The sequence below is a fragment of the Opisthocomus hoazin genome, chromosome 12 (assembly GCF_030867145.1).
Source record: "Opisthocomus hoazin isolate bOpiHoa1 chromosome 12, bOpiHoa1.hap1, whole genome shotgun sequence".
Classification (NCBI taxonomy): domain Eukaryota; kingdom Metazoa; phylum Chordata; class Aves; order Opisthocomiformes; family Opisthocomidae; genus Opisthocomus; species Opisthocomus hoazin.
This window is the reverse complement of record NC_134425.1, coordinates 20,763,652-20,906,954: the sequence shown is the minus strand read 5'-3', so window position 1 is coordinate 20,906,954 and position 143,303 is coordinate 20,763,652. Positions and strand designations below refer to the sequence as shown.

Below are 143,303 nucleotides of genomic sequence, written 5' to 3'. Positions count from 1 at the left end.
GCATTATAGAAAACCGATGGCTTGGCCTTACTACGGGAAATGCAGGCAGGACTATCAGCCTCTCTATAACATATAGATTTACTGGTATTCAATACTGAAAGCAAAACCCTACATATTTCTATATATAGACGTGATTATTTTGAAAGTGTTTCAGAATGAGTTTGAAATTGCAAGTTACATAAAAATAGCACAGTTGTGTAAAAGCAAAAATAAATCTTCATGACAGCTGGGATGTTCAACGAGGACCAAGAGAGTTAGGCACCCAATGGGCCAAACCTGCTTTGAGAAATCCAGCCTCAGTAAGGATTTAAACTTTCTAAAGTCAAAAAGAAGAATATTTCGACACATAAAGGGACTGATCTGGCAGACACCAAATGACCAGGCAGCACAGGGAAGATCACCTTAATTGTGGAGCAGCCAGTAACAGAATCAACCTTAAATTACAGAGTATACCATATGCACAGACCTAATTAAGAGATGCCGCATAATATCTAAGAGAAATGTGGCAAACTGCTAACGCCCCAGGAAAAGCCTTACAGCATGTTCAATCAGAGGGTTTTTGTGCAGCTAAAAAGACCACACAAATCGGGAATCAACCCATGCCGAGAGCTGGTGCCCACAGCACCGCCATCTTTGCCAGCCCTTGGCACGGCAGGAGCTGGTCTGGCTGAGGTTTGACAGAGGTGGGCGAACACCTGAGCTCTCTGGATTTGCAAAGGAATACAGGCACATACCAGAAAATATTAAAGGACTGGATTATTTCTTAAAAAGAGAGTGTTTCCAAAGCACCCGGCACAATGCACTCATTCAGCAGAGAGTCAAATGTCACAGTGGATACAGCTGCAAGACAGTGTTTTTCTTTATTTACGGTAAAATATGTCAAATAGGGAACACAAAGGCATCGTTGGGATAAACATGGGACTGGAGCACACAAAGGCAGGCGGCATCCACAGCGCGTCAGACAACCTGAATAAAAGCCTCAACTACAATACCAGCCCAGTTTCTATGGTGTTCTTCAGTTAATGCCTCCGAACACTTTACATAAATAAATAACTGGCATCCCACATTTCAGTCATAAGAGAGGACTGACACAGCCTGAAACTCGGGCTACAGAGCAGCAGAAACCAGAGGTGCTCTGGAGGGAGGATGTGCACAGAAAGGAAAGGCTTCACGTGAAGAGCCGTTGGTGTGTCTGCAGGCAAGATCCAGTCAGAGAGCCTGAGTTTACGCTTTGGGAAGTTTCAGTGAAAAGGGATTGAGATGTTATCCAAGAGCACTGAAAAACAAAGGGAGTTTCACTGCAAAACACGTTTTACCATGTACAGGATCACAAGCTCATTCCAACGGCATGGCATGCATGCCATGTGCACCAGCATTAGCATTCATACATCTCTAATAAACATGGTGATTTTAAATTCCTTTTCACTTGTGTATGGCACTTACTTCTATCAATCATTTTCCTTGTGTTAAAGACGACATACAATAGTCTGAAATCAAGGCAGGCAAAGTGGTGCAGCTAGTGACACTTTTTGAAAAATACTATCATACACTGGAGGTGAATTTAGCTCAAATATCACAAAATATCCATCTGTAGAGGAATCGCACACACACACCCCTGCACAGTTACAGGAAAACAATCATTACCGATAACAGTGCTAAAGATACAGGCCATGCAATACCCCACAAACACAAGCAGGTATTTTTCCCTTTCCGTAGTTCACCAAGCAAAGTATTCATTTTGGCCTCTGTTCCAATTAGATGCCGCAGGAAACGGTGTGGGAGTCAGGCAGAGGATCTGCACTTCATGACAAAACTGCCTTTATCACGAGGAATTGTCCAGGCTCTGCAGCTGCCCTTTGAATAGTCCCGTAAAGATAATTTATAGCATTATAATGTTATTTAATAACTTAGAATGTTTAGTATAAGAAGGTATCGTGTTTCCATACTTTTAACACAGCTCAGAGGAAGTATCTCTCTGTGATCCTGGGTTATTCTGTGATATTCTGGGTTCATTTTGTCCCTGATGGACATGGGTCTGTACTGCTTCTCAAAGGATATAAGGAATAAAAAATACATTCTCAATTTGGATTAGTCAGAAGAGGGTGAAGCCCTGGTGTGCGCAAGGTGCTCGATGGCTCAGGTGTCTCTCCAGCAGCTGGCTCCAGCACAAGCCCCCGGCCCTCACCTGCTCCTCAACGTCAGCTCAGCCGCGCTAAGCTCCAGCACGGCATTTCTGCAATGAGGATGGGTCACTGCACCTCTTTCGCCGTGAGAGCGCTTCACCGTGCCCGCTGAGACCCCTTCTTACCAGGGTTGCGATCAAAGAGCTCATTCACTTTCTGCGGCTTTGTTACTTCGGTGGAAGCTCCCCTTGCACTCAACAGGCATCTTCGCTGCTGTCTGACCAGCAGCTGAGGCAAAAAAAATCACGATATAGGATTTATAATTCTATTTACATCTCTGCCAGCGTTGCTGACTAGGATAATGTTGAGATACAGAGGCAGAAAGTCAGCTGAAATGGCAAGGGCAGTGGGCGAAGCGTGGAGAGACCGGAGCAGAGGCACAGGGGCGAGGGCAGCTCCAGGAGCTCAGCAAGGGTTCCAGGGCGAACCATGGCAGCAGCCTTCAGGGCTGTTCATTCTCCACCAGTACAAAGCCGTTTAAGCGCACTCTTTAAACTGAATGCTGGGTACTTTTACATAACTGAAGGAGAACAAATACCCCATTAGCAGATAATTAGCACTTGGACTCAGAGTACTTATTTAAGGTATTATGGATCGACCTCCAGCATTCGGAGTGATTCATGAACCCCATATATTCAGGCATCCTTGTTTCTTTTTATGATTATACGGATCTGTGCCACATATCTGTGTGATGTTTACGAGATGTTCAGAATTACACTCCGGAGACAGAATATTTCTCTTTATCCAGAGAAAAGGTCTAGCAATGTTAATAGCAGTGGGCCCATCTCCTTTCCTTACACCTTGCAGTCAAGAAGTCCCATTCATGCTAGACCGGGGGCATCTCTAGAAGTGTAAGGTGGATTTCCAAAGCTGTTAAACCTGGTCCCAGCAGGGTGTTTGGAAGTGCTGGAAGGCCTCGGGGCAAACTCACCCCAGGAACTGGAGCTGGCAGCACCCACACCATGGAAACTGTCTCAAAACACCGTATCAAAGACCGTCCACCACGAACCGGGCATCAGCCATCTGGACCCATCTCCTAAGAGCAGCCAAAGAGCAATCTGTCACCAGGGTCTAGGCTCTTACAAGCATTTTACATGCGGAAGCACACGTTGCCTAAAAAATCGTGTATCTCTGAAGGCTTCCACTCCAGTTAAATTCCCAGTAAAATAACAGGGAGAAGCGATAGGAATGAGAGGACCTGTGGTGCATTCCTGCTCTTGCCGTGTGTAAGAAGCAGTCTTGGGCAATCCACATATCCCCACCTCTATTTCCATATAAACCAAACAAAAATAGTAATCCTTGACCATATTTCTACTCCTGCCAGCATTAGCCTGCCATCTACTACTACTGCTGCTTCTTGAGAAAGTGCGACCAAATAGAGGTGCTTATCCTTTGCACCAAAACCTCCTCACCCTTGAGATCATCTCTGCCATGAAAACCACCACCATCAGCTTTTGGAGGCCTCATATGTTCAACCCCAGTGGTATGGGGTCAGTGCTTACAACTAATTTGTAATGTGTCCCAGCTCAGTCCCATCCCCATTGTCCCCGTCCCAGGGGAGCAGCAGCATCTCCTCTGCTTCTGCACTCCCAGACCCGTTCATAGGTCCAGGAAAGCAAAGTCCAAGCGGCAGCTTCATGTTAAACCAAGTGCCTTGAGGACCGGCAGCCAAATTGCTGCTGTCACCTCCTCTTCTAGCTCCTTCCCACAGCACCGAAGAAAACTGAAACACAAATCAAGCCCTATTCTAAAAAATTAATAGTTTCCACTTGCTTCTTTTCTGTGTCTGCTTTCACTCTGTAATTACGCAAAAAGACACCACGTACTGCGTGGTGCTATTGATTAACAAACCGCACAGCTGCACAGGCAGACCCCCAGGCAGTTTTGAAAGTGGCTTTTTAAAGAAAGTTTGTTCTTTAATATTGAGATATTTATGGTTATGGTCCTCCCTCTGAATCGGTGTGATAACATGAATGAGCTTGTGGTGAGGAGCAGGTGGCAGTGGGAGAACACGCAGTTTTTGTTCCTGTGAAAAACTTCTGTAGAAATTAATAGAAAATTATCTCTTCGCTATTGAATAATGTGGGATGATGCCAAAAACCCAGGGAAAAGATCTCATTCTCTATTAAATTCGGTAAGATTTGTCAAGTAGTTTCTATATAATCTGCCCGGGTTTTTTTACAGACTTCTCTCGGTTTCATCCATCCACAGGGCTTCGGAAGGGTCAGAGAATATTCCCCTACTATCAGCCCCACTGATAGCCTGTTTTAAATCCTAATGATTGGCAGTGTTATCCTTCTCTTATTAGGACTCCTTTCTTAGATAGAAAGGAGCCTTATGAGTGATAAGGCTTACAGTCAACTGAGCAAAATAAGAAAGGCCAGAGGATATTAAGAGAGCTGGATTTGCTTACATTAATTTTTAGGTGCTGGGTTTTTTTTTTTTTTACATCCTAAAGCACATTTTTAAATGCCGCGGTACAAATTCTCAAAATATGGGTAACAATGCCACTTAAAAAATTGCCCTGCCGCTTCTTTATTTTATTTCGTTATCTCGCTGTGCTGCCCAATATTATTGTCGCATCCTCCAACCAGGCACCGAACGCCCAGGGCCCGGGCGCACGGCGTTTCCCAGAGGCAGGCACAAACATCCAACACAGCTACAAAAAACTCCGCCACCTGAAGCCTGCACGCTTCTCCGGGCAACCGCCGCTGCTGCCCCGGGGTGAGCCCGTGCCTGGGGAGCAGCCTCCCCGGCACTGCGGGGTGGCCCTGGCCTCTCTGGGGTCAGCACTGCCACCGGGTCCTGGCCGTGCGGCGGCGTGGCGTGGCACGGCACGGCGTGGGCGCAGCGGGGCACGCCCTGCCCGGCGGCAGCGGTGGGCTGCGGCGCTGAGCCTCCGCGCCTGCGGCTCCCGGGGGAAAACCGGGCCCGAGGCGGCCGCCGGCTGGGGAGCCACCTCCCCCGGGACCGGCGGGGCGGCACGTGCTCCCGAGAGGGGAAAAGCCGCGTCCCCGCGCAGACCTGCCGTGGGAAAGGAGCCCGGGGTGTTGCTGAGGCCGCAGCTCCGGTGTCGTGCCCAGCCCCGGGGCGCGGGGCCCACAGATTCCAGCCGGCGGCCGGCCCGGCGGGGCATGGCAACGGGGGCCGGGGGAGGAACGAGAAGCAGCGGGAGCTGTGAGAAAGCGAGCGGCGGCGCGGGACGGGCGGGGGCCGGGGGCGAGCGGCGCGGGCCGGGGCGGCGAGGCCGGGGGTTGCGCGGCGCCGGCGGCAGCGCGGGCTCTCCCGCCGTCAGCCGGGAGCGGGCGGCCGCTCCGGCAGCGGTTCCGCGCCGTCCCGGCCCGCCGCTCTGCGTCCCGCTTTGACTTCGGCCGGCCCGCAACGGGGCTCGGTGCCCTCGGAGCCGCCCGCAGCCCTTCCGAGCGCGGGAGGGGTCCGGCCTCGAGCGGCGCCCGCTGCAGTTCGGAAGCCCGGACACCACCGACGCGTTCCCGGGACGGCGGCCGGGGCCGAGACCCCGTCGCGGTGCGGGCGGCCCCGAGCCCTGGCCGCCCCGGGGAGCCCGCGTCGGGCACGCGCTCGCCTCCGCCATCCCCGCGGCGGGAGCGGGGCCGCCGGGTGCCCTCCCTCCGGGCCCCGCCGCTGCGGCCCGAAGCGCGGGGAGCTCCCCGCACCACCACTGTGGGGCCGCCGCTCCCTCGAAGCTCCGCGGCCGGGCGGTTGCAGCGGCTCCGCTGCCCGGGCGGCCCCTGGAGCCGCGGCACCGGCGAGCTGCTGGGCTGGGCGCAGCCATGGCTGCGGTGCACCGGCTCCAGCGCCCGGCGCCGGCCCTGGCTGGGGACAGTCACTGCCCTGCCGCCGGGCTGCGCGTCAGCAAAGAGCATTTACTGCACGCCAGCGTTGCTCCTCTGCGTGAAGAAAATGTTAATCAAACTGCAGAGGAGACACAATAGCTGCACAGAGACATTAAATATCTAGTTACTATGCGATAAATAATTAATAGAGTTAATCTATTTGACCATACTCTGCTCAAGTCATACCCTTACAGCCAATCAATAGCAATAAGACATAACATTTGTATGAGGCTTCGCTTTCTCCAAGTGCTGTGTGATCACTCATCACAGACGGCTGAGTACTCCCGATACCGCACAGGCCAGCGAAAACGTCGGGAAGTTTTGATTACATCGGCGATTCTGACTTTAGTTTGTGAAATGCTAGTGAAGCGCCCTGGCACAGCTAGCAGATGCATAGGCTGGGGTTTCTGATGAAGTTCGGGAAGCTAATGGCCCAGCTTCTGTTGACTTCCAGTGGAAATGCAAATTCAGGCCTTTCCAAAACCTCAGCCTTCATATTTTGAAAGCTACACGTACATAGTGCCAGCTTTCTATCACTTTCCTAATTTTAGCCTATCTAAGAAAGGAAAGAGATGAAAGAACCTGGTTTAGGAACTACAGAAGATTCCTTAATTGTATAAAGTTTACAAAGCTTGTATAAAGTTTACAAAACCATCACTACTATTTCTGTTTCAGCATTAGCAGACATCTGCACCTGAAAGAGCTCTCGGCTGGACACTGCCGCAGGGCTGTGAGCCATTTCAGACGGCAGCAACAACCGTCCTGCTTCCCTCTGGAGTTAAATTAAAATAGTTCCCGCACGCAGCAGTTTTTCTCTTCTCCAGCGATTTGGAGAGGGAGATTCACCCCCCCGCAGCGTGAGACCTGGTGTGTGGGGCCGGCACTCCTCCCAGGCCGCCTGCCTCGCTTCCCTGGGTGGGCAGGCACACGGGGCAGGAGCACCGGCCCCTCGGAGGCAGTGCCCACCCGCAGCCCAGACGCGGAGCTCTCCTGCAGACCACCCGCTCCCACCTGGTCCAGGCTGTCCCCGGACTTCCCGTGGGGTCAGCCGTGCCTGCCGGCTGCTGCCTCAGGCACAGCTGCCGCAGGGGAAAAGAGGTGGATTGTCCCTCCGAGGGTCCCTGGCACTAGCCCTGGGGCAGCCGCGGAGGTCTGCCTGCGGGTTTCATCCCCCTGCTCTCTGTTTCGGGGAGCCACGCACTCCATCCAGCACCACCGCCCTGCCACGGTCAGGGTGGCATCAGGGCAGGGGAGCTTGCCTTTTTGGGGCGTTTTTAGCAGTTCCCTGCCCAGTGACCGCAGAATAAAGGCAGCCTGGCTGAATGGGAACAGGTCGACTGCTCCCAAACCCCTGGCCATTGCCCTGCTGCAGGCCCACCCTTCCCCTCTGCCGTTAGCTCTGACAGTGCATGTGAGCAGGCCGCAGCGCAGCCGCCCTCGCAGGCGGGTGCAGCCCCGCTGCAGCCCATTGCGGCTGCGGCTCTGTGCTCGCATGGCGCAGATGGCCATCCCCAGCGCCGGGGCCACACTGGGGCAGCTAAACTAAAGAGTCCCAGGAGGAAGAACACAGGAGCTTTGTAGAAATATGTATTTTTACATCAGAGTTCTTAGTATATATAAAAAATCCCACCCTGCTGTGCTAGGAGAAAAAAATCCTGTGGGCATTTCAGACCAACCTATTTTATTAATGCAAACTGTCAGATTCAACATACGAGCCAGCCGGAAGAACAGGAGGCTGGGAAGGAGGAACGTATCCACGGTGAGCCCTCAGCAGGCCCGTGCGTCTCATCGCCCCTAGTTGGGGATCAGAAACAGAGGTGGGCGAGTGACAGTGATGCAAAATAAAGGTGTCTGTAATTTGGAGTGGGTTTTGCCAGCTCTGCCCGGGGCTGTGCTGTACCTGCCTTCTGCTTACTGGTCAAATGACCTGAGCCTTCCTGGGCAAAACAGTAACGACAAGCATGTTTGTCATGGAAAATGGTCATGGCAAGTGCTGCCTACATTTGCACACCTGAGCATGTACACTCGAAACACAGCTGTACGTGCCCCATCCAGACCTGGCTGCGATGCTACGGGCTTTACACAGCCAGTTACTAACTGGCCGTTACAGTGTCGGTGTGAAATACTCAACAGTCCAGTGTACAATTTCAGGAGATTTCAAATGATTTCACATTTCAGAAAATATCTGTAAACTGAACTCTCAAGAAAAGACACGTGAAAACTTTAAACCCCAACTCATTAAATATTCACGGTGATGTATTTGCTCAGCTCTAATCAGCGTCCAAAGAGGACTGATAAACGCTGCTTACAAGCAGTTCAAACAGCAGGATGGGTCAAAGTAAAACAGAAAGTAAAATCCCACGGTATCAGCAGTCAGTGCAGGGAATTAGTTGTCCAACAACACGAAAAATAAAGGTTGGGATAAAAGGCTTTCCCAGATAAATACAACCGGCTCATTCTGACTTCTCACTCTGGAGGCGCAGACACCGATGCTCTCCCAGAAGAGCCAGACCTCTGGGTGCTCTCCCTAGGGACACGAAGCAAGGAGGCACCCACCTGCCCTCACAGGGTGCTCTCATCCACCCCCCATCTGAAGAAACTGGGTGCCTTTGAGGTCTCTGCCTCTCCAGCATTGTCAGAAGTTCGTACAGATGTGCATGCATGGAAGAAGGCTGCGGACTCCTGTTTCCCTACAAAACCACGCTGCAAAATCCTCTCACTATTCTTAGTTCGTAGAAAATACCCATGCAGGCAGGGCACAGAGGACCAGAGCAATACCAGCACAGACGGGAGTGGGAGCAGAGACAGAAGTTAGGCTCTGGAGTCGACAGAAGCGTGACTGCACTTCCAGTGAATACTGTACGGCCTCGGGGCAGTGCCGTGGGACTCAGGCTCCATGTCCACGTGAAGTGCAGTTACCTCTAAAAACTGCGCATTTGAGCATATGCCGTGAGGAAAACAAGGCTATCAAATCACTCTGACTCAGTTTCACCACTGAGCAAACAGAGCTGATAACTGCTGCGTCTCTCGGGAATGCTCCACGACTCAGGCTGTATTTGGGTCGTAAGAGACTTCAAAGGTCCTTTGCACTGAAGTGCTGCAAAATACAGCAGGCACTGGTAGACAGTGACCTGGCAGTAAGGCATGTCAGAACTACAGAATTCTTCTAATCTTTCCTCCCCAGCCGATTCTGTCAGCCCTGCAATCACTTCTGCAGTTCTTCCTTGAACTCGTCTCCACTCCCAGTATTTTTTTTTGTACATGATAGGATGCCCAGACACATCATGCTGTGACCCTGATGAGATCCTGACACACCCAGGTGGTCTCAGAGGGGTGCGAGCACTGCCCCCACTGGCAGCTCCTGCTGCTAGCACCTGCGGGTTGTGACGATGAGCCATGTGTCCCTCAGGAGCCCAAGACCTCACACCAGGAAGAAAACAACTCTGAAAATAATGGAAGAGGCTTGGACACCATCAGAAACCAAGCCATGGAAAGAGCTGGCAAGGAGTAAGTTACTAAATATTTTAAGACCAAATAAACCTGACGTTTTAGAGGGCTCTGGTCCATTATTTTTGTTCAAATTACATGTGCATCCTCTGATATATACCTCCGCAGTCGTAGACACAAAACATAAGAGGGACAGAGAAAGAAAAATGTTGCTGAACAAGGGAGCTACATACTGTAGGAATGCAGGAGCCTGTGATCTGCGTTATTTCTTTGCTTAAGGCCACCTAGCAACAGCGCATAGGTTAATCCTCCACAGACTGAACAGACAGCATCAGCCAACAGGAAAACAAAGCATCCCTGCTAGAAAAAAATCAGAACAAGAATTACCCATTTGCAAGAGGGTTGTAGGAACAGGCAGCAACAAATAAGAAAGAGATACTCCTGCAAAAGGAAGATTTCCCTGTAAATGGAGTTATTGTCCATCTCGTTACTAAAAATACAAAAAGAGGTTTACGACATTTACAGAAAACCTCTGCAGGAGCTGCAGGAGCCCTGCTCCACAGGGAGCTGGGGGGAAGAGCTGGACCATGGTCAAGGCTGGTTGCCTTCTTAGAGAGCGCCTTTAAATGATGACTAGAGCATCCTCTAAAATGCTAAATAAACCTCTGGAGCTGTAACCCTTCTGCTAGGGGTTAGCAGCACCTGCAAGGGCAGGTTCAGATCTCTAGGAGCATCTCTTGGAGGTTAAGACACATCATCACCTTCTTAAAGCCATTGTTCACAGCAGCTCAGCCCCTCCCTTTGCAGCTCTGCCAGGCTTCCCCTAACCAGGACGTTCTGCTAAAGGGGCCTGGAAAACGTGGTGGGAGGCCACTGTTCCTCTCCAGCCTGCTGCAGTGCGCCACCTGCCTTCCCCATCACCCCAAGCTGAGTGTCACCCACTGCTCACCAGTGCCAGCACAGCCAGCATTGCCCCCAGCAAAGCTTCTGACCCAGCTTTTCCAAAGAGTCTTTGTGGCACGGCACACCTTCCTGTGCTCGCTGAGGGATGGCGGCCAACCTGGTGCCGTGCATACCTGCACGTCTGGGATGTGATTTGTTAAGGGGTTTATTGTTGCTCCTTTTCTGCTGCTCACCAACAGATGGTAGCAGCACTGATGCTGTCACGCCGGGCCAGGAGCTGCTCGCAGGAGACCACTTCTGCTCTGAAAGTTTTCCTACCTGATGAAAAGTCATGCTTGCTATTCACCTTGCACCTCACTAGCTGCACTTCCAGAGTTAGCTCAGAGAGCAAAACAAGGATCTCCTAGTAAAGCATATTCTTAATTCAAGGCTCTAGGGAGGGACACGGGCAGGTGACAAGGCTGTGGCTTGTTCACTAAGGCTGGTAAATCAAAACGTGTTCAAGTACACCTGTGAGACCTGGGCTGGATGCCCCACATGGTGACTCCAGGGCTGTGTGGGGCTACAGCAGGGCACCCTGCCTGGCTCTGCCCACAACGAGCCATTCCCCAACAGTGAGCAACACTCAGCTTGAAGACAGGCACCAGCAAGGCACAAATTAATTACGCCATTTATTATTTACAAATTTAATTATTGGGCAAAATCTTAGCATTTCGTGCCACTGGCTGCACTGGCCATTCGCACCGAATGGGGCCCCGGGCCGCTCCCTGCCTTTGCTGGTGAGCACCGAAGCCAGCTGGAGCTTTGCCTAAGCGAGGTCTGGCTAAGACGGAGCTAAGTACGGATCTCAGGATTTGGTCTACAGTGAAGTCGCTCTGCAGAGGAAAAACAAACAAACAGCAGCTCTGCTCTGGAGGCTTCCCCTAATTCTGTAAAGTGCTTTGAGCCTTGCGAGTGGCTCTGTATAATCAATAACACCATTAACAAAAAGGTGGCCGAATGGCAGTTACCTCTGATTAAAACAGAGCCCTTGGTGTATTGCAGCAAACAGCCATGTAGCCGTTTCTCTGATCAGAAGCAGGTCTTTCCTAGTGTCATATAATTCATGTTAAAATCACAGCAATAAGGCAGACTTCCTTGCAGCTGTTCAGAAGTCTTTGGAGGCTGCCATTATACTTCACCTTTTTAATGCTTTATGTATTACAGCTTTACTTTCACCTAAGGCTGTGATCCTAAGCTTCCTCATAGCCTTATCTACAACTCACATTTCAAAGCCTAATTTTCCTGCCCTCAAACGTAGAATAAAATAGCTTGCAAAAAGGGCTGCAAGGAAGCTGCAAGTTTCGTGGTTTTACAGCCCTTCTCCATTGGATCTGGATAGGTACTATTCCTCATGGAGCCAAAAACCTCCTGGAGAAGTACTGTAGCTAGAAGATATTTCTTGACCTGGCGTAACACTCTGTCCACCCCGACTGGTGGAGAGATTATGAAATTTTAATTGGACTGAGAGCAAGATATCACTCTAATTGGAGCCCAAGTGTCTGCACGAGCCCAGGAGCTAGGGCTTGCTGGAAATCCTCGACAGCCGCCAGCGGCCCCAGTGCCCGAACATGCCTGTGCCCCTGCACGGAGGTGATATGCATCCTTCTCTCTGCTTGTGCTGCAGCCACTGGCTCCCTTCCCGAAATAAAAGGTTTTGCAAAAGAAGGATGCTCAGGCCCATCCAGGTTTCCACCTCCCCTATGCTGCCATGAGCAGCAGCATGAAGCACAAGAAGAATATCCCATGAGCTGGTGTCTGCCTTTGGGAATACGCACTCCTTGTCACAAAATGACTCTCTGCTACAGCACTGGCAGCAGTCTCTCGCTCCACAGAGCTGCAGTCCCCTTCTCCAGCGCCTGGCCAGCCAGATGAGCCTGCTGCGGCTGTGTGTGCACGGCAGCCCTGCGGTGGGCACAGCTCGCCCCACAGTGTGGCATTTTGGGTCTATGCACTGGCTGGCTTTGTACCACCGTCTGGTAGCACATAAACCAAGCCCTGACTTCCACCACCTCTGAAAGGTAGGCAGGAGCTGTCGGTTGGAAAAGATGGGCGTGCTGGACGAATGCAAATGATGGGATTATTTATTATTCACATAGATGCTCAGCCCATAGCATGTTGCCTGGCTCCATGTAATCGTGCAAATCACTCAGCTGAGTCAGTGATCTAACTGTAGAGCCCACAGCTCAGGGACTCAAACGATCCCAGAAGGACTCTGTTCAAACATTCATGCCCAGATGATGCTTGCTCCCATGCATACTTTTTAAATCTTTGCCAGACACAATGAGAGATCATTCTGCATATGTCACATATAAAATAAGATCTTGGTTTTACCAGGAAGCCCACATTGAAGAATCTTCAGGAAAACAAGGCGTCACTACTAAATAACAGCCTGAACGCTTAGCAAAGATTGTCTTCAACTAAAGGTCAAAGCAAACCTCCCTTGCGTAACACGCGTTTCTCCTAGGTAAGTACAAATCCAAGCTCTGAGGTAGCCAAGTGCTCCCCCTTCCTAACAGCCATCTGCTAACAGAGCAACACGCAGCTCTCCGTGCTCTGGCCATCCCTGCTGCGAAGGGCTTATCGCATTACTGCTACTCTGGGAAATCTTGACTCCTGACATCGGCACTGTGAAGGTGTCTGTTGATGAAGCACTGTCACTTTACAGTGCAGCTTAGCAAAAGCTTTGGCTTCATTTCTACCTGTAATGCCATAAAACCTCGATGGGCGAATGGCCTCACGTCAGGGCAAGGAACTGGCTTTGCCAAGTGTTTTGTTGGCAATGGTCTTCCGTGTGAGGGACAGGAGACCAGCACCTCCCTGGCCCTCTGTGGTTGCTGTAGCCCTCTGCACTGCTCTCTGGTCTGTGCTATTCATGGGGCAGGCACTACCACGGGAAGGCTCTGACATTACTGAGGGGCTGTGCAGGTCATTCATGGTCCTAAGAAAAGGAGTATTTTTGAAAATACAACAATGAAGCAAGGAAGCAGAAGGACAATTTAAAGCGGCTGCGCTGGGCAGAGGTGTCCTACGGGACACCTGAACATGCTTTCTGCTGCAAGCTGCTGTTTCAAAACCACTGGGCAAGTTCCTAGCCCCGACTAAAGGCAATGGCACAACTGGGATTTGCTTCTGTTAGGTCTCGAGCACCAGTGCCAGAGCATGCTTGGGGACTAAGGATGAAATTTAATTTGGCTCATGGGTCTGATCTCCGTCAGCATCAGGATTGCTGAACAGAAAAAATAATTTTAAAAAATAGGCGCTTGAAGGATGGACTGTTTGAGATACAGCATTTGTTGAGGCAGAGCTGGGAACAGTGCGTGTGACCCCAAGGGACATCCTGCCCCATTTAGTGTTGGCCTCCTCCCCATACTCTCTCACCTCCCCCTGGTCCACATCTCCTGTCAAATCCCAGCAGAGCTGCAAACCTGCACCCCCGCAGTGGGCACAGCCAGGCCATGCTCTGCTCGATGCCCCCAGCAAATCTCCAGCCCATCTGTGAGGGAACCACAAAGGGAAAGCAAATAAAATAACCAGTAGGAAAACGCTTCACATTTTTGTTCCAGTTTTAATCTGAACAAAGCATTTTGCAAGCCATGCTAAATTCAATTAATGAAAGCTTCACTTATTAATTCCTTAAGAAACGGAGTCTGCTTTATGATCTCACAATTGAAATGAAGTTGTAAGATACTGACTACATTCACTTATTTCTCTTTTTGTGAGAAAATTAATAAAAAGGAATATTAAAAACTTCAATCTGTATTGAGTGGGAAGGGAAGGAAAGCCACTGTTTTATTACAATAAGCTACCTATATTTCTGCTTAAACATTTTCCAGCCGTGCCATCCAGCAGGTGCACTCCGTGAATCTGAAGCCAGGATGGGGTCCCTGCCCCAGAAGCACAGTGTCATTTTGGGAAGAAAGCGGCCTGGAAGCTCTGATCTGCAGCCAGCACTCATCCCGCAGTGGTAAGGTGGCCCAAGAATGGACCTGCCCAAGCAACTGGGGACTGAAGGCAAACAGTACCAACACCCCAGTTAGCATAAATAATTGGTTTTCCAACACAAAGGCCCTCACAGTGACCTTGCCATTGAGGAACCATGTGCTACTAAGGAAATTAAAGGTTGAAGGTTCATTACTGGGACATGTAGAGTACGAACTTTTGCAAAATGCCTCATTGATTAGCATCATCTCTTGACCTAAAAGAGAAACTCTAAGGAGAGCTGATAGGAAGTTGATTCCTGCTGGGGTTTATTGCCATTAAGTAGTATTATTATTGATTTTGGCTCATTATTTTCCTTTATTAAAAAAAAAAAAAGAGGAGGAAAGAAAGAGAAGTTCAATGGACTTTCCATCAGCCTGGCTCCAGGTTAAGGCTATTCACATTGCAAGGCAAAATAGAGTTGCACATACAGATGCTATTAATACTTCCTTTCTAATTAAATTCCACAAGAAATTGTGCAGGATATTTCTGTCCCCATACTCATTCTAGTCCCATCATCTTTTGATTAACTATCCTCATGCACTAGGAATTAAGGTGTGACCTCTAACTTTTTTTGAGAGATGTGCTGTTTTTAATATTAACAGCTCCATCTTTTCATTGTTCCTTGAGCAGGGTTGGGAGGAGAAATATAATTACACACAATGGGGGTATAATTCATACATTAAAAGTGACATTAAAATGATAGGTGGCAAAATATAACAATATAACAGCTTGTCTGTCACTTTTTTATGGATTGCTGGCACCCTCCAACCCCATTACAAACACATCCCCAGAGGGAGCGCAGCAGGAAGACATGAGTGAGACTAACGCCAGCAGAGGCTTCATGGCGCTCGGTGCCGCAGGGCTCCCTCGGCAGGGATATCCGATTTAAACTCCTGGCGGGTCTCTGCTTCCTGCGGGCACCCCATCCTCAAGCTGGCTGCTGCAGCCCACGCCACTGGCACCCGAGGGTCCCACTCACTCGCCTGGCGAGGAACCGCCCCGACATCACAGAATCCTGAAGCAGAGTCCCAGCGCTCCCATTAGGAGATAACGTTATGCGGTTTGATGTATCTGGGGCATGGGAGGCCCTCCTACGTAGCACACAGGAGAGCAGCTCTGCCGCCCGCGACATCGCTTCCTTCCCAGAAAAATGAGCTGGCCCAGGCAGCGAGGAAGCCAAGCACCCATCGGCGGGGAGGCACATTGGAAGGGCTGTCTGCGTGGAGCCAGGCTGTGGGTACCAGCCGCCCATGGGGCAGGGGATGCCCAGGCCCAGCTACAGCTCTGCCGCTGGTGACACGCCTGGCCTCGCAAGTCGTTTGGGCTTTGCCTGCCTGCAGAAGCTGCTTGTAAGTGGCTGCAGAGAAACTGGTGCAAACCCCCGTACATGCAAGTTTGGGGATTTTTTCTGTTCACCTGCAGGGTGCTCCCTATCAGCATAACCTAAATGTAAAATTCTGTTTGGAAACTGAATTAGGGCATCAATCTGCTGAATGCACAAACGTCCGGCATCCTTCCCCTCCGCGTGGCTGCCGGGCACCCCCCTAGGGCTCCCACACTAGCTCACGAGCAGATGGGTTTGTGCGTGGACCCAGCCAGCCACCGTTGATCTGCCCTAACATGACCCATTTGGGCTGAAGTGAATTAGAAAACATTCACGCTGGTGGGAGCCGGCCTCCGCCGGCAGGGAGGTGCAGCCTCCCCACAAGCCCAGCTAGCTCGGGAGGAGGATGCTGCCCATCGGCGGGCAAACTCCAGCTCAAACAGTTTCAGTGCACAGCTGCCTCAGACTGCAGCAAGGTTTCATCTGAGCACAAGCGCTTTGGTCAATGATCACCACGCTTTATCTAGTATGAAAATCAAATTAATTTAAGCATATGCTTGTAGGTAAGCGTAACTGACTCTTTGGTTAATCCACACAAAGAGAAATCTGTGATCACTCCTCTCTCGATAACCTTCTCGTGACATCAGGGCCACGCTGCACCACCTGTTTGACCTTGGCAAAATCCCGGTCTTCGCATTCCTCGAACACAAACAGTAAATATTGCTTCTGACAGCAATTAGCTAAACAATTAAAACTTTTGTCAGGTACAGTTTTGAGACCTGAAGATCCTGACGGATTAAATACAAGTGTCAAAACATCAGTGGAAAATGCACCTAGGGCTGTTACTGGGGGAGTCTGAAAAGATGCAGCTCCACGTGGGAAGGAAGGTGAAAATCCAGAAAGATCTAGCCTGAAACCTTAACACAGCATCCAGCAAAAGTCCAGCAGCAGGAGCTTCACTGGACTCGCAATATTCTAGTTAGAATATGCAAATCACTCATTTTTGTCTGGATAGTGAAATTTGTATTTTAAGATAGGCCTGTTTTGGAGACCACTAGCCCTTCCCACTCCCTGCTGCTTACCCCCGCAAGTCTTGTTTGGACACCAGTTAGTGGCGAGGGAGGTGAGACTGCCGGGGGTCCCGCTGCAGGGAGCAGAGTTTCCCTGCCCTGAGTCACCCTGTAGATTTTACTGCAGGATTTTCACCTTCGTTGTTTTTGCTTTCAGGATAATGGACGATGGGAGGCCTCCATGCCCGGGTGTGCACCTTGCTCTCTCCAAGCGCTTCCCAGCCACTGCCCCACACCTTGGGCCTGCCGATACAGCCTATTTCTCAGTGCACAGGAGCTGGTGGGTTTTTTTTTTATTCTCCTTTTTTTTTTTAATTTTTCCCTTTTTTCATTTTCTTTCTTTTTCTTTTTTTTTCTTTTTTTCTTTTTCAGACATTGAATATTTTAGTCCTTTTAGCACTCCTCACCGTATAAACGTAAGGAATTAACTGACACCAGAAGCAAGGTTTTGCTACGTTAATTACAGCAGGCCCAGTTCTTTTGGAGCTGTGTGGAGCAGTGCGCATCACAGCAGCCCCTGTGGAAAACAGATCACCGACACCGTGCTGCGCTTTCTCAGGCTGCGGCACCGAAAGCAACCCAAAGGAATTAGGTTTTCTTGATGTCTAAAAGTAACTGGAAAAAAATGGTATTTGCCATGGTGGCTGAGCCAAGTAAAATCATCGGATGCTTTTTGTGGCAGAAATTTAAGCCGGTTTGATCTGTAATATCCACACCAAGGAAACGCGCTGCTGGTGCAGCGCAACAGCCTGCCCAAACAGCAGGACAAGGGTGACTGCCTCAGTACCTGTCCCTCTCCCAGGACCCCCATCCTACGCGAGGTCCTGCTTTTACTCTTGGCTCGTCCTGCAGGCCAGGGCCAAACACTCGCCCCAAAATGGGGAACGAATCTCAGCCCTCAAGTACACTCAGCATTACATAAAATCGCTTTTGATGTCACCATAGCTTTCAAGTCAGCTGGCAAATTGTAGTTACACAGGTTAGAGCAGTCACAGAAGTGCCATTTCAGGCAGCACAAACACCAAAACTAAAAGAATTTTTACCACACCACACTGTGATAAACGGATGTCATGTTATTTTCTGGAAACCTTCAGAATGGTAAATGTAAGTCTGAAAAATAATGCACTCCTGGAAAAAGTAGAACAGTTGGGATGTGTGGTTAAATTTTGTGATTTATAACCAGCAATAGTTTGATGCAGTCTTTGAGTCACATTTTATTTTCCTTGGGCTGCTGGTTACTGATGCCTGCTTCCTTTGTGGCCAAAAAGGTAAAAGGTCTCTTGTCTTGAAACTTTCTGGGAATAACCTGGTTTTTAAACAACAAAAAATTAAAATATTGGAGTATGCATTTATCTCAAAGCATTTATTCTTCTTTTTCCCCACGCAGTTATGCCCACAACTACCATTTCACACTCCTGAATCCTGCACAGCCTGAAGACAGATTATTTAATGGTACCCACACTATGGATAGACCTTCGAAGTGCTCTATCACCATCCAGTGCTGGTGCCCCAGGAAGCCCTGTGCGATGGGCAGCCCAGTATGATTGCACAGCATGGAGAGTAACAAACTAGAAAATCACTCCAACACCTCAGCTTTCAGAAGCTCTTTTACATTAAAGGCTAAATCTGTCCGTCTGTCTACCTAGTAACTATGCCAAGATTATCACGATGGCACTCAGGGAAACAGGCAGCTAGGAAGCCCTTGGTAAATTTTATATATATATAACTATGCTTTTATTAAACAATATATTTATATAGTTGAGATATTTTTGAGCCTCATGCTTCCATTCTCCATGAGCCTCTACCTGGATAGGCACATTTTCATGTTTTATTGTTAACATAAGTTTTAAGGGCATATCTAAGGGTTTAGGCAGTGGAACTGGAAAGCTCTCCATGGACTGTGAGTCGTTAGCTGCCACTTACAGCAGCCAAGCACTGAGCCTTTGGAATAAAAAAAAGAGGGGACTGGGTTTATTTGGGGTGGCCCACAATCGCTGGAGGGGAGCAGTGCCGTGGGGCATGGGTCTGGCCCAGCTGCATCAGCCCCAAGGGGTCTGTGGTTATGTGGTGTCCTGGGCACCTAGAGCTGCTGTGTCTTCACCATGCTGGCATGTCACCCCGTAGCTTTATTTATTAAATAGCATCTTTGCATTTGTTCTTGTTGCACATCCCAACATCCTCAAATGACTTGAGAGGGCCATTCAATATATGTGGCTTGGTAGAAAATAAAAGCTAGAAAAGAAGATACAAAGCTCTCTTTTTCCAAGACAGCCCTGGGTCAACCTCTACACTTCCTCATTCGGGTTTTTTTCTACATACTTTCGACTTGCAATCACCAGCCAGCACTCCGGCACTGCTGTTCATCCATGCACTTGTGAGAGCAATTTCAGTGCACAGATTTAAAGGCTGCTTTTGAAAACAGGTCTAGCAAGACTGACATGCAATCTCCTCAGTAGGGCCAAAGCTCTTGCAAGCTACTGACAAGCACAAGCATTAGGCTAAATATCTTACAAACCTAATTTAAATACACTAGGGTTTCTGTGCAAGAAAACAGCACTGGAGCACAAAGAGCATGAGAGCCCAAGGTGGCTGCAGCCTGAGGGCTTTGTACCTACACAATGCCCCACTCCCTGCGCAGGGGACGCCATTCGTTTCACCTCTGAGAAGCTGGCTCCAAATGCATTAACGCCAGCTGCAGACAAGCCTGGGTCCCCTCACTCCGCACCGCCAGCATGTGCCCAGGAAGCGGGAGGGTGGGGTCCAGCCCCAGCCACGCTCTCGGTTCAACCGCTGGCGTTTCCTTCAGCGGGAATGAGGCGAGACCTTCGGAAAGGAGCTTGAAGGAGGTGAGAGGAGCCGCAGACACATCCCCCATCCCTGCTGAGCAATGCAAGTGGAGAAGTCAGTAGCGGGGTACAGCCACCAGCAGCAGCAACGCCAGGCACCAGCACAACCGCCCACCCACTGTGAGCTGCAGAAAGTCCAGAGGAGAACAGCAAAAACCCTAAGCAGCTTAAAAACATGACCTAGGAGGACACGTTTATAAGGCATGACTGTATGTGGTCTACAGAAGCAGAGGCTCGGGGAGGACACACTGCTCCAGGTCCAGGTCAAGGATGATGCACTCTAATGGCAGCAAGGGAGACTCAAACCGGGTGCTGAGGAAGGACTTTTTCGTTAGCAGTGCAGGAACAAGCCATCTCCAGAGACACTCCAGCCCTTTTCTCTTTGTTTGTTTTTCCCTACCAGGTGAGGCAAGAAGGTAGCGATAGTCTAGATATGCCTGGTCCTGTTCACAGTAGGGAGACAGACTGAGCTGTTCCCACAACCCCTCCAAAGCTGCACTCCTATGGTTATCTGTTCCTAAAGCTTCCCAAATCCTTTCATGTCAAAGTTCATCAACACAACTGCTGGAGTTTTAAGTGGATAATCCACTCAGCTCTGCCAAGCCAAGCAGCACATTTCAGAGAGTTACAGGCTCCTCGTTCAGAAGTTTTTAAGACTGGCAGATTTTCATGTGCTTTCTGGATAAGCGGGGTGGCAGGGACTGACAGCCCTGTGACGTGAGGGCATCGCTTGCAACGAGCTCCAAAGTCCACCTCACACAATTTACATTTCCCTTCAAAATTCAGGTGCACCCCCAGGGAGCCAGAGTACCCCGCTCCCACCACCTGCCAGGAGTCAAGGCTTGGTGAGGGGAAAGGAGCCCGAGGTGGCTGAGAGGTCACATGTGCTCACAGGTGACAGGCAAACATGACAAATTTGGAAAACAGCTGATAAATCCTCTGTGTAGACAGCATGGTTTTCCATTTTACCTTTTGCAAGCTCCAGCAGACCGCCTCTCACATACAGTATAAATGGGTCTGCATTTTGGGGAGGATCACTGCAAATGAGCTGAACATCTGGATCTCCCATGAGAGTCAATGGCAATCACGTGCACTTGGCTCCTCTGGAAACAGACGGCATTTTACCTTTCCTCTCATAAGGGCAAGAAGGTAACAGGGAAATCAAGAGGATAGTCCTTACACGCTCCGAAGTGCGTTTACAACCTGATGGACAGCGAATGGACACAGAGGACTCCCAGGTCGCAGGTGCCTCCAGCCCCCGGGTGCTGGCAGAGGAGGAGCTGCAGCAGGCACCGCCGGTGGTCCTGCTGCAGGAGGGGAGCGCACGATACCCAGCCACCTCAGCATTTCTCACGGTACGTTGCTGCAGTTGCAAACCAGCCCCTGGGCCAGCACGGCCATAGACCTATTGGGCATATCCTGCAGCTTCTTCTAGCCGTGATAGATCTGTTCTAAAAACACATTTCCTCTTTACAGAACTGTTTAGTGGTTCTGAGTAATTATTCCCTGTGATATTATTTTCCATAGTTTTAAGAGCCAGTGGTTTATTTTACTGCTGTCCATATATTAGAGGAACACAAGCGCTGAGAAAGGAGATGGTGTAGACTCGCTGTGATTGTACACAAAGCATCAGCAGTAAAAACTTGCTGCAAGTTTTCATTTTCTGCTTTCTTGAACTAATTTTCTGGAGAACTGACATCCATTTGTCAAAAGGCATTATTATGAAGCGATACCTATGAGCACCGATATTGACTTACTGTCTCTGTGAAATTTCTTCTCATCTCTTTCCAACAGAGCTGAACACAAAGATGGCACCATCTCCAGGGAGCAATTCAAATAAACTTCTAAGCTAGTACCAATGCCCAGTGCACCTCCTTCCAGGACTAGCAAGACTTCAAGAAACTTGCTAAGAAGAGCTGTGAAAGTGCTGCTGCGGAGAGCTGCGAGACGTGCTCCTCTCCAGTCCAGAGGGGACATTGCTCCGGTGGCCATCGTATGACATCTGGGCAGTGGTCACCCAGGGGATAAGCTATCACTTTCACCCACATGCAGATCTCCCAGGAAACAGCAAAACACCCTCTGTAGCACAAAAGCACCCTCTAAATTAAGAAATTGAGCTGAAAAGGGACATAACATTTCCAGGACCTGCAGCCAAAGAAGACAACCACGCAGCAGAGGGCTGGGCTGGCTGCCGGCACAAAGATGTGTATTTTTCCCCCTTTTTCTACTCAACGGAGCAACTGAAAGCCACAAGTGTGGCAAACCTAAGCTTGCCACCTGCTCCAGGCAGGCTGGGCTACTTCAGGTGTGTAAGGCCCTGTGCCTTCTTCCATGTCCTTTGCACAGGCAGTGTGGGCAGGCTGCCGTCCCCAGCAAGCAGCAGTGAGGAGCAAGTGAGGAGAGCACATACTATGGAAACAGCAGTCTGTGATCATAGGCAGTTTACTGCCACAGGGCAGGAAAAGTTTTGGCCATCTTTTTCGCTTGTCATCTCTGCCTGCCATTATCCCTCCTTGCGCTGGAATAAGGAGGTCAGACAGACCCACACAATTAGAGGAAATTGTATAAGGTTGACCTCGTACCCTGCCAGGTCCTTTCAAGCGTGGGCAGTCTTTATCAGTAGCAGCATAGAAAACACAGAAGAAATGTGCTTATAGGTGGCAGAATAAGATTGTTAAGACATTTTTTCCCTCACTCTCCACAAACTAAGATAGTACCTCTGCCACTTGGGTGAACTTAGGTTATTCCCAGTCATATCTGGCAGCCCGTGGTTTCTTCCTTCATCTTGACTTCTGCTATTTTCATTCTGTGATGTCTGTACTTTTGCACTATTGGGAGTGGATTGTGTGTGGATCACTAACTTTTGGACAGGTCAGCTATCTTAGCCTGAGCACCACTAGATGGATACTAATAAGAGGAAACGAATACATCAAAGAAAATTCTCTCTTTTTCTCCTCATATCCCTCTCCCAGGCACGCTGCTTTCTTCTGCTCTTGTTGTTGCTGCCCTTTCTCGCTCTGCGTTTATGCTCTGATTTCTGCAGATGGTGCTGTACCAAGGCAAGGTGAAGACTGGCTTTTTACGTCTGCTGGAACTACCGAATGAGCCCGCGTGGAGCCTCCCCTTCAAAAGAGACAATGTAAAAGAGATAACGGATGCTACAAACCGCGCACAAAATTTAACAAAACAATTAGAGCTGTGGCTGTTATGAGATGAGTGACGGTGCTATGGGGAGCCGTCCATCGGTGTCCACATCGATGGAGTGTGGAAGCAGCTGTTTGAAGCAGAGATCTAAATCTTGGAGCACACAGGGGCCTCCAGTCCAATTAAGTCATTTGACAGCTGGACTTGGCTATAGCTAATATTTGGCCCAGATGGACCTAGATAAGTGTACCATGTTTGTCACTTCCTTGGCAGAAGACGAGGTGCAGGAGCCCTGTAAGAGCTGAGGAAACACTCCTTCATTTTGCACAACTTTAGGAGACCCAAGAGTAGAAATCTGGGGGAGTGGCTGTGGTTGCTATAATAGTTTATCTGAGGAAATTGTCCAAACATAAGATCAATTCCTCTTTATTTGTAAGTGATGGAAGCTGGCACAGGACATGGCTGACCATTTATCCACAACTGGATACTTGCCCTACCTGCCAGCAGACTGTATGTAACTCAACCCAGTGACACTAGTGAGTAGGTCGTGCAGAAGTACTTGGGAGTCTCTCCAGCCACACTGATCACAAGTTTTAGCTGCACTGGCATAGCTGTCTCTGAGGGCCTAATTTGGCTGGCAAAACCTTTGCTACCGATGGCAATCCCTGAAAAGGAATTTCTCCAGCCTGACTGCTAGGCTGGCTCACAATGACCACAGTTAGGAAAAAAAACCTCTTTACCAGTAAAAGGAGTAAATCAGATTTGGAATCATCAGGATACAACAAATCTGGATTGCCAAAACACTGTTTCTAGAGCACTGGCACTTTGAGGACTTCCAGGGAAAAAAGCAAGTATCTGACTGTCCTGGGTTCAGCTCGGATAGGGTTGATTTTCCCAGGAAGGCAGGAGAGGACACAGCCAGACAGCTGACCCAAACAAGCCAAACAAACCTGCTATGCCATACTGCGTGACGTCATGCTCAGTTTTTAAGTGGGGGAGCTGGCTGGGGGAGGGTAATCACTGCTCAGGAGTGGGCTGTATCATTCACTTTTGCATAATCTTTTTATCAGTATTTATTGCTGTTATTTTATTCTCCCTCTGCTGTTCTGCTAAACTGTCTTTATCCTGACCCATGAGTTTTGCCTTTTTCTTCCAATTCTTCTCCCCACCCCACAGGGGGACCGCGTGGTTCTTCATCACAATCGGGCTAAACCATGCCACTCGCACGGCAGCAGGACTGCACTGGGCGAGCGCTCCTGCTTCTGCTGCCCTGGCGCATTACAGGAGACCAGGCTCCAGAGCTGAGAAATTTGGTGGTTTGGACCCGTAAATTTAAAGTAGCTAGGCCCTGGGAGTTTTGTGAAAGTCTACCTGCATCAGGATTCAGGATGCCCTTCCAAAGCAGTCTGGGTTACTTTCTTTGGATATGCATGAAGCCAAACATTCCTCACATGGCAAAGATCTGCCAGGCCACTGAGGATTTGGTACGGCCCAGGGAGCAGGGTGGCAAACTGCTGGTTTCCAGCAGTGGAGTCTGTTTGTGAGGTACTTAAGGACACACAGAACACTTGCCTAACCCCTTCCTCATCTTCTGGCTTTTTCTTTTCTCTTTTTTTCCCTTCCTCAATTTAAGCACCAGCCACAGCAACAGTAGTGATGTGGCACAAGGAACAAGGATACATGAACTCCACCCAGTCCAACCCAAAGGGCTCAGCCTGCCTTGGTCACATTATTAACAGGCCTGGGCACAGCAAACAGTTGCTAGAGGTGCTGTGATCTGCAAAGGAGCCCTGAGACACAGCCCATACCACAGAGATGTTACCAAGCTTGTGATTACACACAGTGGAGAGAAACAAACCAGAAGTGCATGACAAATTAATGGCTTTGTAATTTGTCACTACAGCAATGTTGTGAGTTTGGGTATGCAGACCAGCCTGGTACCAGCCTAAAAGTACTCTGGGTAGATAACGTATGCAACACATGCTTGAAAGACAGACCTTGAGAAATAGCTTTCAAATCTGTTTTCAAAAAGTCCTTATTAAACTAATTAATTAAATTAGTTAAGCATCATTTGTATTATCTTGGCAAACAAGTGAGTACAGAAACACTGAGGTTTGGTGCCCAGTTGCTTCTTAGACTCCTTTATGCACAGAGTATTTGTTTAAAGCTGTTTTAATGGCCATACCTGCTTGTGCTAAGTAAAATGGAATGATTCTTCCATTAGTGCAACTTGGAGATGGTATCTCACTTGTGGTTTCTGGTTTGCAGATGCATTAATAACTACGGCCTGTATTAAATCCCAGCATCAAGGACTCTTTCCAGGTCTGACTATTCACGAGCCGGTGGGAAGCTCTGCAGACTCCTGCAAAGACAGCCTGACCCCTGCACACGGAGGCAGCGGGCGATGCACCCAGGGCTGGTTCATGCAGCCCCGTGACCCCGGGCACTGCCAGGGACAGGAGCAGACTGCCCAGGCAAGTTTGGGTGTCTCCTTGTGGAGCTGCGCATCACCTTATGGACACAGCCTTCAACAAGCAGTGTGTATATAATTCTATATACATGGGTCAAGCACACGTGTGACCTCCAGCAGCGCAGGCTGGCAGAGGCAAGGCCGCTGTTCAGGGCACCGGCTGTGCTCCCATGGAGGGCACTGCCAGCACGTCCCATGGCCGTATGCCGGTACATCCTGAACCCTCGTGCCGACGCTGAGGCTGGCCGAGCAGCCAGTCACCCGCATGTGCTGTGGCCGCCTGCCATCCTCCACTGCAACATAACGGCCCAGCCGCCCCAGCCTTTGCTCCATGCTCTCGGCTCACGCTTGGGTTTCCAAATACACACTTCATGCAGTATTTCAAAGAGTAAACACCAGTCACCTCTGACACCATTTGTTTTTAAAACCTCATTCAATATTTGTATGTGGGGCTGTATTTTCCCTGGTGGTTGTACTGAGAAAATATGGTAGATTTAAATTTTTCCAACACAATTACTTTCCTGAACGTTTTCTGCTAGCTGAAAAGCAGTGCATGCGGGAAAAAGCAACAACAGAAAAATCAAAATCCTAAAGACACCAGGTCAGGAAACATCCCCCCGCATAGCAGGGTGCTCCCACCCTTGGTGTTAAGGAGCTCACAACCGCCCACCAACAGCAGATGTCTCAGCCCAGCCATCTTCCTTCAGTCATGATCTAACACTGCTGTTGCACCAGGTGTGAAATTAGGATACCACAGTTAGCTGAAGGTCATGCTGAATTTTGTTAACAGCACTGGTGGAAATGTTTCCACCTCCAAAATTTGTTTGTGCCCATCAACCCTTCCTGCCGAAAGCAGGGAGGTCAATGCTGTTTTGCAAACACCTCTGGTGAGAGATGAGGCAGGTAGAGATGCGCAACCTGAAATTATTTTTGTGCGAGTGCCAAGGAGACCTTACAAGGACTGGCTTCAGATGCAGAACCACCTCTGACCCCAGCAATGCCTGCAGGAAGTATGGCTGGCCTCAGCTGTCACCATGCCGCCAGGACAGGCTGCCGGCCACTGCAGCCCCTCATTGCCCAGGCAGAGACAAGCCAAAACTGATGAAAACCAACGCAGGCCACTTTGCCTCAAAGCAGCAAAGGAACGCTCACACATTCCCATGCACTGTTGGGGCCCCTCTGGGGGGAGAAGGGACATCAGGGAGTGGGAACATCATCCACACTGCAAGATGTCACCTGGGATTTGTCCGCATCGTACCAAGCCACAGCTCACAATTTCCAGCAGTCATTTTTGGAGGAATTAGCTGTCTCAGGGCTGCCCATAGCAAGCCCCCAGATCCTGCTGAGCCCCCACGGTGGCACAGCCCTCCCGCCGGCCTGCACTCGGCCACCCCTGCGTCTCTGAGCTCGCCCCGTTTGCTAACATCCCCATTAGCTGGTAATGACTAACATTTAGAAAACATATTTCCTCCCACATGGTTCCAGAGGGGTTTGCAAACTGAGCGACAAGAGCTCAGCACAGGGACTGCTCTGCTCTCTGGGGCAAAGCACCGCGGTGGCTCCAGGGTGCACCGCAGCCCGGGAGAAGCCCCACACACTAGCATGGCTGGGGGACGGTGGTGATGCCAGAAAGTGGCTTGGCATGGGGGACAGATTCCTACATGCAGAGCCACCCCTGTGGGGGAGGTAGCCCCCAAACCAGGCCAGCACCTCCCAGGCATCAGCGGTCACTGGTGTCCCCAGGCAGCACTGCATCCTGGCATGGTCGGTGCCCAGTGGGCAAAGGCTGCCAGGGACCACCAGCGCTATGGGGCCTTTGCACCATGGGCACCTGCTGCTCCACACCTGCCATAGGGGTCAGGAAAGCTGCCGAGACAACCACCACAACAAACTTCTGCTACTTTCCTAATTTTCTAAATGTCTGGCCATTAAGTGTGTATTTCAAATTCCTTGCCACGGAGTCATTACGCATTCAGGTGGAGAGGAAAGTGCGCTCCGCAGGAGGCTGACAGTAATTCTGCATTAGTTAAGCATTAGCTGACAGATGTACAAAGCAAAGCCATTACTCCCGTCAGCCGCTCTGTCCCTATTGTGGGGCTCCTCCAACCAACAGCTCCAGAGCACTGCATAAACGCGGGGGACGAAAGCCTGGTAAGAGGTGGGGTCAGTGGTAATTAGAGGTGAATGAAAGGGGGCGAAAGGATTTTGTCTGGAACACAGTTTGGCAAAGTGTTACCATTGAATTTATTTATTTCAGTGCTTTTCTGTTGAAGCAATGTCATGGATACAAACCTTTCCGAACACAGACAGACCATTTAGAGTGAGCATGCCAGAAGTAACACTTACATAGACTTCAGGTCGCTAAACTTCAAGCAAATTTGAATTTATTTGAAACCCATCCCATTAGAAATGATACTGTGAAATTCAAGAACTCCCTAGAAAATTTGGCCTCCAAATAGCTTTTAATAAATCACTCACTACATACTAATCACCAAGTACTATTAATAGGAAAAGAAATACACGAAGAGATCACTGGGTACCTTGCACTGAAACAGCCAGGATCCAGAATCGTATAAGAGATCAATGCTGCTTTTCTGCAGAGTAAACTTTAAAAAACATTAAATATATAGAAAATCAATGCAAATTACAATACCCTACAATTACTGTTGTTGGGTGCAAAATCAAAGATACATGGAGCAAATAAATTCATTCTCTGCGGTATTTCTGTACACCTCCATTGTCAGCCTGAGCCCCACACAAGCCCGAGCACTGTCCCATCACCAGAGACAAGAGACCCTGCGGTTAAGAAACATGCCCAGGGCTATTAGGAAATCTCCAGTGCAGTAGAAAAATCAAACTGGTGTCTCAGACAACTCCTTGTCTGACAGGCAGACCAAGTCCTTCCTATCATGTACTACTTAATGCAAAATTACGTCCAGGAGCCTAAATAGCATGTCATAAAGTGCTTAAAGAGATCATAAGACAAAAAACACCACAGCCCTCTTCTTGCTGTTTACCACATGATGTCTATGTTAAAAGCTTTTGCACAAGCAAAGGCCAAGACACAGTGAGAACAGGACCTGCACTCCCTGTGTGTCAGTCTGTGTGCGGTCCCCCGCAAACACAGAAAATAAGGTTCAGGAAGAATTAAAATTGACCACTTTTCATGATCCTGATGAGACTCAGTTAAATATTTATTTTCAAACATCTGAACAAGATCTGTGCTGAGGTTCCAGTGTGATGAATTCCCCCTGGTACCAGTTTTTGCTATTTTTTCCCCCCAATACCATGACAGCCATGCAGTTTCAGTCCTTTTCCTCTCCGAGGACGGACAGTGTCAGCAGTGAAGATGTTTCCCTTTAACATCTCAGAACAGCTTTTGTCAGCTTTTCATTTCTTCCACAAAGGGGCCACACGACGGGAGGGAAGCGCTGCTGGCCGGCGCAGCACCATGAGCGGCTGGCGCCTCAACAGCTGTGTGCGCCCGAGCCCCCGACTGCGCCGGGCTGCCTGCAGCGCTGCTTTGGGGGTGCTCTGCCCCAAGTCCAGCAGCTCAGGCCAGAACAAACTCTTTCTGAGAACCAAACTAATAGCAGAGGAGAAAAGAACGGTGAACTTTGAAAATCAGAAGCCTCCTAGAGTATCTCTTCAGTTTTAAGTTTAAACCTAATTCACAGATGAAAGACCCTGTAAGTCCATCATTCCGTCTGGGATCTGAAAGGAAAGGCACAGAACAAAGCTCGTACCTGCCAGACTTTCTAACCGTTCTGTGGTGCTTCTTGCCCAATGCAGGAAGCCTGTCTTACCTTCTCTATCTCCCGTCTTTAACTACTTGGAGATCACCCACCTTCTAATGACTGACTGCAATATTTTATTGCCCTGTATCGCTTTCTGTTAAACTATCCTTTATCATTTCCTTCCCGCCCGTTAGACACTCCCCCTTAATAAATTATTAAAGCATGTATTTAGATCACAGAAGCAAAGAAATTAGATTACATTGATCCACAGCAATTTACTCCCACACCATTTCTTCATGAAACAACATCCCTGCCATGCTTCATTCACATCGGACCTCAACGCCGAGCTCTCGCCTCCAACATTTTCATCCGCTCAGCGTGTGGCTAACCTGGGGGCCAGGGCGGGCAGAGGGCAGGGGCACCCTTCGTGCTGAGGATGCCTGGGGGCCAGCACAGCCACATCCCTGCTGGGCAGGTGCTTTGCAAGATGAAAGGAGGTCCCCACAGAGGGGGTTATCAGACTTGAGAAGGGGTATTTCCTCCTCCTTGCATTCTTTTTCTCTTTGTCAGCATTTTTCCTAAAGAAGAGACCAGATGGATTTTTAGTTATTTTCAAGACTTTCCTGAAATACCAATGTCTCAGAAATACCAATGTGCTGGCACGGGCGCTGCGGTACCCTCCCAGGGACAGTGCGTTGCCTCAGGCCTGTGATGGTGGCGGCACAACCACGTCCCATAGTGCTGCAGTGGGGACAGGCAGCTGTGGAAGGGGCTCCCAAATGCAAATACATTGGGTAAAGATTGTAAGGAGCTTCTATCCAGTTTCATCCATGGGCAAAAAATTTTTAAACTCCTGCCCCCAAACCTGGTCCTTCTCAAAAACACTGCAGTTATCTCATCCTGTTGTGCCACTTTTTTGACACAGCAATTTAATTTCAAACAGAAACCAGCAAAACAGCCAGAGAAGTGTCACCTGCACGGTATCACAGATAAACACTACCAGTACCAAAACCAGCCTGTGCCTCCGGAGAGCTGGTAGCTCTGCCATCAGGTGGGGTCAAGGTGCCTCACCCCATGAGGTGAAAAAAGGGCAAGAAGGAGGACCCAGGGAACTACAGGCTGGTCAGCCTCACCTCCACCCTGGGAAAGGTGATGGAGCAGCTTATCCTGGAGGCCATCATCAAGCAAGTGGAGGAAAAGAAGGTTATCAGGAGTAGTCAGCATGGATTCACCAAGGGGAAATCATGCCTGACCAATCTAATAGCTTTCTACGATGACATGACTGGCTGGGTAGGTGAAGGGAGAGCCGTGGATGTTGTCTACCTAGACTTCAGCAAGACTTTCGACACAGTCTCCCATAATATCCTCCTAGGGAAGCTGAGGAAGTGTGGGCTGGATGAGCGGTCGGTGAAGTGGATTGAGAACTGGCTGAATGGCAGAACTCAGAGGGTTGTCAATCGGCGGCACTGAGTCTAGTTGGAGGCTGGTAACTAGTGGTGTCCCTCAGGGGCCAGTACTGGGCCCCATCTTGTTTAACTTCATCAATGACCTGGATGAAGAGTTAGAATGTACCCTCAGCAAGTTTGCTGATGACACCAAACTGGAAGGAGTGGTGGATACACCAGAAGGCTGTGCTGCCATTCAGCGTGACCTGGACAGGCTGGAAAGTTGGGCAGAGAGGAACCTGATGAGGTTCAACAAAGGCAAGTGCAGGGTCCTGCACCTGGGGAGGAACAACCCCATGCACCAGTACAGGCTTGGGGTGGACCTGCTGGAGAGCAGCTCTGCAGAGAGGGACCTGGGTGTCCTGGTGGACGACAGGTTAACCACGAGCCAGCAGTGTGCCCTGGCTGCCAAGAAAGCCAATGGGATCCTGGGGTGCATCAAGAAGAGTGTGGCCAGCAGGTCAAGGGAGGTTCTCCTTCCCCTCTACACTGCCCTAGTGAGGCCTCATCTGGAGTACTCTGTCCAGTTCTGGGCTCCCCACTTCAAGAAAGATGAAGAGCTACTGGAAAGAGTCCAGCGGAGGGCTACAAGGATGGTGAGGGGACTGGAGCATCTCTCCTATGAGGAGAGGCTGAGGGAGCTGAGTTTGTTCAGCCTGGAGAAGGCTGCGAGGGGACCTAATATATACTTACAAATATCTGAAGGGTCAGGAGGATGGGGCCAAGCTCTTTTCAGTGGTGCCCAGCGACAGGACAAGGGGCAACAGGCACAAACTGAAGCACAGGAAGTTCTGTCTGAACATGAGGAAGAACTTCTTCCCTCTGAGGGTGACAGAGCCCTGGCACAGGCTGCCCAGGGAGGTTGTGGAGTCTCCTTCTCTGGAGATATTCAAGACCCGCCTGGACAAGGTCCTGTGCAGCCTACTGTAGGTGACCCTGCTTTGGCAGGGGGGTTGGACTGGGTGACCCACAGAGGTCTCTTCCAACCCCTACCATTCTGTGATTCTGTGATGGGGAAAGGCTGTGACTGGCAGGCAGGTCAGGGCAACTGCTGGAGCCCCCCAGCTCATTCTGCATAGGACAGGGGTCTGCACAGACACCAAGGAGCATGGCTGAGCTCAGTGCCAGCTCCCAAGTGGGGTGCTGCCCTGCTGACTAAACGTGCCAGCTCCCAAGTGGGGTGCTGCCCTGCTGCCTAATTGCAGACGATGCACAACATGGGCAAAACCCACTTAGTTTAAACAACTTGCCTCTGTGGGGAAATTTATCTGGATCCAGCTCAGTGTATTCAAAACAGAATAGCTATTTCTGACCAACTGAACCCATTATCATCCTTATTCCAAGATCTAAAATTAGCCCAGGCTGAAAGTACTGATGAACACTAACATTAACCAGGTAGCTCAGTTTGTGCCTAAGCACAGGAGGTGACTCTGCACACCAGTGGGACGGGGCATTGTTTTCCACAATGAGAAACTATTCCACTTCTAAGGGGATGCCATTTCCCAGGGCAGACAGACCCAGGATGCCGGCATGAGGCCCCCTGCTCTGCTGAGGCCAGCATGCGGTACACTGGCAGCATAGGACGGTCCAGCCTTCGCGGGATTCTGGTGCAGGGTCTCAGCCCTTTGCAAGGGGGATGCTGGATGTGCCAGCCTCCCCGGATGGGCCTCAGCCAGGCCACCTCCCAGCCACAGCCGCACTCCACCCTGTGGAGAAAGGGGAAGGTATGTTTCTTCCAAGGCTCCTTAGTTCCCCAATAAGATATTAACAGGGATCAGTTTCACTATCAAAATTGGCAGGAATAATGCCACATTTGTACAAAATAGTAGCAGCCAAGGTGCCTCGCTTGCACACAGCCCAGCACCACGTGGCTGGCTGCCCCTCACTCCACTTGTGCTACAGAGCCTACTAACGCTAATTTTGTTAATTTCCCACATCAAAAAATTAAATGAAACTCTCTCCTATGAAGCCTCATTTGAGGCTTCTGAGCAAAGAGTTTTCAAGCCCGCTTCGCCACTGTGGGAAGGCAGGAGAGAGCCCAATGTGCTTTTCTAGCTTGGGGAAGTTTGGAAAAAAACCTGCTGTTTAAATGCTGTTGCGTTTATCAGATCTTTCAGTAGTATACTCGGGCAACTCTTAATTGATGAGCGAGGCTGTGTTTGCTACATGTTATCATAGCAAATCAAAGTAATGCACAATTTTCTACAGGTTTTGTAATGTCTAGTTGGGTGCAGTGCTTTCTGCACAGGAGATGTTGTAACCAAATTTTTCATTTCATTACATGTCCTCTTATAAACGCTCCAGGTAGAAAACAGAACCAAGAAACAGCAAGGAAACCCAGAAATAACTTGCTGCGCCTCTCCTACCCAGTTCAGCTACGCAAGTTTTTAGTGGCAGAACAGAGACGGAGCACAGAAATAGGCATGGGAGAAGACCTTCGATTCTCCCCAGTTAAAACAACTTTAATTCAAAAGTCCGGTTTTAATCAAGGAAGTGAGGGCTGCTGTTTTCCGAGCCCCGCAGTATTACTGAGCCTCAGTGCCTCTTGCTGCCAAAACGCGGGTGCGGGCTGGCCCACAAGCGCAGCTCCCACAAAGCTGCCCCTGTGTCCTCCCTGCAGGCTGTGGCCCCCCAGGCCACGCCGCCTGGCTCCCGCCCGTCGCAGCCCTGACCCACCACGCACGGCCCTGCTTATTCCGGTAGTCTAGGGAAGAAAATCCTCTGTGATGCAGCTCTACTTTTCCTTTCTTTTCTTTCCTTAATCATCTGCCAGAGCAGGCTTCATCCCGAACGCATAAAAATACTGTGGAATATGGTACTTCTACAGATCAGTATCAATGAAATGATCAAGAACTTCTAGCACTTTTTTTTTTTTTGACACAAACATCCCGATCCAGCTGAGCAAGACTCAGCCGCATTATTTTAATGTCTGTTTTTGCTTCCCCCCCGCCCTTTCTCTTTCTGAAGGCTTCCAGAAGCAAAATCTGACCTACGAGGCTGAGGTTCTGCCGACCCAGCCCTCCCCCGCCAGCACGGGGCTCGCCGAGCCCTCCTTCCCCGCGCTCAGTGCCGGCCCGGCCAACCCCCGCCCGCAGGGACGCTCTTCCCGCAGCCCTGCGGGAAACACAAGAGCCGCACCCCGCCCCGCCACGCACTGCCCGGCCACCGCCCGCACCCCGGAGCCGCGCAGGGGGCGGCTCCGCCCCCCTCCGCGCCCCGCCCCGCCCGGCCGCGCGCTCCCCGGTGCGCCGCTGCCCCCTGGCGGCCAGAGGCGGCGCTGCCGCAGCGCGCCCCGCGGAGCCTTGTTGCGGGTCATAGAGCAGAGTTTGGTGTGGAAGGGGCTGTTTTCCCCTTCCCTCGCCCCTTACGTCACCGCTTTAGGACTCAAGGCGTATGACGTCACTCTGAAGAAAAGGCTCAGCGCTGGAGGAAACAAAGGCACCGGCGGAGCCAGGCGCAAGCTCCGGAGGGCGCGCGCTGTGGCTGCTGACCTGTAATTCATACCCCCACCTCGGCTACTGCCCAGCACGAAGCCCAGAATCGTTATCTGCTCTGCCCATTCATCTGGACGACTTCTCTAACGCAATTAATCCCTCGGAGCTCCAAACTGTAGAAAAAGCATCAGAGAGACCAATGCATCAACAGCAAGTCCCTACAAGGAAGGCAGAAAAAAAAGAAAGAAAAAAAAAAAAGGGGGGGGGGGATTTGTTGATTCAACAGGCAAACCCCCGGAACCTGGGGCACACTACCTCCTTGTCAGCCCGAGCAAAGAGCTTCCCAGTTATTAGATGTCTTTCCTCTGCCGAGGTACCTGGACGCTTGTATCGCATCCAATCATCTTTTTGTGAGAAAAATCAATCTCTTGAAACTGAACAGCGTGAGGCTTGTTTTCACAGCCACAGCTCGTTTCTCCAGTCTCTAACAGGCTCCCAATGTATCTCCAAATCCTCCCTAAAATAGGGACTCAAAACAGGCAATTCTAGCATTTTTTCTCCAAAAACAGCACCAGTAAAAGTGTTCTTCCTTCTGCTAATGGAACCAGAAGGAACAACAAGCTGTGCAAGGGTTGTATCTATTCCTGTCTCTGCAGCACAGCACCAAGTCTTCCGCTGCAGCTCCAAAGCACCATCTCCCATCGGAAACACCCCTTGCCTTCTGTGTACCCAGACGTGCAGCAACAGCCAGCTCTCACCTGTGGCTGCTTGCTGATCCAGTCCGCTTAGCCCACTGAGTCAGACAGAAGCAAAGCCTTTGTTATTTACTACCTTGCTGCTTTGCTGCTTGAAAGTTTCACCAGAAAAAGGGTTTCTATCACTTAGAAACGCTCAATCTACAGCACACAGGTTGTGCTTGTCTTGACAAGCCAGCTCGTCCTGCCCACAGCCTGTCTCTGCATCCCACCTTCCACACAGTTGCCAGCAGCAGAAACTTCAGTCAGGTTTAACCCGACAGCCCCAAACGCTTACAGCGAAAGATGAAGGGGACTGAAACCTCACAGCTTCCGTGGGAAACAAGCTACCTGCTGTTGCAATTTCAGCCTAGCTCACAAGAGGCAGCAGATACATTTCCAAGAAGTTTCCACTTCCCATTCATCCTATTTGCATTACGTGTCTTGCTTCAACGCATCTAATTAGTTCACACAAATTACACAGTCTAGCACTCTTCCCTCCAAAAGTCAGAGAGAAGACCCAAGCAGACGTTGCTTAACTGTTCCACAGCTGGTTTGCACTGAACTGCATAGGAAATTGCTACTACATAAAGCAATACAGTAAAGCAATACTGCTGTGAAATAAAGAGATACAGTGACGCTTCTCTTTGCTTTTCATACCCCAGGAAGCCTCACAAAGCTGTACGGATGCAGAACAAAGTGTTCAGGCCTTAGGACATGCCTGAGTCGAAGGTGCATGGTCCCCCACGAGGTCTCTCCACTGCCACTCTCCAATTACAAGATTGCATGTTTAAATAAAGACACACTGCTTCTCTAATTGAGTGGCTATCTATTTGATAAGGAGCAAAGCATCATTTTATTTACCTTTTTTAACTATACAGAGTGTAACTAAGGGAGTGCCTTCTGTTACCACCCAGCATTTAGCACACACTGCATGCAGCCTCCTGTTTCCTCCAACTTTCCTCTGACTTTTGTCCCTTGTCACTGAGGTCAAAAAAGTCCGAGGATTTGGGGTACGCAGTGCAAGCATACAAACTTGGGTACTCAAAGAAATCCTTACACAAACAGGACCCAGCCACAAACACTTTTAACATGGTTTGCCTAAAGTTACATGAAAAAGCTGTAACAGGCAAGGAAATCCATGAGGAACATCATGCTTCCTGTGATCTCTCAGCTCTCGAGCTTAACACAGCCTTAGAGGATTAGAGTCTGTAGCTGACTTTTATCTATGAGGAGCCTTCCAACTTCTGCAACACCATTTATCACGGAAGGTGGCTTTGGTTTTTAAAACACCCCATACGTATTGAGACAAATGTTACAAATAAGTAAACAATCAAACGTAACAGAAGACAACTATAACTAAGGAATACAGCATAATCATTGTACATCAGGGATGGGATTGAACTGGAGCCTTGGTTCAGCATCTTCTAAATATTTGATATTGCAGCTTTAGTGCTGTTAATGTAAAACCAGCACTGAACACAGGTTACACACCTTACATCAATCAGAACTCAACAGCTCTCAGCTGACACCTGAGTCTAGGTTTTACCCAGGAAATCAGAAATTATAATTACAGAGGATGCCAGAATTTGGCGGTGAGCATTTCTGAACGATTAGTTCTCACTGAAGGGATATTAAGAAGCTGCAAAGACATCAAAGTAGCTTAAGTACTATCAAGCCAACACTGTACATCATTTCATTCATCACAAACCTGAGAACAGAAATTTTCTTTCCTCTACACATTCCACTTACATCCCAACAGTGTTACAGCCCATTAAACACTATAAAAGGATGAGGAGGAAGAAGTACCAAAGAGGAAAATACCCAATAAAATATGTAAAAATATCATCAGAAAGTTTACAACACACAGATGAGCACAAAATAAAGGATAAGGGCTTTAGACTCACACCATTTATTCAGCCCACAGACCAAGGAAAACCAAGCACCACGTAAATAATTTATTATCACAAGAGGAAACATCTTCTTGCCTGGTACCCATGCAGCACTCTCATCTTTAGCAAAACTCCTTAAAACAAAAAAAGCAAACTAAAACCATATCAAAGTATTTGTGTATGCCCAACCCTAAGTATCACAGGTAACTACAAAAAAACAGTTTGAGAAAGAATACAGAATTAGGAAATGCTTAAAAAACATGTATCCAAAAACATTAAAAAAGTTAATCATCAAGCTTTCATCACCATGCACTCAGACACCAAAGCAACAGCACTCATCACTCAGCAATTAACAAGCCAACCAATATTTGTATTTTTCAACCCATCTGTTGCAAAGACCAAAGTTTACTGCCACCACACCGCAGTCAGGTACACAAGCCCCAGCCCCACTACTCATGCTCTGCGTTTGAAAAACACTAGAAATCACCTTCATAAACCAGTAACTTTTCTTTCTCAATCCCACAGCTCACGGGAGTGGTTGAGGGGAGCTGAGCAGAGAGGTTTCCCCAGAGCCCACCCGGGATTCACACCACACTCGAGCACCGCCAGGCACGGAAACAGCTAAGCCCACTGTGCCCAAGTTTTACACGCAGCCTTTTAACCATACGCAGAAGCAGAACTGCATTAATTGAAGCCTGCTTTTGCAGTGTATAGATCACTTTAGACAAAGGTATCATGGAGCAGCTCTTACCTGCAGCAGGGCCCTCCTCCCGACGCACTGCCAGCAGCAGGCAGCCCTGCCAGGTGGAGCAGGCTGCCTGCCCCGCACCAGGCTCACCTGCCCATCGCTAGCTGCCAGCTGGTGAAGCAACAGGATAAAAGAACACGCAGGCAACAGGAGCAGTGCGCTTTCCTCCCTGGTCTGCAGTGGATAGCGAGCACACCACCCTCTTTTTGTCCGTGGAAATAAAAGGCAAAGCGAGGGCATGGTTTCCTCCCCCGCGGTCGGGCTGCAGCAGCTAGCAGGCTCTCTGCGGCACTTTGATCTGTTCAGGCAGGAGAGCGGCTTCAGATGCCCCTTTGCCCTCCACGATTTGTGCTGAATCCCCCGGGTCTCAGCAAAGGGCTGGCAGCGAGAGCTCTCTGCCCTCTCGGCAGCTCTGGCAGCAAGGCGCAGCCGGGCAGCCTCCCGCTGCCCCTCGCCAGGCCAGGACCCTGCTCCTCTTCCCGCCTCTGCCAGCTCAGCCCGCAGCACGACGGGAAGTACTGGACTGAGGTGCAGCCATGACGATGGGACGCTGAAAAAAGTTGTTCTGTGCCCCCAAATACACATTTTCAATGAGGAAGTCACTTTCTCTTGCCTTGGTTACTCGAAATTCGCCAGACCTCTGCAGAAGGACCACAGCTCAACAGCAACATTTGCTCCAGATACAACGTTTAAGTTCAAAAGCGGGTCAGAGTAGCACTGGTGTTTTTCTGAAAAAAATGCTTTAAATGCAAGTTTCCTGTCAGAAAAGTAAATCCAGCTAAAGATTTAAGAGTGCAAGATGAAAAATCCAGTGCCTTTAAAATGTATCACCACATGAGCCCTGAGGACATCTAAATCCATGGTAGTACTGGCAATATGAAAAGCATTCAATAATTCAAGCGCTCTGGGCCATACGTCAGCCGTAACTACAGATGAAAGTTATTTTTCCTTTTTCTACTTGATCACTGGAGCAGGATTCTGGCTAAAATCTTGTCCGATACATTTTCTTCTTGTAAAACACAATGAAGGCCTCAAGTGACTTCTGCACAGTTATGCAGTTTGGAAAATAAACAAGAGATTGATCAGAGGATGCGTCGAGAGCGATTTGGTGCCCACAAGCTGCCTCCTGCGGGGCTCTGCCACCGGCCACGCTTCGTATTTATTCCTACCTTCAGGTGCAATATGCAGCTTTGAAGACCAGCAGGCAGGCAACTGGCAGAGTTTCAGTCTTCTCCACCCCGTCCTCAGCGAGCTGGCCGCTTCGCACAGCCCCGCGCCCCCTCTGAGGAGAGCCGAGGGAGCTCCCGGGAGGCGCAGGCGGCTGGCGCAGGGCAGCGGGAGCAGTCGGGCAGCGGGAGCAGCCGGGCGGGAACCCGGCCTCCCCCCCTCGCTCCTGACGGCCCGCGGCCCAACGCTGCGCGGGCGGGGGCTCGCGCCCCGGCCTGAGGAGACGCCTCCGGCCCGCGCTGCGGGGCGTGGGCAGGCGGCACCCCCCCGCCTCGGCCTCCGCGGCGGAGCTGTCAGCGGCTCTGGGAGGCGGCGGGACTGCGGCGCCACCGGGCCCAGCTTCGGTTGGCCGGGCGTGGGGGGGGGGAGTTCCCTTACCCACCTGTACGGTTTGGCATGCCTTCCCGTACCACGAGCCTTCGTTAAGGACTACTCATTGGCCTTTTTAACCAATTTAAAATTGAGCTTGCCTCACCCAGACACCTCGTTGAAGCAGAAACAAGCATTTTAATTTGTAATAAAGATGACTTCCGAGGGTTTGCACATAACAGGTCGATGAAAGAAGTATCTGAGCTACTCTACACTGCCCAGAAGTTTCCTCAGGAAAATAAATTGAAAGTTCACACTTCATTTAGCCAACAATGTCCTGCAAGGCTTGGCTTTGGTGCTTCACAGATGTTTTTTGGTTGGTTGCTGTTCTTTGTTCTGGGCTGGTGGGTTTGGGTTTTTTTGCTGTAATTAAATGCGTGAAGTCTCAAATATGATTTCCTTTGTCAGGCATGCTGAGTTTAGAACTTTGGGCTTTTATTTTTCTCTGATTTCAGATCACTAAGGCTACTAACAAAAACCTAATTCTCTTGAAAAGCAACATCCACAGCACTGCCCCACTCGTACCCACATGCAGGTGCAACCTGGTTTGGCTTTGGTTAGCTCCCTTCAATTTCCTTCTCAACAAGAAGTCAGAGGCTCAAGCTGACGCCTACAATCAGATGACACCCCTTTTCACTTTTACACACCTCTTTTCCGTTCTTCAGAGCACAGGTACATACCCCTTTCACTTTTTATTCCCTTAGGATATTTGGCTTTAGCACCTTCCCCCTCCGAGGCAGCTGGACAAGGGTTTAGGAGCACAAGGAGCCAGCTCTCCAGCACCCTGACTCCCCACTCTCTGCCTTTGAAAAGAGTGTCATTACACCATGGCAGATAACTTCTCAGCAAAGTCCACCTCAAAATCTCAACCTCGAGTGTTAAAAAAGAAAAACCCTTAAATGATACAAGTTATTACTTTTAATCCCTTTGGGGGAAGTGGGGAATGATTTTGTGATTAAGGACCTACTCAAGAGAATTAGTTCAACTTCGGGCTCAGAAAATAAGCTTCCTCATTCCCCTGGGAAAGCCTATGCAATCTGCTATCTCACATGGACACTGGCAGGGTAATTCATAAGTGCCTGCAGCCCTCAGACATTGTAGTATCAGCAGCCAAATAAACACATCAGTAGGAGTTAGGTGGACTGCTGTCATTTTGAGGACTAGTTAGCTATCCAAAGACTGCACTACCATTAGACTATCACTTACCATGGAAGTTATACTGATGCTTTTAAGAACACGTATTAGAGGGAGTCTTGAAAAATAATAAGTTATATTATTACTTACTCTCAAGGCTGACAGCTAGTTCCTAATGGTTTTAGCTAATGCATTAAGTGAATGAAAAAAGCTGTGAGATAAAAATAAGCTGGCAGGCCTCACAGAAAGACACCACTTAGTTCTCAAGCACAGGACTATTTTCCACGGTTTGCACTACGGGGAAATTTGGCTCAATTAAGATCTCTAGTTGGTACTGTTTCTTGGCAAAATTAAATTTATGAATTGATTTAATTCATAGAATGAACAAATTCAATAATGAAAACTCATCTGACATCATGAGTTTTGACAGAGCAAATCAAGCAAGCACTGTCAGAAAAACATAATGCTGAATTTGCTGTGTAACCTTTTAGACAGTGAAGCACTCCACTACACAATCCATAGCGACAGCCTGCCTCACAAAAATATTTACTCTGATATACTGACAAGCACACATATTTTTCAGTTCTTTGCTATTCACTATCAGCAGAAATTTTCCCCTTCAGTTATGAAACATAGCTGTCATACACCCATACCAGAAATACATAAAATAAAAACTACTTCCAATTTTTAAAGACATTGTGATCATTTAAAAATTTGACTCCTTTCTGAAAAAGTACTGTGCCTATTATGGTTGCAGGTAATACTTGTGATGCATTTAATGCATTACAGAAGTTACTGAGTAACTTCACGTGTACTTCATCTATACCTAAACTATTTTCTCTATGAAAATAATTGCCTCTTTCAGCAGGCAGAAAAATCCAGACAAAGTTTCAAGATCAGTGTATCTCACATTGCTTCTTTATGTTCAACCTATAAGCAATAATTTAACCTTGATATTATGTATTTTTGCAGAGTGGCTACTATTTATTTTGCATGGATTAAATCCAAGTATACCTGATATTTCAGTAGAATGGCTGTTAAAAATATTTTTTAAATCTGGTATTTGATTGGCTTCTATGCAACTACAGATTAAGGTGGTTCCTCACAGTAATTTACTTGACTACTTTTTTAACTACAATTATTTCAATATTTTCCTTAATTTTTTCCACTGTTATAACTTCAAGTTATAATGGAAGTGAAAACAGTTGAAAATACAAAAAACCCAATCCCAAGCAAATTCAATATTCAAGAGATCAATATAAAGCTGTTTCAAAGCTGTCAGTTATGAGGTAGGCAGGCAACACCTACAATTCTAGTTGACACTAAAGTCAGTTCTTTCACCTTCATCTGTCTATAAGGTAAAATGGAAAAACAACTGATGGACTTGCCATGAGTTTAGAGAAATTCCATCCATCTCATCCAACATGCACTGAAACCCAGGTCTGACTGGACTTGCCCATTCTAACTTGAATAGTCAGATGAAGTTCTATCACAAAGTGAAATTTGTGACAGCTGTGTAAAACAGGTAACTATTTTGTGACTATTTAGCAACTTCTAATTTAAAATTACGAAGGTACAACACTGACATTCATAAGCATTTGTTTTAATAGAAAACCCTTTAATTTTTCAGCAGTTCTCACAGGCTGGAGTGCGACAGAAGGCACAATGCACGTGTGGTTACAGGACTTCCACCACTGCCAGTGGTGTCAGCAGTGTCATCTTAGTCATGCTCCCCACTGGTGCTGTACTGGTTTAACATGAGTGGCTGTGACAAAATAAAACAAACAACTGTAAGACAGTTGTAGTTTTTGTAACGGGTCACCCTCCCTATATCTACTTATATCTAAAAATCATTTCCCTTCTTCCATCAGTGAAAGGCTAATTGTCATCTCAATTTTTCATTTTACTCTATCAAACCTAATGATTTGCTATAAACTTTTGATTGTTCCTTGTCTTCAGATAGGTAATCCAACATCTAACTACTCACTTCAATCCAAAACATAGTCGAATATCCTATTCCTTCTAAGTATCCTGCATACATGAATCAGGTTTCAGGCAAAAGCCCACTGCAAAGTGAACATACTCCTCCAGCTGGTATTGTGCTGCAGAACACAATAGAAATGAAAAGGTATATCCTGTCCTAATGTCTGATGCAGAGTCATGTACACCCGCACCAACATGGACGGGTGTGTGCCTCACCAGCTCTTGTTCCTGTCCCAGCAATGTGTTTCAATACGAATTGGAACACACTTCCTCGCATTTAACAAATCATCTTTACTATAAATTAAACCAATTTACTTTTCTCTGTGTTCATTGTAGATAGAATCATTATCTCCTCCTTATAACCCTGACAGAATCAACCTACTCTTGAAAGAATCTTTTATAGTTCTGATAACACCTTTCAGATTACGTCAGTTCACAGCTACTGCACACTGACAACTCCACAACACCGCATGCCTAATAAGCAGCAAAAGCATCCACTTCCATTTCACAACTAGAGAAGCACATCAGTACATTTTTATATATTATATTTTATATGTCTATAAAACATAGGTATGGCCAATTACTCACACGTTTAACTATCATGCTTGGTTATTACTGTAGCTCCTACCAAGGAGGAAAACCTTTACCCCTTAAGAAGGCTGAAAAATACACTCAAAGCAGGAATCAGCTTGCCCTGCAAACCAAATGAACATGAAACATTGTTTGTCTGCTCCTCTCTAAGCACTGTCTTTCTACTGCGTATAAGCTCCAGCCATCTCTAAGCCCCTTCCCTCCTCTCCCTTCCCTTGTGATCATGGTTGCTCTGAAACCTTTGTTCTAACGCAATGGCCAAATTATTGACCAACACCAAGAAGCCTGCAAGTACAGAAAGCAGCTCTGACAGGCACTGTAGCTAGACTACCAGAAACCATTAGCTGCAAGAGATATCAGTCACCATGAGTGTAATCCCCATTTGAATTAGTGGAGAAAATTCTTTTCAGTGTCTCATCTTCCTCCTCCCTCCCCCATGTCTCCAAAAACAAAGGCAAAACCCTACAGAAAAGCTAGCCTGCCCTCCTGCAGACCAGAAGGTATTTCCTTCTCAAGGTCTGCAACCCTACAAGCAGGGAACAGACGGCTTAGCTAGAGTCATTAAGAACTTCATTTAAACTGATTTTGATCTATCTTCTCAAATTTACTCAGTGAACTACAGGGATCCAGAAAATGATTTTTCCCCACTCTGGAAGAGTTTAAAATGAGAACCTTAAACTGAAATGGTGGTGTAAGAAAATTAGTTATTTCTAGTTTAGCTTTGATTTGTTTCTCCAGTTGTCTTAATCAAGCCTTCTTTCTCTCCCAATAAAAAAAATACATTTAAATCAGGAACTATGCATTATTATTTTAACTTTACATCTACAGCAACATCTAATCACTTTTTCTACCTATTTTAATTTATAAATACTCCAATTGTACGTTACATTATTGTATTTCTACTGTGAATAACATTTCATATTGCTTGGATGACAACAGTAACAACTACGCAGGCATCCATATGCTGAGTGCCCTGGCTATTACAAAACAGCCAAAGAAACCCACTGGACTCCTATGCTTTAGAAAGCAATATCTAATTATTTCAATATAGAAACAGTATCCTTCAGGCGGAGACTGGCTTGAAGAAAGATGGCCATTGTTTTCATTATTTAAACAAAATAAAGTTCTCCTGCTAGAATAGATGTATAACTGTCAGCATCAAGAAGGTTTTAACTTGAAGTGATTTACAGTTATCAAACCAAACAGCTACAGAGATTTGTCACTCTCACCTGGCACTGGCAATGGGCCAGGTGTCCCTTCAAGCAGTGGCCATTTTGTGGGTTGATATTAAGAATATCCCAGAAGTTCCAAATCCTTTAGCAGGTGCTAAAAGAAGAGGTGGAAAATTATCCTTTGCACCTGACAGCCCTGTTTGGAAATGGCTTTTGTTTTTTATTGTCAACTGGTTTAAAACAAACAGTAAAATCTGCTTTTGTTTGCACAGGACACTCTTAACTGTGAGGGTCTAAATCCACCAGGCTTAAGAAATGCCAGTTACCTATCCAGAAACAGGTATGGAAACATACAGAAACATACAGAAGTGAGCACTGCACACAAAGCAGTGACACCACACACCAACTGCTGCAAATGCCTTAGCCTTTATCATTCATAGTGCCCCACTTTAAAAGATGTACAACCACTGAGCTATACGTAATAATCTTCCTGTACGTATTTAACAGAGCACACTGACCTGCAGTGTGACTAATCTTAGCATGAGCACACTTCAAAGTAAAACTCTCCCTGATATTAATGTTGACCTGCACACGCAAGTTAAAACACAAACTGACAAATGAAATACAATTGGTATGGAAAGTTACAGCCAGATTTTACTTGCAAGTGATTTTCTCATGACAAACAGATGTCATCTGAGGCTAGTTCTAAGCAAGGATTTAATCCATGGCCATAATGTAGGTCACTAGTTTTGATACAGTTTGTGCCTAGTATTCATTTCAAGGAATCAGAGTTAGCACTAACATCGATAGCTGTCAAGAGTATACACCGTGTTTCTTTTTACACTACCATTTGATAAAAGAAAATAACCCAATTAAGCAGACGTCAATATTTTTTTCTGACTTCTCCATTTCAATCATTGAAGCACTATTTAATCCACAAAGCACCATACTCTAATCCTATGCATCCAAGAATATTCATGTTTAAAATCTGAACCGCCCTCACCGTTTCTGCTGCCCTTTTGGTTTTCAATGAGCTTCAGTAACTCAAAAGAATTGCAACCAACTTAGTAACTAAAAAAGAAAGCTTTGTAGAATGGGAAAAGTTCACAATAGGAGAGGAAAAAAAAGCCTTTCTAAAATAGCCAGGTGTTCACCTCAACCCATACCAGCTTCAAACAGATGCAAGGACAGTAGTTGAATCTGATTTCAGACTAAGGACATGAAAGATGAGCTTTATACTCTCATGCTTTCACAATGTTAGAATGAATTCATTTTTAGATAAAGGATAGTATACTCCCCTACTCTCCCATTCTTTCACATAAGGTTTGCTCTGAAAATAGCATGGCTGAGTTCCAGTCTTTAAACTATTATTTGATCACTGCCAAATATTTGCAAGTTCAGATTTTTCCACATCCCACCCATCTACTTGATTACAGTTCACATAGTATATATCCACTATGTTTTGTTCTACTTACATGAGTAAACATACTGTGGCAAATGATCAAGTCAGTCATGAAAACAAAATGAATTACTTTGAAACACAAAACTGAAATAGTACGGGAAGAAGAGTCCCTGATAGTCTGTCACCCAAATGAAGGTTTACCCCGAGGAAGGGGTGACTGGCCTAAGAGAGCAATTCTGTTTGGCTACAGAAGAGGTGGAGGTTTACTTAAGGTATGGGTAGCAATGCCTCCGCATGGCCTTGTATCTTCATGACACACTGTCTTCAACTTCAGTTGAAGAATCAGTTTGTTCAACAAGGCTTAGTTCAAGTGAACAAAAGTGGTAAGCACTCTTCAAAACACATTAAGAGTACAACTAGAAGCCTGCAAGAATCTCACTGTCCCTTTATCACAAGGGGATCTAAGAATTTTCCGTGGAGTGGCTCCTAAAATCAAAATGGCACAGATATTCCAAGTCTATAATTTACATATGTGGGGTCTTAAATTTATTTTTCTTTTCTTTCAGAGATACTCTGCTGGATTTTGAGCTTTTTAATTAAAATAAGTTTATACACCATTATATTACTGAATTGTGTTAAATCAACAGTTGAATTCTGCTTAATACCGATGGATATCACTAACTTCAATGCATTGATGTGTATGGTGCTATTAAAACTACAATACACAATGGCATTAGTAGATGATCAAATGCTCACTTTGCAACCATAACCTGTGAGAGAACAATTGCCCATTAGGGGACTTGTGTATATGTCCTTACAACATGTCTAGTTCTGTGAAGAATATATGCACCCTACTTCAGGATGCACATGTCCATTAATACACACACTAGCATTTTATACAAGAACTTTTGATCTCTAGTGCCGAGCATTTCTTTACAGATTATTTATGTGGAATGTACACAAGTTTATATCAGATTTAAAAGATGCTTGAAGTTGTGGGAAAAAATACTAATACCTTTAATCATATCTTTTCTGGTCTTTGCATAGTCATTTACTGACTTCAACTCCCCCAATTTCCTCACACTTAACCAAAATACATCTAAAGCCCAGAGGCACTCTGTAGATCTCGCACAGCTCCCGTGCTAGGCAGTCACTCAGCCGATCAAGCACCTTGTGTGAAATCCTGGTACACTCCCATTGCTCACACTCAGCAAATGTATTCCCAAAAGCTTTAACCACAACAGCCAGTGCTTGTTCCACAGGCCTGGTACAACACACGACAGAGAAGAGAGATAGGTGGCTTTATTAAGTTTGTGTTTTCATCTACTCCCTACATTTACAAAAAAGATCATAAAATTTAGCTGTTAAGTTCATGCAATCTAATTGAGTGAGATTTTTAAAGCCTTCAGTTCAGTATGATATAGCCCTCCTGTAGCTGCAGAGATTAGTTTTGATTTAGCACCAATATCTGAACTTCATTTGAAATATAAATGAAAATTTCTAATTTCTCATTCCCACTCTCAAAACATTATTGGTCATTCATGATCTAAAGCTAAAATTGAGACAAAGATTCCCAATTCTATAAAAAGACTTTCACAAACACCTACACCTGAAATAATAGGATTAGTATGGATTTTTTCCTCTTAATTTCAGAATACTTTTTACCTAACTGGAGAACAAGGCAGTTACTTTCCCTCCAGGAGAAAGTGCCTTTTTACTATTGTGTTCTTGATACATGAGAAGACGCGAAATTCATAAATTTACAATAAAAAATTCTGAAACAAATACAAACTTTAAGAAAGATTTTATTGATTCATTTACATAGAATCAATGCAAGTAAAATTTTAATTAAGCAATTTCTATATAACTTCCTATCATTAACTATTATATCTGACAGCTTGTTGCATGCATTTTATGCTATTTAAGAAGCAGCAATCCAGGACAGATGTTTAATCACTCCATGTATTATGAATTATTATGAATTCAGCGATCTATTTCAAAGTTGTCTCATTTTAGCTAGTTCAAATTTTGTTATGAAGTTAAATGAATCAGAATTTTAAATTCTAATGGGTTGAAAGAAATTTAAACTGCAGTTCTGAATGCAGACTATTTTAACTGAGATCTCTCAAACAAGTTAAACTTTCTTTTGATAGAATAATGAAGCATGATTACAGTGCAAGGGGAAAGTGCTACATTGGGCTGTTCAAGAATACAAACCCATAATTTTTAACTTCTTGGAGTGAATGTGAGACCCAACTTACCTAAGGCATATTACTTCCACCACAAGACCAGGTTCTTGTAACCAATTGCCTATCACTCTAGCATATTCCCCTGAAGAAAAAAAAAATAGAGAAGCTGGTTATATATGAATAAAAGTCTGTATCACTGTTTCCCATGGTTGTGCTGCTGTTGCCATCTTGTATATGCCAGAAGCCAAAAGTATCAACTCCAGTGTTGCAAGGCATAAAACTCCCCCGTAAAACCACCTGTTGATTGATCAGATACACTTTCTACAGTATCAGGAAGTAACTGTGATCTCTATTGTAAGCCACTCAGAGAAAAATTTCAAATTATTTGTCAAAGCATAGTAGGAAGCTGTAATATACACAAAATACATTTTAGTGATTTCTGCTTGATCATGTTTCAGTGGTTCAGATTTAAGGGTGAAATACACTATTAAAATTATTTATATTTAGCATTTGGTTCTAGCATCCTAGTATACTGGGGAACATTCAACTGAAAAGAATATAGTGTATCATGAACTATTACACTGGCATTAGTATAATTGTGTTAGTAGACTGTTTTTTGAAAAAATACTGAAGGTAGCAGGTACAAAAATAGAGTATTGATCCATGTACATTATCCTTTAAGAATTTTACTGGTATCCTGATTTCAGTCTTTTAGACTTGGAAGATCACGCTTCTTAATGATAGCAATACAGAGAGATGAAAGTCACAAGCTCCATTTACTTCACCAACAAAATGCTTGCTAAGACTGATCCTGAAATTACCAATGGGACAGTAGACAGTCAAGGAAGAATTATGCCATATTGTTATACACTGTAGTACACCTATTTTTATAGGGTTCTAAAAGAGTTTCATTTGCATATTAAAGCAACATATTTGGGCTGAAAATAACTGAAAACAAATTGATTTGTCAGCTTCAATTATTTTTAACCGTTTCAAAAAATTAGAAGTCAGTTTACAACCTGCTCTGATTATCCCACATGATCTTTTCATTTCAGGCAGATTAACCAACCCAGCTACAGCAGGTTTAGTTTTTCCTACCCGGATTTCAAGTCTCTGTACTACTGACTAAACATTTCAATAGAGCACTAAACCATGATAATGGCAGAGAATTTCCAAGCCAAATTTGAAGACATTATGCACCACTACACTTCTCCAATGCTCCATGAATGGAAACAGAAAATCTCTGGTGTATTCCCAATCATATTTGAGTATCAGAAGTGTCAAATATGGAGGTCAGTGATGAGGAAGGGTGTGGGCCTCAGCAGGGCCCCCAGCGCGGTGCAATTGATGAGGGAGGATGTGTTGGAACTTGTGGGCCATAAACCCTGGGAAGAAGGGAGTTAGTGCCCAGCCATCCTGACCCTGAGAAGAAGAGAGATAGTGCTGAGCCATCCTGAGGGAGGAAGCAAGGCCTTGGATAAGATAAGAAAAGAATGTGTCTGCATGGCCTTAGTTTAGATGAGCTTAGGAAAAGAATGTGTCTGTATTAACAACTGTGTTAACCAATCAATAGGTGCCTAGTTTGAAACTTAACCAATCAGTTTAAAACACACTGCCTTCTGATCTGTATAAATGTATGTGTGTAAGAACAATAAAACGATCATCCTGCTTGCATCAAGCGGTGTCCCGTCTCTCAATCGCGGCAGAAGGGAATTAAATATTGTGTTTACAGCACCAGAATTCAATACAGAAAGCAACTGTCTCAGTTCAAAATGATTTTGTTGATTCTGCTATTAGAAGACATGCGAAGGCAGACTATATGGTCTACATTTCCTGTAAGTTTAAAATGAAATACACAGGAAAGTGATACCAATAACAAATTTGGTATAAAACACTTTGCTACGGACAGGAAGAGAGAAATGAAAGTTAGAATATCAAAGCAGCAATAAGGAATTCAAAGGAGCTACAGTTTAGATTTCCAGTTCTCTAGACAGTCCTCTTACAAGAAAAATGAATTAAGTGTGTTTAAGTGGTTAAGATCTCTGTATTCAAGTTGACCCAGCTCACCTCCAGAAGATGAACAGTGATATAATGAAAACTAACCTTTCTCCAGGATAGACACACACTTGTGACAGAAGTTTCTCTCCTGTTTAACAGAATGTTACTCTAAGAATTCGTTTTTTTTCCACAGTATTCTTCTAGTTTTGCTTCATGTACTGACTAAGAACTAGAGACTAGACAAAAAGTTCTGTGCACTTGAAAGTCCTTTTTACATAGCCAACTTCTATTTTTCCTTCTGTTGGCAACTGTGAAAGGAATCTTTCAAATTAGAAAGGCACCTGGCAATCATCAAAACCTGCAAAGATTACTCAAGCAAAAATAGCATCTGAAACTACTTTTGGCACGTCTAGATTAAGAGGCCACAAAAAAACACCAAATGCTGCAAGATGGCCTCTAAAACAAAAAAGAGAAATTATGATTGGACTAAAGTCAGACTTAATTCTCAATTTTTTTTTTTAAAGAACCTAGAGAGGTCCCTCATGGTTGCCATAATCAAAAGTCTGGGAGATGTATAAGAAATTTTAGGACTACCTAAGGAGATCCAGAAACATTAAATAGGCATGCTCTTCAAACATTATCTACATATTTGCAGGGTCACATTTCAGGGTTACACTTAGCTATGTAATTACCACTGAAAAATCTTAATAGAAACCTACTTTTGCTCCTTGCTGATGGCAACAACAACAGTCAGAAGGCATCTCATTCTTTCTGCGTCTCTTGGTAAACTGCAGGTATAGCTTCCCTCTACAATCATCCCTGGTGCAGTCATCTGCAACCAAGTGAAAAATCAATTAAGCAACAGCACAGACTGCAAAACTGTATTAGAACATCACCAAGTCTTCACTACTTGACCATTTAACACTACTGTCAAAAATGATGAAGCAAGGGTGGTTTTTTTTTTTCTTTTTCCCTGAGGAGATTTGCTACAGACATGCAAGAAGGCATAAGAAACAGTTAAACTTGGCCACAGGCTTCTCAGCATTGATCTACTGAGAACAGCCCATTCCTCTATTCCAACCCACAGAGGATTACTTTTGTCCCATTCTCTCCTGAAATTTCTTCCATTTTGATGCTAGGACTCACATTTCACTCCAAGGGAAGGCAATGAGACACTAGGAAAATTCAGACTGCTTTTTTCTTTTCTTGCTGTAGCCAGACACTAGGAGCTAAACTGGACCATTTTTCAGCTGTGTTACAGGACACCTTTGCTAAATACTTTAAGAGCCATGTTGAAAAAATACCCACACTGGACACATCAGTGTAGGAGTCACCAGAAATGAGCGTGCTTACCTATCTCCAACATATAATTCTGCGAGTTCAGTCTTTTTTTCCGTGAGTTTGACAAGCTTGGCCAAATCCATGAGCTCTGTGAATCTGCGAGCTCTGCGAAATGCACACGTTCTGTGTTTGCTGCTCGGGGCTCGCCGCGCAATCAGTCCTCAGGCAGTGAGAAATTGTATTATGTATAGCTTGTTTTGCATATTGTTTATTATTATTCTTTTCTTTGTGACCTTAAACTGCCTTTATCTTAACCCACAAGTTTTACTTTTTTGCCCATTCTCCTCCTCATCCTACTGGCGCAGGAAAGAGTGAGGGAGCAGCTGCGTGGTCCTAGTTGCCAGCTGCCGGGTTAAACCACAACAGCCACCTTCCAGTTGTTTTGGATCTGCAAAATAAGCATGCATTTCTTCCTTGCAGGATGTTTTGCACTCCTGAAGTAACAAGAGATTTTTGTGGGTAGCATTCATTCTCCTCTCAAACCAAGCGTAGCATGGTCACATCACTGATTCTCAAACACGAACCACTTCTAGCTCCTAGCTCCCAGCCACATACCACACCCCGCCACAAATAAGTGGACACTCATGAGCTGAAGCTCTGAGAAGCAAGCCCTGCTGTCACAGCTTGCTCTACAGCCTCAGTGCCAGATAAACCCACTGACTGCCAGAAAAGATACTGTAAAAAAAAATAAATAAATTTTTTAGAATTTTGCTTTGGTGCACGGTGGTAGTAATCCAAACCATCTACTGCCTATTGTAATCCATACCTTCCACTTCTGCTCTTTTCAATAACTGGCTAAATTTTTCAAGTGCTTAACACAGATATACAGCATTTTATTAGCATGACCTTGTCAAAACAAATTAAGAGGTGAAAATACCAGGAAAAACAATAATTGTCACATTCTGCTAAACATTTATCTGGAATTATTAGTCTTCACAATCTTCCTAGCAGTCTTCAAGGAGAAATAAAGCAATGAATATGATTCCAGGTCTATTGCTCACTGACTTGTCTGTGCAAAACCCCAGGTTGTTAATCAAGCAATATTCCTCTTGTACCTTCTTAGAAGAACTCACAGGCTGAGCACAGGTAAATCCGTAAGCAATCCTGCAATTCAGTTAGCTGCCCAGGGAGGCTGTAGAGTCTCCTTCTCTGGAGATATTCAAGACCCGCCTCGACAAGGTCCTGTGCAGCCTGCTCTGGGTGACCCTGCTTCAGCAGGAGGGTTCGACTAGATGACCCACAGAGGTCCCTTCCAAACCCTACCATCCTGTGATTCTGTGATTATTCCTCACACACCTCTTTCCACATGCTACAACATTCACACCATTTATTAGCTTATCCTAGATATCACAGTTCTTTAGACAGTGACAGCAAACTTTGATATTCTCCTCTATGCTGAAGGGAAGTACCCATGTATTTTTACCATTGAGTTCTACCAGGGATTAAACTTATTTCTCCCACACTCAGCTTCTTTCTATTATCCCAGTCCTCTTATTAGGCAGATCTCCCCACAGGGCTAACAAAAACATGGGTCTCATTCTCAACAAAACCTTTTTCCTCTCCACCACAGGAATCTACGGTAAGGGACATGAATTCTTAAAGTACCTGCTTTCCCTGAAGTTCCAGCATAATGGCCTGTGAGAAACATCTATCTGGGTCTGCTGGGAACCCAAGAAACCCCTAGTGATACGCAACAATGCTGCAGCAGAAAACTAGCCCGTAGACCTTTTTCACCTAATCCTAGTGTAGCCTGTAATGCAAGTGACTCAGTAATGGGCTCCCACATTTTATAAATTTTCTGGATTGCATCCACACTTTGCATCTCCTGTTCCCAAGTGTGCTGCTATACCTGGATGTACCTGCCAGCTTTCCCTGGGACATGGTACTCTCTGTCCTGCTGGCCATGGCAGCCTTTTTCCTGCAGCAAGAATGAATCTTTCTATCAGCTTTCAGAGACCACAAAGCCAAAACATGTGTATTCAGTAGTCTACACCACAATTTTTACGAGCATCATTCAGCAATTTAAGCCTCAACATGTATCCCAGATCCACCAAAGAGTGGTACCTCCTGAAGATGACCAAAGAGTTATGATTTTTCTATAATGATTTAAGGCTACCACCACCAGGCCCTGAAGGGACACTGAAGGATATGATGAACTTGTCTGTCAACTACAGATGAAGGTGCATGCTCTAAGAAGGAATAAGAGCTAGTTACAATTCTTACCTTTTTAGGAGTATTGGTCTCATGCTAATCTTCTGTCCCTGTCAAATGTTCATATTGCTGCCCACATAGCTCTTCAAAGCTAAGGAGAAAACATATTTTGAATGCACTCTTCTCCAGGTTAAAATAAAAGGCCAGTTCACACAAAATATTTTTTTCTTCCATACTTATGGGGGAAATTAAATGAAACAGACATATCGATTTTCAAAACACTAAGTATATTGCCTACAAAGGGAATGCTGCTAATTGAATGCATGTTTCACCAAGACTGAGCTGATGTAGATTACTGCTCCCACAACTCATACAAGCTCATTTTGAATTAGTAGTGTCCTGGGTTCAGCTGGGACAGGTTAAAAGACTGCTGTGGTTTAGCCTCACCTGACAACAAAGAACCACACAGTTGCTCTCACTCCTCTCCCCTCTCCAGTGGGATGGGGAGGAGAATCAGAAGGAAAAGGCAAAACTGGTGGGTTGGGATAAAAACAGTTTAACAGAACAGCAAAGGGAGAAGAAAATAATACCAGTAAAAAGAATATACAGCTTGCAATGTTTTCACTGCCCAATGCTCAGCTTGTTCCCAAGTAGCAAAATTCCTTTCCTTCAGCCAGCTCCCTGCTTAAATACTGCGCATGACATCGCATGGTCCAGAATATCCCATTTGATCAGCTGTTTGGGTCAGCCCAAGCAGCTTGTTGTGAAAATGAACCCTATCCCAGCTGCACCCAGGACAAGCAGCTAGTTGCTTTTCTGGGTATTCTGCATTTTCTGTTCCTCCCAACCTCTCCAGTTCTCTTGCCACATAAGTTCTCTATTTCATGGGTATGTAAAGCATCCTTTTACTAAATACAGATCAGGCTAATAAAATGAGGCTTTTGAAATCCATTTTGTGCTTTCCAAGAAGAGTAAAAGTCACATAAGCCTGGCATAATGTTTTAAACCCAAATTTTAAATTACTTTGGCTTCTTTAGAAGACTAGCTTCTTCAGCACTGAAAATTTTTCATTTAGCTTACGAATTCAAACACTTAATCAAAATGAGAATATTTAAAACAACTGTCAAAATCATTAGCTGCACTTCAAGAAAACATTTTGGCAAGAGAGATTACTCAAACATACCACTTAGACATCCATGGACCAGCCAGTTAAATTGTTAAACAGAGTATACATCTTAGAAAGGTCTTTTTGCTCTTGAAATTAAAGCCCCCTGTTTTGAAAACTACTCTCATACTTTGGATTGCAAGCACTTGCAAGATCTTTGGTAAACAGACAAGACAGAATGGATGAAATAAATCCTTATATCCCATCTCTATTTTTCATATCCATATATTTTTATTCCTATTCTACAGGTTGGAAAATAATCAGCAGTAATGGATTGTTGTTTATTGTAACTATTTGTAACAGTAAAAAATGGACAAGTATTTCACTTCATATGGTTATTACTACATTTAAAGTTAAATTTTGACCAACAGTTTAAGTCAAGAAAACCCATTTAAAGATGTAAAATCAAAAGAAAAATACTTTACATCATAAGTGAGAGATCAAGTTGCAAATGGAAGCCAACCTGTTAAAATTAGGCCAAATGCAAGTTATTTTTGTACTCACTACAATGATATTCCTGTCAAGCTGTGCATATCATTCTTTTCAATAACTCCCTACTACTTCACTAAAAACACCCACATTACTACAAGACACTACAACAAAGGTTCTTAAAGGACCACATCACCTAGTCTGATTCCAACATTCTTCTGAACTATATAACAAATTAATAACATGAAACTTACATACTTAGCTTGAGCTAAGTTAGAAGATGTTAGAACTCTTGAGAACTTTTCTTCAAGCTTATTTTTAGAAGCATAAACCAAGAAAACCAAAAGTCAGAAAACAGTCATTTCCAGGGAATTTTGTTGTGCATTTAGCATTTTCTATATACCTAGATTTAGTTTTTCGGGGAGAGAGTGTTTCCCTTATCACTAATAGAAAATTATTTAGGGAAAGGTAACTAGTAAAAATCTTCAAAAATCGCAGGATGACTCCAGAACAGATAAAACACACACATATGCATTCTGAAAAAGAACAGAAACAAAGCCCTGTTTGCTCTTGAAACAAAGCATAATATGGGACAACAGACATTCCAAAAAAGTATTTAGAATCAAGCCTGTACACTGCAAAAGCTGTCAATTCAAATTATTACAAGAACATCCACACTCTTTGCCAGATTTATGCTCAGTAGCCAGGCACCCACAACAGACAGTGCTTTGCAATTCAACCTCTGAAGAGCAGAGTCTAGAATTTGGCAGGCTTCAAGGCATGAGATATTTTGTCTACTTATATGACCAGCTGACTATTAAAATTAATGTATACTGCTGCTGTAGCATTACAAATATTTTTGTTAAACACATAGGATGTTCAAAGCCTTAGAATAATTGCTATTTACAGTACGGAAAGTTTCTTACCCATTCAGATCTTCAAAGTCCATTGAATGATCATCTTGGGAAGAATGACTTCTGACAGGATTTGTCAGGATTTATACTAAAACAAGTAAGAATATGAGGTTAGATGTATGTTGCCAGAAAAGACTTTTAAAAGCTAGAATAATCCAAAGTGTTAAACAATGATAAAGTAAGCACATTTAATAGATTTTCATACTACGTTTGTTTTTTAAAATGTGTCATTATATCAAGCAAAAGTGCACTATTTCTTCACCATTCTTTCATTAAATTCTAGGGAGATGTGAACAGGTCATGTTTCCTTGTTTGGGTGTGCCTAACCTACTGAACACCTCATGATACAGCAGCTCAGTCAGTTCCTCCCAACACTGTTTAAGGAAAGCCTAAAAAAGTACACTGACATTACAAGAGTCATCATAAAAATCTGCAACCACAGGGCGCATTTTAAGCCAAGATCTCCGCTTACGCAAGATCCTTCTAAAGCTTTTGCTTCATCTATTTTCCCTTGAGTAAAGGGGTACTGAACAGTTTACAGTAGGAAGTGCCTGTAGGATCCAAACAGACTTCTGTTAATATTTCACTTATTTGCTTACTGAAAAGTTACATCCTGAACTTGCTGCAAGACAAGCTTATACACACTGGCTTACTTTGGGCTGTACCAAGAGATGTCTTTCACAAGTACAGCTTTGTTAGGAAAGAAGTCACAGTTGTTTTATATTTTTTTGTTTTTCCCCTTCTTTTTACTTCTATTGCAGTGGTTATAAGGATTCTCCAAAATAGAACTGGTACATGTTGCACTATTTATACCGATTGCTGGACTTCCCAAGGATCCTATGTTCTAAGACATGGGACATACAGAAGATGGTGCAGAGGAAGATTATCTAATGCAGGTATTAGCGCAAACAAATATATGATAGCCCTAGAGGTGTTGTGTTTTGTTTTTGACAGGTACTGATAAACTAACTGAGCACAAATAATTAAAGATAGAATTAATTTAGCTTCTGTATTTTATCTAGAAACATTGTGGTTTTCCTCAAAAGATTATTAGCTAAAAGCCTCAAGAGGAATTATTTCCAATTTCTCTGGTATAACTGCAATACTATAGGGAGAAGGGCAAGAAAAGTTCACTTAACAGAGGTAATATGTTATTTCAGAATATGTTCTTTTGGAAGCAGGTATGGGATGGAACAATGTCAGATAAAAAAACATAACCAGACTTGTGTGCTTATGGCTATTTTGTTTGTTCTTAAGGAGCACTTATGCTTGGAAGGAATCCCTGTTTTGCAAAAGTAGTATCAAACATTCAGAGTACAGGACAAGCAGACAGGTGAATGCAAACAACCCTCAAAGCAGCTGTTGCAAATAGGATCTCAGGCTGAACAAAAAAAAATGCCCCAAAACATGGTTGGAAATAACAAGAAATACAGCATATACTGGCAAGCCAACAGCATATATGACTCCTCACTTCAAGAGCCAACAACCTTCCTACTCCTGTGCCTAGCACAAAGCAGACTGAGCAGCAGAGTTCAAGCAAGTGATCAGATGAGATGCCACATGAACATAGCTGCAACAGCACCACAACCTCTCCTCCTGTGCTCTGCACCCATCACAGCTGGCAGTAACACCCTGGGGCTACACTACTCAGCAGCAGCAGCTGCCAGCCAGGCAGGGACATGGGGACATACCCACAGGGGATGACCAGGCCAGTAGGAACAGCAGCCTCACCACCTCTCGAGGTCTGTCTACCCACAGCGAGGATATGACACTGCTATACCCAAAAGGAAAGAAACAAGACCAGCTTTCAGTCTTGGGTTCTCTACACTGTTAATAACAGTTTGGTTCTCCTATGAGCCTTTATTATTATGGTGTAGTATCTTTGTCATAAATGCAAGACTTTAAAATTAAATATCCTCATTCTAAACACAATTTTCAACCTGAAAGTCAATAAAAACCCCAACTTTGTCACTCAGTATCATGAGGACAGACATTTGAAGAACTAAGGAAACCAGGACACCCTCAAAACAAGGAAAGAGCAGACGAATACATCTCTTCCCTGTCAACTTTTTACAAAACCAAATACAAAGCATGGGAGAGCATGAGGAATGAGTGAAGAGGCTGAGAAGACACTACTGGGGAATTAAATGAGGACTAGGAACTGGAAAAGTTGAATAAATGATTCAAGACTGAACAAGAACCTATCATAATACAAAAACATGACAAAAAAGTGCTGAGCGAGTTTTGTTTGATTTGATGTTTCATGCTTAATATCCAAAGGTTCACTTTTTTCATAAACTGCAACATTTCTGTAACATACTATTCACTTCAGAAGACACAGAGGCTTTCTGGATCTGTGCCTGGGCTGAAAGTCAAGAAAGTTTGGAGATTAAATAATACTGAAGACAAACAGCAAAGAACAGTCACCAGAGACTAATAAAACACTGTGCTAACTAGAGCACAGAACTTGCACAACATTCTTTTAGGCTACCCTAAAATGTGTTAAGAGAAACGATAAACAAAAAAAAGGAACTGAATTATCTTGGCTATCAGTAGCCTGTCTTCTGAAGTGATATAAGGAATTAGAGAGTGAGTTTTACTACTCCTGTTCCAAGTACCTAAAAATAAAGACCTCTCTAACCTCAGTTGCAGAAAAAGAGCAGCATAAGACAAATCAGCTTTACAGACTACAGAAATTCAAACAATTTTTAGCATCTCAAGCCACAATTTATCATAATCAATGTGGCAAAACAAGTTTCAAGCTACAATTCTAAGAAGTAAAAATGAATCTTCTATTACATCAAGACACACAAATTCTGTATTTCCATACTACGCACCCATCGTGGTGATCCTGTGGGTTTTGCTCGGATGTCCAACAAAAGGTTTTCTCTTCTCAACTGAAGATGCTGCTATTTGATAAAGTTGACCTTCCAGGATAAACTTTGAAATGTTTTCTATAAGCCTGCTAAAAAAATGTAATGGCAAGAAAAGGTTTTCTGATCAGAATTTCTTTGTTGTCTAAACCAAGAAGTCTGGAATATGGCTCTTTACAAAAAAACACAGTAATTCTGTGGATAAGTAACACTCCTCAGGGAAAATGAGATGGAATGAAGAAAAAAAGAATAGTTTCTTGCTAAGATTTTAAGCTTCCAAGATCTACTTAGAAAAGGAATATAAATTATGTAAACACTATCTTCCTATCACTAAATGTAAGTTAGGATAATACTCTTCAAACTTGGAAGCTAGTTACTACAATAAACAAATTTATAAAAATACAGGATTAGTAAATTAAAAAAGACTGAATTTTTAACAGCCTTAAACATTAACACAGCATCTCTGAAGTAACATGTTGCCTCAAGAGGGAGGGATTGTTTAGAGGCAAACGAGCAGGAGGAGGGATTACGTAGAGGAAAATGTGCAGAAGGCTGAAAACGCAATCAAACTAAAACAAGTGACCCATCCTAATTATCTCTGATAGCAGATGCTGCTAACAGATGCTCTCACATTATGCTCAAAGTACAGATGTGAGAACCAGAAATAGACACCAAAGATGCTAAACTCGGAGATGCATCCCTTACACCTTGAAAAGAGATACTTGAGATATCATTCTAGGCTGACAAAGCACATTTTTTCCAATCACCTTTGCATTATGAAGCAATCCAAATGCACACTAGGTCCTTTTGCTTCAGCTGTTAATTTTAAGGCTTCATAGGTGCTGGCAGAAAAAGATATCAAGGATTATTAACAGATGCAGTAACCCTAAGAAACGGTTTATTCAAGTCATAGTTGTAGTATGATGCCTTATCTCATTTACCTTAGCTAGTCTCCAGTTAACAGAAACATACAGAAGAGAGTAAAAGCTACTTGGGAAAAGAGCAGGGAAATAAAAGCATTTTGAACTGCCCAAGAAATGTTACATTACAACCAACAACAGAATTACAATTTACTTCAGTATCTGAAGGGTTATTGCTCTTGGAATTTTTTTTTCCCTAGTGTAGGTTCAGCTTTTAAGCATCACGAATCATGAAAGTTTGAACAAAAATCTTTAGCTTTAAGATATCTGTATCTGTTCAGAAGCAAACCTAATAGCTAGAGCAAGATAAAAGAGGTCAGCAGGAGATCTGCACATCAACAAACTCGTAGAAGTATAAATAACATAGTGCAAATTACAACTTTCTGATACTTTCAGGATGGTAGAAATCTCCAAGGGCTGTGCATAGCACTCCATTTTCCAGAGCAGACCTAGCTTCTTGGAGTCTGATTAATTTCAGGTTCTACCAACTGCAAGAGTAAGTTGTAGTAAGGAAGAAACATCTACTGCCCAGACTCCAGTCTTTCAATTCAGTGAAATATTCTAGTGATAATACCTGAAATAGTCTTTATCAACAGACAGAAAAAATCACCACCAAGGTGCTCAGCCTTTCCATGTGGCTGACAGAATTGCAGCCACAACCAGTGGGAGTTTCTGTTGGTCTTTACACTGGCAAAACTAGCGTAAACTAGCTAGGCAAAACTGCAATAAGCTGGACTCATACACACTCTGAAGAAAATATTATGCCCTCATCTACATTCATCAACACAGCAAAAGCAACTTATGACTTTCTAGGAGACACAACTTTTTGCAATTACACTTAAAACCAACAAGAGCAAAATGACCACAAATCATATTTTCACAACTTTCAAGTTCCCTTTCAGGAAGTCTTTGTACACAAGTAACACCCTGCCCATGCTCCACAAAGGAGAGCAATGACACCACATCCCACCCCCAACAGCACTGCAGCTCTCGATGACTGCTTTTAGAGGGCAGCATCACAAAACCCTTACTGGACCACAAAATATCAATGCAGCCTCCAACATCGGCTAGCTGAAAACAGATGGCAAGGCAGAGTCTTGGTCCCTTGTCACATCCCACAATTCTGTTTGTGCCCTCAGCACATCCCAACATTTGGGTCAGAATTTACATTGCCAGAATAAAGGGAGATGCAACTTAGGTTCGTTGATCCCCTGCTATTGGAGCGAAGGCACAACTGACACCAAAGACCCATGAATACACCGATTTATTTGATAGTTAGACTAAGCAGTATAATCAGGCAGCAACATGGCTATTAATCACCACTCAGCTGGGGTTCTTGCATTACTTGTAGAACAGGATAAAAAAAGGAGGGAGAAATAAGAGAGATCAGAGACAATCACCAGTCCTGGTTCCAACGTTGGTCCAGCCAATGGGGGTTCTGTAGGTGCCATGATTCCGAGTCCCCATTCCTTAGCCTTCCCCTTTTATATCTGTTGTTCCCTAAGGACTGCCAACCCCTGCCACACTGGCAGTTTTGTGTCAGGGTCATACTTGGAGTTTCATTTCTGTGTTCTCTCAGCAAGCGTTTTTGCACCTTTATAGCAAATCTTGTGTTTGAGCCATTTCTCAGAAAGGCCCAGTGGGTCTCCACCCCCTGTTCCCTTACCAAATTTCATCTCCTGCACCCTGATGAGCAAACAGTCTTATGTTCTAGTGGATTACAAGCTGTCCTCGAGGTTAGACTGTTTCCAGTTGGTCTCCTACACCACCCCGTGGCTCTAACACTCCAAGATCTTTGACCATTGTGATCCGTACATAGTAGACAGAAGGATAGACAGAAGATAAAAGGCGAGAAATCATACATTTGACTATCCCAATACCTGTCATTAACAATAAAAACATGCTTAGTATAATAAGGCCAATATTTACAAGCCATTTTCCCCATCCTGTGAGTCCAAGAGATCTCAGCAGGGAGGTGATCCATGATCCAGGGCCAAGTCCATCAAATCAAGCTGACAGCTGCATTGCTTGGAACAGTTCTCCAGTCTTACCGGCAACTTCCTTCACCTCTGTGCGTGCTTCTTCTATAAAGGCGGAGGCACTATGAATGGTGATACAACATCCCCTTCAGTTAGATTTAACATTCCACATACCCCATGTTCTTTCAACAGTCACATATCCATCTATATTGCAGAGTCATCTTTGACACTTGTTGATTTACCTCCCCATAACTAGGATAACCCCAACAAATACACATATCGCTCTCAGTTATGGAACGTATGAAGTTTCAACCAGGTCACCTGCTCCTACAGAGCAGTTTAACACCCGGGAACAGTTCAACAGGGTTCTCCCATCATGTCCTGGTCAATGCTCCTACATCGCCCACTACCCCGACATGGGGTCTCTCCGCTTGGCAGTTTAACTTGGTTATGCATACAGGCTTTAAGGCCAACCTCCCACTGAACGGTGGTCCCACTAGGGAGGTCAGAAGTGGAAGAAAAAGGATGGGTGGCGTTAAATAGTTGTTTCAAAGACCAGGCCCATTCATATCTAGTGCAGTTAAGGTGAATTTCCCCAGGTTTGTCGGGGATTTGTATACACCAATCTGTGTTCCAACACACATCATACTCCTGTTCAAAATATCCACTTCCAGAGAGGGAATCCCACCACAGTACTATGGTGCAAGGAACAGAAACAGGGGTGACATTACTTGTTTCCATATCAGAACCTTTGTGTAAAGACCAGTAACAAGCGTGATTCCACAAATTTTCCCAAGCAGAGTTGTTTGGGAGTTGACACAAAGCCTTTGAGCATTCAACCCACGTTCCGTCACTTCTCCATGCTTGATTCTCTTTCTGTTCAATCATTCCCAATGTGATGTTCTTCCTTGTTCGGTTAAGACCTTTTAACTCATTTTCCAATATTTTTGTAATATTTAGACTAATCATTGTAAATTTAAATCCCTTTGCTGCTGAACCGGGGAGGGACACACATATCCCCTTGTCCATCTGGTTCTAAATATGCCTAAGTCCCTGTATCAACTCCCAAGCCAAACTGGGGGATTCACCCCACGACCCCGTTACCCCAGTAGCAATGGAGAAGAAACAGGTTTTCCAATCTATCTTTCCTTCACACAATACAAAAATATTCCTAACAAAACCAAACAGACAATACAAATAACAATCCACTCTGCAATTATACACCTGGGTCCCACAGCAGTTTGTTGACAACCCAAAACAGACAATTCTCTCCAGATGGGTTATTTGTGATCAGGAGTATTTCCTCTTTTGCCCCATCTCTCCCACATACCAAAAAGTTTCCCCAAAATACTGTTAGGGATGCCACCCATCAAATCTCAGGGAAATCCCAGCTTTGAGTGGCAAGGGGACGGATAACAGACCAGTCCACAGCTCTCTCTCTGATGCACCGCTCAGTGCTGCTTTTGTGGTAGCCAGTTCTAACTGTAAGCTTTCCTCACGGTTTCATGCTTCTGACACTACAAAGCTGTTGATTTTTATTTTGTTCTACACTCCCCGGAGAGCTCACTACGCAAGTTACTCTGTAACTCAGAAGACTTTAATTTAGGAAGACCAACAGTTCTGTTACCTCCGCATCCTCGCCGGGACGGCAGGAGGCAGCAGCAGGGGCCGCGGGACCACGACGGCTGACCGCACGTCCGACCGGGCGCTCACAGCCTGCCGGAACCGCCGACCTTCGAACGCGGCCTTGGGACGCTCCTTCGGGCGGTGCCACCCGCCAGACGACGGCTGCCGCCAAGCAGGGCCGGGACGAGCAGCATCCGGCCAGGCCGCACAGCAGAAGCCCCGGGGCCGCCCCGCCGCTCTCCCTCAGGAGAACCCGGTCTGAAACGGCGCCGGGAGAGGGGCGCGGCGCGCCGAGACCCCTCGCAGCCCTTCTCCCACCAGAGAGAGCGGCCCCACGCGCCTCACGTCCTGAGGAGACCACCACCCGGCTAAGCCCCCGGTGCTGCCCGCCACCAGCCCAACCACCAGCAGCCCCGGCTCCCCGCCATCTGAGCTCTGCAATTGCCGCCACGGCCCTCAAATAGCTAGGGCCACGCCCCTTCCCTCTCCGCACCCAATGCGAACCGCGCTTGCTGAGAGGGGCGCGGCGAGCTTGGGGCTGGCCAGTAGGACTCGGCGTTGTTGAGGGGGCGGGGCTGGCCGGCGAGTGGGGCGGGCGGGGCGGCGGGCGGCCGGCGGCTGCGGGGCGGCGAGGGGGTCGGCCGGCGCTCGCTGCCTTCGCCCGCCCGCCATGAACTCCCTGGACCAGGCTGAGGGTGAGTGCGGCAGCCCGGAGAGGGCTCGGAGCTGCCCCTTCGGCGCGCCGGGCACTCCCGGCTCCGCGCCTGGGCTGCCCGAGCGCGCTGCCTCCTCCCTGCGGAGCGGGCCCCGCCGCGGCGCTGCCCTGAGGGGGACGAAGCGGCCCCGGGTCCCACCGCTCTGCGCTCCCGGGGCCGGCGCTCCTTCTCAATCCAGGCAGGCGAGCTGGGGCGGGGTCTGTGGGCCGCGTCCCGGGGCTTGGGGGCGGGCTGCTGCTGCTCTCCGGCCGCCCCGCGGAGGCGGGGAGCGGGGCCCGCCGACAAGGCCCCTGCCGAGGGGCTCCGTGTGCGGCCCGCCGCCCGCCCTGAGGGGAGGAGGGAGCTGCCCAGCGAGCCCTCCTTTTCCCTGCCCCTTCTCGACCTTAGGCTTATTGAAATCCGCTTGTGCTGTGGTGGCCGCTGCCCCGCCCGTGGGTTTCTGCGTGGAACGCGTTTCGGGAGTCCCGGCGGCCGGCCAGGCGGTACGCTGCGCTGCGGCCTGCCTTGCGCTTGGAGAAGGGACCTCAAACAGCCCCCGCTTGTCGGAGAATACTGTGGGTTGGGTTACTGGTGCTTTGGAGTTACGGCTCACAGGATGTCAGAACCCTGAAAGGCGTTTTTAGCGTCCAAGAATAAGACTGGTAGAGATTTTTAAAGTGCATCAGTGTCTCAGGCTTAGTTAGGTGTTTTGTAGCAGATACTAGAGGTAGGTAGGCACGTCAACACAAAGCGATAGTCCGGCCTTGTCAGGGCTTTGTTGCTGTGTCTGTAGAAGCTGTCGGGATCTGAGCAGTGTGCCTGGCCAGTTATGGCTGCCAGGTGCCAAAGCAATAAGCTCAGAGAAGGTTCTTGGAACATGGATATCCAAAAATAAGTTACACCTTTACTTGCCTGTTTTCTGAAAGGGGTTTTTTTCCATGCTGTTTTTTTTCTTTCAATGTAACACTGTTTACATGATAGAAGTGTTTTATTGGAATTTTGTTAACAATAGATTGATTTTATACCTACAGGGTGCTGTTTCTCAAGTAGCAGGTGTCCCTGTGATGCCTCATATTCCCCCTCTCACTTCAGTGACTAGTTGTAGGGGTTTGTGCTAGTCAGGGAACAGTTAATTAGCTTTAATTGCTGGCAGTGGCTTTGCTTTCCCAGAAGGGAGGTAGAAGACAGGCTATAACTACGGGGCTGTTGTCAGTAATTAAGACTAGTTAGCTGTTCTGTGGCTGAAGTCAAGATACTGTAATCTTCCCCCATGAACTCACCTGCAAACCATTTAAGAGTGAATTTACAGTTTGGAGAACTGCTTTAGAAGAAATATACCTATTAGGATCATTGCTAATCTTATTCTCCAATTTCTTTATTATGGTCAATAATTTAGCAATAGTTGCAAGTTGAAGGAAAAAAAATTCCTGAGTGATGCTAACTGAAACACTGTTGCTGAAAGTCTTAACTCCAGGTAGAATTCTAGCTTTGACTGGAATGTTGTCAAATATTGGCCTTGTTGAACAGAGGCTTAAATCTAGCATAGACTGCAGGTGAAACAGCTCCTTGCAGACAAACACTAGGTGGTTGGCTAAGATTTTTTTTTTAAACAAATTAGGCGTATGAACTTGAAATGCTGCTTGGTATTTAACATCAATTTCAATGGAAAGACCATGGGAGAATGATGGCAATAAGAAGAAAGACCTATTTAAAGAAAAAAAGAATTAAAGAAAGATCACTGGGTTAGTGTTTGCTGTGGGTTTTTACATATATGTAAGTATATGTATATCATGGCACCAAACAAAGTCATCAAAGCCACGCAGCTCAAAATAATCCCTTGAACAGCTGGTAAATGGCCAACTTTTTAAAAAAATTATCATTATATGGATAATAGAACTTAATGGTTTACTGATATACTTAATACTCCAAAATGTGATAACTTTTTTCCTGTGCGGAGAGGCTATTTAAGCTATTATAGCTCTTGGTATTTTTAAAGATGTCTAAAACTATCTGATTTCTCAACTATATTGATTTCCATAAGCGGGAGCATTTCTTGCATTTAGTGTGACTCCATCATTGTACCTTTCAGCTAAAGTTGTGTGAAGCTACTTCGACTGTGCTTTTATTACATCTAAATGATTGTTGCATTGTTTTTCTCTGCCTAAGAAATGGGTGTGCACAGAGGAAAAGTAACTTCCTTTTATCTTTTACATTAAAATTTGACTAAATAGATAAAGATCTAATTATGCTTGATATACATCCTCCCCAGATCTCAAAGCTTTTGAAAGAAGACTTACTGAATATATTGCATGTTTGCAACCAGCTACAGGACGTTGGAGAAGTAAGTTTGATGTTCCAAGGCATAAAAAGGATTCTCTCTTTCAAGCTTTTTGGATTTACTGGTGTCTGTCTTTGATTTATGTTTGCCCAAACAAAAATCTGTGCTTAAACTCTTTAAAATTTCTGTTGCATACTTTCAAACACTTTGCAACAACATTATACAAAGTATCAAACTAATACTTTAGCCAGAGTTAGAAAAATGAGGTCAAGATTGAGTTGGTTTAAGGCTGAATTATTCTGGAACAGTAAGTTGTAGTATGTGTTTCTGTTTTGGTTTGGTTTTCTTTCTTGCTGGTTTTTTTTTTTTTTTTTTTGAAGGCTCAGACTTCCCAGAGAGTCACTGTGGTTACTTGGAACTAAATACGATTGGGTGAGAATAGTCCCTATAAAATTGAAGGGGGAAAAGTTACAGCAGTGTACCTTAAGGGCAGAATGTGTCTTGGTCTCTGTTCTAACAGGAATGTCTGAAGCAGGGCGGAAGGCAAAAAATACCACAGATACGCTGCCAACTTTGGGATTGGTAGTCCATGGTGGAAACAGGCTGCTTTTTTGTTCTAAGATTCTGCTGAAGTTTCCGTACTCAAAGAATACAGACATCTTTTAGAACATATAAAATAGCATCTTTTCTTCTGAGAGGCGAAGAGGTTAATTTCAAATGAAGGTACTGGAAGAATGACTACTTAAAAGCAAAAATAACAAAAAAACCACCCCACCCCAAAACACAACCAACCAGACACCGCCTTCCCCCTCCCCCCAAAACTCCTGCTTCAGAGCGATTGGGAGGCAAGCAGGTATTTATAAGTAGATCTGCACAACTTGGGTGCATCTCCTGTAGCAATGCATTTGGCTTCCAGAATTGCTATTTACTGTCAGATACAATGTAAAAAAGAAAAGTAAAGTACTGGAAACTTATAAGCCTATTTAAATAAGGTTCTCATAACTAGTATTGTGTTCACTAAATAACTCTTTTCCCTAACTGCTTGCTTTGCTAGTTTTGCAATTCGCCTAAAAGAGTGACTTTTTACTTTGATTACAGTGGAGTATTTAACCCAATGTAAACTGTTCTTCCTGTTATTCTGGAAAAAAAAAGTATTTATATAGAAAAGAAACTCTATGTTTTTGATAGATCTTTTCCAACTTTCTTTTGAAAATGTAACTTGTTAGAGTTACTTCTTTGTTTTGTTTCTAATTTTGTAATATCAATAAGGAATATGCAACTCAACAGTAGACTATAGCAGTCTTACAAACCTGAAAGTAGTATATCATGATTATCTGGGTTTTGTTTTCAGCTGCTTTGCTATGATCCTAAAGGCTGGTAACTCTGGGTCTTCTCTTTTGGGTTTTTTTTTGTGTTAGTTTTTGTTGTGTCCCCCCCTTGCCCCGCCCTGCCCTGGTACAAGACTTTATTTGCATCCAGAACTTCAGGCTCCACAGAAAATACTCAGAACTGCCAAATGTGCAATGAAAGCTGCAAGGTGTTGTGGGTGTGCAATAAAATATGAGCTTTCTCTGCCTTTATACTTGCTCTGTTTTCTTTTTTTATCAACCCCTGTTCCCTAACCCTTTGTAGTTTCTCAAAATCAGTCTAGTATCTTGTATTACTCTAATATGTAGCTAGCATTACCCATTTACAGTGATTGATTATTCTCCCCAAGCCATTCTGGATGTGTAGATGTTTTTGTTAATCTTCATGTGGTAAAGCTAACATGCCTTTGGAGTCCTGTTTAAATTTTGTGGGTTTTTCTGTGTCAGCTCTCCTTGCTTGTGATTGTGTTGATTGGGGCGGGAAGCATAATACCACTTAGATGTGCCACTGAAGGTGCTGGTGCTGATGCCTCAGGCTTTTCTTACGTAGAAGAGCTAGTGGGATAGAAGCTTTATTCTGCTCTGCAATTTAATGGTGCTGCATTTCTGTTGCCCAGACTTCATAAGCTCAAATAGCATACTGAAAGTTTGGTACAAATCTTACTCCAGTCTTCCAACTCAAATTTTTGCTAATCAGTTTTAGAAACTTTAATTTCTTCGAAGCATCAGGATGTTTTTATTTGACAGAATTTAGATTTTGGTACCTACTTGTCCTGTCCAGGAAACTTGTACAAAATCTTTGCAGTTTCACATAATAGAAGTTTATTTGCCTCTTTTAATTTCTACCTTCCAAGTAGAAGCTTTTCCTCCCTCAGAAGTGGGGGGAGAAATAAATGCTTAAGAGCTGCTGCTGAAAAATAAATGCTTTTTAATAGGAGCAAGATATACTGTTTATGACTCTTGTTCTTTTCTTTATCAGTGATTCTGATAGTGGTATCAGTCTGCACAGCAACTGGTGCTTGGAACTGGTTAATAGACCCAGAGACACAAAAGGTAAAGATCACGCTAATCCCAAATGTAGTTTGTTCCATAGCTTGGTGTTGCAGTCAAGCGTTACAGCATCTTGAAAACCGAAAGGCTAAAGGTGGTTCTCCCAGGAAGCTGGGAGATCATTTTTAGTTAAGCTCTCAGGCTGTCTGGAACATTGTTGAGGAGTATGTCCTGGGACAACACCTACCAAAACTGCTACACCTTGAATGCTTATCTGAAGAATTGTTTACAAGTACTTAGAAATGGCTAGGGGCAGTATTTTTTTTTTAATTAAGTGAACTAGGCAGCGATTTTCTGTATGTTTTAAAAAGTATATAGTGGGACTAATCCGATTTCTTTCCTAGGTGTCATTTTTCACATCACTTTGGAATCACCCATTTTTCACAATTAGCTGTATTACCCTAATAGGCTTGTTCTTTGCTGGCATACATAAAAGAGTGGTGGCACCATCAATGTATCCTTCAGTCGTGTTTGTCAGGTTAAAAGTGTTGCAGTTATTGCTGTTATTGAAGCCTATGCTAATATTGCTTTTTCAGTTTTTACTTACTCTGTGTGTAAGTGATAGCTGCTTTCCTTGACACAATCCACACAGTATAGCAGCCCGATGTCGAACTGTTTTGGCAGAATATAATATGTCCTGTGACGATGTAAGTGTTGGTGGTTGGTTGCCTAAACCTTGGTTGGTTTGTTTGTTTTTTTCTAAAAAAAGCAAATAATTGGAAAAGGCACGCTGTTTTTTATCTGGACAGAACTTGTATGCACCTTAACAAATTCTGTATGTCTGTAAAACTGAAATGTAGAATACTTAGTATTGTTCTGTGAATCGTTTTAAGCTTAGCCTGTAAAATTGAACTTGAAGTGCAGTTGCTGGGCTGAACTTTCAGGGTCTAAACTTTTTCTTTTCTGTCTTGCAGACTGGAAAATTAATTTTGAAACCTAGGCCTCATGTTCAATAAGGGCTGTCTTCCTTCAGTTTTTTCCACTGCCATGGAAACCAAAAATGACTTTCTTTAAGGTAGTAAGACAGCAACAAAACACACGGGACTGGTTGTTACTGCCTGGGAGTGAAAGTCTTACACCGTTGACAGTGAAAGTGTGCAATATTACTTTCTTGAATATTTATCCAAATTCTTTGTTATCATATTATCAGTGCTTTTGCTTCTTCTGGTTACCTCTTTTTCAGTATTTGTCACTTTTTTACTTCAGCTAGAACAGAACATACAGGTGAAGCATGTTAATTGGCTATGAAGCTGAACTCGAAAATCAAACCTCATTTGTGTTGTGTGTCTTTGTAAGCTATTGTAAATAGCAGATCGATGCCAATGTTTGGGAAAAGAAATAATATTTGCTGTATGGATTTTTTTTCTCATGAACAGTATTGAAAGGAACACTTACCATTCCCACGATGTTTTGTTGGCACACTTGCTCATTACTGCTGTCCTTGTCTCCTGGTCGTTCTTTTGGAACTGGTTGAAAGGCTTGCAGAAAGACTCTACTGGAGAAAACTGGTCTCTGCTTAAGAACTTTGCAAATCTGTCAGGGATCCCATTTGTCAAGTTGTATATATGGTGCACCAGCCACTTTCGTTGTGGTCATACGTAGCTCCTTGTTTGATCTGGTTCACAACACTGCTATGTTAAGATTTTAATATTTTAAAAATTGTCTTAAACATGCTTGTATCTTCGGGATTGTAAGGTTGTACTGTATCTTAAGTCTCCATGACCATTCTGAGTGGATTTTGATGCTGTGATAGTCTGAGTATGAAACTAGAATTGCAGGTGTGTAACTTCAGATTTGGTGAAGAAAATACAGAGTGCCACAATGAAATAACAGAGTTTGTTATTCAGAGTGTTAAAACCAAGGTGTGGATGTCGTATGCATAAAGTGTAACTTTTGAATAGCTAAAACTGTAAAGAGTTTTAAGAGTTTAAGTTGATCAAGGTGCCTTTTTAATTGTTTCAAACTCTCTTAATTGACTAAAACTGCAAAGCCGTTGCAACTTCAGTAGCTCCTGCTACAAGGTCGACTACTGGCCTTTAAAGGCAGCCTATCGATGTAACTCTGTTAGCTGAGAGATTAAGAACCATCTCCTCTAATTTTCCCCGTAAGTCTCCTGCCCGTCCATTATTTTTAACTGCTGTATATTTTGTAGGTAAATGTGTATAAAATAAATCCTTTGTATAACAGATGTATTATCATCTTTTGCACTGTGCAAATGCAGATGTCAGATGAACGTGGAAGAACTTCGGAAGCGTGTAGCTGCAGTCCGTAGCTGTCCTGCCGGACCACCCTTTCCAATACTGGATGTGGGTACAATCCGAGATGCTGACACCAGAGAGAGTTCCTCCCTCCCGGCGCGTTTCCCGCCCTGCAGGTCGCCCCTGCCTCCGTGCGCGCTGTCTGGGGAAGCTGTTCCCTCCCCGTTTGCCGCCTTTGCCTTTCTGCCCTGGGGAAGCAGCTGCAGTGGGCGCGGTGACCTCGAACGCGCCCGCGGATGCGGCTACAGCCGCCCGGCCCCGGGGCTGCCGCCGCCAGGGACGCCCGTTCCGTGCCGGTGCTGGCGGTGCCGGCCCCCTCGGCCGGCCGGGGGTGGTGGCTCTGCGGCGGGGGGGCCGCGGCGGAGCGGGGCCGGGACTGCGCCTGCGCCGGGCCGCACACGTGGGCGCGCCGGCGCCGAGCGGCGCGGCGGCCGCGGAGCCATGGGGAAGAGCCGGGCGCGGCGGTTCCGCAGGGCCCCCTTCTCCCCCGCCGGCCCCGAGCCACGCCGCTCCGGGGAGGGCGGTCCCGAGGAGGAGCCGGCCGCCGAGCTGCTGGAGAAGGTGTGGGGGTGGGCCGGGGGAGCCGAGCAGCCGCGGCCCGGGCGGGAGCTGTGCCTGCCGCTGCGCGGGGGCGAGGTCTCGGCCCTCCCCGGCGCTGTCGGGCGAGGGACCGGGCGCGGAGCCTCGGGGCGCGGGAAGCAGCGGCGGAGCAGTGCGGGGTGTCCCCCGCCGCCCATCCCTCCCGCTCCTGCCGCTGCGTCGCTTCTCGGGCGTCACGGCCGCGCCCGGCGGCGGCTCGGCGGGGCGGGGAGGGGCACGGCGGTGCTGCCCCGGGCGGGCCGCCCCCGGCTGCCGCCCGGCCCCGGCGGGGCGAGGGGCGCGGCGGCCGCTCCGGGCTCTCGGTCTCCTGCCCCGCCGGTCCGGAGGGGCGGGGGGGGCTCTCCTCCCGGGGGGGGCTCTGAGGGGGCTCTCGCAGGCCTGGGGTTCGGTCTGCCCGGCTGCGGGGTGCTCCCGCACGTAGCCAGAGCGAAGCGTCCGCCGTCCTCTGGTGAGAGCTGACTGGCAGTAAATGCTGCAAAGCACTGGGTTTGGCCGCTTGTCGGCCAGCGCCTGGTTATGGTTGAAGTATTGCAGATGAAGATTAGTTTAAACCTCCTCCTGCACGTGTGACTTCAGAATAAGAAGTAAAAATCTGTTTTCCTTTAAGTAAATAAATCGCCTTTGTTCACCTCACCTAACCGAACTCATCGAACAATAAACCTCTGTCACAGCGCAGGTCAGTGTTGTCTCGCGGACGTAGAGAATGCTTGCTCCTTGTCTTTCAGCAGATGTTTTTAGTTGAAAGGCTAGCATATTTTTTTTGGTATTTTTTGATTCTTCAGTTTTTCTTTGTGGTGGTATGTGCTATGTCTGTTTTACTTCCTTGATGGTATTTTTCCCCTCACTTCTATCCATTTAGTTTTTAAATGTGATAATCAAAAGTAAATGTGAGGTCTCAGCAGTGCCAGCTAGTGTCAAATCTGTGTCTGAACTGTGGCTACACCCATAGTAGTATTTATCTAGTCATGTAGGTAACACACATAACCCAGGCAAAGATTTATAAACTTCCACGGAATTTAAAAGCTCTTGATTCCATTCAGGAGGAACAAAACAGGAGCTACAGTGCTGGGCCTGCCAAATCGAAAGGCAGATCAGACTTTTCACTCAGTAAAACCTTCCAGCTACTTCTTCCCCCCGCCCCAATCTGCCCTGTTTGTGTCTCCCAGCTGCAGCATCCAAGTGCTGAAGTGAGAGAGTATGCCTGTGCCAGCATTTCCAGGCTGCTGCAGCAGAAGCAGGTAATCCCAGCCTTTCTGCAGAGGGACGTTGTCCGCTGTTTGGGACCGTTGTTGATGGATCACAGTTTAGCTGTTCGCGAGACAGCTGCAGGTGCTCTCCGGTAAGCAATTGTTAATATTCAGTTAGAATGAGGTACTCCTGGTGTAGTAGAGGAAAGAGTAGGGATTTTGCTTTCAAAAGCCATGGACTTGAATGCCAACCTCTCTTGCTTCAACTCTGTTTTGAATGGGTATGCTACATCAGCCGAAGTCTCCGAGAGAGGGACTTGTCTTGCTCCAGTAAGCTGCTGTGAGACTTCAGTCTCAGGAGCAGGGTATAAGTTGCTCAGTATCATTTTATCTGCTCCCGGTGGAATGTGCTGCTTTCCATCCTTATATTAGGAAAAAAGCCAAAACAGAAGAAATACAGAGAACTCAAATGCTGTTAGTGTGGCATTTTGTGTCTTGATAACACTCTAGAAGCGGTGGGTTTGTTAGAGGGTGCATATAGCTGGCTTTTTGAGAAACTTACAAATATTAAACAGCATCATTTTGAGTTGGTGTTCTGTGGTTAGAGCTACAGCTTGCTTATTTGTACAAAAATGTAGTGCTAATACTTGTTAATGTTCATGTTGTGTCTTACACTGAGTTATACTTGACGGAAGTCATTTTTTAGTACAGATAAGCTTTCTAGTTACACTGGACAAGTAAGTGAAAATATTTTTTTTTTTTCCTAACACCAAAGTTATTCTTTTATGTTAGGAAGATAGAAGACTGAAGTTACTGATTAAGCAGATAGATTTTAAAGCAAAAAGTACCATAACCTTTAAAGAAGAATACTGAATATGTGATTTTTTTGAATATGCCTGGAAAGTACTGTATCTGATCCAAAGCATTTATTTTTTTTTCCCCAGAAATCTGAGTGCTTGTGGAGGATTTGAAGTGTGTGATGACATGGTGACAAAAGACATCATGACGCCTCTTGTTGCACTTCTGAAAGAGGTGTGGTTATTTTTATTCTGATTTTGATCTAGCCATTGAACTATCCCGTTTTAAAAAATAGTTTAATTTTTGTAGCTGTTGTCAATAGAAGATACTTGAAAGATCTTTGCAAGAATGTTTTGGTAGATTTAATAGTACAAAAATTATCCCCGAGATTTCAAACCACTTGCTTCAGCCTCCTGACCTGCTAACTTGGGTCCACGGTGAGGTTTGCTGCCTAGGACGACTTTTGCATAAAAGTCTGGAGATTTTGGGTCTGCAACATCAGTCAAGACAAGTCTATTCTGTCAGTCAAGATCCAGATCCAACATTTATGTTGCCGCATTATTCTAGTGAGGTTTTTTTGGTAAACAGTTTTGTCTAAATGAAAGCTTGGATTTACAGTTGGGTAGTTACTGCTATTGTAGACTAATCTGTACTGAATACCTGTGCTTTGTTTGGTCCAGGTGTTGCAGTGCAGTTTGGAAATTGCATTGAATGCTGTCACCTGCTGTCTTTGTATGAGCAGCCTTGAACAATACCATTTTCTGTATGTTTCTTCCCCATTTTAAAATATGGATAATAGCATTATTGTAAAGCACAGCAAGATAGCAGCTGAATTAATCTTTTGATTAGAAAGAACTGTTGAAAGTTGCATACAGACTGTATTAGCAAGAAACAGCATTTCAGGTTCTAAAATTGTTAGGTATTTCTTCATTAAAAAATGCTTCTGAAGACTACTGAATGCAAAGCAAGTACTGTAAGACTCTTTCTACAAGAGCAAAATTATCAATGATTCAGTTCCATTGTGGCCCAGTTTCCATACAGAATAGGAAACTAGTCAGGTTTTCTGGTAATAAACACTTCATGAGAGATCTCTCCATTCACTCTGCTGCTAACGTTTAAGTTTTTGCTCTTCTCTTGGCTTATTTGTTTCCCAACCCTGGTTCTCTTCTTTGGTTGTAGTGTAGCACTGGACTAGATGCTAACCAGCTCTCTCCGAAGAAATGCAGAGAGGTGAACAAAAATTATATTGAAGACATAGCCAATGAGGCTATTAATTTGCTGTGGAATGTATGGTAAGTGCTGTGTAAACACTGGCCTTTTTGAAGGGCTAAATTAAACTGTTCCTGAAAAAGAGCATGGTAATTGAGGCAGAAAAGAAATGATTGTCCTTGCATGGGAGATGTATTCAGTTGCCGATTCTGATTTCGGATTGTGTTGCTCCTACATGTGCCTTGCTTAATCAACGGCAAGCCCTTGTCTGTTCTGAAATACAAGTTTATCTTCTACCAGAAATTAGTTTTTGAAAGTGAAGGATTCTAAAAGTGCACGAGGTTGGTCATTAGTTTTAGGAGAGTGACAATACTTTTTTTCCTGTTGGTTGTTCATCCCAAGTTCTGATACTGTTTTCTGAACATGTTCTGTCACAGACTCCTGTAGAGTTTGGGTTGTGGAGTCTTGCATGCAGTTCCTGTAGATCCTTATCGTGACACGGGAGATGGAGAAAGTTAAATTCTGATCGGTGGACTCCGGTCCTCTGGGAATATGAGGAGTTTTTGTACTACTTCCTCTCGCTGCAGGTCATCCCAAAAGTTAGTATTAAACCCAAACTATCCCTTAGTGGCTGAGGCACTGATACAAATCTAGTTAATTATGTGAGAACGAATTGTTCGATTAGTAGTTTACAGTGGAAACACCAGGTGAAGGAAGAGAAATGGCAACACTGTTAATACAGAAATGGGTATAAACATTGAAGTGATACAGACCTGTTCTCAAAGTTCTCCTTGAATTTTGTGTTGTTTGTCTTCGTTTTGTAACAGCTCCACGTCATTATACACTTTGTTCCATACAGAATTTTGTTTTATACTGTACAGTATTTCAGTGGAGGGGCCTCTGTGTCTGTCTGTATGGTAGGTTTGCTGGCTTGAGGCCATATTTGTAAATTTTTTTTTTTTAAGGATTGAAATCTCGAACAGTACAGAAGCTGCTTGCTCAGCACCTTACGCTGAATACATGATCCTTTGTAACTCTGACTCAGCAGTGTTTTAGATTCATATTTTTTATTGTTTTTGTAGACATAAGTGCTTTGGAGCAGGAACTATAATCATGAAGTGTGCTGTAAATCACTTCTGTGTTTTGAACTTTGTGGCAATGATCGTGGACTGCTGACTTCATTGCTAAGTTTGCTACGGATAAAATTGGGGCTGGCATTGATGCTGAGACATAATGTTTTCAAAAGTAAATTTTTGAAGACGCTTGTAGCTAGTTAGCTACAAGTTAGTCCATGCTTCTTTAATTTGAATTTGTCTTGTATCAATATATTAGTTTAAAAATGAGAATAGCTGCGAAAACTTGAAGGAACACAAATCTCACAGATAATTAAAGTAAATGTCACATTTAGTATTTCTGAATGTTAAGAGCAGTCTTTTCCTGGAGTAAGCGAACACTGATGTGAGAGGCACCAGCCCACTCTGTTGTCAGTGGGTGTGTGGACGTCTTCTGTGGCTGCAGGAAGCCCTGGGCTGGCCTGTAGCCCACAGCGATAAGCTGCCTTTTGCGCTCAGGCTGGCTCTGTCCGCATGAGGCTGTACTTAGGCTGCCAGATAAACTCCTGAACACTGTGTGTAAGGAAGCAGCTGGCAGAAGCCAGCTTTCCTCAAAGGTGTCCAGGGTATTGCAACCTGTCTTCCTCCATTTTATGTGGAGTTGATCATAACCTCGATAACGAAGGATAGCTCTTTGACTAATATGTAATTCTTAGGCAGGTTTTTAAAATGTGAGTAATAGTGAGTACATGTTACTAACAATGTTGTTACAGTACTTTTTTCCTGTTGTATTAATCTTTTTTATGCATTAGTGAATGCAACAATACCGCAGTGTATATATTCAATAAAGAAGGATGTCTGGAGGCTGTATTACATTACATGAAGAAATTTTCCACGAATGTAGATCTGGCTATTTCAGTAGGTAAGTGGTAAAAAGAGAAGATAAGGATTTAAAGATACTTTTTTTCCTTACTACATGAACGTAACACTGATGTCACATCCATTGCATAATGCACCTGCCTTAGCATTACTTAAACTTTACGCTGAATGTAAGACTTTGAATTCGTTTCTGAACAGCACATCATTCAGACATTGACATCTGTTGTACTTTTCAGTCTAAAGGAGAATGGCTTGTTGGTGGTTACATAGGAGGAAAAATTTTGTGGAAAGAAAGCTCTAGGTGGAGGCTGTGTTTTTCATTTTGTTTTCTGGTTTTGGTAATGAAGGGTTTAATTTGTAGGGCAAAGGACATAGTCCCTCTGAAAAAAACCCCAAAAATTCCTGTCACTTTCAACGTGGTTTTAGTAGTATTGTTATTATGGTCTTACAGGCGTATGTGCTCGCAACATTTTTTGGTGTTGTTCTTAGTATACAATGAAGAAATTGGATTTTGGGTAGCTGAAATAAATACACAGAATCACAGAATGTTTGGGGGTGGAAGGGACCTCTGTGGGTCATCTAGTCCAACCCCCTGCCGAAGCAGGGTCGCCTACAGCAGGCTGCACAGGACCTTGTCCAGGCAGGTCTTGAATATCTCCAGAGAAGGAGACTCCACAACCTCCCTGGGCAGCCTGTGCCAGGGCTCCACGACCCTCAGAGGAAAGAAGTTCTTCCTCATGTTCAGACGGAACTTCCTGTGCTTCAGTTTGTGCCCATTAACATTAATACAGCTCGTTCCACGTCTGATATGGTGTTGTCCTCACCTGTTTTATCTACAGGTTTGCCATAGAATATCTTTCAATCTAAAACACAGTGTCATACCATGACTACATGATGCTGCGTGAAAGGTTTTTTCCTGTGTCTGTGTTTCATTGCTCCAGCTTTCAGGAAGATAATGCTTTCTCATTAGGAGAGTGAAAGCTGCTATTGGGTTTGTTAATTATCTTTGTTGTTGTTGTTGTTTGCTGCAGCAAACTGCTTGCAGGCAGTGACAGAAGATAATCCAGATCTTCTTTCTTCATTTAATGCTTCTGCACAACAAGTACTGGAAAACGTGATGTTGTGTCCAGAGAGCACGATGAAGCATATCCTTCTGAGAACACTGATAGCAGGTACGGTGCTTGAGGGCGTCCATTGTTTTGTGGTGGAGGGTATAGGAGGCAGAGGAGGGTGGGAAGGACAGAAGGCTTGGACATCTGATCATCAGAGCCTGTATAGATGGTTTATGAGGTTGTTTCTGCCTTTTTGGGATTGTGTTTTGGAGTGACCAGATTCTTGCAACTAGTTTTAGAACTGCCTTAAATGCTGGATTCTGAATTCAGTACCTGCTCAGTGTGATAACTCATTTTAACTGGTCATCTGGTTTCAACAGTGAAATGAGTCAATGATAAGTAGTACAGTAATCTTTTTCATTACCAAAACCAAATTTAACCAAAAGCAAGACCTTTTAATAGGCTTAGATTTTTCCCTCAGATGAACTATCTTACACTGTTCTTTCTACCTCAGACGCTTAGCCATGGTGATTTTTGATACTGGACTGTATTAATTTTGAGAATCCTTAGAAATGGTTATCTCATGTGGATTTATTTATTGCAGGTAAAAAGTGTCACCAAGGTCGCTCCACATAAATATTCTGTATATACGTACATGCTGAAATTTACCTCAGCATAACTGGGGCATAATGTAGTTATTACAGATGTCTATATGACATGTTAAACAGAAAAAAACATAATTCTGTAGAGAAAAGACCTGAACATTTGTACTGAAATATCAGCACTGAGTATTTTAAGTAGGGGGGGCTGTGTGCCTACAAAATACATGGCTATTACAGAGCTGGGAGTTGAGTATTGTAATGATTTTTAGATTTCAACTATCTCATGTTTAGGCACTATCTGGAATATCAAGGATACCATTTCACCAGGCAGCCTGGGAAGCATGGTTAATGCAATCTTGAAGATTTTTTCAGAATCGTTAGCAATAGATGCTGGTGAAACAATTATTCGTATGAATGAAGCTGAGAAAAACAGGTTAAAACTTGCTGCAGAGGCAACAACAGAGGAAAACATGAGTGATGTTATAGACAACTGTGTTTCAAGTGAAGATGATGACATGGAAGAAATACCGAAAGGGAAAGTCGGGATAGAAAATGACATTTCAGATCTGCTTCCGGTAAGTGTGGCTGCTTGGCTTTCGGACAGTTTAGTGCATTTGGCTGAGCATCTGACTGGTCTTGACTCAGCATTAGCCAGAGTAAACTACCAACGAGTATTACTAATCCTAACTCCCAAGTAGCTTGACTATTTTAGCTAAAACTTCAAAGATGAGCATGGAGAGTTTCAGCACAGCTTGTACCAATGTGGTCAAGTTGCACAGCACATCAGGAAAGCGCATTTCCATTTTTTTCCTCTAGTGGAACATACAGACTTATCTGACACTTCTCACTTTAGCGAGATTTTTAATGGTTCTAACCAATGATGTTTTAATCATTGTAAGTCAGGAGTGGAGATGGCTCAGAGGTGAACAGATGCATTCACTATTGTGTACGTGAAAAGAATAACAGAAATATGTGTTTCTGTTCAGGCTTTAGCTAACATTAGGTAATATCTTCTGTTACGACTTTAGTGCAGGTGGTATTTCTTAAAGGTAAAATTTGTTCTGAAACATCCAACAGAAAGATGATAGATAATGCCTCTGGGTATTAGGGGTTTTTTTAAAGTTTTGGTGTAGGATGAGAAGAGGAAATGGATGGATTGTATTTTTAACTGACAACTTGGGTGGTTTAAATTCCACTGAAATGTTTTACAAAATTGAATTTGGTTCATGTTTTTATTTTTTAGTCTGATAAGTGGGAACTGAAAGAAGTGACAGCTTTACTGATGGCTCAGCAGACTGCTCTGGAAATCATTGTTAATATGTGCTGCAGCGAAGGTTTGTAGGAATCTCTTTCATTGCAAGTGTAGTGGCACATTTTGTTTCTGGAATAGGTCGTGTTTAGTTTGCTATTTGGTGATCTTAGCTTTTAAGGGTGAATGCACGTAACCTTATTGTCCCCAATATCTGGGGGGGCAGACTGGATTGTAATTTCTATTAGTAATTTAGGTGCTTTTTCTCATTTAATTAATTTCTGTTACTGACATATATTTTTGCATGATACTACATGTGCCAACATTTAAGAACAGACAAAAAAGCACTTGTACTGAAGAGATATTTCCTAAATGTATTACTGCAAATTCTCTCTTCGCTTAGAGCGCAGTCTGCGTGGTCATCTGATACGATATAGGTGTGAATCTTATTGCAGGATGGGGGGCATCAATTTTTTTTAAACCGATAATCTTGTAGTTCTGATTTAGTTTTGATACTACGTGTGTTGCAAAAGGGGGAGAGAGAGCTTTTGCATGCAGCTCTGGCAGCAATGCAGATTTAGGCTGCTCAGAGGTCTGCATTTATGAGCTTTATTGGAGGAGAAAGAAAGGCTGTTATTATGGGGGGAGCAGGAAATAGATATTCTGTATCTTCTATGAATTCTGATACTCAGTTTTGATAGCTTTTCTCCTAATCCTCAGAAAAACAAATAAGCGATTCTCAAATTCTGTTTAAAAAAAATGAAGAACAACCAACCAAAACAACCCCCCAAAAAACCCCTCCGAAACCTGAAAACTTTAATTGCTACCACAGGTTGTAAGACTGATGCAAAAGTAATTGTGTAGGAGATTAACTTTCTGAGTAAATCTTTCAGGTTCTAATAAAATCCACAGTCATACTCAGATATTCCCAATGGACATTTTTTTTTCTCTTACAGCGCAAGGAAATTCTGCACCTAGTATATGAAGCTCCTTTCATAACTGCATTTCTCATCTAATGAGCTGTAATTCATAAGCTCTCCCCTTTAATTGGAAAATCTCTTGTGGATAAGCTGCATGCTCTGCCATTCACGCAGTGTAATGTAAGGTTGATTGTGTTGTATTTCACTACAGTACTTTACCCATTCATGGGGAGACAGAAATACAGTCTGTAGAAATTAAGAGGAATCCAGAGGCAGTTGTTCATTTAATTTTCAAGTTATTTGAGGACTAAAATAGCTTCAGCCATCATGCTGAGTTCATGGAAACACTCAGCTTGCCACAGAACTGGGGGAAATAACTAGGCTGGCAAGAGACGTGTTTTACTGAACGCTGGTCCGCATTTGGAAGAAGCAGAATCCTCTCCCCTTAGTGGGGACATGGGAAGGAGTCCAGCAGACTCCAACATCGCTGTAGTAAGTAGTTAAGATGGGATTGCCATTGGAAATGCTTCTGTATTTCCAAGAACGTTACAAGAAACCTGATCTTAGTTATGGACTAGCATTCTAGAGCCCGTTTCCTGCTGTGAAGGTACGATGACTGTTGTCTTTGTTGTTGCCGAACTGCGTGGTCAGCTCATATAGCCATTTAGTTTTCAGAGGAGATGTTTGTTTTCTTTGCTGTGTGAAGATGCAGATGAAATTTTATTAGAAGAAGCAAGAGACTGACTGAAAGGGGGATGTCTGCTTTGTTTTCATGCTTGCTGCTGCTGTGGGTTGGTAATGCATAAAAGACAACCATTTTCTCATGCAAAGGCTGTTAACACTGGCATATTAGGGCTCTAGAATTAATTGGATATTACTATAAACAAAAGAAGATGCCCGTGTCATCAAGTTGCTACAGTCTGATGAGTTACTTTGCATTGGATAAACAGTAGTCATCACCTTCAAATAAGTTCTTAAGCTGCTGCACAGTGCAGGTGAAATGTATTCATTTAACCTTTCTTGCTGTATTTTAAATTGATGAATTTACCTTTTGCAAGAGAAAAAGTGCATGGCTGTTACTGTAATTGCTACAGTACATAGATCTCACGTGAATCTGTGTTGTCAGACAAAATTACTCGGGAGTGAATATGACTTTTTTTGTCACAGTAGTTAAATATCCTGACCTATGTATGCGGGCAGAGCTTTTGCCTGTCAGTGCGGCGGATCAGTCCAACCTGTAGACTTAGGACTTGTGTCAACACCAGTGCACACCAGTTAAAATGTAACCAGATTTAAAACAACTGCAGAGAAATAGGTGTAAACCCTGTGGATGTATCAGTTTAAATATAAATGATGGATTTAGCTTGTGCTTGTCAGGGCAAGTCCGCTGTAAGCTATGGACAGATCATTCATTTTACAGTAGCTGTGTCCGTTGGTAATACTACCTCAACCCTTCTCACCGTATCTGCCCTTGCTAATCTGCTAGTAGAGTAAATCATGTCAGTATAAACCTAGGTCAGGTTTATAACTATAATCCTAGTTTAATTTCCTTAAATATGTTGCATGAAGTGGCTAACAGAGATGGTCTGGCTTGCTTTGGCTTGTTTTGCTGTTGTCATTTCAACTGGGCTTGCTATGGAGACGATAACGTCTTCAGCCAGCCCAGCTAGTGCCCGGTCAGAGGACATCTGTCTGTGGCGTCAGTATTGCCAGAGAAAACAGCTGCCTTAAACAGATTGCACTTAGGAAACAAGTGAAGTTAAACTGGCGTATCTGCATGCTTGAGTCTACCTCTAAAAGTGGTACAATCCAAGTTAAAATCTTAGTAAATGCTTTATGAAATGTTTTTTCTATACCTTTTTTGATATCTTTAGGTGAAGCATGGTTAATATTAGAGAATGAAGTACCTGTGTATGAAGAACCTCTCTCATAAGAATACTTGTTGCCTGAGTGAATATAAAATAAATATATTTTAAAAATAATTTAAACAGAAGTAGTACAATATTTGGAACTGTGGCTTAATGGCACTTAGTTTGTGTGGACTTCATTAGAGCCCAAGAGCTTAAAGCCTCCTAAACCAAGAGGTGGATCCAGGTATGATTGAGAAGTAGGATACTTACTGCATGAGTGCTGTTACATTTACAAGTTTGTGTTCTGTTCTCAGATCCCTCTGATGACGAATGGGAAGAACTCTCCAGCAGTGATGAAAGTGACTTGTTTATGGAAAATTCCTACAGTGAGGGGAGTGGGCTGCTAATGTCACCCCTGTGCCTCTCTGATGAGGTTAACTCAGCGTTTCTGAACAACCTCATTCCAAAGAAGGTATTGTCTTTTATTTCCAACACGTGGTAAAGTCTTTCCTTTGTGCCTGATTTGTGTCCCAGGTTAAGCAAACAAATTATCCCAATCTATTTAGAGAAAAGAAATATTTTTTTAAAAAATGAATTTAGTGTCATTTTTTTGGCCTAGAAGTGGAGCATCATCACATGAGCTCTTGACCTAAAGAATTTCTTCATGTAAGTGGGAATAGAAGGTTCATGCATTTCAGAAATCTGGTGGGGTTTGTGGTTGGTTTTGTTTTGTTTTTTTTAAAGTTGGCTTTTCTGAAATACAAAGGTTATTATTCCTTGATTTGGACATGAAAAGATTACCTGCAAAAAAGAAAGGACACTTGGAGTACGGCATGACTGCCAGATTTCCATATTAGCTAAGTGAGGTGGAAGTAATGTATGTGAATGGCAACAGTCAGCACTGAAAAAGTGTAAATTCCTCTTTCCCCCTGTTTTATACATGGTGTCTGAAGTACTGTGTTTGACACTGACAGGAATTCAGATGTTCTTGTTTCAGAGTTGTTTTGCTCATGCTTAGTTGGGGTTGTAAAGATTAAGTTTGTCACTTGAATCAGGTATCATGCTAGTTCAGCATCGTTGTAGAATTCTGGCCCAAGACATCAAGGTGTAAGATGAGAACATTCAAGGCTTTTTGTACTTCATAGCAAGCAGTCTGAAGTTTCATGGCAAGGTCTTTTAGACTTGCAGCTATCTGAAAATTCTGTAGTGGAGTCTGTAAGAAGAAAGATCTAAATAAAAAAGAATAGCAAAGACCTAGAAAATCACCTTTTGTTCAGTACAGTTGGGTACCTGAAATACATTATGCTAAACCTGGTGTATAATTGCACCATTTGAGTGACTGAGGAAGATTCTGGCATTTTTAGCAGGCAAGACACTTGCTACCTGGAAAGATCTGAAATAGGTAGTTCAAAGTATCTGTTTGACATTAAGCTAAAATTTCAATCTTGCCCCCAAGCACACTAAAAAAAAGCTTTATTGCTAAACCTTTCTTTTTCCCCTCCCCAGATTCTTGAAAAAACTGCTTTTCCGAACAGTGTTGCTCTAGACATCTGTATGCACAATCCGTCTTGGAAACCATTAATTAAAAAGTAGGAATTTCATTGTCTCTCTTACTATTTTTCATGCATATTCGGTTGTTGTCCATCTTTTAAGATCTGGACAATGACAGATGTGATATGTGATTTTGAATAAAGAGATACAAATGTTTATATAAATCGCACACCAGATCACAGCCTTATTTAATTCAAGATTCTTCTTTGTATTTTGACGTCTGTTTTCAAAGAGATGTGCTAAGTACATTTTTTATTTGTTTGTTTCAGACTGAACGCAGTGCAGTGTAGAGCTTTAACATGTCTTCATAGCCTTTTGTTAGTGTCAGATGTGGATTGTCTTGGAGGAGCTTCAGCACTTCAGTCCCTTGCACAGCATCTCTCACAGCTAGTCTTTTCTAAAACGGGTAAGATGGTAAAGGGGACCTACTGACCCCCTTCGATCACATCGATATAAGGTAGCTGTGTACATTGTTAAGTTTTAATGCTATTTTGTTACTAATTTTATCCCTGTGGCCTTGCAAAATAAGGATACTGGCTGTCAGAAATGTGCTGACAAAAGAGCTTATCCTGTTAAGATGTGTTTATCCAAATTTACATCCTGAGCTAGTATGCTCCTAATGCAAGAATATGCTTTACATCTGTGTGTGCATGCAGAGGGTCACAAAGGTAGTGGGTGAATCCTGCCTTGCTGTGAGACCAGAACAGTTTGCTTGATCGTATTGGTGATAATAGCAGATTTTCATCAATCAGGCAAGCCATGAAAAAGATGCGACATTTTCTTTTTAGATGTGCTAACTAGCCTAAATATATGTGTGAAAAAAGGGTATCTAGCACAGTCTTTCACATTGGTGGTTTTTTAAGAATCTTGTGAAATTATGTCAAAGGTGGTTGTTGCAAAAATCTCCAGAATGTACACGCTTATTACAGTATGAAAGAGAGCAGCTGCCTTGTCTCCAGGATATGTTTTATGCATATGATTGCATAGATCTATTGAAAATATATTTGTAATAAGAAAATGTGTAAAGTTTTTGTGACTAAATATTAAAGTTGCTTAACTTCTTGTTATGGTGATGGTTCGATTTCAATGGAGAAGGCAATAAATTTCATTTTTCTAAGAATACTATTTTAGAATATCAGACATATCCTGGTAAACACTAGAATGTATGTAGTTCCTCCAAGGCACACTATTTCATAGAGATACTGTGACGGTTTCCCCATACATCTGCTAGTGTTTGTTAGTGCTGCTAGTGTTAGTGTTATTGGATGGTTTAGCGTAGATACACAGCAGTTAGCATTTCTAGCTACCTCATGTAATCTTATACATCAGACCAGCATCATTCCAGTAATACTGTTGGACCATTTATGCTATGATCTTTCTGTTACTGACACTACAGAAGCTGAACTGAGATGAAAAAAAAAAAAAAGGTTCCAAGCTGATAATCTGTTTTTGTTTTAAGGTCAGTGATGATGGCTTTTCAAAAAATAAGAGATATTCTTAGAGGCTGGAAAAGTCTGCCAATTCTCAAAATTGTCAGAAAATGTTTTTACTAAGACAGATCTGTTGAAGTCTAGCATATGCATGGCTTTGTCGTTTCTTGTCTCTTAGAAGCTTGAGAAGCTCAGTTTTCTTCCCTTCCTTCAAGTGTCTTCATTTGTAGCCACAGATGAGGTGTATGTAGTTGTATTCGCTGTAGTGTGTAGTATGACAGTGCATTAATGCTTAAAAATGCATCTGCCAGCAGAACACACTTTTTTCTCAATGTCATTAAAGGCATGTGATCAGTCTATGGGAACATTATTACTGAAAGTCTAGTGCTCGAAAAATTAAAATGCAGGAAATGAAAATAAATGTATGCAAGGAAGTTCACTGAAAATATTTGTCTCATGCTTTCAGAGACAAGATTTCAGATTTCAGAGTCTACATGTTATGCTTCGCAATAGTCAGAAAGTTCTTATGTGAAACTGGAGAAGTGACCAGCTGAAGACAGAGGGTGCTAATAAATTAGTTTAATGGCCCACATCCATTTTTGTTAGCATACTATTTTTCTAATAATTAAATGCTATGTAATGGAAACTGCCGGATAGAGTTGGTAACATACCAGCCTGTGGTTAGAAGGATTTCTGTGGTTTACAGGGTGAAAAAGAGGCATAAAGTTCTGGTTGCCTACATGGGAAAGGAGGAGACACACATGAAATAATTGAGAGTTTCTGCATCCGGAATAGTCAAGAAAAGAACATGTTAGAGAAAAATAAAGAGCTTCAAGAAATGCAGAACATATATTGAAGATGATGGCTGGTATTGATAAATTTGTAGTTAAACAAGAATAATGCAGTGTTTGAATCGTACATTTCTGAAAGGTTATTAAACCACTGGAAAACACGCTCTTTATATGAATTGGAAAGAGTCCAGTGTTCTTGGTGTCTAAAAAGCCTGCTTAGAAGACAGAAGAAAGGAGTAAAAGTACGCAGTCAGCTTCTGTCGTTTTCTCGGTTCCTGTATTATGGCCTCCATGTGATACCAGTTTTCGCGCGGTGGTTCTGACATCAGTGGTTTGCACCGTACGTTGGGTCACACAAGTGTCTTAACTAGCGATGTGCCTGAAAATAAGGGCCAGCTGTGGTCTGACATCCAGATGCAATTAATACTGAATTCAAACAAATCACTATGGTTACAACCTACAAAAAACAGTCTCTGAAAATCTAGGTCTTCCTGTTTGTGGTAGTACCTGGAGGAACAATTAAGGTATTAAGGAATTTGTATTTCTTTGCTTCTTGTATCCCTTCATCTCCCTGTTTAACTTTTGGCTCTGGGTTCACTTCTTTGACAGAACTCCCTACAGACACAGAATTCCTGGAAGCCATAACCGGCGCTTTGAGGGCTCTTCTACAAACAATGGCATCAAAGAACATCTCCCAGGTAAAAGCTTTCAAACTCAAATGCTCTGGTAGGTTCAAATTCGTGTGAGATTGTGCTGGAAAGTTTTTGAAACAAAACCTTTTAAATGAAGTGGTGAATTTCAGCAACTGTGAACACTGAAAGAATACATTTAATAGCATTCGCTTTATATACTTTGTTTATGGATCTCCTGCTTAACATGTAAACAGAGGAAAGGTATTTCAAAACAAAAATAGCAATAAGCTACAGGTAGTACCTTTATGAGATGGATATAATGACAAACATTTAGTAGGTTAGCACTTAGAAATGTGGATTTCCTGATATCTAGTTGAAGCTAGTTGATCTTCTAGAATCTTGGTTGGATGTGAATTAGTGAGCTAAATATAGGAATGAAGCATAAGAGTTTGTTATACAAGATGTAATACTAGATGGTGTGCTGGTCTTTTCTGGCTTTAAACTGAAAAATGAGCTTCTATACTAGAAGTTGTAATGAGTTGGAAATAGCGATTGAGCTGGGTAAGTTTGTGAAGATCCCTTTGGACTCGGAACTTTTTTCTTCAGCTTCATGACAGCCGTGGTTATGATCTGGAAGAAACATCTTAAGAAGTTGCAAGGGAGATTTTAACTGTTTTCTTGCTGATTACATTTTCAGAATTCATGTAGTTTTCATAATACAGGACTCTGTTTCTCTGTTACAAATTTGCCTGTGTTCTGTAAAAGCAAATGATCTAAATGTCATATTTGAAAATTTCCATGAAAATGTAAATATTTCTATCTGCCCTCTTTTTTATTTTTTCCCCTTGCTAAACAGTGTATAACTCCTGAGCAGCTACTGGCTTTATGTGAAGCTGCTATTCACAGCAGCAATACCAGTGTTAGAGTGAACGTAGTGAGCATCCTTGGAATTTCTGGCAGCGTCCTGGCAAAAGGACAAGATACAGCTGAAACACTAAAGGTGAAAAAGCAAACTTTGTATTGCAAGCCTAAAACAGTTTTGATACTTCTTTCAATTTTCTGAAGCGTTGCTGGAAAAATCAATTTTTCTTTCTTATTTCAGATGATTGGAAAATTTCTTCTTGAGGTTGCTATGAAGGAATCTTCTCTTGTGGTAGCAGGGGAAGCCTTGGATGCACTTTTTGATGTATTTGCAGATGGTAAAGAAGCAGAAAAGGCGGCGGTACAGATCAAGTTGCTTCCAGCATTGAAAGAATTTCAGCCAGTGTTCAAAATGAGGGTAGGCATCAAATGCAGCCAGCTCAGGGTCTCAACACGCAAATGTGGGTTAAAGCTTTGAGATTTGGGCTGCTAGAAGAGATAATTAAGCAGGAATATATGGTTTTATAAGATGACCGAAGAAAACAATTGAATTTCTGATATTCCACTTTAGAGGAAAGCGAGTACACTTACCGCGCAGTTCATGTAACCGTCAAGGTAGCAGCGCAGCATCTGCATTACACCATCAGCATCACTGATGTTGAAGTCACTGTGTTGTTCTGAAACCCTTGTAATAAAAAATCCTGCAGATGTCTCTGGAGGAGAACAGCTAAATTGGTGGGAGAGAAGTCCCTTCTGAAGTTACATTGACATCTTTTGTTTTTGACTTGCTGCAGTTGCAGATGGACATTTTTATTCTGTTGTTAATCAAAATAGATCATGTATGTATTTTCAGGAATCACAAGGCCAAAATTCTAAACTGTCATTTTAAGTACATTCTTTTCTTAAATAGAGAATGACCTCTAATATGTTGTTTCTTTAGTCAGATGAAGCCTAAGGAGTGACTTTCATAGTCTTAAACCTAGGCACTATACACACAAAATACGTACCTGACAGTGCCACAGTTGTTTGATTAGTTCAATGTGCGAGGTCTTTAATATAAAAAGCTACAGAAAAGACATGTATGTTTCAGATTTATGAGTGAAATAGCATGCCAGTACTAGTGTAGTTTTAGGCAGAGATGTATTACAGTAAATTGACTTGCAGAAATAATTGCTAGCTACGCATGTGCAGACACAGACATGTTGGTGTTCTCAAAAGGCATGGGTAGCATGCCTTGAGAGAAGACATACATGCAATTACTGTAAACCTCAGGTGATCTAATAGGAGAAACCTCTCCATTAGTAAAGTATGTATTTTTTGGTTTTACAGATGCGAAAAGAAGGCAAAGGACAGTATAGTACAGATCAACTGTGTGTTCTTGACAATGTGAAGATGAATTTGAGAAGATTCATTGCATATCAGGAGACACTAGGGAAAACCCCAACTTGAAACATCGAGGAACTTAAAGGTTTCCCTTACTGAATGATGTTTTCCAAAAATATAACCATTTTGAACTTCTAAAATTTGTTGAGCAGAGCAGTTTTGCTTTCATGTTAATACTGCATTTTTTACGTTCAGTATTTTTATGTTTCTGAGTCGATGCAATGTGAAAATCACATCAGCGTAAAAAAACATAGCATACTTTAAGTGTTAGCAGTGATAATGTGCTCCTGCAGTCCTGAGGTCTGTATGTAGCACCACTGTCATTGCTTAGAAATCCTCACTTATCCTGGCAGAAAACTGTAATTGCATGAAGAAGTACTTTAGGGAATATTCTCGGGTATGTGCCAGATCAACAAAAAAGTTTTAAATGCTGAGGATATTTTTCAGGGAATGGAACAGTGTCAGAATGTTCATATTTGCTCTTACTTGTTTCTGGAATTACACAGGCACTTACAGCAAACTTCTCCAGAGAAGTGTGTGACAGGTGTGTAGATTACTGTCAGCACTTGGATCTGTAACTTCGTGAGGTTTATCGAAAACTGTTGCAGATTCATTTATGATAAATTCAGTATGATAGCTTGTTCCTGTGGAAATCAGTGTAAGAGGATCCTACACTTAGAAGCAGCTCCCTGTTTTTACTTTATTTTGATCGGTATTTCTGAAAATCAGGTCTCCTGATTTACTTTCTTCCTTGTAATTCTACATCAAGACGAATTTCAATTCAGGGAAGTAGTAGACCTAATAAAAAAGTATTTTTTTACACTGAGGTATTATCTAAAGTAACTCTATAACTGCTTTTTCAGATGTTTGTGATAGAGATTTTTAAGCTGTAAAATACAGGAACTATTTTCAAAAAACGTCACTGATTCATGAAGATTATATGTGAACTTCCATTTATCAAAAGCTTTGGCTTTGTTTCTGTGAAAGAGATCCTCTCGTACACATTTTTTAAGGAAACAAACAAACAAAAGCATTTTGTTATGCTGATTTTTGAAATGAGAGTTTTTTCCCCCACTCTTCTTTAACAAGTGCCTTAGCACAGGCATCTAGTTTTTGGCAAAATTCTGCCTGTGGTTAGGCATGGAACTACAAAGACCAAATTTGCGCGGTTTATGAGATTTCAGTCTCTTAGATTGGAAGGCAGGCTCAGGAACTGACTGGAGAACTTGCAAATGCCTGACTTTATGAAATCCTGACATACGGTATTTTGTCAAATGCAACAGAAAGTGAAAAATGAGTTTAAGCAGCTGTGCTGCCTGGAAGTCCTGTTATTGCTGTTACTTTACAGGAGTTGGATGAAATGCGTGATGTGATGTGATGCCTGCTAATCAACAGAGTGAGTGAGAATGTGGGATCGGGAGGGCTCGTGGGCCATTGAGCCCGGCCAGGAGAAGTCCTGAGGAGCATGGAGCAGCTGAAAGGTTATCCTGGGACTTGGCAGGGGCAGGCAGCGAGGAGGGCTGGAGTCTAACAGCTGAGGAAAGAGTAGCCAGGTGGATTATGGCGTGAGACTGCACAGTGCGTGTGTTTTAATCCCAGTGTTAGTTATACTTGCTCTACACTGAGGATAGTATAATATTAGCCTGATAAAAGGCATTCATATTTGCTTGGAGTACTTAAAAGGACTTTCACGCAGAAAGTTCCGGGTGCTACGTGGAATTGCAAGATGATCTAGGTTGGAAAGGATCTCTGGAGGTCTCTTAGTCCAGTCCCCTGCTCAAAGCAGGACATACCTCGGGGTCAGATAGGTTGTGCTAGGCCATGAGCATCTCCAAGGGTGGAAATTCCGCAACTCTGGACAGCCTTTTCCAGTGCTTGACTGCCCTTGCTGTGAATGCTTTTTTTTTTTTCCTTTTCCCCTTGTACCTGGTAGGAGTTCCTACTGCTGCAAAATGTGCCCCTTGTCCTTTAACTGCACCAAGAAGAGTCTGGCTCCATCTCCTCTTAATAAGCCCCATTTGGTAGTTGAAAACAGCAATTTTATTCCCTTCTTCTCCAGGCCAAATAAACCCAGCTCCCTCAGCCCTTTTTTGTACGTTGTGTGCTCTAGCCCTCTAACGGTCTTTGCGGCCTTGTGCTTGACCTGCCCTACTGTGTCTTGTACTGGGGAGCCCAAAACTGGACACAGTACTCCAGATGCGATCTCATGAGTGCTGAATAGAGGGAAGTAATCACTTTTCTTGACCTGCTAGCCATGCTTCTGCTAATGCAGCCTGTTATTTGTTACTGTCATCACTGCAAGGGTGCACTGATGACTTCTCTTCAACTTAATGTCCAGTAGGACCCTTGGGTCCTTCTCTCCAAAGCTGCTCTTTGGTCACTCAGTCAAGAGCCTGCTCTGTTTCATGGGATTGCTCTGTCCCAAGTGCAAGACTCTGCATTCTGCATCCAGTGTAGCAGTCGGAATCTGGTTCCTGGGGACTGTTAGAACAATGAAGTATGTTGTTTTTTGCTTAGGGTGGTTTTTTTTTTAGGTTACTAATGAGAAGAAAGGTTTCTTCTTCAAATATGATTCTGAAAGTTGCAGATAAATATTGTTTTGGTTTCGGCTGCCGCCGGCAACAAAAGCGCCACGCGGCTGCCCCTCCCCCCGCCGGCGTGCGGAGGAGAATGGAAAGAAAGAGGCACAAACTGGTGGGTCGGGATAAGGGCAGTTTAACAGAACAGCAAACAGAGGGAAAACAGGAACAACAACGATACAAATAAGGAGAAAACACAACCACGAACCGTACAACAGCCGCTCTCCCGAAACCGGACCGGCGCTGCGCCCGCCCAAGCCGCGAGTGCCTTCCCGCCGCACCGCCCCCCCCACCGGAACCCAGCGTGACGTCACATGGTATGGAATACCGGGCTCTGTATGGCCAGGTGGGGTCAGCCCCCAACCCCCGGCTGTGCCCCTTCCTGGATTCCGGTGAAAATTAACCCTGTTCTGGCCAAACCCAGGACAAATATATAGAAGATAGGGCATCCACTAGAAAACACGGTTTTCTTAATATAATCTATCAGACTCTTGTTCTTTTCCTTCAAGTGAAGAGACAGACTGTCATTTAGATCTTAAACTATTCCAGCAGTAGCAATGCATGGATTTTTTTTTTTTGCTATGCACTAATCAGTTGAATGTCTTAAAAAAAAATAAAAATGTGTCAAATAGGTGCATAGTATGAACCATGCCACTTGCAGAAATATATGATTTTTAGTGCTTAAAATACTTGCTTCTGTCTTATGGTGCACATGCCATTTCTAGCTAATAGCCGAAAGAGAAATGAGGACATGTGAAGGCATTTTGGTTTCTTGTGAGTTTGTACTAAAACCCTAACATACAAAACCTAACATAATGCCTTCCCCTTTGTTTCATCTGACAAGACCAGAGCACTTTAGTGGGCCTGTTTGGCTGAGGGCACGAAACGCTGACAAGCTGGCAGTGCTGTCTCCAGCTCACCAGATATGTCTGGGTTGGTAGAGGGGTAAGCTGTAGCTCTTTGGAGGTGTTTTTGTTGTTTTGTTAATATCATCGCTAATATTAATGAAGCTTTCATATGTGATTTCCTAACACCCCATATTGCAAGATCTTTCCAGTCTATGGCCCTTACCAGTGGCCCATAGCAAAATGGAGTCGTCGTCTTCGTTTGGGGTTTCTATGATACTGTAGTCATCTAATAATAATTAGCTATCTGCATATTTTGATGTCCATACTTGTATTTCTCCGAATGAGAAGATCTTACTTTATTACCTGCCTAGCTACCAGTTTAGAGTAACTTGCTCTTGGTGTCGAATGGAGGGCTTGTGACTAAATGAGAGGTAATAGTTTTGTATGTTAAATTCAAGAGCATGTTCTGCTTGTAAGGGACAAGACAGAAGATAATAGGACAAGCATGGAAGACTTTTGAAGACTTGTCTATGGAAGACAAGGGCAGTTATCAGTGATTTGAAGAAGTGTCCAGTCGGGGCCTAAAATCAGATGAGATTCAGAAGTACAGAAGAGCTGAGCTGTAAGATTGGGCCTATAAAACACAGTTAAGGAAAATTAAGGCAGAAGAAGTGATGATGTGGTGCAAATTAAATGTTTTGGGTGCTCTTCTAGCACTCGTTTATTTAAACAGGTTTAGGGTAAGCTTGAGATGAAGACAAGATCCTTGACAGCCTACAGAGGCAAAGCCAAATCTTGAAGATACTTTGAGGGTGGCAGAAATTGGACTGATCTAGATGATGTGCAGCATAAGTAAATAGAAGCTAAATAGATGTAAATGATCTTCATCGGTTCGTGTAATCACACAGATAAGACTGGTATCAAAACAGGTATCTGAAACTGAGTGAGTTTGCTTATGCTGGTCCCTAAGGCATCATCTGTTTGTGCCTCAATTAAAAACTGCAGTGCTTTGAAAGGAGGGATTACTGCTTCATTTGTCTCCCTGTCTGACACCTAGCATAACAGAATCTGGCTGTGGGTTCAGATTTTATACTGAAATAGGTGCTGAATTTAAGTTGGTCTGCGGTGTTAAGTAGAGAGGACTGTGTGCTCCCCACCCTGTTCAGAAGCAGTAGGACCGGTGGCATTTGCTGCTGCTTTGGTGTCTCTGCAGCCTGCAAAATGTTGAATCCCCAACTGTGTGGATAAGGAGTTACCATTGTTTTATTTTTGCCAAAAAGAAACAAGTGGTAAGATTTAAATAAGCATTTGTTGTGAACTACTGCTTGTACGTCATGCGTTGCCGTTCAGAAGATGGCTGTATAGCACATTGTAGTCAATGGTTTAACTATTTGGGGTTTGTGGTGTGTGTTGAAGGTATTTTTTTTCACAGTATATTTTTTTAAAGATTGTTGTCGCAGAGGAACAAGAATAACTTTAACCAGTATTACTTGGCTTGGTTTTATGCTTGTATTTTGAGACAAAATACAAAAAAAAATCAGAGCACAGTAAAATTACAAAATGAGAACTTGTGTCAGAGAACAAATTAATTTAAAATCCATTTGTAGTTTAAGTATTATAAATGAAATGCACATCTTGTGGAATATTAACATAAAACAACCAACCAAAAATGTGCATAAACTCAGGTTCTGTTTCCTTAGTAAGTAATTTTCAGTAAAAGCATTCCCAGAGGATTGGATAGAAATGTCTAGCCTTGCACTTACTGTTGCAAATTCAAATTCAGGCAATGGTAGTCGTAATTGAAAATAATGTAATTGTTCCTTTCTGGCACAGATGAATTGAGCAAACAATCTATATATAGTGTGTGCTGGACACACTGTTAAGATATATAACATTAAGGTAATTGGCAACAACTGAAAACTCTTGTCAGTCACGGCAGATTAAGGCACTTTAAGTTTTTCCACAGGGGCTGCAACATGGTGAGCCTGTCTATTTGAAAAAGCTTTTCCTTGAGTGGTGGGGGTTTTTTGCCGAATTTCCAAATAAATTCAAACTGTTAACTTCTGTATCTTTTGGGAAAAATAGCATGCATTTAAACCAGTTCACTCTAATTTCATTTTGTTTCTGTATTATTTTCATAAGTTGTTTGTTTCTGTGAGAGGCATTTTGTCAGATAATTCAGTGACCACATAAAAACAGAATTTGAGACTTAACACGCAAAGGATATGGTAAGACACTTTTTTTTTTTTCCCTTTCAAATCTGGGTGTCAGGAACTCCTTGAGTTACTGTTACATTAAGGGCTCAAATCAAAATGCTTGTGAACTGAAATAATACGCCGTTGTAATATCTGTACGCTGTTAGAACAGTTGTGGCGGCTACACGGTCCCGATGCAGCCCTGGGGTTGCGAGGCGCTCATAGCAATACCTGTACCACTTTCAAAGATGCACTGGGATTTCAGTATACCTCCTCTTGGTTTTGTGTTCCTGTTTTGACAGAAATCCCCACGTGGATTCTTTGTTTTCCTTCTCCTCTGGCATGTGGAATTTTTTTGAACTTCTAAGGACAATTGCATTGGCCTCTTCCCTCCTCCCTGCCCCTTGATGGAGAGTGAAAGGCACTTCCAGAATTTAATTGAAGAATGGCTGGTTCAGCTAGAAAATGCATGATGTTTCTAAATAACCTTTTATGAGAAGTTCTCTTTTCAGTACGTCAAAGTTCGAAGTCATGATTAAAAAAATCACTTTGACCATATATTCAGGTGGATGTTTTTTGTTGGTGTTGGGTTTGTTTTTGTTTTTTTCAGTATCCTGTAGGTGTACTCCCTAACCTAAAGCCTTTGTGGCATCACACCACCTGTGTTATTCCCCGGCTTTATTTGCTTGGGACTAGGGTTGCTGGTGAGGAATCATGTAAATTAATAAACTTCAGTTCTACAACAAAAGTTGTTTACATTTATGTGCTATGAGTGTGGAACAAATAATGGACTTTTTGCAGAATTAGCTTTTTTAAAAATAAAACTGGTAGTTTTTTCTGTTACTGTTACCTCCTTAAGGATAACATGAAATCCTTTATGAGACTTATGTGCGCTTTTATGTGTTAAAAAGTTTATGAATTGAAACCTTTTTATTTGCACCTTTGATGTAAGAGGAATATCAGGCTGGTTGTCTTCTAGCTGCCTTTTCCTGGTACGTTTGTAATTCTCGGAATAACTAAAGAATGTGGATTTTGGAAAACAGGGTTGGTTCCTTCAGGGCCAGCTCCAAGCTGTGGTGAAGTCCCGCCAGTTTCCAGTTGGCTTTTGATGGTCGTTTTAGGTACAGACCCTAATTCTCAAAGCGCTTGAGGCTGCAAGGCAAACCCTAGATTTCACCACCCAGCCTCTTGCTGCAGGTGGGTTTCTCTGGGACGATGCGGGTCAGACACGCCGTGACAGAACGGAGGGCGGCTGAGGACAAGACGTCCTGCCCTGGGATGGCGCAGGACGTCAGCCCTCGGTTGGCACCGGCAGGCGCTGCTCCGGCGGCTTCTTCGCACCCTGCCCACCTCTGAGAGGCAGCTTCTCTACCGCCGTCCCTGAAGGGAAATCCTCTCCCCTGCGGTTCTGAGGCTGTTGGAAGCACCAGGCCCTGCGTGCGGTAGGCGGGAAACTTCCCAACTGGCGTTACGTGACAGAAGTTTTAAGGCTCGGGAAAACTAAAAATAAACCCGAATCGGCGCAGAGGTTGCGCTGCGAACTGGCGCCGTTTGCCCCGCGCGGTGTGTTCCAGCCCCCGGGGGCCTCCCCCTGCTCCGGAGGCCGCGAACCGCACCGCTGGGAGCGGGGCCCGGCCCGCCGGGCGGCCTGCCCCGGACGGCCCCCCTACACCTGCCGCCGGCGGGGAGGCAGCCGGGGCGAGGGGCTCCTCCTCCGAGCGCGGCCCCTCCGGGCCGCCCCGGGGCCGGGCCCGTTCTGCCGCGGGAGGAGGCGGCGGCGCCGCCGCTCTCTCCCGAGGAGCCGCCCGGCCCCGGCGCGGCGCTCCCCCGCGGCTCGGCGGCCGCGGCCCGGCGGAGGGCCGGGGGGGAGCGCGGGAGCGGCCGCCGCCCCCTCTGCCTGCGCGCGGCCCGTGTGCCGGCGGCCCAGCCGGGCCCCGCCTCGCCGCGCTCGCCAGGAGGGGCGGGGGCTGTGGAGCGACGGCAGCGAGCAGGCAGGCGCGGAGCTGCCCTTCCATAGGAGCCGCCATTAGCGCTGGGACCCGGTGACAGGGTCTCGGCGTCGGCGGCCGGCGCGGCGCGGGGAGCGGAGGCGGCCGGGGTGGGTCCCCGTTTGATGGATCCCCGGATCGCCTGGTTCCAGCCAGAGCAGCTCGGCCCCTCGAACCGCCTGTGGATGCAGATCTGGGAGACCACGCAGGGGGTCCGCAACCTCTACTTCCAGCAGCAGCAGCAGCAGCAGGAGCAGCAGCAGCAGAGCGCCCCCGCCGGGGCCGGCCCGGCCTCCCCGCCCGGCATGTACCGCGCCCCCCGCGCCGACCCCCCGCCCGACTTCCTGCCGCTCGAGAGCGCCAACAACCAGCACAACCGCGGCCACCGCCAGGCCTCGCCGCCCCCGGGGGCCGCCGCCTGGGCCCGGCCCGCACGGGGGGGGCCGCCCGCCGCCGCCGCCGCCGCGGCCGCCAGCAACAAGAGGAAGCGCGACAACAAGGCCAGCACCTTCGGGCTCAACTACAGCCTCCTGCTGGGGCCCCCCGGGCAGGGCCGAGCCCCCCCGCTGGGGGACGAGCCGGCCGCCCGGGCCCAGGCCGGCCTGGCCGAGCCGCTCTACACCGGCACCCCCTGGAAGAAGAGGAACTACAGCCAGGGAGTCGTGGGGTGAGCGGCCGGGCCGGAGGGCGGGCGAGAGGGCGCCGGGCAGCGGCCGGCGCAGGGCCTGGCCCCGGCTCGGCCTCCGGAGGAGGCGGGGGCCGCGGGCCTCCCCGCCCCGGGGCCGGGCGGCGCGGTGCGGCGGGGAGGGGGGGGGGGCGGCGCTGGGCCGCGGCACCTGAGGCGCGGCGGCGAGGCGCGGCCCAGGCCCCGGCTCCGGCTCCGGCCCCGGCCCCGGCGGGTGGCGCGGGGCGGCCGGGCCGGGCCCGCGGGGGGAGCCGGGGGCGGCGTGCGCCGAACCGCTGCCCCGGCTGTCAGTGCCCGGCCGGGCCCCGCCCGCTCCGCCGCCGTCGGGCAGGCGTGTGGAGCCGGGCGCTGCCCGCGGGACGGCCGCGCCGAGAAGGAGGCGAAATCCGCTCCGTCAGGCGAGAGCGCCCGGCTGGGGCGCGGGGGGGGGCGGTGCGGTCCGGACCCGGCGTAGCGGCCGCTGCGGGTGCGGGGTGGCCGGTGGCTGTCGCGGATCTCGGGCCGTGGAACGCGGGTCCTCGTGCGGGCGGGTCGTCCGCGGTGTCTGTGGGCGGCTGGGCTCGGGTCGGCTGGCGGCGCGCCGGCCCTCGGAGGCTGAGGGCATTTTCTGTCCTCCTGACCCGAACGCGGCTGTGAGCCCTCCCTCCCCCCTTTTCCTGAACACGGGGATGGCTTTTGATGTGGGTGATGCCCGTTTGGTAACTTCTGTGGCTTTTTTTTTTTTTAAAGTTCACGCTTTTCACAACGTAACCTTTGCCTTTAGGCAGCGCGTACCCCTGCTCCCAGCGGCCAGCGCACGCTGCCGTGTCTCTGGCGTGTCCGGCGTGGGTCTCTGGCGCGGCGTGTGCAGGCGTAACGCCCGCTCCAGCCCTGCTCCTCTACGGACGAGCCTGGCTTCGTCCCAGGGCTCCGATGGCGGAGGTGTGCGGTGGCAGTCGAAGGCCGGGAAGAGCTGATTTTAGAAATCGGTAATGATTCGGGTGCATCAGTTTTTGTGTGCCCAGCTTGCACCTAAGGGCCCTTCAGCCCCCTCCCACCGGAAAGCGGTGACCCCTTCGCCTTCTGACGTCGCCCCTGTGTGAGATCTGTCCACAGTTGCTGGTCGCTGTGGAAGTCAAAGTCTTGCAGCCTCCAGCTCCCTGTTTTCTTGCCAGCTCCTATGTTACCTGTACTGCTGGGGTTATAATAATTCATAAAATGACAGTGCAGAAGTGCGCTGTTTGAAGTTCTGTAGTCGCTCGCTATACATCGGAACCTTCCTTAGCGTTCTTCACAAACCTGAAAAGAAATGTGTGCAAAACATACGGAGTACTGAATTTTTGTAAGTTAGTTTCTGGACTCTCTGTATCTTCTAGCTTGTCACTTATTTGAAAGTTGAGGAACATGTTTAGAAGTGCCTTTCTCTCTCTCTGTCTCATACGTCCATAAACCTTTTCCCTGTGTTGAAGATACAGGGGGGAAAAAAGGGTGGAAAAAAGGGTGAGCTTCAGCAAGAGATTAATAAAAACAACAACAGCAACTGTAGCAAAGTATTCAAGGTGATGTCTGTTGCTATAGTAGAATTTTGGTTGAATGACTTTCAGATTCCAAGTGGAGGCACTCTGTGAACCTTTAATAGTATCAAAACGTACTTGAGTGTGTTGGTTTACGTTTGGCTTGACTGTCTAGTTTGTGGTGTGTAGTTACATGATGCTGCGATTCTGTTTTAACTCTTTGCGTTGTTCAAAGCAGGGTAAGGTAGAGTGTCTCCACACCCCTACATTGCGTTTCCTAAGTTGTGGAGGTGAGTGGTGTTTGCTTCTAAAAAGCTATTTATTCCAAAGGTATTTAGAGGCAGTTGGCTAACAAATCTTGAATGAAAAATTGTGAAAACAATTTCTAAAAGAAGCTGAAGCCTCTTAGGAAAGCGTAGAAAATGCTCAGGTCTTGTGAAGGTTGCAGTGTGACCGCCTGGCTGCTGGCAAGGCTGCGTGGAGCCTCCCGTGTGACTGCCTGTGGTGAGCTCTGAGGGCCTGCCCTTGCTCCCGCATGCGAGTTTCCTTTTAGTAACTGCCGGCTGTAAGGCATCTGTTGCGGGTCTTGAGGCACCAGACAGTTATGATGAGTAGAGAGGTTTGTAACCTAGTAATGAGGTTGCTGATAAAGTAAATATTTTAAGTTAATTATTTCTAACATGAATTCCCAGATTTGTGTTGACTAGTTCTAACAGTTAATGGGGAAAAAAGATACCTGCAGTTCAATTACAGCATTACTTGGGGTGTTAACGGGTACCTTTTTTCTTCCCTAGTTGTTTTGATGCAAATTACAAAAAAATTGGAAAGGCTCGGTGCTTCCTTATATACCTTATAAATAATTTTGTTTAGTTAATCACTTTAAATTTTGAGTCTTTTGAATACGCCAGTGTTGTGGAACAGTCCTGTTTTCAGAAAGGTTAAGCCTGACTTGCTGGCGAACGCAATTGAAAGCTGACCTGTGGCATTCATAGTTCCAGTGCAAGGATGTCACTTGTGTGCACGGCTGTGCAAAACCAGCTCTCAATACACAATTACATTGATCAGCTTTCTGGAAAAACAGTCCAAGAATAATTTATGGCTAGTTGGACAGTTTATGTAAACACATAGCAGCATTTAATTAGCTGTTGAAAGATTTAGGTAAGTTAAACATGTTGAAATAGTAGACATTTTGGTTAAAAGCTAATTATCCGTTCAGTCAAATGTCTGAGTTTTTTTCTTTGTGGGTTTTTTTTTTTAATTTTTATTGAGAAACATACTTTCTTAGTTAATGCTACTTATGCGTAAAGAGATAACTAAATAATTAAAAAGTCATCCACAACAGTATTGGTTTTCATTTCAAGATAGACCGATATAGGTTTCTTACAAAGCATGCGCAGTATTTGCTAACATTGACCCGTGCTGAAATACTGACAGTTCAACACGTGGCCAGTTTTTGCTCCGCCAGAGTTAATGATGCTATTGTATACGTCATATTCTGGCCTATCTTTAGTGTTTTCCCTTATTCTAAGTTTTCAGCCTGGCAGTTCTATTAATAACGTAGGTGTTTGCATTGCAGGTACTCTGCTTTGTTCTGGCACCCTTAATTTTGTGACTTCTGCAGTACCACTGTGGATCAGTTGCCTGGTGCTGCCTGCAAGTTGCTGTGCACCAGTCGGATTGAGCTCGCGTGTTGTGCATCCGCTGGGGACTTTGTCAACAGGCAGCAGCGCTACGAAGAACAGAGAACGCAGAAAATGAAAGAGTTTTACAGCATGTATATGGTGTTACTGTTGACTTAACGCATAACGTAACTTCATAGAGTTTAATTGGATTTGCCTTGACAGGGTTCTTAGTAGCAAAACTCGAGGACGTAGAAGGACACGTGGGTTGGATTTTTGGAGGGGATTGTGTGTGTGTGTCCCAAGGGCAGCAGTAAATAACGTTAGTCATGTCACAGTTAAAAAGGAAGAAAAAGTATTTGCAATACCAAAATGGGTGTTTTACAGATGGTGCCTAGCTCAAAGGTGATGCAAGAACTGCTGAAGCCAGGAGCCTTAAGTGTAACAAAAACCAAAAATAAAGACTTGCGCTGAAGTTTGGCCTGTCTTCTTACAGGTTTCTGTGATTCTTGTGCCAAAGGAAAGAGTCCTTTTCTTAGGTCGTTCCCAGGTAGGATATGTGGATTTTGGGACTCCAGGGAGCTGCTTAGTTTCCTCAGGAGTCTGCAGCCGAAGGCAAGAACCCAATTAATGTGTCAGTTTAAGAAGGGATGTCGGTAGTATGTACTCCTGAGGAGGAGCCTGGGTTAAGTAGAAGTCAGTGTGCATTCGGTATTTCAAAATACGATGTTTTGAAGTACTGATGGAAACTTTGGCACGAAAGGGAGAGGACCCTGTGACCCCCGGCACAGGGGTGTGCACGTGGACGTGCACGCACTCGCAGGCTGCCAGGTTGGTTGGTGCAGAACTGAGCAGGCTTCAGCTGATTTGATGCGAGGGTTCCCAGCATGTTGCCCAGGATTACGGAGGATATCATGAAATCAGATCATAACTATTTTAGGAATAAAATAGCTTGAAGCTGTACGCCTTTGGTACAGAAGTTCTGTTATGTTTTTTTTTCACATGAAGTTTGTCGGCCTTTCAGGTCTTTTAATCTCTGTTTTGAAAAAAGCTAAGTGCATGAAGGCAGGTGCATGCTCATTCTCCGCAGGCTTTGAGCTGACCAGAAGACACATAGCTACACTAACGTAGCTGTCTGCCTGGGATAACTTACCCGGTGTCTCTTCAGCTCTTATTTGCTCAGGCCCTTGCATGGTATCAGCCACGGTAGTGTGATTTCCACGTGGGCTGGGGCATGAACAGAAACAGCCGGGTGTAGGGTGAGCAGAGTGAGCATGCGTACCTGCAGCAAAATGCCTAGCCAGCCTGAGTGCCGAACGTAGGGAATTCAGATAAAATCCTAATCAATTGTGTCAGTTTTCAGCATGTATCCTTAAGTGCTTAAATGAAATGCATGGGTGGTGCTTGATTTGCTGTTGCACTGCTCGATATATAGAAATCACTGTAAGGGAAGCACTTTCATGCAGAGACTTCGGGTGAAATAGCAGTGAGGTTGTGCATGACTTCTCAATGTATCTTCTGTTCAAGTGGTTTATAGAGCGTGCATTTTGGATTTAGTGAAGACATGTACGTTAAAACATAGGTTGCAGTTGCATGCACTGTGTACATCGTGTAAAAATGAATTGTTCAGGAAAGATTCCGAGACGCAAATTTGCCTGCTCCCCAGAAAAGCCCCTTAGAACAGTACTCGCTCTGCACTCTGTAGCTGCGCCTGTAAGCTGGAAGGTGGAAGTGCGAGGATGTGACTTGAGTGCAAATCCTGCATCTGCCTGATAAGATCCACCGCCGCTCGCTGTCTCGCCCTGAGTCATGCCACAGCGCGGTTCGGGCAGTACCCTTGCAACAGCCTGCGCAGCTTTTCCAGGCGGTCGTCTGCATTTTATGGAAGTGAAATCGGGTATTTCCCCGCAGCCTCCTGGAGCGAGGAATTAACTTCTTTTGGAGGAGTTGGGAGAGAGAAACAAGTTTATTAGGGGATGAAAGTTCTGAACTAAAGGCAGTTTGAGGAAACCTTTAGGAAATATACTGTAGATGTTGCATAACAGTATTGTTTGAGCTTGCAGAGTTTTGGAGTGGTGCCAGCAATTTGGCAGGTTTTGTTTAAACAATTTAAGGAGGACTTCAGAGGCCTGCTGACTTCTAAACCTGCAAGGAAACTGCGTGTGAATGTATTCTTGTGAACTGTCTTGTTTTCTCTGATTCATATCTTCTGCTTTGGACATGGGCACCTATTTACCTTGGAGTGGCTATAGAAGGAGCAGAAGTTTGGCAGACTTTTTTTGCTAGATAGGGATGTCTATATTAAGTAATAGGCAGAGTATGTCATTCCCCCTTGTGTGCTTGCTGATTCCCAAGAGCTGATACATGCCTGCTGTAGCAGTACGCAGTTGAAAAAAGAGGATCTTGCCCTGAATCTTTATTAGTATTGTATTAATCTGTGTTGGGGTTGTAGCCCTTATTTTTTCATTGGCAAACTGTCAGTGTAAGGTCAGGCTTCTCAGGAAGCCTGAGGTTGTATTGTTGGTCCTAGCAAATAGATGGGGACCTGTATCATGGAAGCACATTGTTGCATTTTTCTCTCCCGATTTTTTTTTTAACCATCTTACTGTTATGCTTTGTTCCTGGGGAGCTTATACTCATTTAAAATTGGAGTGTGAGGTCTGTTTTTTACTTTGGGAATTTGCAAAACTTTGCAGGGCGGTTTTGAGAAGTTGTGTATGTAATACGCAATATAGTGTAATATTTCATATTTCTTTTTATTGACCTCCTAATTTGGTAATTCAGAATACATCTCTGCATATGGGGTATGTGCTTCAAAATAATGCGTGTGCCAAAACTGAAGAGGTGACTTTTACTTCAAACTTTTTTATTGATGTTGCATGTGCAATTTTTTCCTGTGCTCTCTGCTGCGTGTCAGAACTGGCAGCAGTGGTGAAAGGCAGCCCAGAGCCAGGTTTAGGTGTTGTGTTCAGAGATGTGTGTGCTGGTAGTCAAGCAGCGACATAACCAGTGAAAATCTTGCAGAATGCATATAATCAGCAAGTAAATACTAGCACTGTTCTTAGCAAGCAGTTTGCATGCTAATTCATTATTTGAACATGCTGGGATTTCTTAAATTATGAGCATTGATCTTTTTGAATTAACTGTCAACTGCCAAAGAGTGCTCAAGATGTTGGTTATACTGAATATTGTTTTCTGTCCCTCTGCCTAGAATTTGGGGTTAAAGAAAATATTCTTATAAGCAAGAAAGACAGAGGAAAACTAGTGAACTGGATGCAGGCTTCAGATATTTTTCCTAGACTGCAAATCGCTTTATGGAAGGAGCAATTTGAACTTTAATCATTTTGTAACTTTAACCTACAGTAGACAACACAGCAGGAATTTTTCCCAGGAATGCTATGAACTTACGGTGTCAAAGCAAGAGATAGACATGGATCAAGACAGCAGAACTCTTGTTTGAAAGTTTGTGCAAAAACCTCTCTACAGATCTCTACAGCCTGTTTAAATCATTTCGAGAACTTTGTATTGGTGATGCTGCTGTGTTGTATCGTAATCATGCCATTAACCTGTTAGTATTGCTGCATTCAGTATAGGTCTTTTGATACGAGCTGTCCCTGACGGTTATCTTTCTGACCCTTAAGGCTGTATCACAGAATCTGCGTGAGGCAGCGCAGCGCAGCCCGTGAGCCGGTTGTGTGCCGTGGCCGTGACGCTCAGAGGGTCGGTCGGAGGCGGCTGCGGCAGGGCAGCTCCAGCACATCAGCTCAGTGGGAGCTGAGCTGGCTGCAGGGCTGCGTCTGAGGATGTCTGATGCTGGTGCATCAGCAACAGCTGTTAATTTTCTTCCTCCCATGGTGACAATTAAGATTATTTGGCAGCCCTCATTCCAAGTCAGCCTCTCTGACAGTCTTGTAATGTCTTCCGTGGCATGAGAACTACATCTGAATTATTCAAAAGCGATGTGCAGCTAAAGAGGCACAGTGTTGCCACGATTGCTTGAGGAGGCTTTGCAGTGTGGATTTCTCCATTGCCAATGCTGTATTGCATACATCTTGCATGGTTTTTATGCATTGCATTTTACAGGATTTTTACTGGAAAACAATGGTAGCAGAGGTTCGAGTGAGCAGAGGCTTAGGATCAAAGTAAGTGTCTGTGCATCTCCACTCTTCCATCTTGTTGTTGCGATTTAGTAGGGGGGAATAGCCAACACTTGAAAATGTTGTTAGACAGCTTGGATGAAATAGTGTTGTGATTCTACAAGTAATGGGATATAGCAAGGGGCAGATGCAAGCAAGTCGTCTGGAAACTTCCAGATCGGGGGAATGAAGCTGGCAGAGGAATAGCCATGTAGGTGAGTAGGAACATTGGCTCATCTTCTTCATTCACTGTAGATTCACTTCCTGGTAGATTTAAGTCCACGCATCCAAAGTGACGCATGATTCCTTACAATTACTTTGTTTGTGGACCCAGTAAAATCTGAAAGAACCTGCATTAACCTATCGCAAATAGAAGTACAGATATATATCTTGGTGTAGTCTGATGACAAAGGTTTTGATCTCACTGTTACCTGTCAGTGTGTAGCCTGAAGATGGTGAGTCCTAAATCAAAGCTTCTTGACCTTGCCTGACCTCTTGATGTTGTGATTGATCTAGACTGAGGAAGTGTGGTAATGTAACTTTCTTTTCTAAAGGTTTTGTCTCACTGTATTAATTTTAAAGCTGTTCACTTCCTCTGTTACTTTAGGAGCAGCTGATATTTTCTCATGTATTACAAGAAGCAAAAGGGTTTTTTGTTCTGGTTTTGGTTTTTTTTGTTTGTTTGGTTTCAAGGGGATTGTTACAAAAAGCATACTCCTTTACATGCATTTACATTCCTCTCCCTTCTCCCTCAGTGAGATTTTGGCTTCAATCTAAAGTGAGTGTGAGTATTGTTTTTGAAAATTGTGTGAAGTTTTACTGTGGACTAGTGCCTTGCACAGTGGCTTTATCTCTTAGGTATTCAGAGGTACACCTGGTCAGCAAGCTTTCCACAACTGTCAGTTGAAATACTGAGCTAAACAGAGTGCGGTGAAGGAACTGTCTTGATCTGAATAACGATCATGGTTGCAAATCACACAGTCTTGCGTCAGTATTGAGCCAGGCTGAAAAAATGAGGTCCTGATAGTTTATTCTATGTAATTTTTGCTTTGTTATGTCACGCTCTTCAGTTGGGTGATTCAACTCATGTGCTTGAGGATCCTCTATTTATTTAGCCTTCTGGTTGTGTTTTGGACTCAGTGTTTTACTCTCCTTCATCCATGGGGATTTTTCCTTGTAGTAGTCATACTTGGCAGGTACTCGCAGGAGAGAATTTTCATGTTGATTTTTGCCTTGAAGAGCTAATTCATTATCTGAGGTAAGTGGCTTCTTTACATGTACCTCTGTTTCCAGCATTGGGTGGAAGAGAAGTTTGCCCCATTGATTTGCTGGATTTCCTTTTACAGGATAGTTTCTGAGATTAGGCAGAAAGGACCGTCCTGTCTTGCTGTTGTTACTGTCTTGTGATTACATTATACATCAGCTACAGCCGTTTTCTTAGCTAAGATCTGTCTACATTTGAATTAACTAGTGATCTTCTGAAGCTGCTCTTGTTACAACTTGGCCAAATGTGACAGGGCATATACAGGTGGCAAAAGATAATGTTTCACTGGCAGTAAGTAGCAGTGTCTGTTCCCAGCGTGCCAGCAAAGAGAATGACTGTGTAATAACATTGCTTGTACAATGTGGTATTTGCCTGTAGGCCTTAAATCACTGAACATCGTGTGCTGGAATAGTTCACTTCGGCCTTTGCCCCTCTGCAGCGTACCTGCTTCAGGCACGCCAAAGCGTGCCCTGTTTAGTTGCCATTGATTCAGCAGTTTGTGGAGCTCACAGCGACGCTCTTGCGCTCCTCTGGTAGCTGGTCTCCACTGCTGCATCTTCTGCTCACTTTTTTTGGTTCAATAGGCACATCTACGTAGTCTTCAGATTATTATTGGAATTATTTTGAGACAGTGGTCTCAGTAGGTAAGTTGGACGAATCTCGAGTGGGTGTTCCGAGAGCTGTGCACAGTCCCTTGCTCTCCGTTTGCTGCTTTTGTCGGCAGGCTGTGCACAGATGTGTTAGTGCACAGCATGTGGACAGCGCGAGGAGGTGTGCCATGCCGGCGAGGTCCCGTCCTGGAGTGGGGACAGCACGAGGAGGTGTGCCATGCCGGCGAGGTCCCGTCCTGGAGTGCGTTCCAGCATTCACCTGCGTGATGTTACGCCTGGGTCAGTTGTGAGGATTTGACTCTGAAACCGTTAGAAATTCCTGGTTTTTTGCCATGTGCTGATGTTTTTGTCCTTATGTCCAAGCAGAACCCAGCAATTGAGGTAGTTGCATGAAAACTTTTGTATGTCATCTTTCAGCATATATTGGTGTCTCTGAATTTTGAGGTTTTGGACTCATGGAAAGTATTTCAGTATAGTATTTTCTAGGCTTATATTGGTAGCTTTCTGACTTGTAGTAGCTGAAACTTCAGGGGAAAGAAGAAGATAAAAAACATGATTTGACCCACAGTATTAGTCAGAGACCAGCTTCTCCAGATCCTTTGAAGGATGAGACTGGTTACCTGCATTGGAGAGGGAGTGTTTCTTCCAGTTCCTGACATTGAAGCTCTTGAGTGTGCGTCTCTGTCACTTGGCTAATAGAGGTGACCTCAGGAAACATTTTTCTGTGATGAGCTTAGGCATTGTCCTTTTCTGACGGTTATTGTTTGGAGCTTGCTAGCCCGGAGTGATAAGCAGAGCAAAAGGAGGCTGGTGACTCTGCAAAATATTTTGTAGGTGGAGTGCTACTGCTCCTGGCTCGTGGTTTTTCTGGTACCCGTGCATCCTACCTTGCAAGTGGGAGTATCTGAGCACAAGAGAACAAACCAGAACATGAACAAATAGTTTCTAACAGATACCTTTAAGGGAGCATATTAGTGCATCCGGAATCCCAAAATGAATGCTGCCTTGTGTAATCTGGACATAGGTCAGTGTGCACACCCTGAGTGTAAAGATAACAAATCATCAGAATCAAAAGTTACCTGAAATGTTCCTTGTACCTTGCCGCAGTATGCGTGACTGTCCCTCCTCCTCCAAAATGCACCTGCTCCAGTGACATCTGAGCATTTGGAAGTGAGGAGAACTGCTTCGGGAATTGAGTTCTGCCTGGATATGACAGCAGCACATCTAGACTTGTATTAATATTGTAGTAGAGTGCCACCAACGTGCAGTAACAAGTAATAAATGGGTGATAAGCTGGTTCTGAACGTGTGATAAGCAGGTAAGTTGGGCTCAGTGTCCATTTTGCTTGAAGAATATAAATTTAACATACAAACTTAAAACTTTGTGGTTTTAATAGTAAGTGCTAACTTCTAATCTGTTCATTAAGAAGTCTTTTTTGAATGTTCCAAAGTGCTGTGCAAAATTCCTTCCTCTCAAACAAAACAAACCCCAAAGCCACCCAAAACTGTGAATGTTAGAAGATGTTGGAAAGCTTTAGGAATCTGCGTTGACTGTCTCGGTGGCGTCCTGGGACTTTAGATTTGATTTGGAAATGTTGTTATGCTGGAGTTGAAAAGGTATTAAAAAACTGCAACTGTGGCTAGTTATTGGACTTAATATTTTTATATGAAATAATTTTAAGTTTGATCTAATGTGTTACTGAAGCAGAGGTTTTTTTCGAGTTTGATTCTCTTCTTGGTGCTTCTGCCTGCTTAGCAGCTAAAAAGCAGGCTTGCTGCACAGATGGACGCACGGCGGCTTTCTGGAGTTAGCACAGCATGCTCTCAGGTGTGCATTGCTGATGTGCAGGGACAAGTGTGTAAGCGGTACTGGCCACCGGTAGGAACTTGGACTTTAAACAGCGTTTTGACTTGGCTTTGAGGTGAATGGTGTAAGCCGGGGACTGTGGCAGTGTTTCTCTTCCTTTAGGGACTGGCGTGGACTTATTTGGGGTGAACGTTTGAAAGTTTAAATCAGCTCTGATGGAAGGAGACAGGAGTTGATAATTACATTGCTCTCCTTCCTTTCATTTAACCAATCCTTCAAGTCAAATAATCTGTCAAGTCATAAACAAGAAGAATATTTGCAGGCAGAACCCAGTGAGTGTTTGAAAGCAGAGGACTTCCTCTGCTCTGCTCTGTGTCAGAAAACCCCGTTTTGAGCCCCGCGTGAGGCTTGCCTGGTTTTGTGCTGGGTGACCGCCGCATGCGCAGCCGTGTACAGGGTGACGAAGGTCTGTGGTGCGAGTTTTCGGCTCCAGTCAGAGTCTTCAGATGGGAGGGTATTTTTCCAAGCCCACGTTACCCGTCAGAAGTGCTCGTCAGCCTGCAGGGAGTGTGTTAGTCTTGCCTCTGCCCACATAGTGCCATTTATTGGCAGGTCACAGATTGGTTGTTTATGTGAAAGTATTTAATACACTAACAAAACAGGAGCAATATACTAGTGATGTATAAAGAACTGTCCTGATAGCCTAGCTTTGTAAAGACAAACAGGAAGGTGTATTAGCTGAGCTGCTGTATCGCTCTGTTCTGGTTTAATCTCAACACCACTGGTAATACTTACAAAACTATCTAATACAGTTTTTTCTTTTTTTAAGTCCCTTCTCCTACCTGTTGTGCTGGTACAGAGGGGCTTGGACCTACTCCCCAGTGATGAGGGGATTTGCTGGCTGTAGCTTTTGTTACAATCCTAACACAAACCCAAACATTACTGTGTTATTGAGAAAGTTCAGCTCATGTAATTTGAACTGCTACTGAGAGTTACTTTCACTTCTTGCTAAGTTCTTGTTTAAAGAACTTATAAACTGTTTTTTGGTCTTTTTGAGTGAGAGCTTTTTAAGCAAGGGGAATTGGCAGGCTGAGGAATTACTTATTCCCCACTATAGGAAATAGGTACCTTTAACTTCTCTGTGGTTTTAGCTATTTGGAAATATACCTCAAGATGTAATTACAGAATGTATAGAGTGCATGCTAACAGCTGCACTTTAAACTCTTCAAAAATATATGTATATGTATTTTAAATTATGAGGTTGCAAACTGTGTAGCTGGTCTATATATGTAACTGTTCAGTAGACTAATACTTTTCTACAGGCGAGCTGAAGAAAAACCTTGTGGTAATATTTTATAGGAGATGTTGGAATTACTAGTGTGTTACGAGATAATTAAATACTACTAGAGTTGAAGCCTTTTTGTCATTGTGAAATAAACCAGATATTTCGCATCTCTGCTTTTCCCACTTTGTTTTTCCTGCATAAAACCTTTGTCTCCTGCTTCAGCTTGTTCTTTCGTTAGTACTTTTTCTTTCAGCTGAGGTAGCAGTTTCTCATTTTGGGGTTTTTTTTTTTTCAGTCCTCTGTTAGCAGGAGGCTGCCTGCCTGTGGCAACACATTGCCTGGGAGAGGAGAAGCAGCAGACTCTCATAGCACTCGGAGGTGGTAAGGAGGGACCATGTGTAGGTGCTTTCCAGGGAAGAAATAGAAGGCTGTTCCCACACTTGTGGTGATTCAGCTAGATTGTTTTTGTGTACAGAATGATTAAAAAGAAAAGAAAGCAAGGGGAAGTAAGGGTACTTATCAAAATCTTCTTTTGAGTTGGCATTTGATGTTTTTGCTGGAAGTGCTGTAAAAATAAAGAGCAAGACTGAGTGTGCATATGGCATGGGTTTAAAAGCCAGTGGATCAGAGTTATACGTCACGATTGCTTATCGGTAGGACTAATTCAAGCATCTGATTTCTAATTAAAGTTCAGCAGGACTGCTTTTCCTCTTAAAAGACAAATTTCTGTAGGAAAAATTCTAGTACATCTGAGTGTATTTTAGGAATACAAAGCACACACTGCAATTTATAAACAGACAGAAAATGCTCACTTCTACCGTGCCAGGGAAAGACAGTCTCCTACATTACTTCTTGACTGAAGAACGTGCTTGGGAGTTTAAATTAGAAATAACTTCAATCGGTTTAAAGATCGCATTCATCCTGATTGAAGCAAAGGATGTATAAAATAAATAAAAAACTGAAAAGATGGAGATAACAGTGTAAATAATTGAAAAGAACTGCCCACATTGCTGCTTTCCTCTGTTTTAATATGTCTCTACTGCTCTTTGGCCGTTTCCATAAGGCAGTGCTATTTTAATGCCTTTTATGATGCAGTTAAACCCACGAGTTAATGTTAAAACCAGAACATAAATAAAAAGTTATATTAATTTGGGGGGATGAGTGTCAGTTGGGAGGAAGAAAGAGGGGACTGTGCTATAGGCTTTCAAATATTTGTATGGGATAGAAATTTTAGGTCTTGTAATGTAAATTTTTGCGGCATCTTTTTGTTCCACAGCGTTTGAAGAAATGTGCATTATCAGTCCACAATAAATTGTTGAAGTGAACAAACTAACTCCATTCCAGAGAGCATTTCTAAAGTCAGTATCAGAGTGATGAGATTAATCCCAAAAGACATTAGTCCTGAAAACAGGATCCGAGTTCCTGAACTGCTTACGCATTTGTGAAAATTTTGCCCTCCCTCCGTCCTGAACGGCAGTTCTGTGAGTTACTCGGCAAGCTACAAATGCTGGCCAGAAAGGTCGAGCTGTTCATGGGTAAATACTGAAGGCTGCTCAAACACGGCGTGGTTGCCGGCGGTGGACGCGGCGATGACAGCTAGAGGTGTCTCTCTGGCTGGCCCCTGCTCGCCCCTCATCGTCTGGGTGTCCGCGATGGCTGCCTGTCCCTGAGGGCTCCGCTTCGGGTCCCCGCTGAGCTGGGGAAAAGCTGGCTGCCTCAGCTGGGCTGATGGAGGTGGTGGGGTTTAACTTGGCTAACTTTGCCTAAAATGGATCAGGGAGGCTCGTGTAATCCCGTTAGAACAGACCTTGGTTGCCGGGCACTGGTAACAAACAACTGGGCTGTGGTGGAAGGGGACAGAAATAAATCTCATTCGCCTAGCTCCTGGCAAAGTGAAATTCTCCATTTGCATCTTAGGGAACTGCTTTATACAGTAGATAACCTGATTTTTAGTGATGCTTAGTAATCATATGGCAGTGGAGTACCTGTTTTTTCTGCATGTCTGTGTTTAGGTAAACTGTGAAAAGATGGTGTGTGAAGCTGTGTTTCAGAGGGGTGAACTGAAGAAAAATGCGGGTGATCAAAAACCCAGCTCCTTAAGCTTTCCTGGTTTTGTCAGGTTACTAACACGGACACCTTCGGGATGTTTCATTTTAAAGCTCTGGTAGGCCAGATGTAGCTCAAAATGTGGTTACTGTGTCACCTAGAATATCTTGATAAGGTGCAGTAACTAAGGATATAAAAAGTGATGGTCGAAGTCTCAGGCTTTTGAAAATTGTTTGCTTTATTATGCACAATTTTAGTTTCTTCTGAGGACTGATGTGTCAGTCACCATGAAACTTAACTGCCTGTTATATCACCTGCAGATGCAGGTAGGTGTCCTTTCAGTAGCTTAAAGCCTAGCAAACATTAAAAGAATTTGTCTGCTACAGGGGCCCTGGTGGTGCGGAGAGGACTTCAGCAGATGCTGCACGTTTAGTTACCTTCACTACTGTAATGTTTGGTTTTGCCTGAGTTAGTAAGTGGGAAAATAATTTATTATCTTTACAGTGTCTGCTGTTGTTCCTGCTTCATTATTCAACACATGTAGATGGTAATAGTAATCTAGAAATTATTTTATTAAGCTTGTGGGAGATCAGTGTTAAAATTGGAAGTTAATTTGGGAAGCTGTTGGATTCCACGTCTTGTGGAGTGTCAATGTTGCTTGTAAAATAAAGATTAAAAAAAAAAAATTGTGAGGGAGAGAGGGAGGGTTGGGCCATCTGTGTCTTTTTCTTGATCTTAGGTACGATTTTGTTCAAAACTGCTTCAGGACCAAGCAGGTTGCAGATGGGAGAGGGAAAAGCTTTGTTTGGTTCATGAAACTTTCGAAGGATCAGAATTTCCTGCCATAATTATTTTTTTTGTACAGTTGCAAAAACAGTACCATCTTTTTCTTAGCAAAACGTCTTGGGAAGCTTCAAACTGAAGTTGTTCTCTCTTGTCCTGCGCAATGCTGGCTCTCCTTTCGGGAGTGGAGGGATGGAGGCAGTTAGGACTTTTAAGTATTGATGCTTTCAAGAAGCTAATATGCTTCAGGTTCCTCCTTCATATTCTTCCCCAGGACAACAATAAACCTGAAATTCTACAATATTTCTCTTTGTTGCCTTTACTTTGTTTTTTTTTTCCCTCCAGACGAGATTTAAAATGGTAGGGGCAACTAAACACTGTCCTACAGGAGTTATTCATCCAAGGAAAATTCAGATGCAAAAGGCTTATTTGGTGTTACAGGGGTACACTGCAAACATCCCATCTAAGTGTGGATATGAAATCAATAAACTCTTAAAACAGAAGTGATTCACCTTAAAGCATAGAGTTTGGGAAGGCAGAAGTCATCTGTGTGTTCATTGCTTACTTCAGCCCGCTGTCCGCAGAGGGTTCTCAATACTTAGATTTTGGTCATTCTGAAAACGAAGCTTCCTTCTGCCGAAGAAGAAATTGCAGAGCACGAGCACTGTATGCCTGTGTGACCCTAGCACTGCCTGCGCGGCGGAACACGTGTGCCCCAGGCAGGGGCAGCTCTCGGGGATGGATGAGCAGAATTTGTGACACAGTCGTCTCTGGCAGTTGGAGCAGCAGCTATGGGGAACACCCTGATGAGAGAAACTAGAACGTGCGTGCCTGCATAATTTCTTCTGTGAAGGGAAGAGTGAAGAAGAGCCAGAGCAGAGTGGAAGCGTAACACAATTCCAGACTGACAGAAGCAGGAAACTTTTCAATTAAAACTTACTGCTCTGGTTGGTGTAATACTGCATGTCTGCACGCAAGGGGAACACTTTGCTGCTGTCCTGTGATGAAGCACAACCAGTCAGAATTACCTTCCTCTCGCGGCCGCTCTGCGTAGCGGGGCTGCGCTCCGCAGCTCGGCCGGCGGGCAGGGCCCGGGCTGCTCCCGGTGGGGCAGGCACTGCTGTGGCTGGGGAGCGCGGGGCCTTGGGCCTGTCGGGCTGGCGTCCTCCCGCCGCCGCGGTCTGCGAGCGCAGGGCGCTGGTGGTTCAGCCTGCGCCGGGGTCGTGGTGCGGGCGAGGCAGCTGGTGTGGTGTCTCCCGTTAGGCTGCACGAAGCACCGTGCCTCCCGGTGCCACTGGGTTTCGGCTCTGGGCTTGGCGCAGTGAGGAGTTGTGCTGCTCGGTGTGTCGGCTAGCAGAGGCACGGGCAAGGGTGTGTGCTTGTCCACGTGTCTGTCCGGGTGCTGTGCGTCTGAAACGGAGATCACGTCTTGTTCGTGTGTGGTTATTTTTTAATTGATGGCCAAAGGTGCAGTAGGGTTGTGCTCCAGAATAACAACGTCTTGGATATATGTGGACTAGTTTGAGAATCCCGAGTTGCAGCCTCAGACCCACACGTTGTGCTGCAAAACACAGTAAGGTGTGATCAAACTAAGAATGAAATGTAGTGCGCTGTGTTCCACGGCACTTGCATCTGCACAAAAGCTGCGGCTTTTCACCCGAATGGCTTGAGTCTAGCAGGCTTGCGTTCCTCGTGGTGCCACTCAGGGATGTTATGGTGCGAAGACCTTCTTGTGATTACAACTTTTGCAGCCATAATTTATTTTTTTTAGTGATGCATCTCTGTCAGGTAAACATAACAGATGCTATAATCCACTAAATGTAGTGGCTTCTTTTCTCTGTAATTCTGTTTTGTCTGTGAATTTCTTATAGAATCAGCTTGCAAGGCTTGAAAACACAGTGTGATGAAGCTGGTACTTTGTTTTAAAACATACTCAGAGAAAGTGTAAGAGACGATTTTATTTTTCTTTTCCCCATGTATAAAGATTTCCTGAAGAACAGGACAAAGACCCACTTGTTTACTTCTATTTACTGTAATAAATACAGTAAAGTAATGCTCTTATGCGTTGCAGAAAGCTCTCTTCATACTTCCTAAGTAGGTCTTGGGTGTTGATATGCTTCAGTGTGACTATAAAGCCAAATGAAAGTATCTCTCCATAGTGAAATCAGGTTTATTGTAGTGTAATTTCCTTCTAAAAACAAGTCTCCTTTTAAGGACTTTTATCAAAAATAACTAATGAATGTAATGGCATTAAATAATAAAATACTGTTATGATGCCAAAAATAACTTCTCAGTCTCTTTGATCTTCATTTTGGCTAAAGATACAAAATTCCACTAGAGACTCTTACAAACAGATTCCATTAATACAAACAAATTGTTTTGAAAAACAGCAACTATAATAGATGTTGATTAAGACAGTCAACAACCTTGAGTTTTAATTTTCAATACAACTGAGTTAACTCCACATCAAATGGAGTCACGCCTCAAAGTCATGTTGTACTGCTCTGAAATCTGCATGTGGCTACTTCTGTTTGTCTTGGCTTTAATTAATCATATTCTTATTTCTTGGCAGCAGCCATTACTGGGCAGGGAAGTACGGTTCCAGGTGTAGTCTCGAGCCTTTAGGCTTCTGCCTGCCTCCTGGCTGCTGTGGCTGTGTGCAGCACAGGCGCTCCGAGCAGCATGGCGTGTTGGGGCAGGTGAAACGCGGATGTGTCTCTAGTATATCAGCACTGCCGTGCTGACAGGGCCTTTCTCTAGCAGTCTTTAAGCCTTGCTTCTATCACTGAAAAAGTGCATATTTCATTTTTTCTGCGTCTGTATTGTTTAGTAACATTCAGTGCATGTAGAATGTAAGTTTCTATGTGTTTGCATGCTGCTTGATTTTTTGTTTTGCTATAAGGCTTTACACGACTAGTTAAGAAGGATCCCATTTAAAGAGATGCAGACATATGTTATTTATATTTAGAAAAAGTAATACATCTGTTTCTGACAACATATCATTATTTTATGTGCTTTGGAAGAATGCGCCAGTTGATACAATTATCTCGATTAAGAGTGTCAGTGGAGTTAAAGAGAAGTGCCCTGAGAACTGCAGTGTCTACATGGCTTGGCCCTTTGTGCACTTTGGGGACCTCATTTCTGATTGCCTTGTTCTTTCAAAGTTCCCTGATGGGGCAGAGGAGCAATTAGCTCCTGCAAAGCGGACGCCCATGAGCAGCTGGGCCTGCTAACGACAGGCAGTATGGATTTGTGCTGTGCCATACATGAATTTCTCCCCAGGGAGAGTCCCGTGGTATTATCGCAGCATGTCCTGTGCCGTTAAGTGCCGTCAGACAGCGTGGTGCCACTCCTCATGACATAAAGTGCATGCATGCATGCACTCAAAATTACATTGCTAAAAACGTTGCTCTGGGGCAAATCTTGTGCCTTGTGGATGTGACCAGTCTGTTCCCGCTAGACCGGAGGAGCAGAGGCAGAAATGGGATGGGGCTGTGTTACTTCGTCAATTCCCCACAACATAGCCCGCAAAGTACAGACTTTGCCAGATGTGATAGGAAGCCTTGGACTGACTCCCAGGCCTTCCTGTAAGCTGGTTCACCAACTGACAGTTGGAAAATAGTTGGTGTTTTCTAGAGTTTGATGATGCGTTTTTGCCTGTCTTCCTTGTTGCTGCTGTTTTTGAATGTTACCTTCATGGTCAAGAACGTGGAGACTAAAGGAGGAATTTGGTATGTGTGACTGTCGGTGGGGTCGGAGAGTGAACTTCGTTGCTGGAGTGGTCACCTTGTCCTTTATCGCATACTTCGCATCTGAATTCAGTTTCTGCAGTGGGAGGCTAGCTCTAAGAAGGTTTAAGTGCCAATACGTTGAATAGCAGTGAAGAACAGAAGAACAGGAGATGGCTGAAAAGCCAAAGGTGGAGGAGTCAGTGCCTGTGTAAGGGGTAGCAGCGGTGGTTTGGAATGTACATGTTAACCCCAAGTTGTAAGCTGCCAAGGAAAAGCAAGAAGGCAGCTGTAAGGAGGTAAGAAATTTCCTAGCAACGTCAACGTAAATGCTGACAACAGCATATCTTGGTACGAGTGTTATAGCTGCTTTGTTCAGAACATCCCTATGATACCTGAGATGTGTGCGAGCAGGGCTTGGAGCCAGGGTGGCAGCGATGGGGGAGAGGAGGGAGGTGGCACCTTGCATTTTTGCAGGAGATCTTTGGGAGGGTTTGTTTTATTTTAGTTTTTGGTGTAAGTGTTTGTAAGGCGCCTTCTGTAGGTATCAAAGGAGGAGAAGCTTCTCCAAAGGTTGATTGAGAGCAGCTAAATCAGGTATCTGTCTGGCTCTCCCTTTGCGGGAACTCATCAGAGGAGATTTTCTCTTTGCGTTAGCTATGGAGAGCCTGTGGTGATGGCCACCTCAGGTTGCTGATTTTTTTATGACTCTTCTCCTAAATGTGTGTGTGGGAAAATTCTAATAAATGGTCAATGAAAAGTAATGCAAATATTTTATTCTTCAGTCCCGGAGAGAAAGAAGCTTGCGGTGTTCATAATGCTGCAGTACTGAAGAACATAATGCAGATGGTTTGAGTTCTGTCCCTACGCTCACTCTGTTAACTACAACTTTTAGATATTTTAATATGGTTTTTTTTTTACACCTGTGTACAACTTCCAGTTATTAACATTTGATTTATTTAAGTGTGTGTGCAGTGGGGAATTATTAGATTCCACATCTCATCTAAGGGCTTGCTCTTAATAACTTGCTCTCTTCTGGTGGTCCCTCAGAGCTTTAAGGAGAGGTGGAGTTGTACTTGGTAGCTAGAAACACTAAATTTTAAAAAAATAACTAGCTATTACTGTAATAGTCATTGCAGGAAACAAATTAATTTGGCTACTCTGTGCCAGAGTTCCTCCAAATGTTGCTGGAATTAAGGGATTGTGTCTTTTTTTTAAATACATTGTTAGTCAAGATGATGATGTGTTTATGATGCTACAGCAGCATAGAAATTTGTGGCACTGTATGAAGACATTTTTATTTCAGCTCTAATGATAGGCAATCTAAACATAACTTACAGACTGTGAGAAGCACGTGTAATGTGGTAAACTGTCAAATATATGGGTTAAACTGTCTGTCAATCACTTATTCTTCTGAGCCACCGCTGCTGTCTGTGTACTGCTTATTTCCTTATTATGGGGAGAGAGTGCCTATTTAGTTTATGCGTCCTCTCTGAGCCGTGAAAGAAGCAGTTTTTCTAGCTCTAGTACTGGCACAATTACTATCAACTTTTCAAAAGCTTGGTGCTGAATATGGACTGGTGCCTGGTGCTGCCTGGCTGGTGCCAAGGGGCTGGCTAGGAAGCGTTGGCTGAAAAACTCCGGTTTAAATTTTTGCAGAGTATGTGCTTGGAGCTTACAGCTGCGTTCGTAGTTGGCAGCTGAGCCGTCTCTGTGTTACGCTGGCGTTGAAGTACGGACTGTGACTTTCAGTGTGAATCGAAAGGGCTTGGATTGCCATTTGCTTCCACACTGTTAGCAGATGCAGTGCAATATTGACCTATGACATAAGAAACTAACATGAAACTAAAGGTTACCAACTGATGTGAATCTGGATTTTTTTTTTTTTTTTTTTTTTTTAGTTGCATTCTACTCTTAAACTTCCCCTTAACTAGGAGCTTAAAAAGCATGCTTGATTAGAGTAATTGCTATTTCATTCTCCTGTGGGCTTTTTCCTGACTTTGTTATTTTTTTTTTTTTCTTAGTCTTCATGAAGAAATCATTGACTTTTATAAGTATATGTCTCCCAGACCTGAAGAAGAGAGAATGCGGATGGAAGTGGTGAACAGGATAGAAAATGTTATTAAAGAGCTCTGGCCTAATGCAGATGTGAGTAAGACACTGTTTTATTTGTTCATCTATAAAAGCAACATTTTGTGCCTGCTTGCTTTGTGGAGTATTGAGTAATGAAAATACTGTTGATTTTTGCATATTCAAAAAAACCAAAAGGATTACTGGTCAAACAAGAGAGATGATCTTTATTTCTAGAATAATACAGGTCAACATTTTGTATCACACATAGGAACAAAGAAGAGCTAGACCTACTGTAGTCAAAGAAAGGGCGTGATGTGTGGCAACATTTAGTCTCATTAGTATTTATTTTACTAAGATTAATGGGAACATGTCAGGCATGTGCACATGTAAAGTATTACGTTAAAAAAAAAAATCTGCTGAAACTCCTGGCTGGACTGAAGAAGTCTGTAGCAGCACTTCTAGTGCTAGACCTGTGGTCTTCAGTAAGTCTGTCAAGGTGGAATGCCAGCAGCACCACATTATGTAAGCCATGCTATTTTTAATGGACAGTTAAACTAAACTGAAATACCTTACACATGTAAAGGGACCAGGATTTTGTACAGGAAGAAACTAATCTGTAGATCTCCTCTCTCTGTATACGTTACTAGTTATACAATGCCTCTAATGCCTCTTTCCACCAAAGACAGACTTTTACTAGTACCGTGTTCAGCTGAAACCACAGTTTCTCCTGTGCAGAGCTATGCTTTTTTTTAATAAAGGTTGAATTAAAGAGAAGCCAGAGAAGTTGCTTTTACAACTCAAGATGGTTTTACGGGGGGACAGTTGGATTTTTAGCATAATAGAATCTGGTTTAATTGTATCCGTTTGCTAACAAGGAGTTCATTTCCAGAATGCAGATTTGTGGCCATAGTCGTCTATCTGTAGATAAGAGTAGTTGAAAATAAGGACTACTTAGCCAGAACAGCAAACCAAGTTCAGACAGCAGAATCTGTAGTAGAAGGAATACTCTTTGATCCTGCCATGGTAAAAGATGGTGTTTTGACATGAGTGACTTAAACCCACTGTTCATTTCAGATTTTCTTAGCCTGGTTTTTGGAATGTGTTTTTAGAAATTGGCAGAACATGACAGAATATGATATCTGTATAAGCTATATGTATGTGGTGTGCAGTTTTGTGTGTAAAATAGACTCACATTTTCTAGGTGGTTCATGTTGTTACGGACAACATGTTAGTGATGTGTGACACATGGAAGGAGCACACTCCACTCAGTGACAGCTGTCTTTGCACAGTTGCAGGCAGTTGATAGAGCCAGTACTACATGTGCCTGGTAACTTTGTCTTTGAGCAAAACCAATAACCTTTCCAAGGGAACTGTGTAAGAGACTTCAGCGTAGCTCACAGGTGTTGCATAGCTCCCCTCTAAGCCAGTGAAACAGTGGTGTAGACCCCAGTCAAGAGCGGGAGCAGCAGGCTGCCAGTCCGACAGGCAATAGCATAGGAAACAGCGTGGGTATGAAACAGTGCTTGCAATGATACGCCCTGCCCGTCTTGTGGTAGGGGCTTTCACCAAAATAACCGATTGCTGCAGCCTAGAGAAGGTGCTGCCAGATCCTAGACAGGCTTGTGTGCTGCAGCCTTACTAGTGTAATGGGGTGAATGGGTTTGGTTACCGCTGACATTTTGAATGGGGCACAGAAACTTAGTGCTTCCAGAGATATGCTTAACTGTCTGTAGGACAGATGTGTAAAAGCTAGGTCTTTCATATTAAAGATATTATGTATGTGTATATGTGTATATATATGTGAATGACTTTGGGGCCTTGAGAACATAGTCTTTCTTTAAAGCTACTGAAACTGGTTTTTGTAGCCGTAATCTGTTTAAGAAAGGGAAGCAAGTTCCAAGCCCTGCCGCGCAGTGACAGCTGACCGCAGGGCTTAGCTGTAACGTGACTGAGAAGTTTGCAGTTGCACACTGAAGTTCACTTTTCAGTTAGTGCCAGTTAAAACAGCCATGACCGTCTTTCTTCACTGTCCTTGGAAATGTAGAGGGCAAGAGCGTGCCAGTTCCTTTTTGTCAAGTCAGTAACTGCTCTTCGAAGTCTTTACTGTGCATTTTGTCTGCTTTTGTTATGTCAGGGAAGAGTCCTCCTCGTGTATGCCCTTCCGTTTCCTGGGGGCTAGAGGGGAACTGAGCGGTGACAACAGTACGCCAGGTTATAACCTGGAAATGACCGGTGTGGTATTTTTCTAATACTTACTGTACAGATCTGCTTGGGAACTGAACTGCTGAACTCAACTGTGTTCAACTGCGACAGTCTTTTGTTGTAATTTTTCAGTTGTTTGAGTTAATCACTAACCTTTTTGAAATCTGTGTTGGTTTAGCTACTTGCAAGATTCAAGTTTCGAGTACATGCTCTGAGAAGGTGGGGTGTTATCTGGTCCAATGTCCTCAGCTTGAGCTGTAGTGTAAAGTGATAAGTTAATGTTTAAGCTGTTCATTTTGAGTCATAGATGTGGTGAATCCAGCTAAAATAAACTTGAGAGTTAAATGTACACATTCAGTTTGTAGTTTCTCGCTAAATGCGTAGGTAAGACGTACTCTATAAAAATCAGATACCAAGAAAAGGAAAATCAGGCTTCGTGAACCTAACTGTCTAGAGAGCGTGTGGAAGGTGTCTGTGCACATGCTTTCTCTTTTTTCCCCTGTTCTGCTTAAGAAAATGCTGAAAAAGCAGATGGGGGGGGGGTAAAACTAGGTATCCTAAACTGTTGCTTTATTTATAGAAGTTAGCAATTGTGTCGTTTGCTCCCTTACTCAAGGGAATGTGCTTAGAAGGAAACATTCCTAGTAAGTGAGAACTGTTCTTGGCATCAGCAAGGCTCTGACCATAAGAAAGACTTTAATTACACTGAAACTGAACAACCCAAAACATTAAACAAAAGCGTTTTAAAACAAAGTTTTTTCACCAGCTGAATATGAAAATTTGACTATTGAACAAATAAGTACTTACACAGTGGAAATGGCAATAGATTTGTCATAATGTCCTCAGCTTTCTGTCTGAGTGTTATGTGGCCTCACAGATCTGAGAAGAGGTAATGTTGCATACTTCACACAGTTCAGTTATGAAAATACTGTGATTGGGAAGGGAAATAAAGATGAACTCAGTTTGACAAACTTCGGAAAATTCTGCTTAATAATGTAGAAGAAAAAGAAATGTAAATTGGCTATGGAAAGAGTTTTTGTTTTGTTTTGATGGAGGGATTTTGGTAGCAAGGACTTTACAAGCTTTTGTGGGTTTTCAAGTTCTGTTGTGCATAGCGAGGACGTATTTGAACACATACTGTAATTAAAGCTCCTTCAGGAAGTTTGGTATTTAATATGAACAAATTTGCAGAAATGTAGGATAAATAGTAATGATAACATGCATGAGTAGAAGGAGTCCATTACAGTACTGTGAAGTCTGAAGTTGTGTCTCTGTCCACGTAGAATAAAAACATAATTGGCAGTGTTGGCACACCACAAAAACTAATGCTCGCGTCTCTCAAGTCATACTAGTGTCCTGTATTTGGGATGCTTTAAATATGTACGTGGCTACAGAGCTACAACAGTTCAAATTCCGATTCAATAAGAAATCAAAATTCTTTAACATTCCTGTTCCCATTTCCCCACTCTTCCATCTTTCCAGATTTGACAAGAGGGAAGTGTGGGTGTGGATTTCTTTTATAATAAATCAGTGTTTCTCTTACTCCAAATTATTTTACAACAGCAGATGTTGTCTCATTCCTTTCGGTAAAGGTCATATATGTTGTATCAGTAAGTTTATGAATACTTTCAGGGTTGTTTATTCAATAAAGGCTCTTTGCTGTTCAACTGCACACGCTATTTCGTTTGATAATGTGAAAGCACATTTAGTTTTTTCCAAACCCCTCAGTGGTTGTCTTATTGTGCAAAAGAACTTTTCAGACAATTTTGGGGGCCAAATAAATCCTGGTTTGACCCAAACAGTTTCACAGAGGATGTTTTTTTAATTATTCTGGATTAAAAATTGTTGTTGTTGTTGTTATTACATTCTTAGCTTTATGATGCCTTTATGCTTTTGTCAACACCTAGTACAGTATTGATGCTAGTTTTGTGGCATCTTTTGCAGTCTTTTCTAGTTTGAGAAGCTGTGAACTTTCAACATCAAATTTACTGCCTGCGTGTGCTTTTTATTAGGGGAGAAGGGGTAAAAGGAGTGAAGCCATATAAAATAATCCAGAGGAAGCACTCATACTGCTTCTTAGTCTACTGAAGTATCAAGACACTTACTTGCAAAACATCATCTTTTCCCGTCTCCCCCTTTTTCTTATCCCGAAGGGGAAAAACATAAAAAGCGGGTCACTTGCCATACAAATAGGTGGCAATCAAGCTGGTGTGTGAGACTCGTTAAAGCAGAACGTGCAGGTCTGTAAGGTGGCTCCAGGAAGCGCATCAGAAGACTGTCTGGTTGAACGTCAGTCCAAACGTGTAGGGATTTTTACTTTGAAGTCTCACCTGTGCCCCTTCAAGACTCAGCGTGTGAGTCCGACCTCGCTGCGAGGCTTGGCTGAGTTAATGAGAAAGTGGTTTCGGACAGCTTACAGTGGAAACCTGGTTATTTAAACCTCCAGTGCTAGTAAAAATGCAGCATAATAAACTAAATCTGTGGCATGTGAAGCTTTCTGGAACTTTTGTTGCTTAAGCAGAAGTAAACAGAATTGTGCTACTTGCTCTGTAATTCAGGAAAAAAAAATAGATTGCAATTTAATTTTGTTTTTAAGTATGCAAAGCAATAGAAATATATTAAACTTAGAAAATGTGTTTAAAGACTGAAGGGTGTACTTTGAGGTAAGAAAGCAAAAAATAAGTTGAACTGACACAGGTTTTTATGCTCTATCATTCTTAAGTGTTTTAAAATCGTGGTTTATGAGTTTTTGCCAAATTTGGTCAAGGTGAAAATTTTTATGTTACAAAGAAGGTTTTTTAATAGAAAAATCAAAGTTATTAATATTTCATGCATAATAACAGTGAAGATTAGCTGTTCATACCACATTGAAGATGTAAATGCTTTAACAGAAGAGAGTACTTCTCTCCAGAATGTGCCTGTTAGCAATACCCAGATCTGCCAATGGAGGGTAGCAATAACCAGCCTTTCCAAGCACCTGAATAGAGCTTTGTTTGTCTTCTGAAGCCTGAAAATTTGTTTTCATATATCCTGTTCTTGTGTTTCAGGTGCAGATATTTGGAAGTTTTAAAACCGGTTTATATTTACCTACAAGGTTAGTAATTTTTCAGTGTAAATTCCATACAACAAATACGACAGCCTGCTGAACCTGTGCCCCTGTAGCAATCTATCCGAGCTCCCAATATCTGTGTTACTTATATTAAGAAAGTGTTAAGCTATTAGTACTCTGCAAAGTGTACAGAAATATAGTAATTATTAACTATAATACATGTGTGTATGTAGATTTTGCATATATCAGTAAAAGATCTGAATTACCATGTTGTCAGAAAAGGCTTATTTTGTGATTTGGGTTCATTAAATGACTGAACCAAAGTAAGGGGTTGGCCTTAAAAGAAAAGCTAAATCTTACCTCCACGGATGATTAAATCGAAACATTGTTACCTTGTTAATACTTATGTTAGCACTGAAGAGAAAAGATTACACGCAGAACTGTTTTTTTCTCTTTCATTCTTCTTTTGTGAAGTCTGTACAATCGTCAGTCTCTACCTTTTCCAAATATATTACTTGCTTTCGTCGTTACTCAGCAACACTGGTATCTTCTGTGTAGAAATTGTAAGGATTTTTGACAATTAAATAGAAATAGAATGAAAGGCTTAAATGCCCGCAGGGGACAAACACATTGAGATAGCGTAAGTCTGAGGTCAGCACTTGGAATTGCGTTCTGAGCTTTGGGAACATGAGGAATTAATATCTAGTACGGACTGCAAGTGGTGGATACTCGAGTCGTCGTTTCATCTCTTTTTGAAACAGAAGGTATCTGGCAGATACTTTAGCATCTGCTTTAGTCTAAGGAGTTGCAGGAAAGCTGAATTGCTCGGTTTGTGTTTGGAAAGTCAGAAGGTAGGTGTACAAATACACATTGTGTTTTCACATTTGACCTCATTCTTGGCTTTTTTTTGTTGACTCTAAAGAGGCTTGATTAAATGCGGTTGGATGCTGATAATGCAAGAGAGATATTCCTATCCACATGACTGACAGCAAATAGTTCTTTACTGTATTTGCTTGATTGTTTCAAAAGCGATGTAACAAAAATGCTTTGCTGTCATCTGTTTGATTTCGTGTACTGCCTTTCCTCCAGATTTTTTGCAGCTCAGTTTTTTGGGGAGAACAAATGCAGACACTTTAAAAATGGTACATAAACCCACAAAGAACCTTCCTGTGGCAGTACTTGCCAAACTTTCAAAACAACCAGCATTTGTGTGTTGGTAGTGAATTCACTGTTGCCTCCTGCCAGAGCGTCCGTTTGCCCTAGGTTTTCCCCACCCGTCAGTCACTGTATAGTTGATCTAGAATCCAGGTTCTGGGATGCAGAAGGACCTACACTGTGTTGTTAGTTCTGTTACGCTGTGTTAGAATTTGCCTGGTACGCTTTTGCTTAAGCTGACATTGAAGGTTTGGGGACACATTTTTTTAGCGGCTGGATCTGTGTGTTGTTTTGCAGGCAGTATCTGTCCTCGAGGTGATAAGAGCTGCTTTTTCTCTCTTGGTGCGTGTCAGAAAAACGTCTCCTGTTGTTAACTGTCAGCATCAGTAGTGGGTTTAGCACTGATTTAGTTTAGAGGAGAAGTGTCCAGCAGCATTTCCTGCTCTCCAAGCAGGTTTTGAACGTAGTTTTCTGAAGCTGGCCGAGCGCTGCCTGTCCTTGTCAGCTGAGTGGTGTGCAGCTGAGCTGCTGCCAACGCTCCTTGGCGGTGAAAGAGATTTCACCTGGTGCAGATGCGGTTTCTTTGAGATTGTTAAAGCAGTGCTGTTTGTAAATCAGCAGACCTGTAGAACCCATGGAGGGGGGAAAAAAGGTATTCCTAAATTTGTTGGTGTTTTCTGTTATGCGGTTTTCCGTATTCTGAAGTGGCCTGCTAGTATGACTATAGGGCTGTACGCCTGCCTGCTTTGTCTTCCCGGCCAGGCAGGGGAAATGGAAGAAGTTGGGGACCAGAAAGGAAGAAGCTCAGGACCTCGCAGTAGCGTTCACTGTCTGCAGTTTGGACACCAGTCACCTTTCAAATTTGAGTTCAGGCACTGAGCTGGGTGTCAGCTCCCTGTGTAGTCCAATGAATGTGTGTGTGCATAGGGAGGAAGCGTAGCAGAATGGAGACACCACTTCAAGGAGCTAAGTTAATGAGTGAAGTTAATTAGATAGTTTGATCTTATTTAACAGCTTGTTGCTTCCTGAAGTCAAGGCACCATGTTTTCCTCTCTCCTTCCCTGCTCCCTATCCTCGGCACTACAGGCCAGCTGCTTACCATGCGCCCGTAGGCGCTCTCATCACCCAGAAGACCAATGCTGAGTTGCAAAGAAGCAGGGAATTACCCCAGAATGTGTTGGGTTTTTTTTAAAGCGGGGCTGAGTTGGTTTCTGCCAAGCCCTTCAGTACATTGAACTGTCCAGACCTAGAGTCAAGGAGGGGACAGGGCCATGCACCTGGGAGTAGAGGATGGGGAACAGGACTTTCCCTTGCCCTGACAAGGTGTTAAATCTGCCTTACTGGTGAATGCAGCCCAAAGGTGGTGACTCACAACAAGGTCATTTCTTGCTCTGAGTCACTCTGGAGGAGCTGATCCCTCTCTGCTGACACTGTGGTCTGAGGAGACTCTTTCTGGCTTTGCAGCCTAATTGATTTGTGTATCTGTCCCCTCCCCTTGGTAACCTGCAATGTTCTGTGTTTCCCCAAGGGTAAGAGTTCATCCCCACCCCTTTCCTCAGAAAATGAAATTATTGGGTTAAGCTACATTCTGTCAGCTTTATTCTAGTTATGTGTGGATGTCAGTAATTTATCTTTTAAGTGTATTGGTCTCTTATTTTGAATAAATCTATATTTTCTTTCCATTTCAGTGATATTGATTTAGTTGTGTTTGGAAAATGGGAGACATTACCTCTTTGGACCCTGGAAGAAGCTCTCAGAAAGCACAATGTAGCGGATGAAAACTCAGTAAAGGTTTTAGATAAAGCAACTGTAAGTTTGGGGGAAGTGGGTATTTCCTTGTTCTAGGCTAAATTTCTAATCAAAGTTTGATCTTGGTTAAAAGGATGAATTTTCATAAGCAGAAACTATTTTTTATATAAATTTGAAATAGAACCTTTTATTTTGTACAGTTTTTATTACTGACAGAATAATTGATAGCACTTCAGCAGAAGCACTTCTGCTGGGGAAAATCACTGGATTTTCCATAGTGCACAACATACGCTTGCTTTTAAGTGAGGTTATACTGGTCGTTGTTGTGAATTAATGTGATTAGACTTGTGAATTTCTGGACGGAGTTTATGCATAAGTAAATGATTTATTTTTTCTCATTGCAAGTAAGCAGACATAATATATTTTCACATAGAAGTAGTAAGTACAGCCTTGTATAAATATGTAATAGTATGTCTTGCACAGATAGGATGAATTTCATTATAACTTCCTACCTTTTGCTAATTTTGAGTCTGTAAGGGTGTTGGAGTTTAAGCAGGTGTCTAGTTGATGGCTGTCATTAGTAGAGAGAGGTAATTTGGAAACCACTCAGGTGGAGACATGACAGAGTGCTGTCGAAAGTCCGTGCTTCTTATTTGAAGATAATTTTGAGGAGGAATCAATGACCCGCAGTGACATGAGTGTGTCTTTTCTTAAGAGTATGTCTATTATCATTTATCTTTATTTCTTAAGCATTTGTCTCCCTCTGGTGTTAGTTTTCCCCACTAGAACTATGCTGCTGCACCAGGAACTGAGTAAAAACAATTTAAAATGAATCACTTCTAAGATGGAGTGTTAAGTTCTGTTAAACAGGAGAGTAAATTGAAAATACCATTTATGAGTTAGAAAAGCCAAGTTCATGTAAACAGATTAGCAAGGAGAGTGAGTTTGTAAATAGACAGAGGAGTCCTGTTTTCTCTGTCTACCTCCCCTATAAATTCATAAAACGTCTCAGTTTTACTGGTGTATATATGAATGAAACCAAATGTGTCTTGGAAGTCTGTATTGACTTAATCTGTCTTTCTTTTGCAGGTACCTATTATTAAACTGACAGATTCCTTCACTGAAGTGAAAGTTGATATAAGCTTTAATGTACAGAATGGGGTTAAAGCAGCCCAGCTCATCAAAGATTTTATCAAGGTTAGGCAACACTGTAACAGAACTACATAGCTGAATATTTGATAACTTAATTTGATTTTCTGTTTTACATCCTTACTAGAGATATGTGTTCACTCTCAGTTATTTTTTGCTGTCTGATACCATTGTATGACCTTCTTAGGTTTTAGATATATTGCCCTAAAAGGCATGAAGGAAGTAAAATGTGGAAAGAAAGCATGGAGAAGTTACAGTGATACAATGCCTAAGGAAAATGCACTAATACCTGTCTTAAATGTTCTGTTCTTCTGACTCTGGTTCCTTGAACTTAAAATTAGTACTAACCACACATTCCTGCGGAAAGTAGGAATAATCTTGTTATGGATTGAATATTATTTCAGCATACAAATGCCAATCAGGTAGAATAATTTAAATTTAGTAAGTTAGTGTTCAGAGATTCACTAATACTTGTATCATACATTCCAGTTATTTTTGTTAAATGTATAGGATCAATGAGGTTTTGTACCTAAAGTTTTGAAATACCATTACACTCTACTTTTCCTCCACGTCCCTTGTTCAGTGCCTTGGACACTCATAACAAATGCCTCATAAAAGCAGTAGAAAATTTTTCTTGTATTTTCATGTTATGTGTAGGGATATGAAATGCGGTTCAGTCTCGCGGAGTGCTTAGGTATTGCTGCACTACTAACTGCTTGGCTTTTTAATAAAACTAGTGGACAAATTAAACTATTTCAATAGCTAGACAAGTAAAACTCCTTCAGAAAACTCCATAAATCTGAATACAGCAAGCACTTTCAATCAGAATGGTTAGAAAGCATATAGATCTGCTTTAATAATGTCATCGAGTTGCAAGAAGTCTTCTGAATTTGGGGGGAGTTTCAGCTGCTGAATCTCTGCCCTCGGTTCAGTTTCCATAGAACAGCCTGAGTTCTCGCCTGCGTAGTCTCACCTGTGTGCTTCCATAAACCTTCCTCTTACTCCTTGTGGTGGTGAGACCCTCGCACCCGCGCTCAGAGGGTGGGGAGGGTCCAGAGCCCTTCCTGCTCTCGGCCTCTCTGATGAGCTGAAGTCGATCATGTTGGCCAGCCGTGTGCTGCTAAATCAAGACGAGTAGTTTAGTGCCAGGTCGCTCCTTGCTGGGGAAAGAAGATGCTCAGTTTCTCTGTCACAAGAGGCCTGCCTGGAACTCGGTAGCCAATTTCAGTTTTTACATCCTGCGCATTGTCACATTGCCTTGTGGTGGACAGGCAACCCGTACAACACAGGGGCTGTATTTCTGTTACACTCCACATATAAATTTGTTTTTAGGTAAGTTGATAAAGCCCTGCATACTTGCCCAAAATTGCCTTTGTACTTCTTAATTTCAAGATAAGAGGTGGTCTTTTTATGGGAGCCTGAAGGCATTTTGTGTGCTTAGGAAAGGAAAAAGGTGTTGGTGTGGTCCTGTTGCCATGGTTATTTGTAACCCTTTGGAGAGGCTGTTTTGGCCTGGGGTCAGGGCATGGGGCAGGGGCTGTGCCCGCCGGGATGCAGCCCCGTGGTGCCCCGTCCTGCAGAGCAGGGCAGCCTGCTGGCAGCAGCTGGGGCGCGCTCACAGCCCGGCCGGCGGCTGGCAGAGAAGCCCCCAGTGAGGAGCTGGAGGCTGAGGATGCCAAGTCCGTGGTTGGGTCAGGGTCCGCACCAGCGCGGCTCGGGCAGCTGCCAAGGGGAACAGCTGAGCTGAAGAGCAGCTCTCGGTTGGCGGGCAGGCTCCCAGCTAGGCTCCCCGCATGGCACTTTCCCACAGGGCTGTTCTCCCGGCAGCCCGAGCCAAGGCCGTGCCGCTGTGCCGCACCAGAGCTGGCCTTGAGCACGGGCGGCTGAGCCCGGCGTGGCAGGGGAGAGGTGGCACTCAGCCCTGACACACAGTAGGCAGCAGCTTTGCTACCGTGGAGAGTCATTTGTTTAACGCGGAGAAAGCTTGAGGTGTGCTTGCCAAGTGACTTCGCTGGTGTTCTTGAGGACCTCTCCATAAAACACTTGCAGGGCATTCTCCTGGGTCTTACTTTGTCCCATGCAGCTTCGAATACCTATCTGAAGTGTTGTGTTCAGTGTTGCTCTTGGAAACACCTATTTCTCCTCATCCAGTTTATTTAGGAAGTCTGAGGCAGCTGAAGCCTAAATTAAGGGTTTGCAGTTTCCTGAGAAAAATGCTGTCTTTGAATTTTGGTATATACTGATACTCAGCAGTTCAGGTTGCGACTGCAAGTTCTTAATAGTTCAGAAAGGTGATCTTGGGAGCTTTGGCTAAATAGGGCTCCCCATACTCATGGTGGAGACTCGAGCAGAGAAGCTCTTGGAGGAATTCTGCTTTCCCTTTAGCCTTTTGCAACCACAGATACCATGATCCACATCTCTGCTCTGACACTAAGGAACTTTTTAGTGCTATGTTGATGAAAGGAGCGATATTATCAAGCCTCTCTTGCCCCCCCTGCCCCGTGAGGGGGTGTACAGAGTGCAGGCGTAGCCACAGCCTCCACTGCTGTGCAAAAGGTCCGTGCTCTCCACACGTGCAGTGTGTGCACACCTCTAAGGGAACCCATGTGGACAAACCTCTTGAAGAAAGCCAATGGGATCCTAGGGTGCATCAAGAAGAGTGTGGCCAGCAGGACGAGGGAGGTTCTCCTTCCCCTCTACACTGCCCTGGTGAGGCCTCATCTAGAGTACTGTGTCCAGTTCTGGGCTCCCCAGTTCAAGAAAGATGAAGAGCTACTGGAGAGAGTCCAGCGGAGGGCTACAAGGATGGTGAGGGGACTGGAACATCTCCCCTACGAGGAGAGGCTGAGGGAACTGGGCTTGTTCAGCCTGAAGAAGAGAAGGCTGCGAGGGGACCTTAGAAATGCTTACAAATATCTGAAGGGTGGGTGTCAGGAGGATGGGGCCAAGCTCTTTTCAGTGGTGCCCAGTGACAGGACAAGGGGCAATGGGCACAAACTGAGGCACAGGAAGTTCCGTCTGAACATGAGGAAGAACTTCTTCCCTCTGAGGGTGATGGAGCACTGGAACAGGCTGCCCAGGGAGGTTGTGGAGTCTCCTTCTCTGGAGATATTCAAGACCCGCCTGGACAAGGTCCTGTGCAGCCTGCTGTAGGTGACCCTGCTTCGGCAGGGGGGTTGGACTAGATGACCCACAGAGGTCCCTTCCAACCCCTACCATTCTGTGATTCTGTGATTCTGTGAAGGTTACCCAGAGGTAAATATTGGGCTCCTTCGAAAATGTTGACTGGGTGCAGTAGTTTTGAAGAGCTGTTTTGAACTCTGGACACCTGAAGTACTTGCAGGACGGAAGTCTCAGTCCACTTTGGGACATCACCTTGGTCGGAGCAGGAAGGTTTTGTTACAAATGTGGATATCTCCGTAGTTCTTCCATTGCTTTCCTTTTCACTCATATGAGAAAAGCAAGTGTATTTATTTATTCAAACAAAATAATTCTGATTTTATGAGGTAGTAACTTTTTTCTGTTGTTAATATCTGCTGCCAGAGTTGAAGACATAGAATAACTGTCTTGGTCACAGGCAGAGCACTTGGCTTCTCCCCTGTTACTAAAAATAAGTTAGAACTATACTTAGGTTTGAAACTTAATAAAACAGATAGCTTCAATATGCTTTCTTAGCTTCAGTTGTCTATATACATCACAGTATCCTAACCTCTTTGTTTTTCTCTTTCAGAAATATCCTGTATTACCGTATCTAGTTTTAGTATTGAAACAGTTCCTGTTGCAGAGGGACCTTAATGAAGTATTTACTGGTGGAATCGGTTCTTATAGTCTTTTTTTAATGGCTGTCAGTTTCCTTCAGGTAAGCTTAACGAAAGCTGTTGGTGCCGTTGGTGCGAAAGGGCATTACATTAACAAGGAATTTAACCAGTCCTTAAATTTAATCATTTAAGCTATCCTGTTTGTGGTTTTGCACTCCCTTTTCATTTAAAATTAGACACATCCCACCTGTCTTCTCCTTTCTGCCATACTGGTACTTTTGATATTGGAGGTGTTTGGACCATCCACTGGTGTGGCAGTACCAGGCACACGTGTCACTCGTGGCAACATAACTTTGCTGTTGTGTAACCGATTTGGAACAAGCTGCATAGGTTAGCATTAGATGCAGCTGTCCATTATAAAATGTGTCTTCCAGGTCATACACCTGTATGTGCTCTAATGAACGCAGTGGAAGTTTGCTTGTTTGTCTAGGTTTTTAAGCTGGTATCAAATACAGGTTTTTTATAGCTTTGTGTTAAATCTGAGAGAACAAAATGCATGAGCTAAATCTATATTGTTGTGCCTGGGGGAGAGAAATATTGTAGAAATATGAAGTAGCCAAGTTCTGGCTTTATCAGCCTCGTTCTTTTTCTTGTACTAGATGTTATTGTATAACTCTGTGTGTGTGTGTGTGTGTGTGTGTGTGTATATGTCTGTACTTTTCCAGATTGTAGCTACGTGTAAACCTGAGCCTTGACCTGAAGCTCAGTGTTTGCTGAGTGCTATTGCAGTTGCCTGCTGAGCACCAAAGAAAGGAAGGCAACAGGCACACCGTCTGAAAGAAGCCAAAATCTCTCCCAACCCCTGTTGTTCTTGTATTGACTAATAGCATTTCCATTTGCTCCTGCAAAAATATAAGTCAAGTTTTGTATCTGTTACAATTCTGAACTGGTTTTGTTCATAATCTCTCGGGCTGCATACTTAACAGGAGAGGGGATCATTTACATAGCTCTGTGCATTGAAAGCCTGTATTTGAATTGCAAACCCAGGTTTGTGAAGTGCAAATACCTTTGCTTTTTCAAGAACCTTGCCATCAGTGCTGGAAGTTCACTTACTAAACTGAAAGTTCAAATACAAAAATGTTAACACTTGCCAGCCTTATTTTGAAGAGGTAATTAGTTTATAAAAGTTTTGACAGCATCTGGTTTTGAAGATGCAAAACTGCTTTATCAAGGAAAAGTATTATATTTAGACATGTTTGCTTTATATATTATGTTTTATTGTTACTTATTATTGTACTTAGACATGTTTGCTGTGGAAAAGAAAGGGCACTTAAAGGGCCTTAAAACTTGAGGTCTTGAGAAAATTTCTTTTTTTTTCCTCTCTTCTTAATAGCTGCATCCCAGGGAAGATGCCTGTATGCCCAGTGCCAACTATGGTGTTCTTTTAATAGAGTTTTTTGAATTATATGGACGTCACTTCAATTATCTGAAGACTGGAATCCGAATAAAGGATGGCGGCTCTTACGTTGCCAAGGATGAAGTGCAGAAAAGCATGCTGGATGGCTACAGACCATCAATGCTGTATATCGAAGATCCGCTACAGCCAGGTATCCTCAGAAACAGAGATTAACGTACTGACGAAGATAAAAAGTTGGGGGAAAGCTTAATCCAGAGGAGTTAAATCGAAGAATAGCATAGGATGGCCAAGCAGAAGTACGTCATTCATGTCTGTGGACACAAGATGCGCTCAGCACACAGCGATCTGCTTTAGGACGTGTTCCTGGCCAAAGACCCCGCGTCAACCCCGAGCGTGCCTGTGGTGCAGCCAGGAGGGAGGTGTGAGGGTGCGCGCAACGGCCCTGTGCGCCCTGCTGACGGCAGTGAAGCTGTGGCTGCAGGGGCCTGGGGGGGCCCTGGGTGGGCCTGTGGGCCTCTCTGAGCTTGTGCTTGCCTGTGTCGCAGTTGCACCTTACGGCGTACGTATAGTCTTAGGCATGCTCTCCTGTGTGGTTCTGTGAGGTCACATAAATCCCTAGTGGTTTCCTTCTGGACTGTTGACTTGAATGGGTGGCTTCTGAAATGGTGAGTCAAGTGCTGTTCATAGAAAAGAGTTAACATACTTCTGATCTAAGAAAATGTCACCCGGGGTAGTACTGTTACGTGTATTAATATATGCAGTGCAGGATTGTTTTTTTTTCTCTTCGTATATTGCACTTTTACCCAGAGCATTGCCATTGTGGACTTCTGTACCTGTAAATACCCATAGGTCTTTTAAGGTCTTTTAGATATTGATGATTCACTAATGCTCTGCTATTCCACAAGAGGTAGCTGCAGTGAGTTGGGACTTGGGGGCAATTTTTAAAAATATTGCTATCTCCTGTCTGAAAGGAGGTAACCACGGTTTCAGTCTTACTTGTTTAATTAATTCTATTCTTATTTTAAGGTAACGATGTTGGGAGGAGTTCATACGGTGCCATGCAAGTGAAACAGGCTTTTGATTACGCCTATGTTGTTTTGAGCCATGCAGTTTCCCCGATAGCGAAATACTATCCTAACAACGAAACGGAAAGGTAAACTTCATGCATCTGAATCTCAGATATAAATTGCTTATATTTTTGTGTGTCTGAAAATTAATTGTGGTGACATTTGGTTTTTATTTCCTGGTTTACAGTATATTAGGTAGAATAATTAGAGTAACGCAGGAAGTGGCCACGTACAGAGACTGGATATCAAAGCAGTGGGGGATGCAGAGTAGGACAGAGTCTTCGTGTAATGGTAAGTTTTGACTAAGCCTGGCTGAGAGCGGGAAACTTCCTGCAGCTTTTGATCACGTAAATTTTGTTGTTGCAGTTGCCCCTCATAAGGCAATGTATGCATCTTAATGTGAATTTATTTTTTTGCTCAGTGGTGATGGACTTTCTTGTGTTCTCATCCAGAAAATTTACATTTGTACAAGAATAAAAAGGCCATACCACATCTTTGTTGTACCGCGATAGATTTGGTCAGCATGGAGGTCTGTAAAGAGTGCTGGCTTGCAAAAGGAGGCTTTGGAAAAGCTTCCAGTTTAAATTACATGTGTTGTTACTGTCACGCTTCCTTTGGCCTTTAAATGTGGACAAGGTTTTAAAAAGAATTACTGGGAATGCTAGTTTCAATCTAAGTCCTTAGCCTCCGTTGTTCTTTTATTTTTCATTTTAAACTTTAACATACTGTATGTGTACAGAAGCAATATTTAAACCAGGATAGACCATGTAAGTCGATTAAGTCTTTAAAAAACGGAGAAATCGTGAAATACCTGTCATAATTGTTGTTGCTAACAAATGGAAACACACAAAACCTAGCTGGAGAACTTGCTGAAAATGTCATTTAAAATCATCTTTATTTTCATTGCCCATCTTCTCACTCCACCAGCCAGTTGCCACCCTCTTTCGGTGCAGGTGTATCTGCTGACTGGAAGTTTTCAAATTAAAATCAATTTTAATACTTTCCAATTAATTTTAGAATGTTAGCTACTGGAATTCTTCTCTTGTTAGGGATTGATCAGAGAAGATGACACAACTCTACCCAGTCTAGGCTAGGTTGTGGTTTGTTTTATTTGTTTTTGAAGCTTTTGTTAGTGATTTCCCTCAGTGTCCTCCTAAACTGAACGTGCTTCTGGGCTGTTGGTGGTTTATCAGTCTGTAGACCCTGTGGCACAGCCGAGAGCCGCGGTTCAGTCACGCAGGCTCCTGGGGAATGCTTAGCTACCTGTGGTGATGTATGTATTAAACTCTGTGTACACATAGAGCCAGTGGGGCAACAAGTGTATGTTATGTAGGTCAGAGGTAACTCCTAGGTGTCTTACAGGAGATAAAACACTAATGAAAACAGTAAAAATAACCCTGTATCAGGAAGATAATGGTGACAGCTACAGTGATCGTCGTGTAGATTTACTTTAGATTTACGTTCTGATTCTTTTTTTTAATCAAGGTAGAAGTTAGTGAGAGATGAGAGTTCTGTATCATGTATTTTCAGTGTAGGGTATCACACAAAGCAGCCAGACTTATTTGGAGTTCTTACGGCTCTAGCAGCTCCAGCAGAAGAAAAATGGGAGCTGCTGAGTATTGGGCATATAGGAACAGAATTTAAACCTACATATTTGAGTGCTGTTGAAGTGTGTCATGAAACAGTTGTATTAAGTAGCACATCTGAGCTCTGTTACTACCTTCTTCCGTGTCTTACCTCTCTGATTTTCATCTTGAACTGTGGGTAGTGCTTGGTGATTTTCATGGTGTGCGTTACTGGACCTCGTCAGGAAACCGCCACACCCTCTGCGAGGCGTTGGTGTGCTGCGTGCAGTCCATACACACAAACACATGCACACGCGTGCCTGCCTGTACGTGTGCAGATGTCTGTCCGTGTGCTGCTGGATGTAATAGAGAATTAATACCTGAGTGGGTATATTTAAAAAAAAAAAAGACAACACGTTGTAGCAGTTAATGTGTGGTGATACTTCTGTTGTTTTTAATAGGTAATGGAGTAACCTTGATAGTAGATACTCAGCAGCTAGACAAATGCAACAATAATCTTGCTGAAGAGAATGAAGCACTGGGAAAACCTAGAAATAAAACTTCAGAAACACTTAGTAAACATTCTTCAAATTCTTCATCAGGTCCTTTATCATCGTCGTCGTCTACACTGTCCAGCTCTAGTGATGTAGTAAGTACTGGAGGTTTTCTGATTTTGTTTTTTTCAATTTCTTTGGGTGTTTTTGCTGACTTGTATTGCCACAGAATACATTTGGAAAGCTTGGAATCCTAGTTAGTTATTTCATCCGGAATCCGAACTTGCATAAGATGGTCTCTCTTATGCAGTTCCTACACATGTCAGTTGCAGTGTGTTTTTGACACAACACTTGTAGAAAGTGAATACAATAGGTACAAATTTACATAGCCCTCTTTTCTCGGGGAAAACTGTATTTTAAAAAAAAAGTTGGTAGTCCTAAGCCATATTCCTTTAAAAAAAAAAAAAGGCCTTGAAAAACAAAAACACCTGTTTGAGAATTCTACTTTAAAAATAAAAGGCAAATCCCAAAATCAGAATCATGCATCGTACGTTTTTAAATCTATGTGTTTTACTCATTAAGAATTCTGGATTGAAAGAATTTTAGTATCTAATAAAATAAACACGTTTTAAATTTTGTCCACTGCTAGTTTGATTTTTAAGGGAAAACTCACTTGTAGAAAAACTCACTCACTCTTAAGAAAAACTCACTAATACTTTACATTTTCCTGAAGGATTCTGATGGAACACCTTGCAAAACCTCTAAACAGTTGAGTTGTCGTCAGTCTACCACAAACAGAGTGGGGTCCCAAGAAGTGTCACTGGAATCCTCCCAGTCAAGTGGGAAAACACAAAATAGCCAAACAGCCAATACATCCAGCAACACGAACAAATCGCAGGTTTGTGAAATGTTTGAAAACAACGACTGTATAGATTATTTGAATATTACATGTGTGCTTCATGGAAGGGTAGCTTGTTCTGGAAAGGAAGCACTGTGTTTTTCTCCTCTGCTTTACCCCACTAGAAAGATTTGAGTGCTGATTGTATCTAAAATCACCTGGCGCTCTGTTCAGCTCACACAGATGAGTTTGCAAGAGTGGCTTTCCCAGCCTTAGAACAGATGAAATTGGATTGTTTTTATTTTGGGAAATCTGGATTTGTCGGAAGTATACAGCTGTGTCACACCCATTTCCTTTTTGCCAAAAGCATGTCACTGCAGTCTTCACTGCAGGATTTGGGCTGCTGTCTTGTGATACGGAGCGCTCCAGGCCAGGCTCTGGTAATGGGGAAATGGTAATAAATTTTAGTGCTGGTCCCTTGATAAGGCTATCATGGTGGAGGCTACATGGCAGAATAGAATCTGTCCCAAGCACTGGAGAAAGGGAACAATTTATTGGTAATTGTGTCGGAGAAGGCAGACCTGAAGTATTTACGTGACTGTAGGGGACAAACCTGACTCTGAATAGCTCAGTAAACGTCCCATTAATTTCACTGTGAGTTTTGCCTCTGCAAGAACTAAATGTTGAGGATTAAATATTTGCAATAGAATAGTGATATCAGAACAAGGCCTTACAGTTCAGTAAAAAACAGCAAAAATGTATGTTTAAAACTACAACTGGCTGCTGTGGTAGCTATTGGTACTTGTTGGAATGCCTTTCATTAAGGGATATGGAGGTTCCTTGCTGATATATAAATTCCTTCTCATTTGCCCCCAAAGACAAATATCTTTATGATGAGACCTACCAGAGCTTATGCAATTAGGGGATTTCTCATGTTGAAGGATGCTCCTTTGAAAACTCGGTGTTCTGGAAGTATTATATGCCTCTGTGTACAATATACTTTGGATATATGCAGTTTAAATTTTTGTACTTTTTCAGAATTTAGGACTTTTTTAACGTATGAAAAATAGTCTGGAATATTCTGGAATATTATTCCTGAAAAGTAGTTCTGAAGACTCGCTGCCTCCTACTTGCTGATGATCTGTCTCTAGCTAGTAATGAGACAGTTTACAGACTAGGCCTTGGATATACCCCGCATGTATGTTTGTGTTACTAAGCAGAGGTAACTCTGGTGCTGGAATGTGAATATGCACAATCTGAGATACTCTGCGTCTGTAAAAAGATGTGGTACAAAATTAGTCCTGGTCTGAAAAGAATGTTGTTTTAATTTTGCACAGAGGAGAAGATTTCAGCAATCTTCATCTGTCATCTTGGATTAGGGGCTTATGTTTCTGTCAAACACTTTTTTGATGGTTGTGAAATGGGACCGATAGAACAGTTCTGTCCTTTTCAAAATTCAGAGTGCTCTGCTCTTCTCTCTTGACCCGTGTGGCTTTGGGTCTAGAGATGAACAGTTGTTTGCAGCCACCGAAGCAAGAGATTTGTAGTGCCGTGCTGCTGTCTAAGCAATGGCCTAACTTCTTGTGCCTTGTCAGTTTTTTTAAAGTGCAAGACTTCCATGAGTTAACGACTGCATTATCCAGAAATAGGCACTGATTTACCGTGTTCTCTTTCTTTTACAGCATGGATCTGCACGGTTATTTCGCTCCTCAAACAAAGGCTTCCAAGGTCCAGCAAACTCAAGCCATGGTACCTCAGTCACAAACAAACAACATCAAGGCAGCAAATCACACCATCAGTTTTTCCACGGCAAAAAGAGGAAACATAAGAGGGATGCGGCCCTTTCAGACCTTTGTAGATAGTTGCCTATTTTATGACTGTTCTTCTGTGTGCAATGATCTCATGCTACAGGATAGTTTGATAGTGACTCCTTGGATCTCTTCCGGAGCTTCAGACTGTTCAGACATTGATTAGCAACTGCATTTTTTTTTTCCCAGCTCGCCACGGAACGGATCATGAAGATTGATCACTGCAAAAAAAAAAAAAAAAAAAAAAAAAAAGGAAAAAAATTTAAAAAAAATAAAAAAAATAAAAAAAGAGGAAAAAGGCTGCTCATTTGATAAGTCATATGCTACAACAGGGTCATTTAGGATATAAAAGCTTGAATGTAAAATAAATGTATTTCCCATCAGCTCATGCTGACCTGTAGAGGTAGTACTCAGTGTGTCTAGGGGGTGGTAACAAACAAATAAAACACAAAAAATAGGAAAAAAAAAAAAGGCAAAAAATTGTATTTTGAGGGAAACCCAGCCTTTAAAGGTGAAAGTAATTTGTGCATGGTTTTTTTATTATTTTTGCATATACTTACCATTTTATTGTGTATATATAGATGACCATATAAGAAAACTGACATTTGTAATAGTGGATTTGTTAATACTTTTTACATAACATTACTGTTTAAATTGTAAACATAAATTTTTCTCAGGATTAGTTTGGAAAATAATCTGAATTGTCATTTTAACATCCACGTAAAGAGATATTACTAGTTATATTGCTCAGAATTTATTTTCTTGGCATTCAAAAGATTTAATAGAACATTTGATCTGCAAAAGCTGTTCCTCTGAAAGAAAGGTTTATGGTGGCAAATGAAGTTTTTCATTTGTATATAGTGTACGTGTACTTTGTGTAGACACTGAGCTTGTCATCTCGGAGAAGTAACCACCTTGCTTTCTAGAGTGCCATCGTTTCAGGCAATGGGGTTTTATAGTTGCATCCTTCCCTTCCTCCCCTTAGTGGTCTCTCCCTGGCCCTTTTTTTTTTTAAAGAAATATAAAGTCACTTGGGTTTTTTTTTTTTGTTTGGTTGTTGGTGGTGATTGTTTTATCTTTTTTTTTGGTTTTAGATAAAACAACTCAGTTTGTTACAGACGTTTGCATTCCTGGGCTGCTGTAATCCCATGCCTCTTTGTTTGTGCCTTCCCTCCCCCTTCCAGGTCTGGGTTTTTTGTCTTTTATATTTTTGCTAACTCCTGTAGGAGATGATAACTGTTGAAGCTTTAAATAAATTTTACAATTAAAGTATTTTTTTCTCACTCCCCTCTTAGGCATTTTTATATTTACACTTAATTATTTAAAACCAAAAAACTTCAAATAATGAAATATATTTTGTATTGCCTTAAAGACCCAAACCTTTCATATCTCATAGTATTTCATCATTGACCTAGTTATCATTTAATTTAAACTCCGCATTTGTCTGGTTCAGTCGCATTACAAGTCTAGGTTGCAGTAACTTTGATGCCATGAATGCGAATTGTAATCACACTCACAGGCATAGCTTGGAACAGGAGTTGGGACACTTCGATGGCAGAAGGTTAAGTGGCATTTACTTTCACATATTTCTTTAAAGAGGAAAGCCTGTACTCAGCGTATGTGGCTGTATCTAATGCAGCTGTTCTGGAGATGATGCTTTTATAAAAAGTACTATTAGCTTTTAGAAACATTTTTTTATGTACATTTACAGAATACTACAGACCAACCTGACCTTTAATGGGCACTAACAAGTTCAATGATTTTTAAAGTAAAATAATGCTAAAATAAGACCAGAACTGATGTCATCACTTAAATTAATAAACATTTTCAATGTGTTAAAGTGTTTTACTTCAAAAAAGAAAATACGTGTATTCCAAAAATACGGAAAGTCGTAACATTTACTGAAACACTAAGCTTAAGTGATGTTAATTTGACAATGTTTTTTTAAATTTTAGATTCATATTTTAATTTGATCAGATAATTTTATCAACAAGATGTTGAGCTTTTGTTCATAGAAACTAGTAAAAGTTGTACCACATTATGCATAATCACAGTATTTATTTTGTTTTAGATTATTGTGAATGTTTAGACTTACGTTCACCGCTTAGGGAACAATTATTTATAAATTATATTAATCCAGTATTGTTAGCTGCTATTAGCAAAACTGTTCCAAAACTTAATACTTGCAAAGATCTGTATTGCATTTACCACACTGAAGTGTTTTTAAAAGAATCACCCTCATTGTTGAAAGCAAATGTACTCTTAGGGTGCAGATATTAGTGTTCCAATAAGCATGTGATAATTTTAAGGTGGTGGTAGCGGGAAGATAATCTTGATTCCATTGGGAATCTTAGGTTTGCCTCAATTTATGGTTTTCATAAATTTAATGGAAAATAGCTTTTCCTGGACTGCTCAAGTTTCTTTTTGGTAAACAGTATCTTTCTAAAAGAAAAAAAAAAAAAAAAAAAGGAAAAAAAAAAAAAAGCATGAAGGAAAAATTGAGGTATTTTACATTGCCTCAAATGACCAGCATTGTATTCATAAAATACTGTATATCTTGCAAATCTTTATTTAAACAGAACAGTTGAACTGTTCGTTTTTCAATCTGAAGTAAAATACTTTCAAGACCTTTTAGTTTGCCTGCTCATTTGTCTTGTACATTTCATCTCTGTATTTGACTCAAGTCTAATTCCTTTTTGAGTTTCAATACTTTTGTGAAGATTTTGTGAATATATGAAAAATAAATGTTTAATCTAACTACTGCAGTTTATCACCATTCTTGACGCTTACCCTGTTTTTTCCTTCACAGTACTGTGGAAAGAGGAGACTACTCAAGGCGTTTTGTAACGTTTTTGTAGTATCTGGGTGCTTCCTCAGCTGAGTACTGGGCCCCTCTGCCTGGAATTCGGCAGCTTATTTTGTTCAAGTGGGCCTGGTCTGCCATGTTTCCGTCCAGGAGCCCTGCAGCAGAGTCTGTATGCCTGAGAATAAATGGAAGAATATATACAGCTAATGGGTTCTTAATGTATTGTTTTTTTCTAACTTTCCTCTGCACTATACATAGGAAACGTGTGCAAGGATCCATTTACTTTGCCTTCCAAACTTGTTTTAGGTGTGGTGTTCCAGCTGCAGGACAGCAGCTGTTCAGAGCGGCCATGCCGAGGAGGGCGTTGTAGAAATATGAAAAAGTTAATTTGAGTTACCTTCAGCTAGAAACCTTCTTTAGCATAGTTCCTGAAGCACGACTGGTATTCCTAAAAGATGATCTTAACTTCCTTGCTGGCATAAATCAGCAGGGAGACGTATGCATACTGAAGGTTCTTGTAGTCTTGCTGCTGGCAGTCTACCAAAGACCATCTGAAATATATAAATAAGCCGCAATGTTTGCATATCTTCCTGTTTGACATCAGATTGATTTGTTAAGGGGTTTTTTACTTTTTAAAAAATAATAGTTCAAATGGTGTTTATAGTTAAAGCTGTGTTTTTATTAATTTTTTTTTTGTAATTGTCTTCTATCTTGTGGCAGAAAAGCAACTGAAATGTAAGTAAATCTTCCTGTTTGTGAGACATGACGTGATTCTGTTTAGTGACTTCCATGTTCTGTGCAGCTTCTACAGAATTTGCAGCTCAGGTTTTTAAATGTTTATTATAAACTTGTTTTCCTAGAACTAAATCTTCAGAAAATGATTAGCAGTCCAATGGCTGCTGGCAACTTTTTTTAGGTACATTCAAAATGGACCTTTACCATTTTATATCTGGAGTTGTCATGTGTGCATCCTAAACACAACATGAGCAAGGGATTAGAAAATAGTCTTAACTCAAAAATGTATTGTAAGTAAAAGCAGCCGCCATTCGACATCTTGATGGTGATTAAAACCCATCATAGGTATTAAAACTGAATGTGTGACTCCAACTTTCATTTCCTGAGGAGTAAAAGCTATAGGAGATGACAAAGTACGTAATTACTCAAGAAGGAAGTATGTTTACCCATTTCGGGGCTGTAACAAAAAAAATATGTAGTTACTCCAGCTATCGTTAAAGTGCAAAAAGTAGTGATTACCTATTCTGCTGATTCCTAGAACTTGATTCTTATGCTTAACAATGCAAAATAATTTTCGAAGAATCAAGTTCACCATGTCTTGAAACGGTGTTCGTCTTGAAAGTGGAGAGTTTGAGAGCTTTATTTTCTAGCTAATTTGTAGTGTTTCCACAGGTTTTCCTCAAAAATGTTTTCCAATTGCAGTGACCTAAATGTGTGTTTTGACTCTATTTCCATGAGTCATTTACCAGCAGTTCTGACAGATGTATTTATGGTTGCATCTCTTAAGTTGACACCAGCCTTGCAGTTCTCCTGGTGATTAAATACTCACCGTTGTAGATTATTCTGTGGCAAAGTTACAGGGCTCCTCCTCCTAGTAATTTGCTCTAAACCTAATTAACTAATCTTCAGAGATTGTTAGGATGTTTGAGATTATCACAGAAATTATCCAACACCAAGAATCCTTGCAAGTTACTTAATGCACAATGTCCTGAGTAATAGAAGAATTAAAATGCAGATAGCCTTATTGGTTCTTTACAAGCCCAAAATTTGTGTCAAGTATCTACTCGAAAAGGAAATAGGAATAAAAGAGCCAGAAAGTGGCTGTTACCTGTGCATTTTAGCATGGTAGTGCTAGATCAAGTTAATTGCATTTTAGATTACTCTAAAATTTAGATCAGTTAATTTTGAACAGCTTTGATTTTAACTCTTAGTACATTTAGTGATTTTCCCCACCATGACCATTTTATTTATTTGTGGACTCCAAAAACTTCTAAGAAAACTGTGGTGCCTTTGTTAGACACCTTGACCATAGACTTGGTTGGGGTACAGTTCAGTAGGCCTCCCTGTTGGCAGTAGCTAGCTTAAAAATTGCCAGTTCCTATTTGTGCCTTCACCTTGCTGTAGCAGTGCAGGCAGTGGTGAACTTGGATATTTATAAATCTGAGGGGGGGAGGAACATTGCTGTAAATTAATTGGTAAAAGCTGATGGGATCCTGAAAATCACTTATGTACATAAGTAAGTAAGGGAAGACGAAGAAATCGTGGAGATCCTCTGCATAAAAGCCATTTGGAGGAATGCCACCTTTCTGCCTTCTACGATAATGTCAACATTGAGGTGCTGCTAATGTGGTGAGTCAGTTTGCTCAGACATTACTTCTTGTTGGATACTGAATGACATGAGCAGTGCATCTGCTCACCATTGAAGTATGTGGAAGGTTTCTACGTTCTACAGCAGGTTTAAGTAGCTGCAAAGGTGTTTATTGGCAATTAGACTGATAATGGTATGTCTTGGTGCTGCTGTCTCCTGCTAGGAGTCCTTCAAAAGATGTCTTTTTAATCCTTGGTGGCTCTTGATATTTTAAACTTGCTGAATTGAGTGTCCTAATCCTTTTTTAACTCTGAGTCCACCCTTTGTTTTTTGTGGCCCAGAGATTTGGTGGTGAATATGGCATTTATCAAAT

At 43.8% G+C, this 143,303-nt stretch overlaps 3 protein-coding genes across 5 annotated transcripts; all 3 read left to right on the top strand.

The window, feature by feature from the left end:
• The first annotated feature begins 63,316 nt into the window (after window positions 1-63,316).
• CNEP1R1 (CTD nuclear envelope phosphatase 1 regulatory subunit 1) lies at window positions 63,317-70,293 on the top strand. 2 transcript variants are annotated; one of them, XR_012765351.1, is made up of 7 exons: window positions 63,317-63,412; window positions 65,682-65,753; window positions 68,037-68,110; window positions 68,452-68,561; window positions 68,700-68,754; window positions 69,022-69,122; window positions 69,484-70,293. XR_012765351.1 is itself a non-coding variant. In XM_075433938.1 (6 exons), the coding sequence occupies exons 1-6, from the start codon at window positions 63,388-63,390 to the stop codon at window positions 69,061-69,063; spliced, it is 378 nt and encodes a 125-aa protein (XP_075290053.1). In that variant the 5' UTR covers window positions 63,317-63,387; the 3' UTR covers window positions 69,064-70,293. The 2 variants fall into 2 exon arrangements, 1 of the variants encoding a protein (XP_075290053.1); XM_075433938.1 differs by having other exon boundaries at window positions 69,022-70,293.
• A 484-nt stretch (window positions 70,294-70,777) lies between these two features.
• On the top strand, window positions 70,778-94,781 carry HEATR3 (HEAT repeat containing 3). The gene is made up of 15 exons (XM_075433468.1): window positions 70,778-70,926; window positions 72,132-72,304; window positions 73,097-73,184; window positions 74,130-74,242; window positions 76,024-76,133; window positions 77,122-77,262; window positions 78,036-78,319; window positions 78,988-79,078; window positions 82,078-82,235; window positions 83,270-83,352; window positions 83,584-83,720; window positions 86,145-86,233; window positions 87,024-87,167; window positions 87,270-87,446; window positions 88,358-94,781. The coding sequence occupies exons 1-15, from the start codon at window positions 70,807-70,809 to the stop codon at window positions 88,475-88,477; spliced, it is 2,028 nt and encodes a 675-aa protein (XP_075289583.1). The 5' UTR covers window positions 70,778-70,806; the 3' UTR covers window positions 88,478-94,781.
• Window positions 94,782-96,010: 1,229 nt separating this feature from the next.
• Window positions 96,011-140,558, top strand: TENT4B (terminal nucleotidyltransferase 4B). Of its 2 annotated transcripts, none has more exons than XM_075433367.1 (12): window positions 96,011-96,688; window positions 117,502-117,625; window positions 122,800-122,846; window positions 125,645-125,765; window positions 126,795-126,902; window positions 130,585-130,713; window positions 132,006-132,219; window positions 133,056-133,182; window positions 133,284-133,387; window positions 135,264-135,310; window positions 135,889-136,053; window positions 137,676-140,558. In XM_075433367.1, exons 1-12 carry the CDS (start codon window positions 96,147-96,149, stop codon window positions 137,853-137,855), a joined length of 1,908 nt encoding a protein of 635 aa, XP_075289482.1. In that variant the 5' UTR covers window positions 96,011-96,146; the 3' UTR covers window positions 137,856-140,558. The 2 variants fall into 2 exon arrangements, with proteins under 2 accessions (XP_075289482.1, XP_075289481.1); XM_075433366.1 differs by having other exon boundaries at window positions 135,123-135,310.
• Window positions 140,559-143,303: the final 2,745 nt, after the last annotated feature.

Excerpts from the sequence above, each read along its gene's own strand:
- CNEP1R1 (XM_075433938.1), top strand. The coding sequence starts at position 63,388 with ATGAACTCCCTGGACCAGGCTGAGG. Across the intron at positions 63,413-65,681 it reads CTCCCTGGACCAGGCTGAGG|ATCTCAAAGCTTTTGAAAGA; the intron begins GTGAGTGCGGCA and ends CATCCTCCCCAG. Across the intron at positions 68,755-69,021 it reads ATAATATGTCCTGTGACGAT|ACTGGAAAATTAATTTTGAA; the intron begins GTAAGTGTTGGT and ends TCTGTCTTGCAG.
- HEATR3 (XM_075433468.1), top strand. The coding sequence starts at position 70,807 with ATGGGGAAGAGCCGGGCGCGGCGGTTCCGCAGGGCCCCCTTCTCCCCC. Across the intron at positions 70,927-72,131 it reads CCGCCGAGCTGCTGGAGAAG|CTGCAGCATCCAAGTGCTGA; the intron begins GTGTGGGGGTGG and ends TGTGTCTCCCAG. Across the intron at positions 86,234-87,023 it reads CATCAAAGAACATCTCCCAG|TGTATAACTCCTGAGCAGCT; the intron begins GTAAAAGCTTTC and ends CTTGCTAAACAG.
- TENT4B (XM_075433366.1), top strand. The coding sequence starts at position 96,147 with ATGGATCCCCGGATCGCCTGGTTCCAGCCAGAGCAGCTCGGCCCCTCG. Across the intron at positions 117,626-122,799 it reads AGCTCTGGCCTAATGCAGAT|GTGCAGATATTTGGAAGTTT; the intron begins GTGAGTAAGACA and ends CTTGTGTTTCAG. Across the intron at positions 133,388-135,122 it reads GACAGAGTCTTCGTGTAATG|GTAATGGAGTAACCTTGATA; the intron begins GTAAGTTTTGAC and ends TGTTTTTAATAG.